This window comes from Sphaerodactylus townsendi, linkage group LG16 (genome assembly GCF_021028975.2).
Source record: "Sphaerodactylus townsendi isolate TG3544 linkage group LG16, MPM_Stown_v2.3, whole genome shotgun sequence".
NCBI classification, from domain to species: Eukaryota; Metazoa; Chordata; class Lepidosauria; order Squamata; family Sphaerodactylidae; genus Sphaerodactylus; species Sphaerodactylus townsendi.
Genome location: NC_059440.1, coordinates 27,261,990 through 27,402,460, shown reverse-complemented (window position 1 = coordinate 27,402,460; position 140,471 = coordinate 27,261,990). Strand labels below are relative to the sequence as shown.

Here is a 140,471-nt window from a genome sequence, read left to right as displayed (position 1 = left end):
GCCTGCGGAGTTTATAAGTCAATCAAACTCAGGGGGAGGAATCGTCCTGACCCCAACAGCGAGGACAGCTCTCCCTGTCATCGACTTTCCAAAAGTGCTCCCCAGTTTTGAAAACCTGTCCTCTCTGGGAAAGGATGCTCGCCCTAACTTCATGCTCGCCATCGACACACAACCTTTTCCCGAAAGCCACAGAGTTAACTTTGGATTCTGCGGCAGAGGCAGCGAAAATAGAAGCTGGCCGTGTTGATATTGTCAGCGGAATAACATTTCCTGTCTAGGCAGCCATTCGTGAGCCTTGGAGCCGTGTCTGGGATTAAGAGGATCCAAATGAAAGCTTTGGTGGCTCTCCTTTTCTGTATCTTTATCTGTTTTTCTTTAAAAGCTCCCTCTCTGTAGGAGTAGACAGGGACTCCCGCAGCCGGAGAGTCCAGAGCGAGCTGCTCTCTTGCTGAGTATGCAAAGATCCACTTCCCAAACACTGCTTAGAAGGGGGCTGGAGAAGGGAAAGCGGACGGATGCACAGTTACAGCCTGAAGATACAACATAAAATTCCCATCAATTCAGCAAGTTCTCCCTGGGCTGTTGCTGGCACCAGAGCAGACTCCACCCAGCAACGGCTGCAGAAATCCAGCACAGACACACAGTCCCTCCCAGCTAACCGAATAACAACATGTGGCATTTATATAGCATGCTCAACATTCGAAGTGATTGGCAATTCTTTTTGGCCGTCGTTACAATGGCCCTGCTAGGTGGGCCAGTGTTGTTTCCACCCTCCTTTTGCAGAGGTTAGGGAGGACAGTGGCTAGTTTGAAGATCAAAACAAGGCAGGATCCAAAACTGTGTTGTACCGACAATTTTTAAGAAGCTGTTCTGGCTGCGCAGGGCACCAATTTGGGTTAGAATCAGAAGTGGGATCCAGCAGGTTCTCACAGGTTCCCGAGAGTAGGTTACTAATTATTTGTGTGTGCCGAGAGGGGGTTACTAATTGGTGATTTTGCCACGTGATTTTTGCCTTAGTTACGCCCCTCCTCTCAGCAGTAGCGCGCAGAACTTGAAGCAGTCTAGCAGGAGGTGCACCGGCATGCATGGCAGCCTGCGCTTGCGTGCATTCGTTTCCTGCGCAAGGACCGGCACAGCGGCTGCGTCCTTGCCACAACCTCACCCAGGAATGCCCCACCCCCAGAATGCCCGGCCATGCCCCCATCGTGCCCCACCCAGCCCCATTGGCACTACACCAGTTTGAATCCCACCACCATGGGAACCTGTTACTAAAATTTTCGGATCCCACCACTGGTTAGAATCATGGCTGAGGGGGGGGGGGCGTAATCTTGCACAGTTTTTCAAAGCAAATCTGCTCTCTCCCACACAATGGTATGGCACCCACTTTTTCCCTCTTTGAACGCTGAAGGAAGGGGCTGATTAGAAAAACCACTAGCAAGGAACAGAAGGAAGGCGGAGGAGGAGGCGTTTGGATTTATACCCTGCCTTTCTGTCCTGTAAGGAGACTCAAAGGGGCTTACAAACTCCTTTCCCTTCCTCTCCCCACAACAGACACCTGGTGAGGTAGGCGAGGCTGAAAGAGTTCTGAGAGAACTGTGACTGGCTCAAGGTCACCCAGCAGGGATGTAGGAGTGGGGAAACAAATCTGGTTCACCAGATTAGAGTCTGCTGCTCGTGTGGAGGAGTGGGGAATCAAACCCAGTTCTCCAGATTAGAGCTCACCTTCTCGTCACCACTACACCATGCTGGCTCTCTCTGCCTCTCCCTGCATGGCCCCAATTCACACTGGACATGTGTTATTTTTAGGAGATCCAAGATTGTTCTTCACAGAGGTGGTTCTGGCAGTTTTTTTTGTCAGCCCGGACTCTGCCCCTGCAGTCATTTTTGTAAAATTCTGAGGATCTTGGCCCTTTCCACACATGTAGAATAATGCACTTTCAATCCACTTTCAGTGCACTTTGAAGCTGGATTTTTACTGTGTGGAATAGCAAAATCCACTTGCAAACAACTGTGAAAGTGGATTGAATGTGCATTATTCTGCATGTGTGGAAGGGGCCATTCATTGAATCATTAAGTCCATCTTGGGGCAGGGCAGGGGTGTGTGTTCATGGCAGAGGCAAGATTTGAACTAGGGGTCTCCCTGATCTCAGTTCCATCTTTCATAGTCACTGGCTGTGCCAGGTCTCTCATATCTTCATGGGCAGAGCCTAAAAAGACCCTACAGATAAAGATTTGCTTTGGAAAGTTGCTTAAAATAGGTTCCTTTGGGAATCTGGCCATTATCCGAGTTGCAGTCAATATTCGCTCCTGCGAGGAGGGACAGCACGGGACATCTCATAAAGTTTCTCGCATTTTCCCCAGTTTGCATGCCGAAGTTTAGGTTGGGAAATCTGACTGTTTTCACGCCTGTGCCCAAAAGGTATCTGATTCCCCCATCACCTCATTTCCCCTCCACAGTCCCACAAGGCATTTTATGATTAGCAGCGGTGCCAGCCCATTTAAACATTCATCACGCCATCAAATCTGATATTAACCGAGCAATAAATATTAAACGCACGATCAATATTTTAAGGTGGTAATAAACGAAGAGCTATACACCCAGCAGGCTAAAGATGATTAAACTCTGGTTTTGATTTCTCCGCATGGCGGTTGAGATGAGTTTAAACGGAACAGAATGGATTAGAAAACAGCAGCATTTTTCAGAGAAGGAGAGGTGGGCGGGTCAGTTCTCAAATGGCTTGAACTTTCCAGAATAGCAATTATGGCCCTTTCCCCACTTACCTTTGACCACCCTTTGCTGCGTGCTGCTCTCAGCGCGCGGCATCTCTGGCGCGCGCCCGGGCGTCCCCACAACCCCGCTGCGCGGGGTCATCAAAAGGCGCCGTTCGAGGAGCACCAGGGATGCCGCGCGTTGAGGGGGCACGAGAACGGCAGCGTTGGGGCGGCTGCACTGTCGCCGCCCCTGTAGTGGGGAGTGCCCTGGGACCCCGCACTATGTGAGGAGAGTAGCGTGGGGCTTAAGGTAAGTGGGGAAAGGGCCTGTGTTTCGGGGGATTCGGAGGGTCTCAGGAGTTCGTCCAATGTTACCAACCGTACCTCACTATAAAGATAATCCATTCTGTGAAACCTTTGTGAAGAGGCAGAGTTTTTTGGTTTTCTCTTTCAAAGCAATGCTCTCCTGATGAGGGACTCGATCCCATGATGTGGCGGCCATTTTCTTACAATAGGGTTACCCCTCATTCATGAGTGGGGGGGGGGACAAGTCTTCCACCTGATTTATTTTTTAATTTTATTTATTCTCCTCATATTTCTACCCCGCCCATTCCCATAGGGCTCAGGGCAGTGTACAACTACTAAAAATATAAAAAATACAGTAAGTTTGGTAAATACAATAAAATACAACATACTAAAAGAACAACCCGGTAAAATGGTGCCAAATTCTCTTACTCTCGCCCATGGGAGACCAACTATGGTGGAATCTAACCTGGTTGGCTTGGTGGAAACACCTGGCAGCCACTTTCTCACAACAAAGGATATGCCTGAAAATTATATTTGATAAAGAACCACTATTTAAAAGCAATATAGTTTTCTCTCTCTCTGGGCCAATTGGTTAGCAGTTAGATGGAGGCAAAACCAGACCACTAAGGGATGTGATACAGCATGGTACGGGGTCAAGAGGTGACAGATATTTCTTAGAAGCAAGGAGAGAAAAGGAATTAAAAAATGGATCTTGTATCTTCTAGAAATTATAGCTTTTGGTTAAAGATGCATTATTAATCAACTAGTGTATGTCTAAAAGGCTTTTAAAGGCATACCCAGTTAGATAAGATGGGCTATGTGAATAAACACAGAAATGGAAGAGGTCAGAAGCCAAAAGGAGACATGGAGTTTATAAGATCATTGTAACTGTGTTTTTCTATATTTTAGTGAACACTGAAATGATAGTGAAATATACGCAAAGTATGCATAAGATTGTAGTCTAGTATAATCACATATCATAATAATTGTTATAATCATTTTTAACCTTTTAAGTGAATAAGTTGTATGTATGTGAAATCTTTTTTTTACACTGGAGATGTCACTCTCTTGGTATACCCCTCCCTCAGGAATTCAGGTGACTGCCTATCTTGACATAAGCCAGATACCCCTTAGCTCACTTCAAAGAGAAAGGCACCATGCTGTCTTTGTTCAGAGAGACAGAAGGGTTGTTTTGATTTTAGCTTACATCATGAGGGCTGGATCTTGGAGAAATATGATCATAAGGGGTATGTATGCATGTAAGCGGATAGGTTGAAATTGTGACATATGTATTCTTTGTATCTATTAAAGAGAAAGGTCTTTGTCTGGGCGGGGTGTGATTCTCTTAGAGAGAGACCACCCTACGGGAGATACTATTCTACACAGTAAAACAATTTCTTTTTCCTAAAAACCTGATTCTTTGGTCTTTTTCTTCACCAGTCTCTCTTAACGTAAACTGAGCAGGACTATAAAGGGGTTATAGCCTGACATAACTTGCATGAGAAGGTCGAAATGCCTGTGAAGGAGCAGCCACCTCCTCAGAACGAAGATGCCCCCTCTTTCATGTCTTTGAGAGGTGGCAGCCATTTTACTCTTCCAATTAACAGGCTCCTTTGAAGAGGAGCCCACTTTTCACCACTGAAGTGACCTACCTGCAGCCGGTGCGTTGTGGCGGGTGATGTTCACCACCTTCTTTTCCGGTTCTGGCTCCACGACAGACACCTGGAAGATTCGGCGTTCATGAAGGCCACAGTAGTGGTGATGGAGGTGGCAGGAATAGGTGCCTTTGTCCGCGGCCTCCAAACCAGATATCTTCAGGGAGAAGTCTCCCTGGCTGAAGGCCCTTTCGGCAATGTTCATCTTTTGCTGGATGAAGAGAGGCCCGTAGGAGCGCCTTTCCCCCGAGGCGTACAAGTCGATGAGGCGGTCGGCCCGATCGTGAGGCACGCCCGGCGGCTGCCGGTCCCAGTGGACCACTTGCTGATCCTCCTCATCGAACCGATCCGTCCAGATGTGATTTCGGTTGATGCAGGGGAGCTCCACGGTGCTTCCCTCCAGACCCACAATCACCACCTTCTCCCCATCCCAATATTTCTTCACTTCTTTCACTGTAGAAACCAAATAGAAGAGAGTCACGCAGGCTCTGGTTTGATGGGACGATATCGGGCTTTTCCACACAGTTCGTTTAAAAAGTTTTGGGGCAGGAAATAAAACGTTTCCTCCATAGAGTTCCACATTGTCTTTACTTCCAAAAGTTTTATTTTCAGCCTCAAAATGTTTTAAATGGAAGAGGAGTCCACCACTCGTGTAGAGGAGTGGGGAATCAAGCCTGCTTCTCCAGATTAGAGTCCACCTGCTCTTAACCACTGCTCCATGCTGGCTATTTAGAGCAGTCTTAGATCAAGAAAATGCTACAGGGCTTATCTCACCCCGAATAGGCTTAACAGAAATCAGGACCTGTATGCAGCCCAAAGCTGTGATTTTTTGAAGCGGAAAAATGATGGCAGCTTCATCCATGAAATGCCCAGCGTTAATGTATATTTGAGCATCACGAGAAGAAATTTGCACGGTTCCCTTTCTGCCCAACTGTATAAAGCTCTTTAACAGCCTCTTCTTCGCCTATATTGTTTCTACAAGCCCCAAACTCTTTTACCTTTCACAGCAAAAAGAGACTCAACTCCTCGATTGTTTGGGATGCACCTTTCTGGGATATCCTTTTCCAAGAAGAAGAAGAAGAAGAAGAAGAAGAAGAAGAAGAAGAAGAAGAAGAAGAAGAAGAAGAAGAAGAAGAAGAAGAAGAAGAAGAAGAAGAAGAAGAAGAAGAAGAAGAAGAAGAAGAAGAAGAAGAAGAAGAAGAAGAAGAAGAAGAAGAAGAAGAAGAAGAAGAAGAAGAAGAAGAAGAAGAAGAAGAGGAACAGCAACAGCAACAGCAACAAGAACAGCAACAGCAACAGCAAGCAGCGGAACAAGGAAAGAACAAGAGGAACAAGGAGAGACAAGGAGACAAAGGAGAAGGGTTGGTTGTCATCTCCTGCAAGGAGACTCAAAGGGGCTGACAATCTCCTTTTCCTCCCCCCAACAACAAACACCCTGTGAAGTAGGTGGGGCTGAGAGAGCGCCAAAGAACTGTGACTAGCCCAAGGTCACCCAGCTGGCATTTGTTGGTGCACAAGCTAATCTAGTTCACCAGATAAGCCTCCACAGCTCAAGTGGCAGAGCGGGGAATCAAACCCAGTTCTTCAGATTAGAGTGCACCTACTCTGAACCACTACACTACACAACAGCCACAATAAGAGGTCTTTCTGGAATTCATCTCTTCCCAGCACCCTACCCTAGAAGATTTGCCTGCCCCTGAGTGGAAGACTCCCCAGCTTGAGCCCGAAGAAAAGGCTGCCGCTCCAATAAGCCTTTTCTACAGCCTCGTGACAGGAAATGCTCCGATGGCCACAAACAGCTTAATTACGGCTCCCTGGCCATTCATCTGCTCCTTGCTGAGCAACAGAAGACCAGATTGGAGGCAGCCTGGAACAAGCGTGTTGAGTTTACAAGAATTTACAGATTTGGAGCAGACCCAAAAGCAAAACACTCAGTGGGGGACACGCCAGCTCCTTTCTCAGCACGGATCTTTGCCAGGATAGTCAGAAAAACCCTTACCTTTCTTGGTGACGTCGAGTTGGATCTTCACTGTTTCGTAGAGATGGCAGTAATGGTGGTGGAGGTTGCAGGAATAGATGCCTTGGTCGCTCCCAGCGATGTCTTGGATGAAATGCAATCAGAGAAAGGGAAAAGAAAGAGCTCAGGATATTAGAGCAAGATTCAAATCCAGTAGGGTCTAAAGATCAACACTCCTGACAGATGGCCATCCAGCCTCTCTTTAAAAACCTCCAAAGACGGAGACTCCACCACACTCCCAGGTAGTGCATTCCACTGTCGAACAGCCCTGACGTCAGAAAGTTTTTCCTGATGTTTAGGTGGAATCTCTTTTCCTTCACCTTGAACCCATTACTCCTGGTCCTAGTCTCTGGAGCAGCAGAAAACAAGCTTGCTCCCTCACCAACACGACCGCATTACCCCATATGTCCCGGCTCATCCTCTGCGATCAGCAGAGGCGAATTTACTGGAGATCCCTGGCCCCTCGATGACGCGGCTGGCCTCCACACGGGCCAGGGCCTTTACGGCTCTGGCACCAGCCTGGTGGAACACATTACCACCAGCTATCCGGGCCCTGCGGGACCTTGGAGAGTTCCGCAGGGCCTGTAAGACCGAATTGTTCCACCGGGCCTTTGGAGAGTCCAGCCGCCGATAATGCCCCCGCCCTCCCCCCCTGCTGGTAGGGTCCCCTAACATCATTGGGACCCATCCTCATTTTCTCTGGAAGAGGGTGGTATATGGGTCCCGTGGGCCCCTATTTTAGAATATACTTGTTTTAAGAATTTTTTATGTTTTATGTATGATTTTGTGTTGTTCACCGCCCTGAGCCCTTCGGGGATAGGGCGGTATACCAAGTTTAATAAAATAAATAAATAAATAAATAAATAAATAAATAAATAAATAAATAAATAAATAAATAAATAAATACATATCTCAACATGGCTGCCATGTCACCTCTTAACCTTCTCTTCACCAAACTAAACATCCCCAGCTCCCTAAGTCTCTCCTCGTAGGGCATGGACTCCAGACCTTTGACCATTTTGGAGGATAACTTTAAGCTGGTTGCTCATTCTATGTTTGCAAACGGGGACACAGATGAAAGGCAGCGTGGTTCTTGGTACCTCGAATGACCAATGAGAAATTGCCATCTTCAAACGCAGTGTCGGGCATAAATATCCGGCCTTTGTTATAGCCACTGTAGACTCGCTGCTCCCCAGCCGAATACATGTCGCACAGTCGCTCGCTGGTGTAATCCTCGTATTGGTTTCGGTACAAATCCCAGTGGACCACACGCTGGCGGTCATTCAGCCGGTCCTGGGTCCACACCATCCGGTAACTCTTGCACTGTAGCACTGTTTGTGAGCCTGCTTTAGCTGTAACGTTCAACACGGACACAACCACGCTCTCGAGATTGGCGGCATCGGCTGGGACTGCAGCGAGGATCGAAGGAAATAGGCAAAAGGGGGAGACAGATTCCTGCTTAAAACTCTCTCGTACCCGGGGATCTCACGGTCAGGTCTCAGAGCTTGGAACAGCGGAATAAATATGTTACAGACAGTGTCTAAAAGCATCCTCCTGTCCAGAGGTGGGATCCAGCAGGTTCTCACAGGTTCCCGAGAGTAGGTTACTAATTATTTGTGTGTGCCGAGAGGGGGTGACTAATTGGTGATTTTGCCACGTGATTTTTGCCTTAGTTACGCCCCTCCTCTCAGCAGTAGCGCGCAGAACTGGAAGCAGTCTAGCAGGAGGTGCACCGGCGTGCGTGGCAGCCTGCGCCTGCGTGCATTCGTTTCCCACCCAAAAACCAGCGCAGCAGCTGCGTCCTTGCCACAGCCCCGCTCAGGAATGCCCCGCCCCTGGAATACCCGGCCACGCCCCCGTCGTGCCCCGCCCCATTGACACTATGCCACAGTTTGAATCCCACCACCATGGGAACCTGTTACTAAAATTTTTGGATCCCACCACTGCTCCCGTCCCTGTGCAAATCAAGTCTCAACCACGAACTCACTCAGTAAACATCGGTAAAACTCTGGCCCCTTTCCCTGAGGAGTTCCACAGCATTTTAACCCCAAAACGTTTTTATTTCCAGCCTGAACATCTTTTAAACGCGTTCTTGAGTTTAGCGGTTCTTTTGCTGAAAACGTTTTAAAAACATTTTGGTTTGCTAGGTAATCTCTTTAAGATGTTTCCTGTGCCTCTCTACAGTCTCCGGACATTCTCCTCAGCACCGTTTTTTGAGTTTGCTCCGTCATCCTACCTGTTTATTTTCATCTGTTCTTTTTTTTATTTTGAGGGTTAAATCTTCAAAGCTTCGAGTGCACAACCTACGAGGAATCGCAGCACGAAGCTTTGAAGTGTCAAAGCATTGAATCCATGGAGAATTTTTTTTAAATGGAAGAAACATAAAATGGCAGCCAGAAAAGGTTTCCAGGGGGTGAGTACGGACAAACAGGAGGATTGAAAACGTTTTGCAAACATTTTCGGGGACTTGTGTGGGAAAAGACTCCTTTTGCCTCATCTTGCTGTTAACAATATGGAGGTGAGAATAATATTGCTCTCCTTTAAAGGACTGTTGGAAAAGTTATACATGTAGTGCTTTAAAGAGGATGGATGTATTAGAATATATGCAAGTGTGTGTGGTTAGAGCACTGAATTAGGATCTGGGAGACGCAGGTTTGAATCTCTGCTCGGCCATGGGAACTCACTGGGTGATCTTGGACCAATCACATACCGTGAGAATAACCTACCTTGCAGGATTATTGTGAGAAGGAAACACAGGAGAGGACATAAAATCACTTTGGGAAGAAAGATAGTGTGTAAATGAAGTTGAATAAATAAAGTATTTTGATTTAATTATCAGTATTACTCACCTGAATAGGGATAAACCAGCGTCTCTGAAAAGAAAAGATGGAAAAATAAATTTGAGACCAAAGTCATATAAAAATGTCAATGTTTCCCCCCTTTCAGACTTTTACATGTTCATTCACTGTGCCGTGATATAGCAGTTCAGCATCCAAAGTACAATTTTTGCTCACTTCTCAGGACTACCCCCGGTCCTGATAGTTCAACACACACAAACAGAGATGTGGGCCAACTCCAAGTAAAAAAGTATTTAGATACATCTCAGAATGGCTTTTCTCCCCTAAAAAAAACCCCTTGCCATGAAGTATCTGCCTCGGTGGTGTAGTGCAGTGGTTAAGAGTAGGTGGATTCTAATCTGATTCTCCCTCCTCCACCTGAGAGGCAGAGGCTTATCTAGTGAACCAGATGAGTTTCCGCACTCCTACATTCCTGCTGGGTGATCCTAGACTAGTCACAGTTCTCTCAGAACTCTCTCAGCCCCACCTACTTCACAAGGTGTCTGTTGTGGGGAGAGGAAGGGAAAGGAGATTGTCAGCCCCTTTGAGTCTCCTTTCAAGAGAGAAAGGTGGGATATAAATCCAAATTCCTCCTCCTCCTCCTCCTCCTCCTCCTCCTCCTCCTCCTCCTTCTTCTTCTTCTTCTTCACCAAGCCCTTTCATAGGTTTCTGTCCCGCATGGTAGACCTTCACTCGCTTGCTTTGGAGAACTGAAACACATTTTTTTTATCTGAATTAAAACTGGAAACACTTGTTTATTCCGCCCCTAAAGTTCATATTCAAAGAGGTTTATTCTGGAGAGTTGAAGAGTAAGAATTACCTGTGCATAAACACAGACTTCTGAACTTAAAAAAGAAAGCCTAGATCAGGGACTCATGCAAAGAAGCGGCGGGCAGCCTCAGCTGAGGAATGTTAATTCTGTGTTTCTGCTCTGGCCATGATTGAATGTTCTAATCTGAAAACTAACAAAAACACATGGCCTCTTTACGCTGGAAGCCGCTGTATGATCCAGTTACATCCAATTCTGCAAAAATTACCAAGTTGGTTGAAAAGAGGCTGACGCAACAAAAATTTTCTTCTGACAACAGGTAACTCTGCTGAGTCGCTGCACTGGGGAAAACGTTTATGATTCTATTACACGTGATGCAGAAATCTGGCAGAATTGTTCACCTTCCCAATCAATACGGATTGGAAGGAGATGGCGTCTGACCTGTAACTCCTGCAGAGATACAGCAGGCAGCCTCACCATTGGGTGACTGGGGTCAGAAGGAGCTCTTGATGGCTTCACATCTTTCTCCCAGTACGGGAACCATTATGGAGCGGTCTGAGGTTCGGGAATGATTATCCCAAGGCCTGCTATGTTTCGAGGCCTGTTTTTCGGGCTACTGACATTTTGAAAGAGAACAGGCCGGCTGTAAGCATGGCTTTCCCCCTCCTCTGTCATTTGTGGTCCAAGAGCTCAGCAGATAGCGCCGACAAGTATGTTCCCGTCCCAAATTACGGCCGAGAGGAGGCCAAATTGCAAGCTTGGCTTTGCCAAGTCGGAATGAACAAGAGCGGGATGATGGAACGCAGATGGAAGCCCATGCCGTAGGATCTGTAGGTCTGGCTGACGTAGCCCCGAAAGGCACAGAGGTTATTCTGCCTTTTTTAAAAATCACGCCACATTCCAGTTCATGTGGCATTTGCTCAAAGACCATGATGGTTTTCCAGCTGTGTGCGAAGGCATCCGGGCCTGTTTCTGCTTTTATATTTAATGTATACAACATGGGGGTCTTTGTAGATTCCATCGCTCCAGTATCCGACCCAGCCGTTTCTGCAAGTTTGGATCGCTTTCCAAAAAGCAGGAAACTCACCATATGTTCTGTTCGGCGAGATGGTGTGATCTCCAAGTTAAGAACAGCTGCAGACCCTGTTTCGGGTCCCTTTTATTGCACCCGCTTACCTGCTAGCTTGATAAAGACCACCCAATCACCTGCCTTCAAGCAGAGGAGGGCAGCTGTTATACCTTTTAATGCGGACAGCTTTCATCCCCAGGGAATGGCTTCAGCCAAAGGGAAACTGCGACCCTGGGCCAATCACATACACACTGAGCTCAGCCTACCTCATAGGGTTGTTGTGAGAAATTGAGAGGGGGAGAATGATGTAAGCTACTTTGCAACCCCAGTGGAGAAGAAGAAGAAGAGTTTGGATTTATATCCCCCCTTTCTCTCCTGCAGGAGACTCAAAGGGGCTTACAATCTCCTTGCCCTTCCCCCCTCACAACAAACACCCTGTGAGGTGGGTGGGGCTGAGAGAGCTCCGAGAAGCTGTGACTAGCCCAAGGTCACCCAGCTGGCGTGTGTGGGAGTGCACAGGCTAATCTGAATTCCCCAGATAAGCCTCCACAGCTCAGGCGGCGGAGCTGGGAATCAAACCCGGTTCCTCCAGATTAGATACACGAGCTCTTAACCTCCTACGCCACTGCTGCTCTTTAAGGCACTTTACACTTTAAGGCAAAGTGTAAATGAAGGAAAGAAATAAGTAAATAAATATATATTTGGGGATTGTTGTGATTTCTGCTGTGGGCCTGGTGTAGGACAAATGTCACATGAACTGTTTGGGTCATTTTATATTAGCTTCATCGGCCATTAAACACCTTTGCCAGGGAAAAAAAGCGTTTTGACACTTCTCGGTAACTTTCCACTGGCTTCTCCGACAAGGTGAAGTCTCTTTACTTTGGACCTATTTGCAAAATCTCCTTTAAAAAAATAGTTTACAGCACAAACAGGAAAAGGGACAAACACTTTTGCAACTTGGTATAAATGGCCCTTGTCACACTGAGCCCAGAGAGGGAGTGATACAAACCAGTACAGTGAAACCTTTTATCAGATCAGTTTATGGGAAGTTATAATTGTAGGCAGGATCTCAGACTCTGCAGAATTCCTCATTAGCATGAAGAGGTCGGTGTAGCTCAAAAGCTTGCATAGGTCTGCACAAGCAAACCTTTTCTCCCTATATGTTTTGGTCATAAACAATGTTCACACGACCAGTCTCAAAGCTGATGTACAATCCCTCTCCTATGCCTGCTCTGTCCATCTGAGGCCAAGCAGAAAGAAGTACTCAATCGTTGTGAAAATAATGGACAGGGCAATAAGCAGAAAAGAGCCCCGTGGCGCAGAGTGGTAAGCCGCAGTACAGCAGTCAAAGCTCCGCTCGCAACGTGAGTTCGATCCCGGCGGAAGTTGCTTTCAGGTAGCTGGCTCAAGATTGACTCAAGGTTCCATCCTTCCAAGGTTGGCAAAATGACTACCTAGCTTGCTGGGGGTGCAGGGGAGAGGACTGGGAATGGAACGGCAAACCGTTCCATAAATATAGTCTGCCTAATGAACGTTGTGATGTGATCAGTGGTGTAGCTTGGGGGGCTGGAGCTCTGGTTGCTATTCCTGGGGGTGCATTTGCAAGGCCCGACCTCACTTGCAACTGTGGGCCTTTCCCCACTCACCTTAAGCCCTGCGCTACTTGAGGAGAGTAGCGCGGGGTCCCCCGGCACTCCCCACGACAGGGGCGGCGACAGCGCAGCTGCCCCAACGCTGCTGCTGTCACGCCCCCTCAGCGTGTGGCATCCCAGGCGTTGTGGGGACGCCCGGGCGCGTGCCTGGGATGCCACGCGCTGAGAGCAGCGTGCGGCATAGTGGGGGTGGAAGAGAGTGGGGAAAGGCCCTGTGCCTCCCTGAACTCCCCGTGGAGTATGGGCTGGGGTGCAGTGGAATGCTGGAGAGCAAGACAAGCCCCGCCCCCATGGGTGGGGCTTGCCCTGCTCGCTGACATTCAACTGCACCCCAGCCCATACTCCACGGGGAGTTCAGGGTGAGGTGAGTGCAGCTGTAAGGGGGCAACATAGTACCGCAGGTGCCATTTAAAAAAGCTACACCTCTGGTGCCACTCCATGGGCCAATAATGAACCGGCCCTTGCACACCACACCTTTATTTTTAATAGTGAAAACTGCCATTGTAAGAAGTGACTTTTAATTCCCATGTTTTGCCCAAATCAAAATCACCACACAAAGCAAGCGTGCTCCTCCTGTAAGCCCACCAACCACGTCTTATCATTTTGTCAACTAAAAACTCTCCAAGTTGACCCATCTGAATGAACCCATTTACAGTCTACAACCCTTCTTTTCAAAGCCCCCTTGGATCCCTCCCCACGTTTCCCCACTTTTGCCAATACCCCATTTCACCTTCAACGCAACCTTGCAATACCTCCTCCACACCATCCCATTTTTCAAACTTTTCCAAAGTTGAGGCCAGGCCCGACAAATCAGCATTCGAACTCAGGTCTCCCTGGCCAATCTCCCACCTACAATAATGCAGTGTCTCTGGAAGCAACTGCAGCTCTCCAAGATCCCTGAGACAGCTAATTCACATGCTTTTACACAACTGACAACCAGAAATCCAGCAGGTTAAACTTTCCCCAGCCCTTTTTGCTGGGCCAGAAAATTGCTAGATTTCCACATGCCAGTTACGGGCACAGAAAGAGGGCCGATTCTAAAAGGTGGCAACAGCGACAAGCTCCATTTTAATCCCAGTGACAATTTTGTCAGTAAGACACGGCCTCTGACATCACCAGGAATGCCTTTAATCATCGTTTCATTCAACAGGTTTAACTTTCAGATCCACAGTAATGCAATGGGGAAGCACCGCCTGTTGGATTTTCACCTGTTGCACTTCTGCAGAAAGTGCATATATGTCTTTTTGATTGTCGCTCCCCCGTCCCCCAGATTCCTACTGGCCAAGGAGGCCGTTTGAGCAAAGCCCTGTAAAATACAGCCGCAACACAAAACTTACAACATGCTTCATGTTTCTGCTCGTATTGGCTAAATAAATCTGGCTGATTGCAAAAACCCTGCGTGAACTCTGGCATTCTGGATCACACTCCCCCAAGCAAAGCTGCTCCTAAATCCCCTTTTCCTCCAGAAAAGGAAGGAGGGGGGAAAGAAGCGAATCCATTCTTTGCAAACTTACCTTGCAGAAGTAACAGCAGACACCAGAGGGATCGGCTCACGGGCTCCATCGTTCTCGTCTCCGGCTTTTTTCCTCCAGAAGTCAAATTTCTTCAGGCTGTTCCCCCCCTCCCCTCCCACCTTTGCTTGCTTGAAAACACTTATGATCTCATCAGTTTACAACCCAAAAAACATGAGCGCCCAGCTCCCCAGCCCCCACCTCCAAGTTTAACTCCTCACCATCTCTTGACTATGCTCCCCTTGGCTTTCTCTCCCTCCGCTGCTCTTTTCCTACATAACAGACATCCTTTCTGAACTTTCCCTCTACCCGTCTCTCCCAGAGCTTCGTTTGATGTCACAGTTTATCTAGTGAGTCTGTGCTGGTCCCGTACAACTCCCCGTTCCAAAAACAGCCTCCACCCCACCCACCTCCCTGCTGGGTATGGTATTAATTTTCTCGGGCATTTACAAAATCCAGCTGCTCCTCGCTTGCTTTTGGCGCTCTGCCAAGACTCTGGCCTGAATTCTGTTTCTTTTTCTCTCTTTCCCCTGTTGCCTTCTCTTGAAAGTTCTTCTGCCTCCTCTCTGCCCAGCTTTGCTGTAATCTCAGAAGATAAGCGCGGAAAAAAGAGTGGCCAGCGTTTGTGGCCTGTTGGACGGCAGTTTTGCTGAGAAAACAAATCCCTTCAGTGAAAATTCTTTCCCGCTCCCCGGCTCCCCATATGCTTGGATTTGCAAGAACTGGGGGTTATTTGTAGGGGTTTGTGACATCTGTTGTTATAGCGGTGATGTGGTGCCGTTGAGTCGGCCATCTGAAGCTGCCATTTTTTCAAAGGGAACTGATGTCTGGAAACAGTTGTAAATTTGTAACAATGCTAGGCCTCTTCTGGAGGGTGGCAAACATAGCTACAGGGGAAGGTTCTTGAAAGATAATTTTCAAGTGGCATCTGTCTCCTCAAAAGCCAACCACATACCCTTGGACATATTCTTCTTACCAAACTGAAGTTATCCATCTCCTTTGCTTGTTATCTGCTAACTCCCAAGGGTATCTCTCCAGTTAGGGACACGAAGAAGCTACCAGCCGTCAAAAGTCATAGCCTGCCCCTGCTGTTGTTACTCTAACGTACGCAGACTTGGTCCAGGAAGCTGCATCAGCTATCGAGGTTATAGCCACGGACATGCCTGAATTTTCTCTGATCTTTTCCAACTGTCCAAGGATGGTCACTAGTTCTGCCATGACGACTGTCTACCTATCACATTGACTGAGCCACAGAGAGAAACACAGTGACATGCCTCTGAAGATGCAAGCCGCATATGCAGGCAAAAAATTAGGAGCAAAAACTACCAGACCACAGCCACGTAGCCTAGAAAAACCCACATCAGCCAGTATCACGTTTTTATTTCACCCATCCTGCAGATAGCTTAGTGTATGTTTCTCCCAGCTTTCTGGAGTCACAGGAACCCTGTGAAGCAGGTTAGACATAAAGAAAGTCTGGTTCCGATCAACCAATGAGCTTCAAGGAAGGAAAAGTGGCATGGTTTCACTGGATCTTTTCAGATTCAGGAAGGTAATCAGGGCTGGTACTTGGATGGTAGACCACCAAGGAAGACACTTAAAAGGACTGCAATGGCAAACCACCTCTGCTCTCCAGTTGCCTTGAAAGATCTTTGCTGGGGTTGCCAGAAGTTGGTTGCAATTTGATGGCACATACATCTATCTTAATCCAACCTCCAAAGCATTTGTCTGCCCAGCCAAACTACAACAAAGAGACACATCCAAAGGGGGGTGGGTTGAATCTGCTTCACTGGCACTGGACCACGGTGCTAAGCGCCGCCCCGGTGTCCCAGCCCCACCACCACCAGCTGAAACCCTTTCAGCCTCATTCACGCAACTTTGCCTGCATTTGGCAGGGAAGGGGAGAACCTACTAAACTTCCTTTGCTGGGGAGCAGTGCCCTTTGCCTAGGTCAGAATCAGCAGCTGAGGTGGGCAAAGGGCTCTACTGAAGCTGCTTTTGCTGTTTACGCTGTGGACAAAGGGGTTAAAGTGCCCTTTGTCCACATTTCAGGTTGTGTCCCTGAGCACAGCTTATGGTGTAGAATACTGAAGGGTGCTCCTGACCAGAGGTCATGCCAAAGTTAAAAAGAAAAAAACCTTTGTAGATGCAAGGGTGCCTACACCCAGTAGGGAATTGTTTCCCTCTGCCAGCTGCCGAGACATGCTCAAACGAGAGAATCCCACGGGAACCACACTACAGCAAAGGTTCCAGTTCCATAAAAGGGAGACTGGCACGAGGAGGGGTGTCCCTTCTACCATCAGCGCTTGCTTTCCCCGTGAGCCTTCAACATCCTTTTTAACCCTTTGCAACCATGTCTTTTGAGCTTTCTCTGCAGCCATGCAAAGAGAAGACCCAAAGAGCTGTATTTGGGACCAGCCATTCTGGAGCAGGTCATCTTCTGGGGGAAGGCACAGACAGTTAAGTTTCTATTCTAACGACTCCCTCACTGGGCCAGGACAAAAACAGGGGAAGAAGGATCATGGGAAAACTTCAACTCCCTCTAACCTTCATCTGGTTCCCATGAACTGGACCCCGGCCAGGATAGTTTCAGGCCGACACTTTTATCTTCAAATGCTGGCTGGCTGATTCTCAAAATGTAGTCGAGGCCTTTTACAAACAAAGAGGTCTGTCGACCCAGCCGCAAGCATTCGGGTGGAGGAGGGTTTGTGTCAGTAGTGAACGTTTCCAGCTCCATGTTCACGAAAACGGGAGGCCCAGCAGACCTGAAAAGGCAGGAAAGAGAGAAGCCCGCGCTCCTGGTTTCCAGAAGGCTGGGTATTTCTCCCTCGAGGGAAATAAAAGCAGGAAGACGGAAATAATACCCAAGCCAAGCTCTGGAATTCATAAGTGTTCTATTGTGAGCAGAGGTTTGCACTATGCTTCGCTGCTGCTGCATGTTTCGGGCTCCTGGCCAAGGGGTGCCATTTTGGATGTCAGGAAGGATGGCGGCAAATCGCTTTCACTAAGAGGAGGGAGGGAATTCACAAGAAGTGATGCTCTTGGATATATTCCCTTGCAAAAAAAAAAGCAAAAAGCGATTGTTTCCGTGATCATTTCTCGCTGCGTTCTATGCTTTGCTTCAAAGCTTAGTCGTGTCGGTTTCTACGAAGAGATCAAGCTTGAGAGCTTTTACCTCATCTATTCATTCATTAGATTTCTATACCGGTCTTCCAAAGCTCAGAGCTGTTTACAATACAATAAATATCACGACGACGTAAAATTAAACCAAAAGTTATGCCAGTGTTACACTATTCAGCACTATGAGTCAGAGGTATCCAACTGGCCAGACGTTACCCCGAAAATCTTGTTGGTTTCTAAGTGCTACTGATCTAGCTGTTAAACTGCAGCCCAGCCCAACTGCCCTCTGGAAAAAGCCACAATATGATTTCGATTGTCTTCTTCTGTACCTTCTCTCCGAACCCAGCCCTTTTGAGATGGGGAGAAGCTGCTGCCGAATCCCGCCCCCAGGAATGGGGGTTAGCCTGAAGAACCATCAGCCCACATCTAAGCCGAATCAGGCAAGCCGGGCTGGAGCAAACCCACAAAAGGAGAGACCCAGAGACGCAGAGAGAACTTGAAGCGCAGCCACAATTATAGGGTCGCACAGCGCAGCCTTCTATTATTCCCATGAGCTTACCAGCCCTCGCAGCTTTGACAGACACTCTGTTACAAAGTGCTTTCTGTGTTCAACATTATCGTGGGCAGAGGAGGCCCCGATTAGCCTTCAAACGAAAGCCTCTGCCTGCATGAATGTTTTAGGGCTGTCACCTTTGGATTAGGAAATTCTTGGAGATTTGGAGCTGAGTGTCAGGAAGAAGGAATTGGTGACAACCCCATAGAGCACCGGTGTCAAACTCGCGGCCCTCCAGATGTTCATGAACTACAATTCCCATCAGTCCTTGCCAGTATAGCCAATGTTCATGTTAGGAGAGACTGATGGGAATTGTAGTTCATGAACATCTGGAGGGCCACGAGTTTGACACCCCTGCCATAGAGGGAACAATGCCGTAGGATCCATCCTCCAGAGCGGCTATTTTCTCTGGGGGGATGGATCTTCGTTTTCTGGACATTCATTTGTAATTCCAGGAGAGCGCCTGCAGGCTGGCACCTCTATTTGCCCCCACAGAACCATCCCTACTTTCCCCCCCGTCACGTTACATCGCCTCAGCTCCGGCATTCTTTTATGATGAGATGCAGAAAGTATGCATGCTTCATTTTGCAATTGTATTGGCCAGGGGGAAAAAAACGGTGTAAGGTTTTCATGCTACTTTAAACTGCAGAGGGAGAATCACACATTTAAATCCTCTTTTTTAATTAAAAAATAACTCTACATGGCAGTCAAGAGGGAGAACTTTATTTATTTACAGCATTTTTGTGCCACCTCTCCGATAATCTGTTTGAAGCAGCCCACAAAGCTAAAACAATACAAGACATAAAATCATAAGAACATAAGAACATAAGAACTAGCCTGCTGGATCAGACCAGAGTCCATCTAGTCCAGCACTCTGCTACTCGCAGTGGCCCACCAGGTGCCTTTGGGAGCTCACGTGCACGATGTTAAAGCAATGGCCTTCTGCTGCTGCTGCTGCTCCTGAGCACCTGGTTTGCTAAGGCGTTTGCAATCTCAGATCAAGAAGGATCAAGATTGGTAGCCGTAGATCGACTTCTCCTCCATAAATCTGTCCAAGCCCCTTTTAAAGCTATCCAGGTTAGTGGCCATCACCCCCTCCTGTGGCAGCATATTCCAAACACCAATCACACGTTGCGTGAAGAAGTGTTTCCTTTTATTAGTCCTAATTCTTCCCCCCAGCATTTTCAATGAATGCCCCCTGGTTCTAGTAAAAACAAACAGCATAAAAACAAACAGCATAAAAACCATCAACATTAAAGCCAAACTAAAGCAAGCCCTGAACCTGTAAATGATATAAAAACAGCAGAAAAATAATAGCCGAGGCTAAGCTCTAACTTTGAGATAAGCTAGCTTTGCACAGGACAGGAAATCAGGGGTTTTAATTGAGAGGAACTTCCTCTCATTCACAGTCCTTGATCAGGATGAGCTGAGCTCTCAGTAACTTTGCAGTTCCTGGACATACAATTCCAGAACTGTTTATGTAACTGGCTTTCCCCCATGGAATTCTGGGGATTGTAGTTCTTTGAGGAATCTGACAGTGGTTGCAAAGAGCTCCCCGGCCCCCTTCTAGTCAATTTCAGATTGAGAGAAGAAGCAGAAAGAACCCGTTAACTAGTGCCCACCTTCCCAACTGAGCTACCAGTCCAGGACAGAAGCCCTCTCTCTGCTTTGGGGCTCGCTGTAGTCGTTTTTATATCATTCTCAAAAAATTCTCAAAAAACTAGCTTGTAGCGTTTCCCTTCTGGCAAGTGTTCCGATTTGAATTCCTGGGATTCATCACAAAACCATTAATGGGAACCAGTTAGAAAAACAGAAGAGGTGCCCAGGAAAAACATCTTTTTTAAAAAAATCCAACTTCTCCAAGTGCAAAACAGTTCTCCAGACACGAGTTTAGGAAATTGTTTCCCTTTCTTGCAAAACAGAAATGGCACATAGGAAAGCGCCTGTTCAGTAAGTCTTCAAAGTATTATTAAACAGAAAACTGCAAGAGTTCTGTTATTCTACCCAGTTTTTTGACCCCAAGGAACTGCAGCTTAATACAGGGTTCTAGGCCCAGGACTATATGTTGAGAAGGATGGTGGCTCTACCCACCGGGGGCAAGGAAACGAAGTCCCCGGGGGCAAAAGAGCACACGTCCTTGAACGAAACTTCACCCACATCCCAGGCAAGAGGGAATCTCGCTCACAGAAGACCCTGCTTCTTGGCTGCCCAGTTTGGTTACAGCAGAGGGGAGATTCGAACCCAGAACTTCCTGATTCACAGCTCAGTTTAAGGCTGCCAGCTCAGAGTTGGAAAATTCCTGTTGATTTGAGGGCGGGGCCTGAGAAGGGTGGGGTTTGGAGAGGGGAGAGACCTCAGTGTGGTATAATGCCATATATTCCACCTGCCAAGGCTACCATTTTCCCCAGTGAACTGATCTCTGAGGTCTAGATATCAGAATTCCTGGAGATCTCCAACCCACACCTGGAGAACGGCAACCCCACCTACTAGACCAGATCTGTTACTGAGCAAGATTTCCTTCCATAGCATCAACTGTAGCTAACTGTATCAGCTGAACTTCCCCACTGGGAGAATTATGTGTTGTCCTGTGAGTTCTCTTAACAGTTAAATGAAAGCTGGGTCAATGTTGCAAATGAACCTTTCCAACCAGAAAAAAAACAACAGTTGCAATCTTAGATTCTCCAAAGTGAAATGCTGAAGCCCCGTCCAAGCCTCCCTTCCTCCTTGGAATGGAACGGATCACAGACAGCACAGAGAATTGGGAGGAAATAGCAGAGAGACTGAATCAACATCACACGTCTTAGAGACTCAACTTGGGCTACAAAATCCAGGCCAAAGTCCCGGAAGGGACATTCCAAGCATTGTGGCTCATTCCTTTCAGCAGGCAGACAAGACTCCCTGAAAAGGTCAGGGAGGAAAATCAGAGAGCTTTTGGGTCTCTTGACCCAGAAGTGTGTCTGAAAGGAATGTATGCCCCTGAAACACAGCAAAATAATATCATTTGTTTCATAGTAGGAAATGTATACAGCCACCTTCCAAAGAATCAGACCATTGATTTATGTACTCAGTAGTGTCTATTCAAGCTTACACATCAGGCGTTTCTCATTCACATATGGCAATATCCTTTGTTGTAAGATTTTGAACATCTCTTTTCTCACGTGAGAAATTAATAGTCCAATAGTTGCTGCATGCTTTGACATCTCCTTTTTGGGGGAATGGGAATGCAAATTGACTTTCTCCAGTCTGTGAGCCATTGTTTTGTTTTCCATGTTTGTCAGCATATTCTTGTTAAGATTTTGTCAGACTCTACTTCTGTGGCTTGGAATATCTCTATAGGAAAAGATGATAATGCTAGGAAAAGCCTCACAAGGTGACTGTTGTGGGGCAGGGAAGGAGTTGTAAGCTGCTTTGAGATTCCTGACAGTAGAGAAATGTTGAATATAAATCCAAATCTTCTTCACATCTTAAAAATCTTGGGCAAAATCTGCCCTTCCCCCACATACCTGCTGAGATCTTCACCCTTAACCAAAGGGTTTTACAGAATTAACAATGGGTTCAGTTGGGGACATTACAATGTATGTATAAGATATTGGATGGAATATTGTGGAATTCTAAGGAAGTATTTTAAGAAAGGGTTTGGAATTCACTGCAAGAGGACGTAGTTATGGCCACAGGCTTAGATAGCTTTAAAGGGGGAATGGATAGATTTATGGAGATTTATCAGTGGTTACTACCCATGGTGACTTAAGGGAACCTCCACAGGTGTGAGCCAGCATGATGCAGTGGATAAAAGCAGGTGGATTTTAATCTGGAGAACCAGGTTTGATTCCCCACTCCTCCACCTGAGTGGCTGAGGTTTATCTGTTCCTGCACTCCTACATTCCCGTTGGGTGACCTTGGGCTAGTCACAGTTCTTTGGAACTCTCTCAGCCCCACCTACCTCAGAAGGTGTCTGTTGTGGGGAGAGGAGGGAAAAGGAGCTTTTAGGCCACCTTGAGTCTCCTTACAGGAGAGAAAGCCGATGGGGTATAAATCCAAACTCTACTACTTCTTCTACATCCAGAGGCAGTAAACCTCTGGATACCGCGGGTGTCAGGATTCAGCAGATGTGGAAAGTCCCTGTATCCATGCCCTGTTATTAGACCTCCAGAAGAACTTGCTGTCCATCGAGTGAGTCAGAACATTGAGCTGGAAGGACTGCTGATCTTCAGCAGGGCTCTTCTTGCATTCTAAGACATCTGAGTAAGCCCCACCGAGTCACATGTTACAAATGCTAAGATCATGCAGAAACATGGTCTGTGGTTTCAGCTATTGGTGTTAAGCCAAAGGAACTCTGTGGGTTCTTAGGGAGGAGGCGTGACCTACAGCCCAAACGTTTCCAAGTTGTTTCATTAGTACTTCTCATAGCTCTAGGGTTTTCAAGGCAAGAGATTGCCATTGCCTGCCTCTGTATAACAATGCTGGTATACCCTGGTGGTCTCCCATCCCAAGTACCAACCAGAGCTGACCCTGCTTAGCTTCTGAGATCTGACAAGATCAGGGCCATCCACATAGATCTCTTCTGCAAAATACAGACCTTGAATGTCATAGGCCCCTTCCGCACACGCAAAATAATGCATTTTCAAATCACTTTCGCACCTGTTTGCAAGTGGATTTTGCTATTCCGCACAGCTTCAAAGAGCACTGAAAGCAGTTTGAAAGTGCATTATTCTGCATGTGCGGAATGAGCCATAAGGTTTTTATTTAGCTGTATGCCACACTGTTAGACACTGATTTTTTTTAAGTATGGGTTGCTTGCATGAATCAGGAGGATGAATATTCTGAGGTGCTCTCACCCCCCAAACCCCTGCCCCACATATGCTTGCTTCTGAACATTGCCTCTGAAGCAGCTGCAGATTGGGATTCTCCAAGTGCCGTGTGGTCGCCGTAGAAAGATGCCATTTGTAACCCACGGCCCTCCCACTTAGAACCACACCATTCCACCCTCGCCACACAAGAGCCACACTGGGGTGTCGCTGCCTTTTGAAGGGGAACATTTCTCCCCACCTGCCAAACCGGCCCATAATTACAACTCCACGACACTCGAAATATTCAGCCTGGCAGAAAATAACCAGAGCATTGAATACCTTTTCTCCCCATTATGGTGCATTCTGGGAGACCGCCTCCCAAGAACGATTTTAACACTTGCCTGGGAGTTCCAAACCACCCTGCTTCAGAAAGAACCCAAAAATATAACTTTGGACTCGTCTGTTTCAGGCGGCAAAATGACCCCCGCCCCAAATTTAGAAACAGAGAGCGGTTGGGGTTTTATTTTCCAGATCTGGGGATGAGGACGCTAAACTAAATGGAGGACTGAAAGTAGCAAAGGCAAACATTGAAAATTCAGACGTTATCATTTGAAACCATTGTGTAACATTATAGCTCCGGACCCTGACTGAAATTTGCCCATTTTGTCCAATTGGAGAGCAAAGGAATGTTGAGCTCAAAACTGACAGATTCAGGAAACGGGGATTATGTAAGGACTGAGAATGGGTATGCATACAGAGGGACATTGGGCACTACAAAGGAATAACTGAGCTGTCCACTCTCCAAAGATACCAGTAAAAAAAGACTCCTTTCTTGTTTCCTGAGATGCAATAACTTGGAGATGCTGAGGACTGGACTTTGGACTTTGGAATATGTTGTACAGTTCTGTGCATCACAATTCTGTGCATCACAATTCAAGAAGGATACTGACGAGCTGGAACGGGCCCAGAGGAAGGCAACCAAAACGGTCAAAGGTCTGGAGTCCATGCCCTACGAAGAGAGGCTTAGGGAGCTGGGGATGTTTAGTCTGGAGAAGCAAAGGTTAAGAGGAGACATGATAGCCATGTTTAGATATTTGAACGGATGTCGTGTTGGTGAAGGAGCAAGCTTGTTTTCTGCTGCTCCAGAGACTAGGACCAGGAGTAATGGGTTCAAGGGGAAAGAAAAGAGATTCCACCTCAACATCAGGAAAAACTTCCTGACAGTCAGGGCTGTTCGACAGTGGAATGCACTACCTCGGAGTGTGGTGGAGTCAGTGGTGGGATCCAAAAATTTTAATAACAGGTTCCCATGGTGGTGGGATTCAAACTGGCGTAGCGCCAATGGGCTGGGCGGGGCACAATGGGGGCGTGGCCGGGCATTCCGGGGGTGGGGCATTCCTGGGCGGGGCTGTGGCAAGGACGCAGCCGCTGCACCGGTCCTTGGGTGGGAAATGAATTCAAGCAGGCGCAGGCTGCCACACACGCCGGTGCACCTCCTGCTAGACTGCTTCAAGTTCTGCAGGCTACTGCTGAGAGGAGGGGCGTAACTAAGGCAAAAATCATGTGGCAAAATCACCAATTAGTAACCCCCTCTCGGCACACACAAATAATTAGTAGCCTGCTCTCAGGAACCTATGAGAACCTGCTGGATCCCACCTCTGGGTGGAGTCTCCTTCTTTGGAGGTGTTTTAAAGAGAGGCTGATGGCCATCTGCCAGGAGTGCTTTGACTGTGTGTTCCTGCATGGCAGGGGGTTGGACTGGATGGCTCAACTCTATGGTTCTATGACTTGCACGCAAAACAGGTGCTTGGCCACTGAGTCATATCCCCCTCCTCAGAAAGCTGTCTTCTACTGAATGAAAGGACTGGACCCCTGACTCTGGAGAGTTGCTGCCAGTCAGAGTAGACAATCCCGAGCTTGACAGACAAAGCACCTGACTCTGGAGGAAGCAGCTTCACATTTTTGCTCCTTTGCTGAGACACAGACTCGCTTTCGGGGTGCTGCCAGGAGAGCTCGGCTGGCCGATCTTGCGACCACACTGTGATGACATCACCCAGGGCAGAAAGAGAACAGTTGTGACTCAGATATCCTCAGGAAACCGATCCGCTGGAGGCATAAGGCCTGGGACCACATCTGCACCCTGGATGAGCATGATAGTTTGACCAGCCTGCTGTTCCCCCCCCAGCACCCACTTGGCGGATGACTGTTCCTCTTTACTCAGCTAGTCTGCTGGCTCAAGGCCTAGTCCATCTGCGAAAACTTAGTTGGGGTTTCCAAGTTCCCCTTTTTGTAGAAGCTCTTCACATCCTTCATCCCTTCCCAGGCAAGAAAGCTCCATGGAACATCAGTTCTACATTTTTCAAGCCGTGAGGAGCCATCTCATGAAGTCATCATGCCGGAATAGTTGTTTTTTTAAAGCGGGGAGGGTAAGCACTCAGGACCATTAAATGGAACCTCCATGGGCAGAGTCAGTGTATCTCAGAGAACCAGATACCAGCTCTTGGGACACTTACAATTTTCCAGCCAGTTCCTGTCTGAGTCAAAGCAGGATAGCCAGCTTGGTGCACTCTAATCTGGAGAACCGGGTTTGATTCCCCACTCTGCCACTGGAGCTGTGGAGGCTTACCTGGCGAGCCAGATTAGCTTGTGCACTCCAACACATGCCAGCTGGGTGACCTTGGGCTAGTCCAGGGGTAGGGAACCTGCGGCTCTCCAGATGTTCAGGAACTACAATTCCCATCAGCCCCTACCAGCATGGCCAATTGGCCATGCTGACGTGGGAATTGTGGATTCCCTATCTGGAAAGCCGATTCCTGAGTTTCAATTCGGACCCCACCGAACTCTCTCAGCCCCACCCACCTCACAGGGTGTTTGTTGTGGGCAGGGAAGGAAAAAGAGATTGTAAGTCCCTTTGAGTCTCCTTACAGGAGAGAAAGAGGGGGTATAAATCCAAACTCTTCTTCTTCTATACATTAACACCTAACAAAAGAATACAAAAGCTGAAGATGTTGGAGGTTGAGCTCCTGTAGCATATTGTAAAAACATTCCAAGCTTATTAATTAGGACTGGATTCTGACCATTCACCGTGCCTTATGCTTATTGGACTTGACCCAAAGGCCTTCACAAAATGGGATATTAAACAAAGCACAAGAAACAGTCTTAATGTGCACATGAATCAATTTAAGTGGGGGATTTTAAAGTAGCTCCCTTCGAGCAACACCTCCCTTCGAGGGTAGCACATTAAGCATAAAAGCTCTTTTGCGGCAGTATCTGAAAAATGGAATTTTGACTCTTTGAAACTTATACCCTGGAAATCTTGGTAGTCTCTGAAATTTGGCCAATGAAAAGCACTGTTCAATCCAGCAAGCGCAAGGCCTATAATCACTAACTTACATCCCGGTTTGCTGCTCTGACTTTCTGCAGTGAGGCTGGTCCTAAAACTTGGCTGAAGCTCAGGGAACCTCTGGAATCAGTGTGAATTCCTTGCTCAATGGCTCCCTCTGGTGTTTCCCAAATATTTCTTTGTAGAATGGAGGAACAGAGCAACAGTATACCGGGTGGGGGTGGGGGGTGGGTATGTATGTATTTCATTTATACTTCACCTTTCTCCTCACCATTTTCCTCCTCTATAGAAGAAGGAGGAGAGTTTGGATTTATATCCCCCCTTTCTCTCCTGTAAAGAGACTCAAAGGGGCTTACAATCTCCTTTCCCTTCCCTTCCCTGCCCCCCCTACAACAAACACCCTGTGAGGTGGGTGGGGCTGAGAGAGCTCCAAAGAGCTGTGGCTAACCCAAGGTCACCCAGCTGGCATGTGCTGGAGTGCACAAGCTAATCTGGCTCACCAGATAAGCCTCCACAACTCAGGCAGCAGAGTGGGGAATCAAACCTGGTTCCTCCAGATTAGAGTGCACCTGCTCTTAACCACTACGCCACTGCTGCTCCTGAACTGGTTGAAATCTTCTGGTGAGGAACAGGAGATTTGCATCTATAGGTATTAAATAGATCACACAGCCATGAAAACGTTTTGAAAAAGTTTCTGGCTGAAGAATCGGTATAAAAGGGGATGCAGATAAAACAGTTCCAGGATAGAAATAAAGCGTTTTCAAAACACAAGGAAAGAAAAACCATGTGGAACTCCACAGAGCAAATGTTTTATGTCTCAAAACATTTTATTTTGGTTGTGTCGAAGGGGCCCTTGTCTTCCACTTTGGGCTTTCCGAAGGGTATGGATCACAGGTGTCAAACTTGCGGCCCTCCAGATGTTATGGACTACAGTTCCCATCATCCCCTGCCAGCATGATGGTTGCAGGGGATGATGGAAACTGTAGTCCATAATATCTGGAGGGCTGTGAGTTTGACACATATGTAACCTATTTAAAAGAAAGCAGCTGTGTGTGGCCTCTATTCTTGAAAGAGCGGGGGCAGGGTTTTTTGGGGGGGAAGCCCAGGCCAGTCCAACGAAAGAGCAGTTGCCAGTAGCCAGCCCCCCCCCCCTTGTGCTTTTCAGAAATGTGGGGGAGACTCTATGGGGAAGAGGGGACCAGAAATGACGTCTTGCTCATCTGCCAGCCCCTGAGCTGGAGCTTCCCAGCGCTCCTGGGAGAGGGGGGCCGACCCCTGTGCAGAGTGGATGCCAACAGCCCGGGACAGCGCCACTCTGACCGCCGCCTTCGCACGGGACCTCATGTGCAGGTTGTGAGGGCCCCGCTAATTTTCTGAGGCTCTTCGGCCAGGGAGCTCCTGTACAAAAGGGATGCCAACAGCCCGGGACGACGTTTCTCAGGGCGCCGCCTTCGCACGAGACCACAGGTGGAGGTTATGGTCCCTCAAATGGGTAGCCCCCATCTCAGGTTAGCTCCCATTGAAAACAATGGGGATGGGGCACCCCCTTTGGGGGTCCACAACTTTGCTGCCCCTGATCCAAACATCACCAAATTTGGGTGGTATCATCAGGACAGTCTCTGGATGGTACCCTGAAATTTTGGTGCCGCTAGCCTTAAAAATGCGCCCTCTGCAGGCCGAAACATGAAAAAAACCACTTAAAATTTTAAAAACACACAAATGACCCTGAAATCTTGGTGCGCCCCCCCACGTGTCCAAATGGGGGGCGCCGGGGGACATAGGGTACCCCCTGTCCCTAGGCAGGAACGCCACTGGTTGTGGGTGACTCCGCTAAGGTTCCAAGCCTCTTGGAGCTGGCAGCCCCTTCGGACAATGGAGCCTCGAGAGCCTAGGGGGCCTTTCTCAGGCGCCGCCTTCGCACGAGGCCGCACGTGGAGGTTGCCTAGTGTCGGAGCCTCTTTGGAGCAAAAGCCCCTTTGCAGAGTCTGAGACACGCTTGTAGTTCACGCCTTTGGCCACCGGAGGGCAGCAGCAGCGTCCCCCAGCGGCTCCCTTGCCCAAAGAGGCTGATTTAGAAGAAGAAGTGGACTCTCAGGCTCACAAAGGCTGGATTAGCCATTCATTCATTCATTCATTCATTCATTCATTCATTCATTCATTCATTCATTATCCCACCAGTCTTCCAAAGGGACTCAGGTGGCTTACACAGATGCACATAACAAAACAATACAACTAAAAACAGTATAAAAATATAAGCGTTAAAACCAATTTCTAACAAGATGGCTTAAAAACCTTCACAAGACATAAAAGAGCTGTCAATGAACTATCAGACCTCAGTTTTAGTGCGGTTATTAATGCCTGGCCAGAAAAAAATACATTAAAAAGTACACAAGACGCCTGAGAATTCTGCCTAAAAATGGAACATGTTTGCGCCTGTGTCTGTGCTATTCCACGCTAGAGGGAGGCAAAGAGAGAGCGGACCTTTCTGTGATCGGAATGATTCAACCGGGCGTGCGTTTCCGGGGGAGATGATTAATTGAACGGACCGAAATATCCTACCGGAAGTGACTTAGAACAACCCAGCGGGATGGTAAGTGTAGAAAAGGCGAGTAAGACAGGAAATATAAGGGAAACCCATTTCTTCCCTTGCAGAATGACAGGCTTTGGTAGGAAATCTGCATTTCTCTCCCCTCTTTGGGAACAAACAGGAAGATACTTTGGAGGGCGGGCTTTGGCTTTCAAGGCTCCCTTTTCATATATTGTGTACTGCAGTGATCGGAATGGTAAGGGAGAAGGAAGCTGTGTACAATTGGTGGATGAGCCAGTTAGCTAGCATAGAAAAGCAGTGCATATCTGTGGAAGGCGTGAGGCACTGGCTTTAAGTGCATTATTTGTTGTAAGGTTTAATTGTTGTTTTCATTGGGAGGGCATCTTGTGCTAATGATTGAGGACTAGGAATGCATGGTTTATTGTAATACTGTGCCTGGGTAGCGCAGGCTAGCCCAACCTGGATAGTTTTAAAAGGGGCTTGGATAGATTGATGGAGGAGAAGTCGATCTCTGGCTACCAATCTTGATCCTTCTTGATCTGAGATTGCAAATGCCTTAGCAGACCAGGTGCTCAGGAGCAGCTGCAGAAGGCCCTTGCTTTCACATCCTGCATGTGAGCTCCCAAAGGCACCTGCTGGGCCACTGCGAGGAGCAGAGTGCTGGACTAGATGGCTCATTCTTATGTTCTTAATCTTGTCAGATCTCAGAAACTAAGTCGGGTTAGCTCTGGTCCATATTTGGATGGGAGACCTCCCCAAAATACTGGGGTTGTGACACAGAGGCAGGCGGTGGCAAATCATTCCGGAATGTCTCTTGCCTTGAAAACCCTACAGGATCACCACACACACTATGATTTGACAGCACTTTATACACACAGTTGCATAGTAATGCTATACTGGAGAGAGATGTTCACGTTTACAAGCCACTTTAAATGCATGATTTATGGTAAGAGTTTAGTAGGGCAGGGAAGGATGAAGGGACCTTAAAATATGGCAACTTTCTCAGTTAGAGGGCAATATAAATTATAGCAGAGATGGCCAGGCATATGTTGAGGACAGGAATGTTCTGTTTGGGAGAATCATTCAAGGTGCCAGGTCTATTGGACTTATGGCATGGTGATTTTAGAAGGGACATGGGTTTTTTTTTTAGAGAGATGTCCAGTAATCTGCTACTCATAGTTAAACTGTGTTTGAGGTGCTGATAGAGCAAATGTGACATTCTTTTCAGATTAGAATGGGTGCCACAGAAGAATTTATAGTGCAACACCTGTTTTTAGGTTGGCTCTAAAGCATAAGGACTTAATGTGGGACTGTGCCTGGATTTGATTTCACATGGGAGTCTGGCTTAGTTTAGTAAGAGTGATGGATTTTGACCAAGGAGGCATGGAGCGGAATCCGTCCTCTGCTACTTTGGCCCTTTAAGCAGATCTCTACAGTCAAAGCTATTCTTAATCTCAAGACTGTGAAATGCATTGCAGGTTGAAGGTGATGTGAACAAATGGCACAATTCATGCTCCTGAATGTTGCTAAATCAACGTATTCGTCAGGGACTTGTTGTTGAGATATTGATCTTGATCTTGAACTTTCTTGATCTTTCTTCTGCTTTCTTGCAGATTAATCCAATATGCTGTTATCACGGCTGACGTCACAGGTAGCGAGAGCATCACGGTTTACAGGTAAGCACAGCTGTGTGTCATCAAATTGTTTCTGACTTATGGTGATTCTATGAATTAATAAACTCCTAAACATCCCGTCATTAACAGCCTTGCTCATGTTATTACTTCCTTGATAGATTCAATCCATCTCGTCATCAGAAAAAGAAGAGTTTGGATTTATACCCACCCCCCCTTTCTCTTCTGTAAGGAGACTCAAAGGGGCTTACAATCTCCTTTCCCTCCCTCCCCCTTTCCAACAAACACCCTGTGAGGTGGGTTGGGCTGAGAGAGCTGCAAAGAGCTGTGACTAGCCCAAGCTGGCATGTGTTGGAGTGCACAAGCTAATCTAGTTCCCATAGCTCAAGTGGCAGAGCGGGGAATCAAACCCGGTTCCCTAGAGTGCTCCTGTTCTTAACCACTACACCAGTGCTGCTCTTAACTTAAATAAACTGTCAAAAAAATTATCTGAGGAATAATTCTTTGTGATTAGGTTCAGGTGTGATAGACAGATGTCTGGCCGCTACCTTGTGTCCCTTTGTGGATTTGCTAACTTGATTCTCACGTATCCCCAGGTCAGCTTCTGTCAAGGTCAGCAGCTTCGCTACTGAATCCTGGTGCTCCTTCCACAACTTACAGCACCCACTCTTCTAGCAAAAATGGGCCCCAGCCCCAGCAACAGTACAGACTGGACCCCGAACTGGAAGAGATGCTGGTGCCCCGGAAGATGTCCATTTCCCCGCTGGAGAGCTGGCTGACGGTCCACTATTCCCTCCCTAAAGAAGGGGTCATTGTTAACATTCATGAAAGGCCACAATATGAACCTACGCAGCAGTATGACCTGCCTCCATCTCCCCAGGACCCAGAGGAGGAAGGAAATGAACCAACTGGGAATAATATGGAGTGCAGGAATGTGCTGAAGATCCGGAGGAGGAAAATGAATCGGCACAAGTACAAGAAGCTGAGGAAACGTCGGAAGTTTGTGAGGAGGAAGGTCATGGAAGGTCGACGGAAGAGGAAACAGGTGAGCTTAGGCCTGCAACCAGTCAGAAGGCTCCAGTTTTTCCACAGTCTTGGGTCTCATTCGAACTGGAGAAAGCCAAAAGCAACAGAAGCCGGATATCTTTATTTGGACCTGTTAGTCAGAAAGATGCAACCAGTGAGGCATACGCTCTCCCGGAGAGGAACTGTACTCTGTCTCAGAGAAAGATATTAGTGTGGTCAGTTGAGGTGCAGCAGTTGAGAAAATTGTATGCTTCCACATTCGAATATAGTCCCGAACGAATATGAGAATTATCATTTGTTTTTACACGCTACCTTTGTCAAAACCATTGTTTTGTGCATTGTTGAACATGGTACTTTGATACAAAACCATTTTTAGTTCATGGAATGACTATCATCAAACCTTCAAACAGATGGGGGAGCAAGGCTAGGTAGGCACTAGGATCCAGGCGGAGCATTCTACAACAAAGAAGGTCCGGCATGTTGAGTTCTGCGGTGAAGGAATATACAATCTACTCATATCTTTTTGCGAGACAGAGTCTAGCATATTGTAACCTCTTCTTTTTTCTCTTTCAGAGAAGGTTTGAAAAGGATCTGGAGCGAATCTGGAGGAAGGCTGGCTTGAAGAAGCCTCCTGAGGGTTGGGTAACGCCCAAGATCTATCTCAGGAATGTGAAATCGGATTGATGTTGCTTCAAATAGGGTCTTGCTGTTTAATTAAAAGGTTATTTTAAACAACACGCAACAGCCTCTTTTTTCTTTAAACTGTAATGCTTTGAGTAGCTTGTACAGACCACATTAGCCCAAGCTTGTCAGAGTGTGGAAGCTCAGCAGGGCCAGCCACACAGGAAGATTGATTTTTGCCCCATGGAAGAAGGCAACAGCAAGGCGCCCCCTGCTTCAATCTTGTCTGGAATGCCCTGTGGGTGGGGCTGCAGTGGGTCAGCTGCAACTTAACCGCAACTTCTTTTATCTTCCAATACTTTGATTATTCGCAGCAGGTCTCGGCAGGTTATCAAGCCTGTATGGTTCTTGATTCTCACTTAGCTGGATCTATACCACAGGTGTCAAACTCGCAGCCCTCCAGATGTTATGGACTACAGTTCCCATCATCCCCTGCCAGCATGATGGTTGCAGGGGATGATGGGAACTGTAGTCCATAATATCTGGAGGGCCGTGAGTTTGACACCTAGAAAGCAGCTGTGTGTGGCCTCTATTCTTGAAAGACGGGGGGGGGGGGGGGGGCCCAGGCCAGTCCAACGAAGGAGCGGTTGCCAGGAGCCAGCCCCCCCTTGTGCTTTTCAGAAATGTGGGAGAGACTCTATGGGGAAGAGGGGACCAGAAATGACGTCTTGCACATCTAAATCAGCGGTTCCCTGATTCTTCTTCTAAATCTGGGTTACACATACCCTGCCAGAGCGTTTGAGGTCCATGAAAAAATTATGTAATGGGTTTGCTAATAGGGACAAGGTGCAGTTTTAGGGAAACGGGTTGCCGAGGAGTACACAAGTGGAAAAAAGTTTGGGAATATGCAACTAAATGAAATGTTCCCTGGGAAAACTGTGAATGGCATGTAGTAAGGGGTGTTAGTAATTCTATATATGGGAAGTATCTTATAGGAAAGACTTATCAATATTGAAGAGATTATTAGAGTGTAAAAGGAGAACCATGAGATATATACCAATGTATACCATTAAAGGTGTGGATGGGGATGCTAGGGTTAGTGTCAGCCCTCTTGAGCCATTATGTGTCTGTTTGAACTCCATTTCTCTCTGATGTTACTGTGTTGGATCACAGCTATTTTTAAGGGGGGTGGTATAGCCTTTATAACAGCCCCAGGGTTAGGACCGGACACCATCCACCAAATGGTGGGCGGGCTGTATCGCCGCTACTGGTTTTATTGGTTTTATGTATTTTAATAATGTTGTTCAATGTGTTTTTTTTAATTTACTGATCTGTACCCCGCTCTGGGCCCATCAGGAGAGAGCGGTTTATAGGGAGGGAGGGAGGGAGGGAGGGATGGAATAGTCTGACCACTAACACTACCGTGTTTCCCCAAAAATAAGACAGTGTCTTATATTAATTTATGCTCCCAAAGATGTGCTATGTCTTATTTTCAGGGGATGTCTTATTTTTCTGTGTTCTGTTCGTAAGGCATGCTTCCAAACAAAAACTTTACTGCGTCTTACTTTTGGGGAATGCCTTATATTTCGCACTTCAGCAAAACCTCTACTACGTCTTATTTTCAGAGGATGTCTTATATTCGGGGAAACAGGGTAGGAGAAGAGAATGAGGTGTTCTTAGTGTTGCCAGCTCTGCTTGGGAAATTCCTCACACTGAGTTGGGGGGACTAACTGGGGAGGAGACTCAGTAGGGATGCTTCAGAGTCCACCTTCAGAAGCCACCATTTCCTCTGGTGGAAACTGATCCAGCCTTTAAAAGAGTCTTGGACAGATTTATGGAGGAGAAGTCGATCTCTGGCTACCAATCTTGATCCTCCTTGATCTGAGATTGCAAATGCCTTAGCAGACCAGGTGCTCAGGAGCAGCAGCGGCAGCAGAAGGCCATTGCTTTCACATCCTGCATGTGAGCTCCCGAAGGCACCTGGTGGGCCACTGCGAGTAGCAGAGTGCTGGAAGAGATGGACTCTGGTCTGATCCAGCAGGCTCTTAACTGATTTCTGCGGGCTGGAGTAATTCTGTTACCGCCTGCTCAGTTATCCCAATCAAGAATCATGAAGCAAAAATATTTTTTAAAGAAATTTTTTTTTTATTTTGAGCATCAATAACTCATTCAGCGACAGGGGCATAACATTGGGCAGTTTGGGCCATTGCCCAGGGCATCGGAATTTTGAGTCACGTAGGGGCATGTGAGCAAACCGTTTTTATTTTTTGCTTTTTTTTTACATTTTGGCCTGCAGGTGGTGCATTTTTTGACGTATCGGCACCAAAATTTCAGGGTATTATCAGGATATTGTCCTGATGATACCCCCCAGGTTTGGTGCAGTTTGGTTCAGGGGGGGCCAAAGTTATGGACCCTCAAAGGGAGTGCCCCCATTCTTTCCAATGAGAGCTAAGGAGATGGGGCTATCCTTTTGAGGGTCCATAACTTTGGCCCCCCCTGAACCAAACTGCACCAAACGTGGGGGGTAGCATCAGGACAATCTCCAGATGATACCCTGAAAGTTTGGTGCCAATAAATCCAAAAATGCATCCCCTGCAGGAACATCCCAGAAATTTGCCCAGGAATTTTTGTTCTGAAGTGAGTTTTTGCATTGCTGTCAATGGGGGATGCAAGCTGGGGGGGGGGGCACATTTCTGAAGGCACAGTCTCAAAAGTTTCAGGGTCTCATCAGGAGACTGCCCTAATGATACCCCCCAGGTTTGGTGCAGTTTGGATCAGGGGGGGGCAAAGTTATGGACCTTCAAAGGGGGTGCCCCATCCCCCATTCTTTCTAATGGGAATTAAGGAGATGGGGGCTACCCTTTTGAGGGTCCATAACTTTGGCCCCCCTGAACCAAACTGCACCAAACTTGAGGAGTAGCATCAGGACAGTCTCCTGATGATACCCTGAAATTGTGGTGCTGATATGTTTAAAAATGCACCCCCTGCAGGCACTAATGATCTGGTGCAAAAAAAAAATTGGTCCTGGTGGGGTGGCCGCCCATGGGGGGGGGGGGGCATCCAACTCAGGATTTGCCCAGGGGTCCAGTTTGCCTCGTTACGCCCCTGTTCCTCCCCCCATCATGATCGGGTGCCGCAGCAGAGGAGAATCTGCCCCACAGTGCTCAGGAGAGCCCCCGTCCCTCCTCTGGACCACTCCACGCTGACGGCCGCCTTCGCACGAGACCACACGTGGATGTTATGGGGTGATTCCGCTGTCTTCCCAAGCCTCTTTGAGCTTGGCAACCCGTTTGGATAATGTAGCGGAGAGCCCAGGGCACCACCTTCGCACGAGGCCCGACGTTGAGGTTGTGGCGTGTCCGAGCCTCTTTGGGCAGAGGAGCCGCTGGGGACGCTGCTGCCCTCCGGTGGCCAAAGTCATGAATCACAACCCCCCGACCACGCAGCATTTCTCTGGTTATAGTTGATATAATCATGTGGCGCATCGGGGCCCCTTTGGGCAGGGGAGCCGCTGCGGAGGGCTCTCCGAGAGCGAAGTAACGCTTTCTGAGAGCGCCACCACGATTTCCTAGAGCGTGCTAAGGCTTTCTGAGAGCGTTACAACGCTCAGAGAGCGCTGCCGCGCTTTTATATAGCGTTGTAATGCTCTCAGGAAGCGTTACCACGCTCTCGGAATGCCCCTCCGCAGCGGCTCCCCTGCCTATAACCTGAGAAATCCCCCTCCTCTCAACTATAACCTGAGAAATGCCGCGTGGTGGTGGTGGTGGGGGGGGTTGCGCTTGTAATTCACACCTTTGGCCACTGGAGGGCAGCAGCAGTACCCCCAGCGGCTCCCCTGCCCAAAGAGGCTCGGACACGCCACAACCTTGACGTGGGGCCTGTGCGAAGGTGGCGTGCTCTCGGCTCCATTGTCCAAACGGGCTGCCAAGCTCAAAGAGGCTTGGGAAGATAGCGGAATCACCCCATAACATGCACGTGCGGTCTCATGCGAAGGCGGAGGTCAGCGTGGTGGTCCAGGGGAGGGAGGAGGGGGTCTCCCGAGCACTGTCGGGCAGATTCTCCTCAGCTGTGGCACCCGATCAGGACGGGCGGGGGGGGGGGGGGGGGGGGGGGGGGGGGGGGGGGGAGGGGGGCGTGGGGGGGGGGGGGGGGGGCTCAGCCCACAGGCTTTCATGTGCAGGAGCAGGGAAACAAAATAAGCCTTTTGGGGGCCCATAAAATTTAACCCCACAGAAGCAAAGGTCTCCAAACCTGGATGCTATTACCAGGAGGCCCTACTGGAGCCACCCTGAAAGTCTGGTGCCTCTACCTTCAAAAATGTGCCTACACACTCAGAAATTCCCCATTGGCTACAATGGAGCAAAGTCACTGCAAAACAAAGAATCTTGGGCAAATTTCTTGGGGTGCCTGGAAGGGGTGTATTTTTAAAGCTAGTGACACCAAAATTTCAGGGTATCATCTGGTAACTATTATTATGATGCCACCCAAGTTTGGTGAGGTTATGTTCAGGGGGACCAAAGTTATGGTCCCTCAAATGGGTAGCCCCCATCTCAGGTTAGCTCCCATTGAAAACAGTGGGGATGGGGGCACCCCTTTTGGGGGTCCATAACTTTGTTGCCCCTGAACCAAACATCACCAAATTTGGGTGGTATCATCAGGACCGTCTCTGGATGGTACCCTGAAATTTTGGTGTCGCTAGCCTTAAAAATGCGCCCCCTGCAGGCCGGAATGTGAAAAAACACTTTAAAATTTAAAAACACACAAACGACCCTGAAATGTTGGCGCCCCCCCACGTGACCAAATGGGGGGCGCCCGGGGACATAGGGTACCCCCTGTCCCTAGGCAGGAACGCCACTGGTGCAGATATGTCTAAAAATGCACCCCCTGCAGGCACCAATCACCTGGGGCAAAACAATTTTTTTGTTGTGGTGGGGTGGCCACCCATGGGGGGCGGGCATCCAACTCAGGTTTTGCCCAGGGCTCCAGTTTGCCTAGGTACGCCCTTGTTCAGCGGGGTGAGAGGGAAAGGCACACCCCACCAGCAGAAGCCTAACATCTTTATACGGTTTGAAAAACAAAACAATCCTACTTTGAGGCAGTCTGATGACATCACAAACATATCAAGAAGCAAAAGAAACGTTTTCATAAAGGTCCTCTTTTAGACATGCTGTTATTGCCTCCCCCTCCCTTCTGCTGACTTAGTACATTATTATTTACCTTCAAATGTTTCTGTATAAACAGTGGGGAACAGAGGAAAGAAAACAGGTGCACATCTCATTACCTATTAGCCATATTTAAATTTAACAGAAGAAAAATCGTATTGTCATGAAATAAATTTTAGTTTGCTACTTAGCAAACTGTTAAAATTCAGAAAATCCTCTGTCTCTTGTTATAATTACTACATTGCAGTTCTTGTGAACAAGGATAACTGAATAGGATGGAAACAAAGTTATCTGGGGCTACTGTGTACCTTCATATCTATTTCTGGGTGTGAAACAGACACAGAGTGAAACAGACTTTTCTCTGTGATACACCTCTGAAGATGCCAGCCACAGACGCAGACGAAACGTTAGGAACAAGATCCACCAGACCACGGCCACACAGCCCAGAAAACCCACCAGAACCAGTATTTCTGGGTGTTTGGCCAAATCTCAGCATTTTTCAGTGTTCTGTCTAAAAGGCCTTTGTCTCTGAAAAATAGGGGCAGATATCAGGTCTGCAGAAAGATTTCTTTTAGCTAAATACCAGTGAAAAGAGAATAATTCTTACTCTATAGTTATATATAACTAATAATGAATATTAATCACATAATATAGTTTTCCTGGGTTACTATTCCAGAACCCCAGGCAACATATAGAGATTGGCTCCTCTAGTCCTCTTGTGGATTAGGGAGTGAAATATGGGAAGATATGGACAGGTCTCTCAATTGATAGTCCCAGTATGAGAAAACATGTGACCAATCAGGGCAAACAAGGAGACAATTCACCAAGTTCGGACTTAAAAAAAAAAAAGCTTTATTGAACAAGTTTCAAGGTGACAACTTCCGATAGAGAAGAAATGAAAAGTTTGATTTGTGCAGTACCACAGGAAATGCATCTGAGGAACATAGTTCTGGAGTTTTGAAATGTATCAAGGTTTCCATCTTCGACAAGGGAGAAGGGGGTGTTTCAAGTTACTGGTTCACATTGCAGTGACCACATACACATATCCAAATGCTTGTAAGAAACAGCCAATGTGTGTTCACTTTACAAATGAAACCAGGGACCACTCCCTAGATCAGGGGTCTGCAACCTGCGGGTCTCCAGATGTTCATGGACTACAAATCCCATCAGCCCCAGCCAATTGGCCATGCTGGCAGGGGCTGATGGGATTTTTAGTCCATGAACATCTGGAGAGCCGCAGGTTGCAGATGTCTGCCCTAGATAAATGCAGGGTTGAAATCTCATGCTTCAGCCGTGAATGCAATAAATGGACCACAAGAATTACTCCATGCTCGTTATAAAGAAAAATCTAAGTTGCACACTGATTGTACGTGCATTCGCTGTAACTTGGGAAGAAGGATCTGGCCCCTAAAGTCAAAACCTTCCTCCACATGGTACAAACACGCTCCAGGGGAGTGATTTTACACAGAAATTACAACTGGTAAATCTGGCCACATGCAGTTTCATCGCTGTGATCTCAGGAATTGCTAATACTGATGTATGTCAAGTTGCCTTATGCTAAGTTCACCCATTGGTCTATTCTGGGCAGTATTGTCTACTCTGGCTGACAGTAGCTTTTCAGTCTCCAAGAAGTAGGATTGCCAATTCCCAGGTGGGGCCAGGAGTTCTGCCCAAATTACAGTTCCCCTGGAGGAGGGGGAGGAGGAGGAGGAGTTTGGATTTATATTCCCTCTTTCTCTTCTATAAGGAGACTCAAAGGGGCTTTACAATCTCCTTCCCCTTCCCCCCCCCCCCACAACAAATACCATGTGAGGTGGGTGGGGCTGAGAGAGCTCTGAAGAACTGTGACTAGCCCAAGGTCACCCAGCTGGCTTGTGTTGGAGTGCACAAGTTAATCTGGTTCACCAGATAAGCCTCCACAGCTTAAGTGGCAGAGCAGAGAATCAAACCCAGTTCTCCAGATTAGAGTGCACCTGCTCTTAACCACTACACCGCGCTGGTTTGGAGAGATGAACGTATGACTTTATATCCCTGCTGAGTTCCCTCAGTCAGGTTCACCATGATCCAAGGACAAGTTCTCTGTATTTAAAGGCAGTTTGAGCACAGTTAAAAGAAAAGAAGTTTTTAAAAGTTTATTGTTGAAGGCTTTCTTGACCGGAATCAACAAGCTGTTGTGGGTTTTCTGGGCTGCGTGGCTGTGGTCCGGCCGTTTTTACTCCTAACGCTTCACCCATATCAATGTACCATGACGTGCCTCTGAAGATGTCAGTCACGGCCAGCAAATCATGGTTCCTCATTGGCTTTTCCTGAGGCCCAAAGAAGCAATCAGATTTTGCTAGTGTCAAGAGGGCTAAAACGTATCACACAATACAGGAACTGGCTGATTTTCAAGTTTCGTTGCTAACAGCTTTCAAAAAGAGAGGAATACTAGCTAGCGATCCCCACACATTTGTGCCAGAACTGAGATGGAATGAGGGGCGTGAGGCCTCCAACGTTCACGCCTCGCTGCTACCAGGGGAGATACCCCCCTTGGCCATTCAGGAAGCTCCCGTTGTCTTTTTCACTGAGATGAGCCAGACACGAGATGATCCCGGGGATGGCATCCTGGACCTTTAAGGGAGCCTGTAAGGATCAACAAAAAAGAGAAGAGAAGTTGCGTTGGGAGGCTTGCCAGCTCTGAGCTGGAAAATTCCAGGAGATCTGGGAGAAGAGCTGCCTTTGGGGAGGGGGGAGGACTTTGGCAGGGTATAATGCCAGAGATCCCACCCTCCAAAGCATTTTCTCTGGAGAAACTGATCCCTGTCACCTGGAGATCAGTTATAATTCCAGTAGTTCCCAGCCCCCGTCTGGAGCTTCCAATTACAAAGAAATTGTGCCAGCCGCAAGAGAAACCACACACACGTCTCAAAAATGAAAGAGCTGGAACACTGACCAGACTTCCTCCCATATCCGTGTCAATCCAGCCTGGATGCAGAGACACGCAAAGGATCCCATCCCGCTCCAAATCGACAGCGAGGCATCTGGTGATCATGTTCAGTGCTGTCTGAGGGCGGGAAGAAAAGCAAACAGGATCTTACAGCCATGCATGGGATAGGCTTGTGAGGTTTCTCAGCTTCTGCTGTGTAAGCAGTAGGATCCCTCCTCCCAGTAAGGAGAAGGAGAAGGAGAAGGAGAAGGAGAAGGAGAAGGAGAAGAAGAGGAGGAGGAGGAGGAGGAGGAGGAGGAGGAGGAGTTTGGATTTATACCCCACCTTTCTCTCCTGTTAGGGGACTCAAGGTGGCTTACAAGCTCCTTTCCCTTCCTCTCCCCACAACAGACACCTTGTGGGGTAGGTGGGGCTGAGAGAGTTCTGAAGAACTGTGACTAGCCCAAGGTCACCCAGCAGGAATGTAGGAGTGCAGAAACACATCTGGTTCACCAGATAAGCCTCCGCCACTCAGGTGGAGGAGTGGAATCAAATCCATGTTAGAATCCACCTGCTCTTAACCACTACACCACGCTGGTTCATCTCTCTGCATATCTCATTGTGTATGTCTGCAGTGAAAGGGGCAAGAACCATATATATAGAGTATCACATTATTTCAATTGCTTTAAAAAATAAAATAAACCTCAGAGGTGGCCAGGGCAAAGAAAATGGGAAATTGCGGTGCGACTGCTTCCAATAGCATTCACTCTAAGACAAACCACCCACGTGTAAGGGACCTTAACTGGTCAGTATTAAATGTCCCTTTAAACAATTGTTGCCCTTGAAATGAAAAAGAAGTTCTATTTTTTTCTGCATTTGCAGCAATCACAGCAAAAGCTACACAGCTTGTGGTCAGGGCCAGCCCATCCCCTTGGCATGCTTAAGAAGTTACACCTGGGGCACAGAGGTGGGATCCAGCAGGTTCTCACAGGTTCCCGAGAGTAGGTTACTAATTATTTGTGTGTGCCGAGAGGGAGTTACTAATTGGTGATTTTGCCACATGATTTTTGCCTTAGTTACACCCCTCCTCTCAGCAGTAGCACGCAGAACTTGAAGCAGTCTAGCAGGAGGTGCACCGGCGTGCGTGGCAGCCTGCGCCTGCGTGCATTCGTTTCCCGCCCAAGGACCAGTGCAGCAGCTGCGTCCTTGCCACAGCCCCGCCCAGGAATGCCCCGCTTCAGGAATGCCCGGCCACGCCCCCATCGTGCCCTGCCCAGCCCCATTGGCGCTACGCCACAGTTTGAATCCCACCACCGTGGGAACCTGTTACTAAAATTTTTGGATCCCACCACTGCTGGGGCACCAGAGAGCCAGAAGTCCACCAATCAGCCAGAAAGTCCACCAATCAGCAGAAGCAGCCACGGTCTCCCTGGTCAAAATCCAACATTATGCCCTGCTATCCTTTGGAGGGTCTCAAAAGCTTCAGGTCTATGGTTCAGAGTCTGGCTAATTAGTGGACTCTCCCCTGAACCCTAGGAAAACGGTTCTCCATCTCAGCAGCTACCCACCTTCGCTATCCTGTAAGGGTACACCATGCGGAAGTGGTTGTCCTCTACAAGTTCCATGGATGCCGATATTGAGGACATGTTGACGATAGTCGCACGGTGGCACCCCATCCCGGTGCTCTGCTGGGCAGCTCTCCTCAGCAGAGGAAGAAAAGCCTGCAAGGAAAATGAGAAAGGAGAGAAAGAGAAGTGTTTTTAAACAAGCAAAGCAACAATTGGAGGGTCACGGGGCAACACGACAGAATACTGAATTTGCAAGCAAGATGGCCATGTTCTGAGAAAACCAGGAAGTGACACCAGTCACACAATAGACCTTTATTGGCATAAGGTATACAAGCGTGAATATAGACCGTGACACCAGTCATCTCCAGGAATTGCCAGAAACTCTATGGTTTTACCATCAAGTTTTCATTAATATCTTGAAGGGTGTGCCATCACTTACGGGTTTTCCAAGGAGTAATGTCATACTGGGTCCCCCCAAAATCTCCCACTGTGGGGAAGAAAAGTTAAAGCCTCCCTTTCCCAAATCCACAGCACTGACCCTTTTCAAAATTGCCCCCATGGCTGTTTTGTTAGGTGCAAACGACAATAGTGGAATGTTAACTTGGATCTCCAGCAGCATGTATACCTTTAGCCCCCATGTTCATCAAAGTTACAAGTCCACACACACAAAAAAAGAATATACTATTGTCAAAGGCTTTCACAGCCAGAATCACTACGGTGTTGTGGGTTTTCCAGGTTGTATGGCCGTGTTCCAGTGACATTTTCTCCTGATATTTCACCTGATGCAGGAGAAACGTCAGGAGAAAATGCTACTGGAACATGGCCTTACAACCTGGAAAACCCACAACACCCTAAACAATATACTATCAAATTCTCCACCACTTTCCTGTGCTCCCCCATAACTTAAAAAGACCCCAGATAAAGTGAGCTGTAGCGCGGTAAGAGAAGGAACGAAGATTGAGAGGCTCTGGGTTCAAATCTCAAACTTTTCTGCCTGGAAAAGAGGAAAGTAATTCATCCCAGGTGAAAGCAACCGCTTTCTTACTTTGGTGACCATCAGCTGGGCAACCGTGTTCGTCTCGTAGATATGGAGCATGGTCTCCGCCGTGACTTGTTCCAGAGTGGCCACCACATTGATGCCAGCATTGTTGACCAAGCAGTTCAACCCTTCATCCCCGACGATCTCTTCCACTTCTTTGACCACTCTCTCGATGCTGCTTTCGGAAACCACGTCTGGAAGCAAAGAGAAGAAGCAGCTACAGCCACGAAAGAAGGCTTCTGGGGTGGCACTCTGGGACATGGCCTTCTTGGTCCTGGCACCGAAATTCTGCACTCTCTATCCACTCCAGGAAACCCTTAAGTCAGAGGTGGGATCCAACCAGTTCTCACCACTTCTCTAGAAGTGGTTACTAATTTTTTCTGAGTGCCGAGAAGGGGTTACTAAAGCAACCTCCCTGCCCAATAGGGACTGGAGGTGCGTGAGTGCGGCGGCGCCACTGTTTGAATCCCACCACCATCAGAACCTGTTATTAAAAATTTTAGATCCCACCACTGCCTTAAGTCCCTTTCTGTTGCCATCTTTTGTTTCCTTTGGCGTTCCCTCAGTGATCCTACCATCCCGCCCAATATTTTAACTATCACTCTGTATGATTTTGTATGCATTTTAGCTCTGGTTTTGATTTCATTATATTTTTGTTGGTTTTAATGGTGATTTTTATTATGTAATGTTTGCAATTTGTTAGCCCTGATGACAGAGCAGCTCCACTACACCACCTGGTTTTTAAAAAAACTTTCCCGTGCCTTCCCCCCACCCAAATTTTCCTTCCATCGTTCTTTGTCCTTCCCCATCAAATCTGTACCTGAAGAGGCCACGTTTCTTACCGAGCTGAAGGAGTTTCAGATTAGGGTACTTCTTGCAAAGTTGTTGAAGTTCCTATCAAGAGAAAAAGATGTACATCAGTCTTGTATCCCTTCAGGGTCCAAAACTGGGGTTCCCATTTGGTGAGAGAACTTCACTCAATTGCAGCCTTTGCTGGAGGTCTAACCATAGAATTCCTGATGATTCCTAGAACTACCTGATTACGACACGGGTTGTTCTAGCAATTGCCAGAAACTCTATGGTCAGAGCTTCTGGTAAGTAGCCAAGGCCTTTAAAAATTTTTTTCCTGTGACATTGACTCCCAAACCTTCCTGCTCGTTGTCAGGCACTCCACTTTACCTATAACATTTATTGAACACTTTTGGCTATATAAAGCCCCTCTTCGACAATACAGAGCCAAGATTGTCATATAGCACATGACAGATTGTAAGCTTCTTGGGGCAGGGACCTTGCCATCTATAATGTGTGGTGGTGAAGACAAAGGTGATAAGGGATCTGCAATCGTTCCTTTTGTGGAGCATCGCTGCCAGGGTGACCTCATATGAGGCAGCTCTGTCAACCTTGAAATTGACTCACATTAAAAAAAAAACCATTTGCTGAACAGTGCTTCCCCAGAAGTTTTCTAGAGCCAGCTCCAGAGCCCACTGATGTAATGACACAACCGGGGAAGACTCCCTGACCAAACCTGCTCGGCTCTTCAATTCCATTTAAACCAAGAAGAGCCCTTACAGGAGGTGAAGTCAAAAGGACTGTGTACACTTGGTGACTCAGAGCAAACAAGAGAGGTTTTATAAGGGCGTCCTCTCTAACCAGAGACTCTCGCTCGTCATACCAAGTCACAGGCTTTTACGACACCGATATGCAAGAGATCCGCAGCGAACTCTCCCTTTTCAGCCCATAGACCTTGAGAACAGCGGATAATAGTTTTATACTGGAGCAAACATGGCCTAACCTTCCCTGCAAACCAAGCGCTGTGGAAACTTTTCCCTTGATTTCACAGGACAGATGACGATCTTCTCAGATGCTATTTTACCTCAGATTACACAGCCCTTTGCGGCTCCAGAGGGGGATCACTTGCAACCCCTGAAGCTCTCCTGCCCCCATTCACATTCCCACAACTTGCAATCATCTGGGAAATACAGAACTATTTAATAACTAGGAGAACGTTTGCAGGTATGTTCTCAGTTATGTTTATTTTTCAGCATATCTTCTATTCTCTCACCTAGAGCAGATGGTAAGATACAGGGGCCAAGATACTCTGCCCGAAAATATCGGGTCAAATCACTGCATGTTGTCTTGCTTCAGTCCCACAACTAATTGCCTCTATTGTTTTCACACTGGATGCTAATAAAAGACTGTTAGATAGCTGAGCTGTAATATCTTGGACACACTTGAAAACACGAGCAGGGGAAATCCGCGGGCAGATAAAAAGGTCTAAAGTTTGCACTGCGTACCAGAGGTTTCAGATTTTAAATAAGCAGCGATCGAAACGGTGGCAATATTGTGACCTGTCCTCATGCAGCTGGAAATACTGGAGAATGTTTTTTATCACCATCGTAAAACACACACACACACAAATGCAATTCTTTGTTTTAAAAGGATACTAGATGTTCTATTACTTATTCGGTCTGAAAGAGTATTGAACAAGCTCCTTGGCAACTAGAAATCAAAGTCCATATCCTCTGTTATCTGATACAAGAGATTTCAGCCCAGAGTGACCCCTTATAAATAGCACCCACATTTGGTGGGATCACCAGTTGCACATTTCCCAGAGAATTCTGTTGAAACAGGGAACGTCTCAATAAACACATCAAACACCTGTCGCACAACAGGGAACGTGCCAGGTGTACCATGAAGCAGAAACCTGGGAAAGGCGGCGAGGAGCATGAAATCCGGTCAACCCCAGAGCAGTTCCAAATCAAGGGAACATGTCTGAAACAGCCTTTTACTGAATCAGGTCCTCAAGAAGAGCTTTGGATTTATACCCCACCTTTCTCTCTTGTAAAGAAACTCACGGTGGCTGACAAGCTCCTTTCCCTTCCGCTCCCCACAACAGACACCTGTTGGGGCTGAGAGAGTTCTCAGAGAACTGTGACTAGCCCAAGGTCACCCAGCAGGAATGTACGAGTGCGGAAACACATCTGGTTCACCAGATAAGCCACTCAGGTGGAGGAGTGGGGAATCAAACCCGATTAGGAGCAGCAGTGGCGTAGGAGGTTAAGAGCTCGTGTATCTAATCTGGAGGAGCCGGGTTTTGATTCCCAGCTCTGCCGCCTGAGCTGTGGAGGCTTATCTGGGGAATTCAGACTAGCCTGTACACTTCCACACACGCCAGCTGGGTGACCTTGGGCTAGTCACAGCTTCTCTGATGCTCTCTCAGCCCCACCTACCTCACAGGGTGTTTGTTGTGAGGGGGGAAGGGCAAGGAGATTGTAGGCCCCTTTGAGTCTCCTGCAGGAGAGAAAGGGGGGATATAAATCCAAACTCTTCTTCTTCTTCTTCTTCTTCTTATCCAGATCAGAATCCTCCTGCTCTTAACCACTACAGGACATGGCTCTCATGGTTAGTATTTTCTGCTCTGACCAGCAGCCGCTTTCCAACGTCCCAAGCAGAGGGGTCCATTTCACCTCCTCCCAAATCCTTTAACTGGAGATACCTGGGCTCAAACCTGGGACCTTCTGCAGAGCCAACGGAGCCTCTACCTCTGAACCGCAGTGTGTCGCCTCCAGCGATGCTGAACTCTGAGCACAGCAAGCAAAGGCATCAACAGCTTTTGACAGCTAAGGTGATGAAGCACGAAGCGAGAAGGAAAGAAGGATTCTCCCCCTTTCTTGCCCATCAGATTATCGACTCATCTGACTATGGCAACAAACAGGCTAGAGTCAGGGAGAACTTTCCAGGAAATAAATTAATCACAGGGCGCTACTGTTGTTGCCCTTGTGCCAAAGGTGCACATGGTATGTGTTCCTGGCTGTCTTTCTTTACTTTTTGTTTTTTGACAGTCTTTTGTTGCATTGATAGCAAATGCGCAAATTATTTTTTGGATTCTAAATAGCTTAAATTTTGACATCAACTTAATTTTTCCCAAGTCACATTTATGGCAATCTCTTTGTGGAGCGCTTTGAGATGCTTCGCAGAGCACTGTTTGGAAACCGCTGTTCAAGACATTATGCAGAAATGGAACAAAGTGTGTGTGTGTGTGTTTTAAGTGAAAGCAGAGACTGCAGTTCTGCATATGGGGTAAGTACGTGATGCATCTTCCCTTCGCTGACTATTTTGCTGCTCAAAATGCCCCTCCAAGATGGTCCTCCCCCTCTGAAGCCCATGATGGGAAAAGCAGCAGGGGGGATTTGGAGCCCCAAAAAGAACCAGCCGGCAAGGGGTGAACCCTGCTCCCCCATTCCTGTTCATTCCAGAATGCAACCTCCAAAAGAAACAAATCCCAGGTGTAGTTTCATGACAGCGTGCAGGTGAACTAATCTCTCCCTCCTGGAGATCAGCTGCAACCCCTGGATATCCCAAGCCCCCACCTAGAGGTTGGCACCCCCATGTGGGTGGACTGGCCACGCCCCCACCTGAGATCAGTGGCAGCCCCTGGAACTCTCCAGCCCCTACCTGAAGGTTGGCATCCCCATGATGCAGGTGAACTAATCTCTCCCACCCGGAGATCAGCTGCAATCCCTGGAGCTCTCCAGTCCCCACCTGGAGTTTGGCATCACCATGCAGCAGGTGAGCTGGCCTCCCCCCCACCCCCCAGATCAGCCCCCATCCCTGGAGCTCACCAGCTGCCACCTGGAGATCGGCTGCAAACCCTGGATATCACGTCCCCACCTGGAGGTTGGCATCCCCAGGCAGGTGAACTGACCACGCCCCCACCTGAGATCAGGGGCAACCCCTGGAACTCTGCAGGTGAACATGATTAGATCCGCGGTCGCCCCTGGAGCCCTCCAGTCCCCACCCGGAGGTTGGCACCCTTCCTGAGCTTACCTGCGCCTTCTCCGGGTAGCGGCACGTGGCGAGGACGAGGTCGGGGCAGGGGGAGGCGGCCAGGAGTCCCCTGACCAGCCCCAAGCCGATGCCCCTGCTGGAGCCGGTGATGAGCACGGAGCGGCAGCGCAGCTGGGGGTGAAGGTGAGCCATGGCCAGCCGGGACTGGAGCGCTGGTGGAGCCCGCACCGCATTTTATGGGGGAGGCCACGCCCTCTCCCCCACCCACCCCACCCCTCGGAAGCGCACCCATCCCACTGGGGCCGTGGCTTCCACGGGACCCTTCTCCGGCGGGGAGAGGGCTGGGAGGGGGGACCCTGGCTGAGCCTTCCAGCATCCCGTTGCAAAACTCGCCTTTGGAACTCCTTGCAACGACCTCCATTGTCATCTTAAGAGAGCCTCTGCAGAATCGCAGAGCCCCCAGAGCGGTTGCAGTTAGATGGATACCCCCTTCCCCAAATGACAATCGAATAAAAATGCCATGCTAAATGGTGGTGTTGGGTTATTTTTTTACACATTTATATGAAATCCATACCAAACAAACTTTGGCAAGCAAATCAAAACACCATCCCGAACGGTTGTGGGTTTTCCTATCTTCCCCTTTCCCTCTTTTCCCTTTCCTGGGGTTGGACTGGATGGCCCTTGGGGTCTCTTCCAACTCTATGATTCTTTGATTCTATGATTCCTTTCCCTGTCCTTCCTCCTTCCCTTCTTTCCTCCCTTTTTAAACTCTTTTTTACACATCTGTATCAAATCAACACCAAACCATCTTCTGCAATGGCTGGGAGGACGTTGTTTTCTCACACATGGACCGAAACATTATCCCAAAAACACCTTTCGACATGAGCGGTTACAACTTTACATTTTTTAAAAAAAACAAAAAACCCCACTTGTTTTGTGACATATTTGAATTCCCCGCAAGGACCTCAAGATGGGGTGCAAATTTCAGGACAACTACGAGATGTAATACATTTGGAAATGTCAGCTTGCCAGCAGAAGAAACACACACACACACACACACACACACACACACACACACACACACACACACACACACACACTCTCAATGATTTTCAAGATAAGAGAGTGATGCTTTCTTCTAATATATAATTTTTGTTCCATTTATCAAATTGGGGTAAAGGTGCATGCCCTGGCCCGTCTAGGTTAGTGTATGTCATAAAAAGAGCACAGACTGTGCCAGCTTCTCCCTCCCCAAGACTTAGGTGTGGAAACACCCCAGTTACCTATAGCGTGGGACGATGGTGATTGAACTAGTATTACTAGGAAACGGAAATGTTCTTCAAGGCCACGAACTCTGCCACTGGGGCCTAGATATGCTGTTCCAGAAAAGGCGTTAAACCCTGGGACGATGGTGCATTGGAATTATAACAGTTAGGCGCATGCTCCAGATTTGTCACCCCTGAGAGGTGCCCTCTTCAAACTGGGTGCATTGCCATGCTGGGCAAAGTGATGATCAGTGCATGAGCCATCTGCTGGGGCTGGCGCAGGGCTGGCAAACCCACACAACACTGGCTGAAATTGTCTGGCAAGGAACAGGAGATTTGCATCCGTAGATTTGTGGTCGATTCCGCACTTGCGTTATCGACCTAAGTTCGAGCTGCGTTCGACCTAAGTGCTCCGCACAACCACTGGGATTGACGTGGTTTTGTACCAACTTTGCCCCGTGTAATGGTCAAATTTCCGACTCTAGTTGGGAACTACTACTTTTTCAGGGAACCACGCTCGAACTCAGCTCGATTCCAGTAAAGTGCGGAATCTCTAGTGCCAGGAGTCCCCCATTCAGCCTATCACAGCTGAGTGTTTCGGGCATGTGTACAGCTGACCAATCAAAAAATGCCACCTTCATCCCTCCACTCCTGTGGCAGTTTTTTTATAACGTGTGTGGGGATAGACGGAACATCGCCGTAGAACAGTAGCCAATCAGAATGGAGCGGCGAATAGGCACAGGATGATTCCGCCCTCTGAGGTGGGATCAAGCTGGTTGCAGAGGGGAACAACAATGGCTTCGACCTAGGTTAGTACCCTTCTCAGGGAACTGGGTCGAACCTATTTTACTCGTGTGCGGAATCGCCCTGTGATTGGACTCATTCGTGCAGACAACTTTGCAAAAAGGATCTGATTGCAATTCACTTTGAACGCCACCTGCCCACCCCAAAATCCCAGGATGGCTGATGTGGGTTTTCTGGGCTGCGTGGCCGTGGTCTGGTCGTTTCATGACAGCCGTAGATGTGGGTGAAAAGTTTGGAGCAAAAAACTAGCAGACCACGGCCATGCAGCCCAGAAAACCCACAGCAACCAGTTGATTCCGGCTGTTAAAGCCTTCAAAACAAAACTGGAATCCTCTCGCCCACAACACTTGGTGATAGTTTCAAAACAGGCAATTAAAACTCAAGACAAAAACAACCCGGACTAAAGAAACAACAGGCAAGATCCCCTGCCGAATTTTCAACTCTGTTGACCAGCAGAAATGGATCTTGGTGCAAGCACATGTTTTTTTAAAGTTGCTAGAAATGGTTCTCCGACCTGGACGGCTCTGACTAGCCCGATCTCACCCGATCTCAGAGACTAGGCAGGATGGGAGACCACCAAAAAAAGTCCAGGTTTCCTATGCAGAGGAAGGCAATGCTAGTTCAGATGAACGGTATAGCAAGTTGAGGGGCATGCCAGCGTGGTGTAGTGGTTAAAAGCAGGTGGATTCTCATCTGGAGAACCAGGTTTGATTCCCCACTCCTCCACCTGAGTGGCACAGGCTTGTCTGGTGAATCAGATGTATTTCTGCACTCCTGTATTCCTGCTGAGTCACCTTGGGCTAGTCACAGTTCTTTCCACACTCCTACATCCCTGCTGGGTGATTTTGGTCTAGTCACAATTCTTGAGAACTCTCTCAGCCCCACGTATCTCACAAGGTGTGTCTTGTGGGCAGAAAGGAGCTTGTAAGTCCCCTTGAGTCTCCTTACAGGAGAGAAAGGTGAGGTATAAATCCAAACTCTTCTTCTTCTTCGGCCTCCCCAAAAGCCAGACACGAGGGTTAGCGTAATCTGTTTCATTGAATGGGAATTACGATGTTGCATTGCCAGATCTGAAACTTCCCGAGCAAAGCGGTAAGTGTATCCCTTGCGAATTCCTCCCCCAAAAGCATCACAAAATCAAAACTGTTTGCTGGGCACAGAATTTGCCAAGGTCAGGGAATAAGATAACCACATAACAAAGTGAAAAAAGCTGCAACAAGAAACCGTTCTACTTTGCGTGCCAAACAGGGGGCTTGAAATGCCACCATCTCCCACCTGACCTTGGAGCCAGTCAGGGAGACACCATGATAAAGCTTTTTTGTTTCCCAGTATCTAGGTATGCTGAAAAGGGCAATACATGGGTACTATTATGGTTCACAACCACAAGCCTGGTGCAACAGCTCCATATTCAAGGCCCTGCAGCCATCGATGAACTATGACTGAGTATAATCCCCCTTTAAAGCCGCTGAAACTAGGGGACATATCACATCTTGTGGCAGGGAGTTCCACAAGATGATTATTTTATGTGCACAAGACTTTGCTCCATTTGTCCAGAATCAAACAACTTCATTTGCTGGTATGAGAGGGGGAAGCAGCTCTCTCTAGGCATCCCGGGGTTCTAAAAACCAGGAATCCCTCCCAGAAAGATCAGGACTAGTTAACAAATGAATCTAGAACCATTGATGCAGGCAAGGTGGAGTCTCCTTCTTTGGAGGTTTTCAAAGAGAAGCTGAATGGCCATCTGTCAGGAGTGCTTTGATTGTGCGTTCCTGCATTTCAGGGGGTTGGACTGGATGGCCCTTGGGGGTCTCTTCCAACTCTATGATTCTATGATTCTATGTCTCCATCCAACAGAAGGACGAGCCCGGGTCTGGCTTCCAGGTGCACGTTCCTTGCACTTAATTGAGATGATCCCACACACCCAAAGCAACCAAGAAAACTCTTCCTACATTTGATTTATTCGAGGGGCTCCTTTGAGGCGGGTTCATGAAAATCCCTTTACGGCACAAGTTGTCCTCACGTTTGGGCTTTGCTTAATCCCGGTTGTCAGCACATCAGAGAGCTTGCTGGTGCCAGACAGCATTGCTGGGATTCTACAGAGGTACGCTGATGCGGCAGGAACGGATGGGAGACGCCAGCCATGGGATCGAAAGCTGACGTGTGTGTGGCCATGCGTTATGTTCAGTGCACGATCTAAACTTTTTTAAATGACGGAGACTCCTTTTCTCCCAGGTTCCCTTGAAACATGCAATGCAAGGCCAGAGGAAACTATATTGCAGGGACACCTCTGCATTATTTTGAGATGATTCTTTGAAATTTAAACTATTCTTGTAAATGTGCTGTCAAGTCGTAGTCAACGTCAAGAGGATGTAATTGTACCTCTCTATTCTGCATTGGTTAGACCTCACCTGGAATATTGGGTGCAGTTCTGGGCACCGCACTGTCAAGCTGGAATGGGTCCAGAGGAGGGCAACCAAAATGGTCAAAGGTCTGGAGTCCATGCCCTATGAGGAGAGACTTAGGGAGCTGGGTATTTTTAGTTTGGTGAAGAGAAGGTTAAGAGGTGACATGATAGCTATGTTAAGATATCTGAAGGGATGCCATGTTGGTGAGAGAGCAAGCTTGTTTTCTGCTACTCCAGAGACTAGGACCAGGAGTAATGGGCTCAAGGTGAAGGAAAAGAGATTCCACCTAAACATCAGGAAAAACTTCCTGACCGTCAGGGCTGTTCGACAGCGAAATGTGCTACCTCGGAGGGTGGTGGAGTCTCCTTCTTGGGAGGCTTTTAAAGAGAGGCTGGATGGCCATCTGTCAGGAGTTCTTTGATTGTGAGTTCCTGCATGGCACGGGGTTAGACTGGATGGCCCTTGGGGTCTCTTCCAACTCTGTGATTCTGTGAATTCTTTTGAGACCATTCTTTTAAATTTAAACTATTCTTTTAAATTTGCTGTCAAGATGTGGATGATGTAAGAGGACCCTCATAGGCAGGAGACGTTCAGAGGTGGTTTGCCATCGGCTGCCTCTGCATAGCCACCCTGGTCTTCCTTGGTGGTCTCCCATGCAAATAGTGACCAGGGCTGACTGTACTTAGCCTTCAAGATCTGACGAGATCAGGTTAGCCAGGGCTATCTAGGTCAGGGGACACCTGAGCACGAGGCTCTTAGACCGTCAGTCGATGCAGGACTGAAGCAACATGCCAGGGACATGCCATCTTGGGCGGAGAAAGAATGGCAACCTGGAATTTAAAACGATGTCCTCCAGCTCAGGGTATTGTGAAAACAACTCTGACTTCAATCCATCAATCTTTGTTACGTTCACAGACCAGCACAGACCGGCAGAAGGTACATGCGATACAATTAAAAGGATAAAAATATTATGAAAAGTGAAAATAGATATCCAATAGAAGCTACCGGCGAAAGAAAATTGGGAACACAGAACGGTACGGGAACACAGAGGGGAGGGGCTAAGCGTAAATATTGAAAGGGAACCAAACATAAGGGAACAGTGAAATTGGCAGATGAAAGACTACAACTATGAGATCATAGTACACTCAGGTGAGGCTTTGGATCTAAACACCATCAGAACAATAGGCCCTTCAAGTGATTTTTCATTGCTTACGTCAGGAGGGGCTTATCCAATTAGTGCCGATCAGCAAATATTTACCAGCTCTCTCTGCAGTTGTCTGGCAAGGTGCCTTTGAAATAAACAACTGATTTCACACGTGAAGGATCCAGTAGTGATACCAGCCTGTATGGGAAAGTTGGCATTGGCAGTCACATGCTAAGAAGCTTGCTAATTACCAAGTTCAATGCAGGCCATATCTGTTCCATAGTAGAGCCCAGCTGCCAAACTACATGCAAAAGGGATCTGGGAGTCTTAGTAGACCACCAACTGAACATGAGTCAGCAGTGTGATGCGGCTGCCAAGAAAGCCAATGTGATTCTGGGCTGTATCAATAGGAGTATAGCGTCTAGATTGGGTTCGACAGTGGAATGCACTACCTCAGAGTATAGCAGAGTCTCCTTCTTTGGAGGTTTTTGAATAGAGGCTCAATGGCCCTCTGTCAGAAGTGCTTTGATTATGTGTTCCTGCATTGCAGGGGGTTGGACTTGATAGCCCTTGGGGTCTCTTCCAACTCTATGATTCTATGTCAGGTAAGGGCACACAAGAGAGGCCCGCCTGGCCACATTCTCAGGAAAACAAGAAGCCTAATAGAACCTAAGATACAGCAGGTATTTCAGCAAGAGTTTTTATGAGTGAGTGCTCGCTTCCTCAGATGCAATGGAAGAAAGAAAATCATTCCCCTCTTTTTTTTTCCCCAGAAAATTAAGTAAGGGGAGAAGGGAAAGGTCTGAGCCGCAGCCGAACCATAATGACCCTCAAACACCTATAATGATGCCTTGCAAAATTATATCGATGCAAGCATGACTATTTCTCTTCTTTCCCTTTTGCACGCCAAGAAACAGTACGTGCCAAGCCTGTTCCTTTTCGCTTCTCTGGACTTGGGCCCACCAGGCTTACCTGCAGCATCCTCAAAGGGGCCGTGGTAAAAACACAAAAGGCCGCAGGCTGATCTGTCTGATCTGGTCCCTTGTCATCTGAGAGCTGAGATCTCAGGGCACTTTCAAACAGAAGGAGGGAACGTGGAATCATCTCCGCCAGATGAAGAAGGAACTAACAGGAGCAAGTCGACACAGGAAAGGGTATTGAGGTGACCCAGAGAAAAGGTCTGGTCTTTTCCCCTTAACTGCCTGCTCTCCCTCAGACAGAAACCGGAACGTGTTTACCAAACCCTGATTTTCACATTGAGGCCTGCAGCTCCCATCCAACAAACATGTAGCTGAAGGCTACCTGCTGGATTTGTTTACCCTCTGATAGGACGTCAAGGCCTTAACACGGCAATAGAACTGCAGAGAATTGAAACGGTTGCATAGTAAAGTGATCACATCTTGCATATGCCTGGCCCTGGAGGCAGCATGGTTTATCTTTCACTGGACAACTCCTTGAAAACAGATAACGCTCACAACAGGAAAGTTGCTTGCCTCAAATCTTCCCACTGAGAAGCTATTTTTCTGCTTGCAGGGCATTCGTCTTTCACGCCATCTTTGTTTCCGGGGGGAATGCCAGCAAACTTAGATATTTATGATGCTTTAAATGTTGTCTATACTTATCATGTTTATTGTATTTATTATGTATGTTTTATTGTGAGCCTGCAGTCTTTGGAGATATGGCGGGATATAAATGTAATAAATAAATAAATATGGGGGTGGAGGTAAGACAGGTTGATCTCCCATCCAGCAACCAGTTGCAAGCCCAATTTCCTTCAGCAAGGTGGCTGTATCACATCTCTTCCAACAGCGGGCATAAACATCACCACGCAATCACTCCACACCGTGCCACGGAAACACATCTCACCATGACGTGACTCTGAAGACGGCAGCCGTAGATGTGGGTGAAACATTAGCAGCAAAAACTACCAGATCATGGCCACACGGCCCAGAAAATCCAGAACAGCCAGCAAATGAGCCATACTAGTATCCGGAAGACCCGGCTTCGAATTCCTAACTCCACCACAGAGGGTAACCTTGGGACACAAACCTTGCACAACTTCAGCATCACCTGCCTCAATGAAAGAGAAGGAAATGCTTCTTCCAAGATGGCATGGTGTCAGGGATGAAGAGTTTGGATTTCTCTCCTGTAAGGAGGCTCAAGGTGGCCTACAAGCTCCTTTCCCTTCCTCTCCCCACAACAGGACAGGAAAAGGAAATGCTAAAAAACCTTGCAAGGGTAGCTCACTTTTCACAACACCTTCTTTCCATTGTGATAGTGATTTGTATACCACAACCAGCAGCCATAGCGAGATTTAGAAGAGATTAAACAAATGGTGGTCAAATACAGAAATTAAGCCTGGAAGGAAAGTGAGAAACAGAATCATTATCAAGAGGAAGCAGTTTGGATTTATAACCCTCCCTACTTTCTATCCTGTATTCAAAGGGGCTTACATACTCCTTTCTCTTCCCCTCCCTACACCCTGTGAAGCAGGTGGGGCTGAGTTCCCAAGAACTGTGACTAGCCCAAGGTCAACAGTAGGCTTCATGTGTAGGAGTGGGGGAAACAAACCTGGTTTACCAGTTATGAGTCTGCCGTTCACGTGAAGGATTGGGGAATCAAACCTGATCCTCCAGATTAGAGTCTACCTGCTCTTAACCACTACACCACACTGGCTCTCACTACTCTATGGAATGAGCTGTCCTTGGCTGTTTCTATCCAGATGGATCAGCCTTTATAGAGTCATACACTTTGCCCATGCCTCATAGGAGGGTAGGAAACTTCTTGATGCTTATGCGCTTTGAAATGTTTTCACACCAAGATCCAGCATCAGGCTTCCTTTCTGATGGGTGCCGGGTTGTAAATCTCTACCGGAGACTGTTTAGACAAGGGGGCAGGGAGGGGAGAACAGAGAAAAATTATGGCACAGCATTTCATCTCTGCCAGGATGAAAGCACCTGAACAAATCTGAGAATTAACTGTGAGGTTTCCTTCTGGCACACCATCAGAAGGAATTAACACACTTCTTCCTAATATCTCTGCTGTTGCCCAAGGAAAGCCCGCATTTCCTGACAGCCAACAAACCCATTTGTTCAAAACCTGATAGCACAATAAAGCGTTTCTGCTATTAAACGATAAACTTGGGATTGTAGCACAAAGTCCTTGCTCGGAATAGAAGTCGAAATCCATCTTCCTGTTGCAAAGATAATCTCAGATGATATTGCTGAGCTTCAGCTGTGTAATCCCCCAGATTTTAACTACTGGAGTTCTCTCCGTTATCCCATCAAACAGAAGGCCAGAACAAAGCAGGACTGATCATGTAACGAATTTTAACTGACTAATGAAATACATTTTGTTTTATTGTTGCACCGTTGGCCTTGGCCTCATTTTTCTTTAAAATCTTAGTGGCACAGTGGTTAAGAGCAGGTGTACTCTAATCTGGAGGAACCGGGTTTGATTCCCCGCTCTGCCACTTGAGCTGTGGAGGCTTATCTGGTGAACCAGATTAGTTTGTGCACTCCCAACACACACCAGCTGGGTGACCTTGGGCTAGTCACAGTTCTTCTGAGCTCTCAGTCCCCCCTACCTCACAGGGTGTTCGTTGTGAGGGGAGAAAGAAGTTTATAAGCCCCTTTGAGTCTCTTTACAGGGGCGAAAGGGGGAATATAAATCCAACTCTTCTTAGTGACTAGTAGGGCCCTTTTATTTCTTGTTACAATACTATACAAGCCATATCCTGGCTAGGTCAACCTTTGGGTCAAATCTGACTTCCCAACTTCAACTTGACTTCCGGGACACTGAAAACATTGCTGTTACTGGGGCAGGTGCCCAGAGCTGCTAGTGCCCTTTTAGGTAAGGTCGGTGGATTTGAATTCTGCCCTCACCCCATCCTACGTTGCAGCCATCCCAATTTTTCCTTTCCCCTCTGGGTAGCGTCTCCTTCTCCCGTTCCCCTTGTTGACATAATCAACCAGCTGTGTTGATACAGCGATTCTTTTTCTCCCCTTGGTCTTCTAAGGACAGGATGTTCTTTAAACCTGGGATGTACGAACTGGCGAGTGAACAATTCTTACACATGACTGATGCTATTCTTCCCGCGCATGCTGACAGGTTGGCTTTCGTCTCGAGGGGCCAAGATTCCAGGATCCTTCTCACTGGAACAGGCACGGAGTGGGACAAGGGCCCTTACGGCAGAGCCGCGCACGATTTCAGCACGCAACTGCTGACTACGATGCGAAGCGAAAGGGAGCACATCAAAGCACCCTGCAATTAGGAGGATTTGCGGGCCCGTGTTTTGAAACCTTCCATTTTGGAACCTACCATCATAGCTGGCGCCAACACTGGTGGGAAGCGGCAGCCACAGAGGCTGATCCCTTAAATCCAAGGCTCTCCAACCACTGTGAAAAGAATTTTTTTTGGGGGGGGGGGGGCGGGGGGGGGGGAGAAGCAGACTATAAAAGTATAAGAACTGCAGACTTTTAATGGGGCAGGGTTTTTTTTCCTAGGGTGCCTCAGCCATACTTGAAACCAGCCCAGCTATTACCAACAGCCAAGTTTCCACTCATACATCCGTTCCATCTATTGACTTGTTTTAAATTGTGGAATTTAAGGCAGAAAACAGACAACAGGTATCCCATCCGACTCATACCGGCCTGAATCTCCTAAGCTCAGGTAGAAATATGGTGTTCACTTGCCTACAAAAAGATCATGGATTCAGAATCCTGGCTATGCAAGAAGAAGAGTTGGAGTTATATCCCCCTTTCTCTCCTATAGGAAACTCAAAGGGGGTTTACAAACTCCTTACCCTTGCCCACTCACAACAACCACCCTGTGAGGTAGGTGGGGCTGAAAGAGCTCAGAGGAACTGTGACTAGCCCAAGGTCACCCAGCTGGCGTGTGTTGGGAGTGCACAGGCTAATATGAATTCCCCAGATAAGCCTCCACAGCTCAGGCGGCAGAGTGGGGAATCAAACCCGGTTCCTCCAGATTAGAGTACACCTGCTCTTAACAACTACACCACTGCGGCTGAAGTTTGTACATGTTGGCATTATTTCTTCAAGTGTGCCGGTCTTAGGAAAGAACAAAGAGGGCATTGACCTACCCGGGAAATTTGATAACAGCATTTTTATCAGAATTCACCAGGCATTTGTATCACCTGCCTTCTAGTCCTCATGGCTGGGAGCAATGCTACTTTCTCTCTAAGGGAGATTTTTTTCCAGGCAGGCAAACTCAACAGCACATTTGGCACTGCGGCATGACACCCAGGGTCAAAAGAAACCAGAAGAACCGAAGGTTGCCTTTCCGTAACTCACAAGTTCCTTATTCCGCTACTGAACACAGTCCGGGACACACAGGCAGCGTGTTTAAATACAAAATCAAATACTTTAATGAAATTGGGGAAAAGGAGAACAGGCTCCGGTAATACCACTAAAACGGATATTCCTGCGCCATGTACATTTGTTTTTAATATAAACACCTTTCTCTTAAGCAAGCAAAGCATGGACAAGCGATCGGTTTTTTCAGCATTTTTTTTAAAGATCCTGAGTAGAGAGTTTTATCTAAACCACATAAATGCTGTATTATATGAAAATGGCCCAAAGTCCTGAGCCGGTGGGCAGCACCAGGCATTCCACCAGTTTAAAAAAACAGACCACTTTCGACACACAAAATCTAAATACTTTTCACATTTCCACAGAGTTCTTTAATGCAAAAGGAAAACAAAAAAAGCAGGTCTTCAGTTGAGGAATCTGAAGTTCTGAATATTCAATATGTAGGTCGCAAGCTCCCCTCCCCCCCAATGCATTTGCAATCTGTGGGTAAAGTTTAGAGGATTATATTAAGGCCTTTCTCTGTCCTTACTGTTCAACATCGGGTATGTACAAAAAAATCTGCCTAATATAGGCATCGAATCTAAAAATCAAATCATCACCTTGTGTTATACAATGCAATCCTGTCCGTTGTGGGCAAAAAGCCCCAAAACAGAGAGAGAGAGAGAGAGAGAGACAGACAGACTACTGTTAGCACCAATCAATGTCACAAGGGCTGTGCTTCCAAGATGCTTTGGGGAAAGGGACGTCACCAAAGTCAACAGCCTGTGCGAAGACGGCTCTCTCCGAAGAGTCAAACGATCTCAGAACACGATTCCCGTTCCTACAGTGCAAAGCAGCATCTCCAGTCCGATATTAAGAACAGATGAAAGATCCAGGAAGTAGCACAACCTCTCCACAGTACCAGAGAGAAGAGCTAAAATGGACCTGATTTCAACACAAGCCCATTTCAATACTGTCAAGACGGATGAATTCACAGATCCTCCGACTGCAATGATGAGACACGCCCAGCAAATCCGGAATGAAGAGGGGCTTCCTTCGGCTGTTCGCTGGCGCCACTCATCTCCGATGCCGGCTGTGGCCTGGGTGGTCTCTGTCGTAGCGGTGACTCGGCCTCTCGTACGAGTGGGGCCGCTCGGGCCGCTGGTCCCTGTAGTAGTGGCTCTTCTTCTTGTATTTCCCAGAGTGGTCGGAACGCTCCCGTGAGCGGCTCCGGGACCGTGAGGAGCTCCTGCTGCGTGATTTCCGCGGCTTGGGGGAGGCGTACTTGTAGCTCTGGGCCTTTTTGTAGCTCCTCACCTTGGAGCCTTTGTAACTGGAACTGCTGTGGTTGAACTGCCGTGGGGGAGAGTCGCTGCGGCTTCTCGAGCGGCTGTGAGATTTGGAGCCACTTGAGGGGGAATAGCTCTCGCTCTTCCTGTTGGGAGGGAGGAAAAACAGGCGTTACATTTTCTGCCAAGCAGCTTCTGGCCGCCCTGCCCCCAGAAGCTTTCTTACACATAGCACTGACATGGCAGAAGAGTGCAAAGGAAAGAAGCCAAACTTCCTACAAAGAAAGTCACCAACAATGCTCCACCGCAGCCCAGCATATACTCCAGGGGCAGCCCCATCCCAAATCACTAATGCTCTGGCTGCCGCCACCCAGCTGTTTTGAATAGAATTCTGGGTAATTACACTGGCTAGTACAAGAAGCAAAGAGCTTCGATCTTTTACAGTCCAATCCTATGTAGAGTTGCTCCAGTCTAAGTTCATTGACATGGATGTGCTTAAACTGGAGCAACTCCAGAGCCCAGCATGCAGGGAACTCTTCCTGCTTGGCATGAAGACAGAGACTTCATTCCTCAGAGCGGGGTCTGGGCTGCTCTCTTTTCAGCTCAGCTTTCTGCGGGTCCATAGCCCCCTGCACAGCACTCGAGGACCCACCTTTGTTTTGGTGTTGGCGACCTCGAAGGAGACCTGGAATAACTTGGGTCTCTGCTTCCACTCCGGCTCCTGCTTTCTCTGCCTTTCTGGACACTGCGAGGGAAAATAAAGCAAGAGGATCAGCACCTCAGTCACATGCCTGAAAGTCCAGACAACGCTGGGAATAATCTCTTTGTCTGAAGGAGGGACTGAGTCCCAATTCAGTCTCTTCCCAATGCCATTTTATGACTGGCACATGCTGTGTAGGTCTAGGTTGTGCGGAACCTTTGAGAGGAGAATGGGCATCGTGTTTCCTGCGGATTCTCATTCCGCCCCCCCACCGCCCCCCCCCCCCGAGTCAGTTTCTACTTTCTCAGCTGTGAAAGCATGTCTGAAAACATAGGGGGCTAATGAAATCTCAGAACGAGATCTGACTCAGAAAGACATTAAAAATTGCAAGCAGGCTTCAGCAGGGTTGTATTTGTCCAAGAGAACAGTTAAATATGAGAGGTGGATCTCAGACTTATCTGGACACTGAACAAGTTACTTAAGCGGTGGCAGCTTCGGAAAAATATATTTGGGAGACCTGTACACAGGACTTTACTGAGTCAGACAGCAGATGATGCAGCATGGGAAAGCTACCCTGGGTACAAAGCCAACAAAAAATGGGTTGTTGTGGGCTTTCCAGGCTGTGGTGCCATCCATGGCCGCACAGCTGGAAAGCCCACGATGACCAGTTGAGTCCGGCTGTGAAAGCCTTCGACAATCCATCCAACAAAAAATGTTTTAGAGAAATGCCTAGAGGTGCCATCCTGCCGTTCCATAGGCCGCACTCTTCTGCCACAAACTGGCATTTCTTTGGAAGACCTCAAAAGTCCAAGGACAGATTACTAGGCAAGATCCCTTACCCATTCACCGGACTGTTGGACTTCACCCTCTTCATTGCTTCCATTTTCCTTTTGGTATTTTTGATCACCTGTACAGCAAGTGGGGAAGGCTTGGCGCCTTTATTTTCTTTTGGAGATTCTGGAGAAACAGGACAGAAAGCGAACCCCATTAGCCATTTACTAAGGAAGCTGCCTTAAAGCATCACTGCTTAAACCGTTTCTGGAATCAAGGCCCTAGGGATGCCCGGTTCCCCATACAGAAAAAAGCTCTATTAAGCAGAAGGCCAAGAGCATTAATAAGCAAAGAGCGACTCAAATACAACGGACGGAGCATAAGCGTTGGCCAACAGGGAATGCAATGCCAGCGAAAGCCAAGCCAAAAAGACATGCTAACCAAATAACATTTAACGTCAACACCTAGCACCACATTTCAGGTCGATGTCAACGTACACCACGTCCACCTTCATAAAAAAAGGCATCCTAAGGACAAGCAAGTGGACTTCACCCAGTGCAGTTAACACAATAAGAAGGATTTCGGTTCACGATATCTACTGTTAATGCGGCCCAGCCCTCATGTACACAAAGGAAAACTGAACTCTGATCTTTTGTTCTGTTCTACGGATGGAAGAGCCGTCAGGAATCAATGAACTTGTGTTTAATTTGGGGCTCACATGAGGCAAGGAGCAGCCCCGACTCTCAGACTGAATCACAGCTTTTCAAGTGCTGCGTGTGTCAATCACGCTTCTGTTAACTGTATACCTAAGACTCGTATGCAGGTTTCCAAGTAAGTAATACTAACCAGTTTTGGGGGCAGGAGAGAATCCTGATATGGTATCCAAACTGGGCGTTCCATCGGTTAAAAGGCCTTTTGCTTGGGCTTTGGCCTCTTCAATGGCCAGCTTCTTCTTCTCTACCCTGCTTTCCAAAACAGCCAAATCCACCTGGGAACACATAAGGGGATTATTTATATAACACCTGACAAGCACAACCACTCTCACCTGCAGGCTCACAATAAAGGAACAAGAAGGGGAAGGGAAGGAGATCCCTAACAAGGCTGCATGTTCCAAAAAGGAGTCACCTGGCAGAGCCTGCAAGTGATGGAACGTAGGCTCAAAGTTGTCTGTGTGCACTGAGTAGCTACTGTGCCCTATGGTGATTTTCTGCCAATTAGGGTGACAGAAGATCGGGGGGAAAAGTTATGTTGGTAGGCAAGCAGAAATTGGGTAGATCTCAGAAGACAGGAAAATGAATTCCTAGAGCAGGAAGCTGGGCAATGCTGGACCCAATGCTCTTCCCCCACCTTTCCCCCTATTTTTCAGTATATGATAGTGGGAACTTAATAGTATTTAATGCATGAGTTTTTAGTCACCATCTAGATCTATTTTATGGATAACCAGATTGTTTGTTTAAACAGATTTAATTTTATTATAGGCTAGAAGCTGCCCTAAGTCTCCAAAGGGAAGGGTGGCCTACAAAGGAAACAAACAGATTAAAATGCAATGCACGATGCCAACTTTTGGGATGTAGTACAGGACAGATGCACACAAGTCCAAGCTGCAATTAGGAATTAATGTATAAAACCAAAAAGCAGCTCAGATGTCCCGGTACATAAGGCACACAAAAGGAATTCACCCCCCCCCCCCCCCCCCCATCCAAGCAACTGGGAATCCTGGGGCCCAAGAGCCAAATCACCTTTTTTCGAGTATACAATTGCAAGATTGTTATGCAGATCTCCTGAATCTCCTCTTCTGTTGCTCCAAAGAGTAGAAACCAGTGAGGGCGACTCGGAAGGGGTATCTGTAAGCAAAACAGGATACGCATCAATCAATATCTACCTCCAACCAATGCAAGGACAACTTCTAATAGTTAAGGCACCCCTTGCTGAACTGAATTAAGTCTTTTACTGCTTGTAGTCAAGGTGGTGGTGAGGGAATGAAGGAGCTTTTCATGAGACCCTTGGTTTCAGTTTAAATGAACATGTATTGAACAGTGAAACCAATATAACAGCATAAATATGTGATCCAATGCAACTTAATAAGGTGAACATCCATATTAAACTCCCAGATAATCATATAAATAAATATATAGAAACCTATTTTAAAACTTATATAGTTAGCAATCCAACAGGTGAGTATAATGTATAGTCTCGATCTCCAACTCCACTCATAATCTGCTTTTTCTTGAAACCATTAAACAATCAGACAAAAGCTCAACTACCCTACCCATAAGCTCTTTATTTACGACTGAATTAATAACAATCAATATAAAATAAATAAGACATTCAGAACGGTGTAGCGGTTAAGGACTGCAATCTGGGAAACCCGGGTTCGAATCCTCACTCCGTCATGGAAATTTGTTGGGTGACTTTGGGCCAGTCACCACTCTCAGTCATGCCCTGGCAAGTATGTGGATGGGAGGCCTCCAGCAATGTGATGCTGAGGCAGGCAACGACAAATCACCTATGGAGGTCTCTTGCCATAAAAACCCTACAGGGCTGCCCTAAGTCGGCTTCAATCAAAAACAATCAAAAACAAACTAGTCCCATCAAGACCAACCTCCAGGGTCCTAGCAGCAAGGTAGATACAGGCGCAGGCAATGCTCTCAGGGTGGAACCTCACAAAGACATCTGTCCGTAGGCTGTCATTCATATAGTTCCTGGGAAGACAAAAGAAGAGACAGCAGAAGTTGCAGCAATCAGACAGATCCGTCCTTTGGCTATGCTGATCTTTCACTCTCTTGCAGCCAGCTAGGTGTTCTACAACTACATCTGAGGTCTAGATAACCCTGTGAAATCTGACAAGTTAGAAGAGAAAGCTTCCTTCCAGGGAAGGGTGCCTCTTGGGAATAGGTCAGCTGGTTGATGGAATTTGTGAAAGAGAACCAATTTTAACTTTACTTTTCTCCTGTTATGATCTACTGGCCTGTTCTCATGCAAACCATAGCATTAAAAAAAAAAACTCCAGGCACAACATGTAGCATATTTTAAGAAATCTGATCAAACTCTGGGCTTCATCCCATTGAGGACAGCAGAACGTGGGCTCAAGATGGACAGTCTGAAGTTGCGGATTCGAATTCAGGCTCATTTTGATTGCTTTTGCTGCTTTTCGACAGACCGGGTTGTACACAACTGCAAAAGTCTCTTCAGAGGGCAAGACAGTCCCAGAGGTTCAATCTAGATATTTGGCAGCATCGCCGCTGAAGATGCCAAGTTCTCGCCGCCTTCTTCCGCTGGCTTGGCACTGGATCGCTCCCAGATTGCCCCACTGTAACAACGTTTCTTAAAACTGAATGTTCATAGAATGAGGCAGCTGCAAAAATATTGCACATGGCTAACAGTCAGTACGGGTTACATATGTCTCTCCTAAAAGGAAGTCTGAAAATACAGATTTTTCTTTGCAGCTAATGTATGCAAAATCCCAGAAAGCACAAATTATTTTCTAAAAAGTCTACTGTCCAGGCAGCACATCAGACAATAATTAAAGTATGACCCAGAACAAAGTCATCCAATAGCCAGAGATGACCGCTGGAGATACATTATGAGCACCAGGGGTGCAACGACTGAATTAAGTTGGGGCGACCCCAGATTATGAGTCTCAGTTGCCTTAAATCAAACATGCGGACAACTGGAAGAGGTGCTACATGGTGCATTACAGTGGAGGCAGCCAAACAGAAGATTTGAGGTATCCCCTCAATTGTCGGTCCTCGATAAACCAAAGGTGAAGGGTCTGAAATATTATCCCCAACCTTGCCAGAGAAACTGAAGATTCTTAACAGATTGAAATGCCTGCCCTCCAACTTCCCAAATGGGAAGTTAACAGAACAAAGCCTAGTTTGGGGAAACCCTCTGATTGGCCCAACTGTACTGGGGCATTCTTTAGAATGTTCTCAAGCAATTCTTTCAAATGTTTTCAGGTTGCTCAAATATTTGCTTGTCTGGAATGTCAATGGATGACCACTTTCCTATCAGGGCTCTGCAATGAATCCTTGTGCAACCAAGGCTTTCTTGCTAGAGCTTTATTCTTTTCACCAGCAGACTGCTGTCCACAGCAATCATAAAAGCTACTTTAGTGCAAAGGACACCGCCCCGACCCCGCTAACAGCTGATCTCCACAGTGCATCAAGCTAATTTTGGAAATCTCCCTTTGCAAAAGCAGTTTGCTGAAAGGCATGGGGACCCCAGGCATATAAAATCACTTCATCGGATATTGCCACTGCAGAGTCAAAAGTACAAGAAAAATTTAATGCTAAGCGATCTGGGGGATGATACCACTTAACATATAAAGCTCTTTATTGCAATGCACATTTTTTTTAAAGCATTAATTCAAGTACCCAAACTTTACGCTAAATGCAACAAGCAGCATTCTTAAAACTGAAATCATCCCTCCCCTTTCCCTCCCACTGTTTTAAAAGTCGAGTTTAATAAAGATTTTTTTGGCATTCTAAAAACATCACACACAGCATCAGGCATCTCAACAACAATGCATTCGAGAGTCAAGACTTATCTGAAAAGTGCACAGATAAAAACTTTTTTAAAAATCAAGTTGGAAAAAAAATAAATCACAACCAGAAGTCGGCCAGTGTTAACTCTACTAGTGTACGCATACCACCTGTCTAGAGCCAGCCTTCTCTCGGCGGAGCCTGCTTTGGTTTGACTGAAGACGGCAGTTATCCTGCACCAGAGCGATTGGGCAGCTGAGGAGAAGTCTTAGTCACTTACCCTCAGAGGCTACCCTTTGATCAAAAGAGTACAGAAAAGAAGAGTCAAAAGAGGTTCTCCTTCAAGGCAGCACCATACAGTTCAGTCAGTAGAAATATGAATGGCTTTTTAGAACAACTTTCACATCATGTCAGTTTCACAGGTTATCCTTTGTTATTGTCTCTTATAAAAAGCAACCCACTCCAAGATGCAAGGCATTAAACTTGGTATCACTGCAGGATGTACAGGTACGTATTAGACAGACAGTGCGATCTAACTTTTTTTTCAAATAAAACTATTGTGCTGGACAAGACCTTCCCACCCCACTTCCTATCAACAGCACAATGTTAAGTAGCTGGGGGAGGGGGGGGGGCACGTTCAAAAGCCTTTATGCCTTTGTGTGCTGCAGACAAGCAGGAGAAGGCAGCTGCCTTCAGGTCCTGTTTGTGAGCACACCCGGGCTGTCTATCTCAGAAGCACAATGCTGGACCATTGCTCTGATTCAGCAAGGCTGTTCGTACATTCACACACAGAAATAATCCTGTGGCAATTGCTGCTGAAAAGGGATCGAACGGGCAAGGGTTGAGGAAGAAAAAGCCAAAGGTACGTGCGTGAAGGCTGAAAGCTCTCTTACCATTTAACACAGTGCCCGCATCTTTAACAAAGAGGCCTGTCAACTTGAGGCGAAAGAAGCGGCATGCCAGGTTAACACTGGAGCCACACTCATGCCATGAACATGGCAGTGGAGCATACATGTAACGGCCCCCACACATGACACCTCTTAGTCAGTGCCCTGCTCTTCTCAACAGGAAGAAGAAACAGCAACTTACCATGACGTCTGGACCAGGTGTTGGTTACGTTCACATTCTAATACCTGAAGGTACATAACGATTATCTGGAAGATAAGGGTGACTCAGTTATACAACTGACTGGGTTATAGATAGAGGTTACAATGTAGATGGATGGGGGCAACCAAGTTTATTCTAGTCTGGATAAGCATCCTTGAGAGACTCCGTGGCATCCACAAAATGCCAAGTAGAGACAGAGAAGCAATAAACAAACATCCGAACGCAGAGCATAACCTTTCCTCCTCTGTATTCCATTCGGCCTGGTCTCCTAAACGTACGGTCCTAAACTACAGGCAGACGTCTCCTAACGCTCCCCAAAATTCTTGTTAAAGAGTTCAGATGCCTTCCATCTATACGCCCACCTCAAAACATACAGGAGCAACTGGTAAGGAAAGAAGAAATGTCAGCATCCTTTCCCAGATATAATTCCCATGAAATAGGATTATCTCAGTGCATCTTAGAAGATTGGCTTTCCTGTATGATTCATTCAAGACATTGGGCACTCTCCCAGGTGCATGAATGGACTTGCAAAACTGTTGGCAATTCATAGAATGAAAGGGAGGGGAGACACAGACCTTATGAGGATGCTTGACGTGCACACAAAACCCCAACTCCTTCAGAACTCTCCTCTCGGCCTTTATGATTTGGTTCTTCAAGTTTACATATTCTTGATCCAGTATTAGAGGCACGGGCTTCCTGTTTGGAAAAGAAGGGAGGTTGAAGGGGCAGCCTGGACAGCAAGAAAAGAGCCCGCTCTGTGAAAGGAGTAACCTGGTTGGGTTGTCACAGCATTTCAACTCAAACTGTGCGGGTGTTGAATGGAACCAACAGAAGAGAGGGCAAATCTTGGTGCAAGACCTTCAAAGACCACCACAGTGCTCAAGGAACACAGATCAGGCGCATTCTTAGGATTCATTTTGATCTCCCAGAAGTCACAGTTAAACAGAAAAGGTTCTATTTTGTTCACTTGTATTCCGACACACCCCACAAGCTCTGACTGAATCAGAACAACGTCCACCATTTTCCATTTAAATCTTCCTCCCTGGTCTATTTTTTTGGGAGAGAGGCTGGTATTCTAATCAGAAGACTTCCTAGTAGCATTCTCCTTCCTCCAGCTTGGTGAATGGGGCCAGAATATCCTCTCCCTTGCAAAGAGCCCAGCCCTCTCTTGTGGATGGGCTGAGAAGCGAGGACACTGTGGAGGGCAGAGGGAACAGGAGTGGCAGAGCCAAATGGTCCTTTGAGTTCTTACCGCCACAGCCTGAAGAGTTACTGTCCAGGCTTCCCAGTCCTCGGATAGTTTGGGCAGGAAGATCACTGCTAAGATAACCCCCTTGCATGTTTTATACTTACTTTTTCTCTCTCAGATACCGAAGTCTGTGAAATACATTAATCACATCCCTTATACGTCGTGGTGCTTCTTCAATTTTTGAAGCCAAATGAACACAGGCCATTGACACGTGCTGAAAGAGAAGCACAGGCAATGCATTAAACTTTATTCCAGGCCCAGGTTGCCAGGTGAGAGACAAATCTTTTAGTACTCACTACAAAACGGAATGTTAGATTGTAATTTGGCTGGTGTGTTGTGTGTGTGTCTTTTGGATTATTTCAAACTGATACTTGCGTGGAAGTAGACTCATGTTCAACTGCTATCAACATAAATTATTAATAATCTTACAACTGAGGTGCAAAGCATTCAAAAGCAGGAGAACAGGCTTGATTTCATAAAGCGAAAATTTCATACCTCCATGGAATGTTTCACAAACGACTTTGTGTAAAAGAAACGCTGGAACAACACCTGCCCTGTAGCCATGGCCACCTAAGGAAAAAAAGGCACACATTAGTGCTAATAGAAGACATTCAGGGGACTCAAAAGCATACACCTATTGAGGCAAATCTGAAGCACCAAAAAATGCTTCATTTCTGACATACCACAAGACTTGGGCTTCTAACCTAAACTGTGAATGAGTTACTCTTGAAAAAGATTGACTTTCCTGATACTGCTTCTTCAGTGCAGAGTTTGATGTGTCCCAAAACTATTTTGGAATCATTGGACTCCAGGAAGAGTGACTGTATCAAAGATTGCTGTTGCGCTACTAAAGTGGTATTTTGGATGGTTGTTTCAAAAACAGTGGTGCTGCCAAGGAAGCACATCTGAGTTGTAATGACTTTGATTTTCATTTTCTGTCTGTTCTCAGCCTTGAACCTTGAACCAATCCAGCAACAACAGTCCAACTGGCTTAATCACTGCTGCATTATCAGACTTTCCCAACTAAATGCCAACCACATCAACACAAAAAATGTGGATTACAAATTGTATTGCATTTCTTCAGACAGCCTAAATGTCAAATTTCACACACAATCAGAATTCACTGAGGCCGGGGGGGGGGGGGGGGGGTTAGAACAGCTGGTTGTCTGACATCATTTAAAGATGCCTCAAACAATCCTGTCTCACCCCTCTGGCATATGCTTACAGGCACCGAACTTCAACCCTTTTGGGCTTGGAACCTGTTTTTAACTCCCAAGCAGCAGAACAGGACCCACTGAAATGCAAGCCTGTGACAAGAGCATGAGTTATAACCTCACGTGTCCGTGTACGGGGAAACACCCTCCATGATTGAAATGCGTAAAGAACACTTGAGGATTGACTGGCATGCTACTTATCCATACACGTGCAACCTATGAGTCAGTTCTTCCAAAGAGCAACCAAAAAAAACAAAAAACAGGCAAACTCTACAGTTCAAGGATCCTGACCCATGGATTGAAGATTGTAGGGTCCCAACTAGGAATACTACTGATGAACCCACAGGCAGAACTCCAACATATAAGAGATGGGATAGTGGCAAAGCAACTACAATTGTACAAGTGTACTGCATACAATGTGTATCTTTAAGGGTTTCCTCCACTTATTTTACCGTCTGGTACAACGAAATATTTACAGAGCATTAGTATGAAACCAAACACTTTACAGATTTACAGATATCATACCAGTAGACAGTTACTCCAACTGTTCTGTTTACCACCACAGCTGTTGCTCATACTCTCATACATACCCTGTTTCCCCTAATATAAGACATCCCCGAAAAATAAGACATAGTAGAGGTTTTGCTGAAATGCGAAATATAAGGCATCCCCCGAAAGTAAGACATAGCAAAGTTTTTGTTTGGAAGCATGCCCAACGAACAGAACACAGGGAAAATAAGACATCCCCTGAAAATAAGACATAGCGCATCTTTGGGAGCAAAAATTAATATAAGACACTGTCTTATATTCGGGGAAACACGGTACTCTCATACTTTATAGAGCAACTACCTAGTCAGACAGGCACATTCACAGCCCTTTAAAAACGTTACATAGGAAGCAGCCCTGAAGGGAAACCAAAAGTTTATTTGCCTAAAAACAAGAATTTAGGATTGGGAAAGGCAGGACACAAAATGGACATCACATCCTCAACGTCAGAGAAATGTTCACCCCCTTCAAAAAGGACGTAATCCACAGGCTCAGGAAGCATGTATAACTAGCGAGGGAGGAGGCAGATGTCATTTCTCGGCAAGGCTGTTACATCATCCACTTCCTGGAAGGGAGCAAGGTTACTGCCGGGGGAACCATTATACTCAGCGGGGAATTCTCCGCTATCCACCTTGCCCTAGCAGGAAGATCTCAAACTTGTAGAGTATTCTTGTGAAACGTAAGATCCTACTAAGGTTGGGAGTCTGGGGTTCTTTGTTTGAAGGCTTGATTGCACAGCATCTGCCCAGAGGGAAGAACAAAAGACCTGCTGCCTTCAGTGCTAGCGGGACTCTGAACAAAGCAGCAGATGCAGAAGCTTTCAAGGGACTTCGCCTCCAAAAGTTTTTGCCCAACAGTTACATCCCGGGGTCAAAGGGGCTTGCAGACAATCTAGTTTTAACTGCTCACACCAACTGCTCCTCCAAACTACTTTCTCACACTTTCCAAGAGAACAATCTTTTCCTTCCCCTTTTTAGGTTTCCTCTCCATAAAAGGGCTACCCTGCCTTCATCATAATGAGGCCATTTCTACACTCTTTATACACACACACACACACACACACACACACACACACACACACACACACACACACACACACACACACACACACACACACACACACAAACAAGTATAAGAGACCACAATCTCATAGATTAGGCAGTACAACCTCACTCGCTTTGCCAACTTCTTCCTATAGACTTATTGTCTTTTATGAGCTGGAAACATTCCAGTCCGGCCCCCCCCCCACCCCCATTTTTGCCTGAGGATTTCCACCCATTTCTTCCAACAGTAAAATTCAGGAGTAGGGAGGCACAATGGCAAAAAATTCAAATTAAACATTTTCTCTTTAAGAATGAGATATACTGAAGACATGGTTTTACATACTCAAAATGTGCAGTAATTTTTATATAAACACAACCTCCAACATTACACAGTAAAGCCTACGATACATATACGATGGTTCACTACATTGTCTAAAAGCAAATAACTCTAGTAAAATGAATATCAGCCACTTCTATGGAGTCCAGGATTATAAAACGTAAAGTGATATCTAAATATGCTCATAGTTCAACTGTGACAGCATGAGAGCATCCAAATAATATACTTCCTTCTATTCACTACAAAATTGGTGTTCGCCACATTCAACTTTTATTTTTTCCACATAACAGATGGCAGACACTTCGATCAATAAATTAAAGTAGTGAGAATCGAATATATTTCATATGTGATACAGACATAATTTTGTCAAAGAAAACGAAGGCACTTGTATTCTCGCTTGATGAGCATTCCAAACAGTTGGATGCTGCGTGGTAAGTTATAAGTAATGTGTTTCATATTCTTAACGTGGAAAAAAGTTTGTATTTGATGAGAACTGCATCATATTAAGATCCATCTTGACACTACCATCTGGACTTTTAACTGCAGCCAGATGCTGAAAGTGGTGACCAACAGCCTTCCAATTTAGCACTCAGCTACTGATGTTCAATGGTATACTGCCTCCTCAGGAGGAAATTCCATTTGCAAAAACTAGGGCTAAAACAAAAACAAAGGGTCGCATTATAATGGGTCTTTTTTTAGCAGTTTCACAAAACAGAAACTGCCCACACCCATGTTATATACTGTGCTTCTGAAAATGAAGATTCCACTCAAGTTATCACAGCAAATGGCCACTGATATTTCTACCTCAGCAAATCTGTCAAATCCTTTCTAAGAATTCCCTTGCGGGGAAGTTCCATCATGTCAACAATCTTGCTTTTAGCAAACCAGATGCCTCTAGAAAGTCTACAAGTAGGCCATGAACCACCACCTCTCCCGTCAGTCATCATAGGCATGTTATGGAGGTTCCATTCTGAACACTTGTGGCTAATAAGAATGACCTTGTTGCATTAGACCAAAAGTCTAAAACTTTGGTTCCGATTTACTGTTATTGCTGAAATTATGTGGTAGCTACTATTCATTTTTAAAAACTTTGTTATGGAAGCCAATATTAGCTTAAGGAAAGGTGGTGAAATATTCTTAAAAACAAAATAACGGGGGATACATTGTCAAACCAGCAACAAGATGGGGAGGTATACCCCCAAACACTCCATTCTGCCACAAGGTGCCCAAAGATAACAGCAAGAACATACCAAGAACTCAGCAGCTGTTAATTTCACATCCCTCCCCATCACTCCAAGGCTGATAGACCAGCCAAGAGCCACATTCCACCTGGGGCTATTTTTCTTCTATTGTTGTTAAGCTGCCCTAGAGATAATCTGATTTAAGGACAGGACACAAATCTAACATGAAAAAAGAGAACCTCTCTGAGTTGGAATTCACACACAAATTTAATCACTTTTGGATACAATAGTTTTTTGGGTGTGACTAGCTCAGGGGTCGGCAACCTTTACCACCCAAAGAGCCATTTGGACCCATTTTCCATGGCCCCGAAGATCTACGGAGCCGCCTCCAATTCGGCCCCTGCACTCACCTTTCCTTCCAGCGCTGGGAGGCACAGGCACTGGGCAGGAAAACCCTTCGGCCCGATGGAGCAGGAAGCTGCCTGCTACGTGGGGCAGAGGGGTGATGGCGACTGCAGCCTGCCTGGTGCCACCGCCTCACGCGCTGCAGGGGGCAGCAGCGCTGGTCAGGGAAACCCCATCCGCCTGCTCCATGGGGTAGAGAGGGATGGCAGCTGTGGGGATGGCAGAGGGGGATGGCGGCTGCTCTGGAAAGAGAAGGCCATGCTACCCTCCGACCTCCAGGGGTCGGAGGGCAGCATGGGCGTGTCCCTCCAGCTCTCCAGAGCAGCGCTGGAAGGAGAGGTGAGTGGAGGGGACGCAAAAAGCTGCACCCTCAAGCATGGAACTGCCTCTGGTTCGGCCCCTCCACTCACCTTTCCTTCCAGCGCTGCTCTGGAGGGCTGGAGGGACACGCCCACACTACCCTCCGACCTCCAGACAACGCGGAGCCGCAGTATAAGGCTGAAAGAGCCGCATGCGGCTCTAGAGCCGCAGGTTGCAGACCCCTGGACTAGCTGAAGACTAACTTTTGCTAATTTAATCAGACAAGGAGTTGTCCTCAATGATTAGACCCCTTTTAAAACTGGATCTCTTGCTTACCATGAGAGTTTGACATGTAACTTAACCCTTGTCTTGGAATGTCTCTCTAACATCCTCCCCCTCACACCTCTGCTCACAAGTGCATGGCTTCATTCATCTGACGAAGTCAACTCTATCTCACAAAAGCACATGCCATAATGCACTTACTATTCAGTGTCCATGCTGCCATTTAAATACTTGTTATCTGAAAAATATTGTGATTTTTCAGAACAGCTATTTTACTGGTTTGTGAGGTTTTTATTAGTAACCCCCATGGATTTTTTTCAATGGAAAGCCAGAGCAGAAGACAATACATATTGCATTGACTTATTTATTATTGGGGATTGTTGTGAAACTTGCGCAGGTCAGTGTAGAAAACAATACGCATTATATAATAAAATATAATATTCTAGGCTGATCCTACATTGGGCAGGGGGTTGGACAAGATGGCCTGTACAGACCCTTCCTGGTGGACGCCAATCTGGAGAACCAAGTTTGATTCTCCTCAACATGAAGCCGCTGGTTGACCCAGGGCCAATCACAGAACTCTCTCAGCCCCACCTACGTCACAAGGTTACTAACTGTTGTGAGGAGAGGAAGGGAAGGAGTTTGTAAGCCATTTTACAGAAAGGTGGGATATAAATTCAAACCGTTATTATTATTGATCACTGTGAAACTTGTCACTAAAAGGCACATAAAATACAAATCCTTCATGTTGTTTCTACCCCTTACAGGACAAAAGGTTAGGGCATAAATCCAAACTCTTATTATTATTAGTGATTGCTATGAAACATGTGACTAAAAGGTACATAAAATATACATCCTTCATGTTGTTTCTACCCCTTACAGGATAGAAAAGTGGGGTATAAATCCAAACTCTTATTATTATTAGTGAGTGCTAAAAGGTACATAAAATATAAATCCTTCATGTTGTTTCTATCCCTTATAGAACAGAAAAGTGGGGTTTAAATCCAATCCCTTATTATTATTATTAGTGATTGCTGTGAAACATGTGATTAAAAGGCACATAAAATACAAATCCTTCATGTTGTTTCTACCCCACCAACCAAACAAAAGCTTTCCATATATAAAAACACTACTAAAAAAAAGGAAGGATATTACAATATAACCACACACCGGGATCTATAACAAACGTTGACTGGCTAGCAGGGCGCTAACAAAATATACATTTTTCACCTCTTCATTCCACCCAAATCAAACCCCCAAATGGTTTCTAAACACGGAGATCTTGTCCACTGACGCTTACGAGGAGGATAAAAACGCCCGTGGCTCATTTGTTGCCCGTTCCCAGGACTACAAAATTGACGATTTTATTCGTCTATCCCTGATCAGTCTTCGTTTCGCTTCCCTCAATCCGACGATTCCATGGAAGCGGCCACCGGCTGAAGGAGCCCGTCTCCATCCACAGAGGGGGATTATCCGCTTCCCCTCCAGGTCTCTCGGCCATTTCCCTCTCCCTCCCCCCGCCCGGGCCTACTTGGCTCCCGAGGCCTTCCCCTCCTCCACCGCGGCCTACCGACCTGAGGCAGCCGGAGCAGAATGCCGGCGGCCTGGATGAGTTCGCAGCCGGTCACACGGAGCTGCGCTTCGGTCTCGGCTTCCAGGCCGCTGCCCATGGAAGGCGTGAAGCGCAGCGCGTCGTCCGGCAAGAGGCAGTTCTCCAGCGTGATGAGGACCCCCGAGTAGAGCCGGTCGCCGATACGGACGGCGCCCGGAGGAGGCGGCTGAGGAGGAGCCGGGCAGACGCCGGCGGGGAAGGCCGACGACGACGACCCCGGGCCGGGCGCCATCCCCGTCAGGACGGCCGCTCCTCCGCTGCCGCCGCCCGCCATTATCGCCGCCGCCATCTTGTCTCGTCGACGACGTCGCGGATTCACCTCACACTGACTAGATCGCCTCTTCCTTTATGCCCGCCCCCGCTTCCGCCCTGTCGCGGCCGCTCCGCTTCTCTATTGGCTGCCGGCGACTGGGCTGCGGGCTCCCATTGGACGCAGAGGTCCCTTATTGTGACGCAAGGCTAGGAATTCAATTTTATCCGCTCCCCCGCCCCTTCCTCGAAACTGTGGGCGAGGCGGGTGAGAGGGTTAGTCAAGGGGAACGATAAGAGCTTCCCAGCATGCAACGCGCGCACTCACTAACGGCCGCCTACGATGGGCCTATTTTGTCCCCTCACGACGTTGGGCTGTACCATGTCGTATTATAGGGGTACAGAGTGGTACTAAAAAGTCTCCACATAGCCCAAAAAATCCGTCCACGTGTAAAGTTACCTGGAACTCACAACCCTATCACACCGGCTTTTTGTGGGCAAGGAAATACTTCTTGTATTGGGGTGTTTAATGATTTCAGGGTTCCCTCGCTATTTTCAGTGGTACAACCCAATTCGACCAGGATTTCCCCATAAGGGTTTTTCCAGGCTAATCCCAAACGTGTTTCAATCTGGAAAGACTCCCAGTTCTGTTCAAAAGGAACATCACAACATTTAAAATGGTGTCGCCCACAATTTAATGTGCTATATGCTACATATTCACTCCTTTGGGAAGATTGTTTTTAAAATGTAAATGAAGTTGGAATATATTCCATTTTTAAGACACATTAAGCTTCCTTTCAAAAGTGACACTCTGCACATGGCCCAGAAACACGATACTGAGCAGAATCTAGAAGTAAAAAAAGAGTCAGTCCTTCCTCTCAGCACAGAAAGGCTTTGTGTAGATGTGAACTCATTTCAAGTAGTTGGTTTTCTTCACAGGAGATGCATACCCACCATCAGACCATACCCATAATCAGAAATACAGAAATTTATGATGCTGGATTTGTATTATTTTTACCCTCAAGGGACAAATGCTTTAAAATAAGACCCCAATGCGCAAGACTGTCCCCGTTGTCTCCCAACATACAAAGATATATTTCAAATATACAGTTATCTCTTTCCCCATTATGGTTTTGATATATTGTGGTTCGGCATAAGAAACTAAATGGGAATTTGGAGGGTGTTTTGCAGAAGCCACAGACAACACGTGAAGGTCAGCATGGTAAAAGTTTAGAAACTCAGAAATGCATAAAATATATGTATAGTGTTACCATAAAGATTCACAATTTATTTTTAAAAGTTAAAAGAAAACATTCAGACCTCTTCTCTGGTACAAAGGGAGGGCCAAAACCTTTTGCACTGATTTCTGGATCAGGGTTTACGTGGTGCCCCAAACCGGACCACTAACAGAGTAATAAAACCCATCATAGGCATTTCCTTGATTTTGCCCGCTTATACTGCTCTCTACCACTAGATTGTGGAAGTTTCTCACCCCACACTATATCCCTGGAGATGGAACATCTCCATTCCATACCCAGATTCATCCCACACATCCAGAGCCTCACTGGCTTTATACGAGTGCTGAAAGACAGACGAGTGGCCATATACAATTGGAACTGTCCTTTTAATTAAAAGAATGTATAGTGAAGAGAGACTCGAAAGACAAGATGTCTCATTTAACTGAGGTTCAGTACCCAGACATGGTAATCTGCTGTCCACCAGTCTTCTAGTATAGCCGTGGATGAACAGTCGCTGTTTTCTTTCCAGCTAAGATGTTGGCCAAGGTCTCCATAACCTCCTCTTCTGCAGCTGAATAAGGAACACCTTGGCTTTTAAATTTTAAACAAGATGGAAACTTTAGTGAGTAAAATGAGGTGGCCAAAGGGTCCAAGTCGATGTTCATACAACGAGGGGAGAGTCCTCTGCCTTTATTGCCAGTCAAAGTTGCTGACTCTCCATCCCTTACTCTTGAAAATACGGTTCCAATTAAAATGTAACTGTCATATAGGTACCTATACAAAACTTTCTGTGAAATGGGCTGTAATCTTCAAAGTAGGAAAGGATAATCCCACCCCAGTCAGAGATCTTACTTGCTTTGCTTTACCAACTGAGGCCATGCTTTTCAAAAAAATGACTCCTTTTAATGTTTGCACATCTCAGCAAGCTAACCAAAAACCACAGCTTCAGGACTGCTGCACAAAGCGTGAAAATATTCCCTCTGGTTCTTTGGCTTCCTGAGCAGCAACCAGGCCTTCCTGTCCCCTCCTTTTGGCTAACGCTGCCAGGGACTTGAACGTCTTCGGCTCATAGATCGCCAGGTCAGCCAAGACTTTTCTGTTCAATTCCACTTGAGACTGAAACGTAAGAAAACAGCCGTCACAAAGTTGGCAGAACTCATACGTCTTCTGGTGCCAAACAGTTTCAAACAAATAAGAACATTTTGAAGGAATGTTAGATTCTGATTCACCCCCGTTTTCATGCCAGTTTTCCAGTCTCTCCACATGTATGAATGCATATTACTTAAAATTCTTCTCCCTCTGCTTGCTGTGTTCACTACTTAGATAGATAGATAAACCTTTATTAGGCATAGAATCCATATAACAAGCAACATTGTCCAAACAAGTATCCCATACATGAGAACCATCGCAGGAAATCATTTCAAAGTTTCTATAAGGAACCTAGCTACAAAAGTTAAAATCTCGGAGGCAGAATTGTTTAGTAGAAACGTAATCTTCCCCACAGCAGAGTATTCATTAAAGATTACAGGACAAAGAGCAAAAAGTCTGGTCCTAGATCCCTCGTATTTGGGGCAGTCAAGCAATACATGTTCCATAGTTTGTATTGCTGTGATACAATGAGGACATTTCCGCTCTTGCAGGTCGATTCTTTGGAACCTTCCTTGTAGCATAGAGCAAGGGAAGGAGTTACAACGAGCCCTAGTGATTATCCATCTATGCTTGGGTTCCTGAAGTAAACTCAAATAATCTGCCATGTGATTGATTTTAAATTTGATGTTAAAAAAGAGGGGGGAGCAATTGCTTCTTGCCTTGTCCTGGTGTTCACTACTTCATAGATTTAAAAACAAGGATATTTATTTGCACTGCGTTGAGCCTTATACCAATTCTAGCAAAAAGGCTGGTAACCTCAGAGCCCCTGCTACGCCCCTGCACTGGTGCGCGCCCGGTATGTCACCCCCCCATGGTGCTACACCTCTGGATAACCTCCATTTTCAGAACCACCAGGTAATCAACCCAAATAGGAGCAATGTGAAAAGATGCCAGGTGCTGGGGCAGATCACAGAAATGCAGGCTGGCTGCTGGAAATGCAACGCAAGAGCGGAAAGGGACACAGCAGCTTACCTTATAAAGACCGCTGATGAAATGGTGATATTTCATACCGTGTTCGAGAGTGGCCGCTGTTACCCGTGTTATCCACAACTGAAAGTAAAAATGAAAGACTTAGGGCCCCATCCAGAAGGTGGTGGTGGTGGTGAAAGGGCTTTAGAGAACGGCATGCCCCTGCACCAGTGTGTTTCCCCTCCCTGAGGCACTTACCCAGGCAGAGGGAACAGATGCGCCAGGGACTGCTCATCTCATATCCCTCTGGGTGCAGAACCTGGAAGTCCGGATTGTGGCGGGGAAGCGCTGGTGTCCTACTCGGACACCAGCTTGGAAGGGTGTGTGTGTGTGTTCCTGAAGCACAGTTGACATTACTTGGCTCCCTCTCGGGTTTAGGGCCAGATGCACAACACACTGGCCCTTGGACTTACGCCACCCTCTTGGTGGTGTACATCCTGTAAACTATGGGGGTTTCTGGCAGTGGGAGAGTCTCGGGGCTTTTCTGAGCTCCCCATGCTGCTGGAAAGCCCTATTGGAGGCGGTGGGGCGCTGCCAAATTGGTGCCTTGTCCTGCTGCCTCCAGGTTTGGATGGGGCTGTGATTTTTCTGCATACCAGAATCAGTGACTTTTGGGTCCCTTTCCTTACCTCTCTCATATCCTTCTTTTTCAACGCTCTGGCTTTTGTGGCATAGACAAAAGCCCTGCGGACCGCTCGGTAGGCCAAGCTGAAGCAGCGGTTTTTCCGTCCACGGAAGTGCTGAAAGAGAGAGAGAAACGCAGCCTGTGAATCAATCGATGTTTGATACTGATAAATCTGGAGTGCCCCCGCCTTCTGCCGTACAAAAAAGATTTCCATCCTTCTGCCTACAACCCTGAAAACCCTTACAACAGGCCAACACTTCGACAGAACTGCACATTTTCACAGATTCTGCAGAAAGAGGAATCAGCTAACAGCGCAATCTCAGCAAGTTTATTGAGACTCAAATCCCACCCTACTCCCATCACAATGAAATTGACAATCACTAGACATATGAACAGTGGTGGGATTTAAATAATTTAACAACCGGTTCCAGTGTTGGGATTCAAATAATTTAACAACTGGCTGTTTACAAGCACCATTTTAACAACCATTCTGCCGAAGTGGAGCGAACTTGCTGAATCCCACCACTGCATTTGAACAAAATCCACCCACATTCAGAAAGTGGAAATACTGGGACTTTTAGGAGGGAAACATCAGGAACCTTTTAAAGGAAATACTTCCTCTTCCTGAATGTCCAGGGAAGATACATTTATACCGGTTCTTTTTTTAAATTTTTTTTTTTAAAAAATAACATTTAAATTGCTGGGCTTTGCGATCTAAGAGCAGGCCGTTGTTTCACCCTGTTAAGTATTATTCTTCCTGCCCAATAGAAAACACAGATGAATGGCACCTTGAAGTGTAAATAGGGAAGGCAAGAAAGACTGGGATCCTCCCCCGCAATTGCTTGCGAGGAAATTCCGCTGAATCATTGGAAATGACAATAACGCTAGGAAAAGTTGAAGGCACAACATGAGATGGACTGACTCCATCAAGGAAGCCACAGACTTCCATTTGCAAGACCTGAGCTAGGATAGGACTTTGGGAAGTCCCCAATCCAGAGGGCTGCCATCCATTTCACCAGCGCTGCTTTAGAGGGCACTTTTAAAAAACAAAGAATGCTTTTTTTAAAAAAAGGACTGCTGACATATTATGCAATGTGCAATTTTTTAAAAATGTCATTGAATCATAGAGTTGGAAGAGACCCCAAGGACCATCAAGTCCAACCCCCTGCCGTGCAGGAACACACTATCAAAGCCCTCCTGACAGTAGCCATCCAGCCACTCTCTAAAAACCTACAAGGAAGAAGGCTCCGCCACACTCTGGCCCCTTCCGCACACGCAAAATAAGGCGTTTTCAAACCACTTTCACAACTGTTTGCAAGTGGATTTTACTATTCTGCACAGCTTCAAAGAGCACTGAAAGCAGTTTGAAAGTGCATTATTCTGCATGTGCGGAATGAGCCTCTGAGGTAGGGCATTCCACTGTCAAACAGCCCTGACAGTCAGGAAGTTTTCCCTGATGTTGAGGTGGAATCTCTTTTCCTTCACCTTGAACCCATGACTCCTGGTCCTAGTCTCTGGAGCAGCAGAAAACAAGTGTGCTCTCTCAACCCCTTGCAAAATGGCACAGTAGAATCGTGGCACGGTTTATTATTGTTGTTGTTGTTTATATTTCATAGACGGCCCAATCCCCGAAGGGCTCTGGGCAGCATACAACAACAGAACAGAACAGTACAACAGTATACAACAAATACAAATTATAAACATCAAAATCCCTTAATTTAGAAAAGGGGTCGGTGCAGGAAGCACCCTCCCTGACCCGGGGATGCTTGGTCCCAATTGAGATCTTGCAAAAAAACCAAAAACAAACCCATGCATTTTTCCCAGCGCTGCTTTGGGGCACCCTTTTTTTTTAAAAAAAGGGCAGGATAAAAAGGGACTCTACCATATGATGCAAAATGCAATTTTTGTGTATAAACAAGGCGAGCCCCAATTGCAAAACCGCAGCGGGGCATGGGGACGTGGGTTAGGCGAGGGGTCGGTGCATGGGGCCGGGGTCCCAGTCCTGCTCCCTTCCTTACCCGGGCATGCTGCAGCACCTCCTGCTTCCTCCAGAAGCGATCGGTCAGGCGGGCCCGGATCCAAAGGGACGACGTGAGGAAGACCATCTTTACCCGCCGCCGTGGAGGAGACAGGAAGGGCGCAGAGAACCAAACCCACGCGGGCCAAGCGCCTCTTCCGGGCATGCGCAGCCAGAAGGGAGTGACGCCGGCGGTTCTCGGATGGAGGAGTGAACTGGCGCCCCCCTCTGAGATTTTTTAGAGACTCCTGAAACGAGGGGATGGTATTTTTGAAGGGGCGAATGGGATTAACAAACGGTGCCTCCTTCTGTGATTCTTTACAGAATCCCTCCCGTTCATTTTGCTTTGGGGATTTCAGGACAGAGGGATGCTGCTGCCAACCTCCTGGTGAAAACGGGAGATCTCCCAGAATTACATTTTTGATCTCCAGGTGACAGAGAACAGAGAAAGGGGCTGGTTTGGACTTGATGGCAGTCACGACACGCGTGTCAAAGGCCACGACGTTTGGGGTGACATGCCAGCATTCACCAACATCTGAGCACTATTCTTTCTGTTTGAGTCATTTTTGTAATTATTTGACTTTTAACAATATGACACATAGCACCGTAGAGGATTGGACTGTGGTTTTTTTAAAAAATTTTTTTAATGAATAGGCAAAGAATGGTTTCTCTTGTGTGTTGTGGGTTTTCCGGGTTGTATTGCCGTGTTCCAGTAGCATTTTCTCCTGACGTTTCACCTGCATCTGTGGCTGGCAAGGCAAAACAATGCTACTGGAACACGGCCATACAACCCAGAAAACCCACAACGCGCTAGTGATTCCGGCCATGAAAGCCTTCAACAATGGTTTCTCTTGTTTGGAAGCGGTGGTGGCAGCCAGCAGAGTCAAGTTAGGGATTTTTCACATTTTTGACACACCACGGCCAATGCTGTCACTGCTCTCTGCCATCATACCTGGCAGAGGTCCTGCCCCAGACTCCGCCCCTCAATCTCCAGGTATTTCCCAAGCTGGAATCGGCAAGCCTATAATACATTAGGAATGGTTGGCATTTCCGTGCAAATTTTGCCAGTTCTGGGCTAGCACATTCCTGCAGATTTGGGGGTAGAATCTAGAGAGGGCAGGTTTGGGCAGGTGAGGTACCTTAGCAGGGTACAGGGCTGTAGAGTCCCACCCTCCAAATCACAGTTCTTTCCAAGGGGACTGATGTCTGTATTTGTAATTCTAGGGAATCCCAATTTGGGAGTGGTTGCAATTCCCACGCAACTGTGATACTATCCGTCTTGGCTTCAACAGAAGCAGGGAGTAGCTAGCTCACTTCATAAATAGCCTTTTTTCGAAGATTTAGGTCCAATATTCGGTTTATCAATTTGCACGGAGCATTCATCGTTTTCCCTTTCGACGGGGGCCTGTTTCTGTTCATACCTACATCTGAACGAATGCTTCTGCTAAGGGAAGGGGACATTTCAGGCACAGATGAAGACGGCTGCAGTCCACAAAGGGTTATGCCATGATAAATGCATTAGGGGCTTTAAGAGGCCTGAAAACTCCTCGCGGTTTTCTCTGCACTCTTTGCTTCCAAGACAAGCTGGTGATAATAAGACAAAGGGATTAGATGGCATCTTCGTTTGCTGTAAATGCATATCCAATTATGGAACTATCTTGCCATCTGTTTGGGTCTCCACAAACACATTTTCCCCCTGTTGAAGTAGGATCAAATAGGTCGTCTTCTTATTTTGAATAACTAAGTCTGGCAATATTTATCAGTTATTTCAGACTCCAGCAAAGCACCAGAATGGCTTTTTCATGCCAAGCAGGAATTTGTTTCCTCATAATTGGCTGGCCTCTCCGAACACCTATATAGCAAAACATCCTTTTTAAAAACACACCCACCACGTCTTATCTGAACTTCTCTGTGGCTGCCCTTCCCTTCCTTCTGTACTTCCGTCTTACTTTTTTGGTTTTTCAATTTATCATAAATATTTTGTTTTTCTGATTTCAGCAACCAGGGCATCCATAGCGCTTTCTATCCCCATCCTCACAACTACCCAGTGAAGTAGGACAGGCTGAGAGAAAATGACTGGCCCACGATCACCCATGGAGCTTCATGGCTCCGTGGGGATTCGAATTCGGCTCTTCGAAGTCTGATGCTCTAACCACTGCCCTACAGTACATCTCACAGCTGTTTCTGTCTCAGTTTCCTCTGGTAGCCTATTTTGTGTGTGTGTGTGATTTTATCTTTGGCAGTGGGCTACCAACTGTTTAGGGATGGAAGATTTCTAAGACAAAAACATGATTTAGGGGGGGATTAACCACCCTTCTCCAAACCTGACAGCCTCTATCCAGCTCCTCTCAGCTGCAATTCAAAGGCACATGCCGGAAGAGGAGGAGGAGGAGGAGAAGAAGAGTTTGGATTTATATCCCACCTTTCTCTCCTGTAAGGAGACTCAAGGTGGCTACAAGCTCCTTTCCCTTCCTCTCCCCACAACAGGCACCTTGTGAGGTAGGTGGGACTGAGAGAGTTCTGAGAGAACTGTGACTGGCCCAAGGTCACCCAGCAGGAATGTAGGAGTGCGGAAACACATCTGGTTCACCAGATAAGCCTCTGTCACTCAGGTGGAGGAGTGGGGAATCAAACCTGGTTCTCCAGATTAGAAGAGCCTGCCATGGATCCCCGATGTGATGTTTCGTTTGACCTCTGACTTCAGTAACACAGTGCAGATCCTTGGGCTGTGGTGGCAGCAATATTTAAAAGAATCTGCCCAGCCAATCGAACCTCCAATAGCCAATCAGAAGCCTTGGCGGGCAAAAGCCCTACCTGGCCCCACCCACTGTCTAAAAACACTTGGCAGGTGTCAGGAAAAGGTATTGGCGGGCTCCTTTGATGATCCCTGAGATAAAGAAATTATCACATGTAAATTATACTGTGTTTGGATGGCAACTTATGTGACAACACTGGATGGGTGTTATTATAACACTACACTTAGAAACTGCAAAACGATAAATATGTTTAAAATACATGGGATCAGATGAGCGAGGGAAGAGAGTCAGGAGGCAGTGGGGGGGCATAGATATGTGAAGACTAGGGGGTCCCAACAATCCTTTGACCAGTAAGGCCTCCAGAACTGGGCCGCTCAGACAGTAGCTCTTTGGCGGTTTCTTTCCACCACGATCTGAGTGTGTGGTCCGCTCCCTTGGTTAGCAAAAGATCCATGACAGGATAGTGTCCTTTTTCCGCGGCCAGGTGTAGCGGGGTCTTGCCGAGCCACCCGGCTGCGTTGACGTCAGCTCCGTGGTCCAGGAGGCAGCGGGTGATGTCGACATGACCGCAGCCGGCCGCTCGGTGCAACGGGGTCAGATTCTGACCGTCCCTTTCATTCACTCCAGCAGTGCTATCGCCTACCAACAGGCAGATGACGGGCAGGTGTCCGGCCGTTGCAGCTTTGTGGAGAGCCGAGCAGCCGTAGTGGTCGGTGATGTTCACGTCTGCCTTGGCTTGGAGGAGCAATTTCACAACCTAAAGAGAGAGCGACAGGTGTTCAGGAAGGCAGGCTGCCCATTTCGTATGTGCGTGTTCAAACCTACCCTGGGATCAGGCTCCATTTGTATGGCTCACACCTGTCCTGTGTCCAGAGTGGCTAACTCAGGGTTGGGAAATTCTTAGAGGGCTAGGGAGGGCTGTTTGGGGAGACCCTGAGAATTCAATGCCCAGGGTCCTGCAAAATCTAGCAGTCACATAACAATTTCGACAGACACATAGAGAAGTGCCAGCATCTATATTTACCTGCATAAGGCCCCTTCCGCATATGCAGAACAATGCATATTCAATCCACATTCACAACTGTTTGAAAGTGGATATTGCTAGTCTGAACAGTAAAATCCAGCTTCAAAGTGCATTGAAAGTGGATTGAAAGTGCATTATTCTGAATGTGCGGAAGGGGCCTAATCAGGACACAAACATAGTGGGTGCATAAAGTGCTGTCGGGTTATAGACAACTGACTCCCCAAGGGTTTTCAAGGCACTTTGCCATTGTCCGCCTCTGCGTAGTAACCCATAGCGGTCTCCCATCCAAGAACTAACCAAGGCCGATCCTGCTTAGCTTCTGAGATCTGTCAAGATCGGGCTACCTTGGACCATCCAGGTCAGGGCACAAATGTAATATGTAGATAACATTTGTGCAGGGGGGATTTGCAGCCTTACCTCCTGGTTGCCATTGTTAGAAGCAATGGAAAGGGGAGTCCTTCCCAAGCCATCCTGAGCGTCCACGTTGGCTCCCTTATCGAGCAAGAGACGCAGAGCTTCGATTCGTCCCGCCTCGGCTGCTGTGTGTAACGGTGTAACTCCGCCCTCGCTACCGAGATCTGGACCAGCACCCTGGGATATCAGCAAGTCCACGATGTGCAGCTGGTTGTTGGCAGCTGCCCAGTGCAAGCAAGTCCATCGGCTGGCATCTACAGCGGCAATATCTGCCCCTTGCCGTAAGAGCAGCTCGACCATCAGGATGTGCCCGTTGGCGGCTGCACAGTGTAGCGGGGTCAAGCCTCCTTTGGTTGCCACAGTTGCCGGCGTGCCCCGAGTGAGGAGGAAGTCTGCCACTTGGGTGTGGCCACTCCAAGCCGCATGATGCAACGGTGTATAGGAAGCTCTGTTCTGGGCATGGACCACTGCGCCACGCTGGATGAGGAATTTGACCAGAGTGGCGTAGCCATTCAAGGAAGCCAAGTGCAAAGGGGTCCAGCCATTCTCATCCCTGGAAAGAGTTGGAGAAGAAGAAGAGTTAGGATTTATACCCCACCTTTCTCTCCTGTAAGGAGATTCAAGGTGACTTACAAACTCCTTCCCCTTTCTCTCCCCACAACAGACGCCTTCTGGGGTAGATTGGGGTGAGAGAGTTCCCAAGAACTGTGACTAGCCCAAGGTCACCCAGCAGGAATGTAGGAGTGCGGAAACACATCTGGTTCACCAGATAAGCCTCTGCCACTCAGTTGGAGGAGTGGGGAATCAAACCCGGTTCTCCAGATTAGAATCCACCTGCTCTTAACCACCACACCACGCTGGCTCTCAAGAAATAAAAGTGTTTCTACACGCGGCTTAAAGTGACTCGATTCCGTGGTATTCTCTCTACAAACTTGCAGAGAGACACATGTGCAGTTATGTCTATGTGTCACGTCTCAACCGACTAATGGGGTTTTGAAGGCAAGAGATGAGCAGAGGTGTTTCCTCTGTGTCCACAATTGTGTCTGTGTGCAGTGTCGTCAACATCAAACCAAAATGGTCCCATTAACTTCTATCTTTGGCATGAGGCCGAGGTTCACAGCTTGACCCTTCCTCTAGTAGCAGCTGTTTCAAGGTAGGAACCGCTGCTAACCTCAAGCCCTACTGGACAACGGCCTTTCCCACTTCCCAGAAGAATGGGGCAAGAGCCACGCTGAGGGAACGGTGTTCACAAGAGCCATCATCTAATGGAGCCTTTTAGTGTCCCTGATATCAATCATTGGACAAAACACAATATTACCAGTTGGGCTAAATCAAATTCCCGACTGGTCGACAACCTACCACCAAGCCCAGACTCGCCCCATCTTCTTGCTAGCAGAGATGGTAGTAATACACCTGCCTTTTCCACACCTGCACTCGGTCCCTGCTCCCTGCTGTAAGAGTTGCTTCACCAGGTAAACGTTGCTGTTCTGGGTAGCTCGATGGAGCTCCTCCCATCTCTCCTGGGCAGGACCGAGGATCAAAGTCTTCTCCTTGGAGTCCACCTTGCAAACGTTCCCAGCCTGATGTCCTTCTGGCGTCCTCTCCTCGGCCAGCACCATCCACCTCCGCTGGAGCTCAGCTTCTTCGACTCTCATGCCTCCGCAGAAGAAAAAATAAGAGTGCCATCAACCCCAATTCTTAAGAACTAGGAGCAAAGCAAAACAAATGGTCAGCTATGAGCAGCAGAAGGCCAGTCCGGGCCTGATTCATTGACAAGTTTGCCTTCCCCTCTGTCATCCTGGAAGGACAATTCTGGAAGACTCCTTATTAGGAGTCATATTCAGAGCCAGTGTGGTGTGGTGGTTAAGAGCAGGTGGATTCTAATCTGGAGAACTGGGTTTGATTTCCCACTCCTCCACCTGAGTGGTTGACACTTATCTGGTGAACCAGATGTGTTTCCGCACTCCTACATTCATGCTGGGTGACCCAGGGCTAGTCACAGTTCTCTCTGACCTCTCTCAGCCCCACCCACCTCACAGGGTGTTTGTTGTGGGGCGGGGGAGGGAAAGGAGCTTGTAAACTACCGTGAGTCTCCTTGCAGGAGAGAAAGGTAGGGTATAAATCCAAACTCTTCTTCTAGGAGAGAAAATGTCCCTTTGGATCTGGGCACATAGAAAGAGTCGGATATGTCAGGTTTACAAAGCTATACGCATTAGTTTTATTTTGCTCCTGTTGTATAGATCCCCACGTCATACAGAACTATTTTATATCTTGCTTACAGACATCAATCCTAATACAGCTTACAGTGCGGCCAGATTCTGTGTAACAGCACTCGAAATGCATTGCAGGATGGTCTGTGCAACACAGTAGGCTTAGTGACTTGGTAACTATAAACCACAATTTGACAATTTTAATGTCTTTTTATTCCTATCCTCTTTTTAATTTTTTAATCTCTTTTAGTACTAATGCTTACTGTTTTAATATATTTTTATCCTGTATGTTCTATCCTTTATTTCATTTATCGAGTTGTGGTCTATGACTATAATAAATATTTGATTGATTGATTGATTGATTGATAAGTTCAGACTAGATTGATAAGTTCAGACTAGAGTTGCTACACTGTCCAGGAGGTGGGTGGAGATCCCCCAGGATTACAACTTATCTCCAAGTGGCAGACATCAATCCACCTGGTGAGAAGGCCATCTTGGAAGATGGATTTTAGGGCATCATACCCAGCTGAAGCCCCTCCCCTCTCCAAACCCCGCCCCTCCTCAGGCCTCACCCCCAAATATCCAGGAATTTCCCAAATTGGTGCTGGCAACCCTACTACATTTCCCACTATCTTTTCCCCCATCCTGGAACTCCGGAAACCATCCAAGCACTCACCTGATCCAGCCCTGTTTCACTTTTTAAAAATTTATTTTTTATTTATCAATGTTATCCCGCCCCTCCCTTTTCAGGCTCAGAGTGGCATGCAGCAATTAAAACAATTAACATTTGTGGGGCTTTTGCAGTTGTCCTTTGGGATTTGCAGATCCAATAATTTGGCCCCTTGATTGCCACTCTTAAGATGCTATGAAACAAGATAGTTTTCTCAGGTTTGAAAACTCTTCCCACGACACCCACATTTCCCCACATCTTCACATCCCTCCTCAAAATCCCTTCTGCATAAAGCCATTAAAAAAACCCTTTTAATACCTCCCCATTACTGAATTGACACTTCAGCACCCATAAGGGGAACAAATGCAGACCCTTCCCCAATTTATCCCTGCCTCTCTTTCTCTCCTGTCCCTTGGTTGGTTCCCTGGCCTTCACTTTTTCACTGGAATTTCAATTTTTTAATTGGAAGCTCCTTGCAGGCGTGGACCTCTCTTCTGGTCCTCTGCAGATCCATGGCCACACTGATGGCTCCAGACAAAACAGTAAGCAATTCTTACCGGTCATTTCTGTCCCGCCGCCGGTGTGCACTCTTCTGAATTTAACAGTGCCTCGGTGGTGCAACTGGTTCCACGAATGGGCTTTGTGAAGGTGAGCTGAATCCCAAACAGGACTTTGCTGAGTTCAAGGACCAGCTATGGCTCCTGCCCCCTCTGGATCTTTTGGCCCGTCTCTCAGAACACCCCTTGTGATCACAAAATCCACTGAGGAGGCAAACTTGTTTGCAAACGGAAAGCTTCAGTGACTACACAGATTTCTGTACCTCCAGGTGGCGAAAGGCGACCACCTCTTCTGAAAAGGATTTCAGCTAGCAGGCTGCATTCAGTCCTCCTCACTAAAAGTCCATTAACATTAATCACAAGGAAAGCCAGCGCCTTGTCTACTGTGCCTTCTACTCGGTTGTGCAAAGAGCTGTTTACTTAATGACTAAAAAGCTTCTAAAAGGAGGGAGGAGTTCTTGGCTGCTAATGGTTAATAGGATCTGGGCCCGTCTGCGCTCCCTCCTCCCTTTCTGACTCACACGGAAATCCTTGCAAGTCTACATTCCATCAATGACCTCTAGATACCAGGCTCTAGGCGCTGTTTCTGCACATTGGAAGGAAAGCCCTTTTTGGTATTAGGAGCAGAAGCCTTTCTGTAGTGATTCAACGAAGAAGAGAGGTCTCAAGAGAGGTTTCCTGATGCTTGTCCCTCAAAATTGCTATTCTGAGATAGACTGCGCCTGAACATGGAGGTTCTATTTCACCGCAGTGCCCATTTTTCTCCAGAGACCAGTCCCTAATGGAAAAATGACACCCTGTCTTAATTTATCTTTCAAAGACACTTTCTAGAAAGCCTTAGGTGATGTGCCTCAGGCGTCTAGAAGTAAAATATTTAATTGATCAGCCATTTTGAAGTTATGCCGCGATCGGAAAGCGTTCACCTCACTTCTCCACATTAACCCTTCTTTGGTTTAGATATACGCATCATTGCTTTCCGGGCTAAGATCTAGGATTATGCATACGGAACTGGCAGTGGAAGTGAACAGTCTGAGAAGGAAATGGAATGATGATATGAGAAGCTATTTTGTGAACTGGTTTGTTTCAGATATAGGTAAAATGCTGTATCATAAAGTACTATTAGATATGTGTGAAGGGAGACCTGAAGCCATTTTTTAGAGACCTTAGCGAACGAACTGTGCAAATACTTAAACCCCTCCTGTCCAAAAGCAATGTGACTAGTCAACAAAAAGGGACCGCTGACAAACAATGGTTTGATCATGACTGTAGAATGGCCAAAAGAAACCTGCTAAGACTATTCCATCAGTTTAAAGAGGTCGTGACTAACAAAGAATTGGTACTGGAAGGGAAAAAACTTATAAGGCCATGCTAAAATATAAGAAAAAAATGTCCATGCACAAAAAATGGAGCAATTCCTAATCAAGGCAGTAACATCGAATGATTTTGCCACTTTTTTGAGAATAACAAGCCAGAATAATAATCTAAGTAAATTGGGCCTAGCTAATCCAATAACAATAACAGTCTGGGTGGAGCATTTTTTCCAAACTTCTTTACAAACCATCAGCCTTCTTTTTTTGGGACACATTATATCTCGCTGATAAACACACCTACATGGGCCTCCCCTGTAACCAAAGCAGAAGTCGCACTTATGATTTCCAAATTAAAATCTGGGAAAGCCCCAGGGAATGACCTTTCATATATCCCCAGAGCTATTGAAAGTCAACATTGACTGGTGGGCTACAATCCTAGCTGAATCCTTTTCACGATATTAATAATACAGGCTATATTCCAACAGATTGGAAAGAAGCCATAATAGTCCCTAAGTATTTAAAAAGGTAATCACGGACTCCAGCCAACTACAGGCCGATCAGCTTACTTAATGTTATAAGGTAAGATATATAACCAACTACCTGTGCACAAGGTACTTCTGGTATGGCTCGAGGGAGAAAAGCTGTTAGGAGATCTAACAGGCTGGCTTCCGAAAGGGACTCGCATCAGCAATGGACCACTGCTTGATTCTAAACCATCTGATTTGATTAAATATGTTAAACTCCAAAGAGGCTCTCACTATATGCAACCTTTTATCGCATCTCAAGAGCAGCCTTCGATAATGTGCCACGTGGACCGCCTTCATGGGGCCAAAACTAGCAAACAACACCAATATTGGACAAACGCTTTATTGCAACATAATAATCCAACTGCATGAGAACACCTTCTTCATGCAGTGCAAGGGTGACACAAGAGGGACATCTTAACAATCTCATCTATACCCAGTAACATGAAGGGTATAAGGCAAGGGTGCCTTCTAGCACCACATCTATTCAACTTTTATGTCAACTCCTTCATAATAGATTTGCAGAGTGGATAAGGATCGCTTCATGCTCCTACACTTTCTCAGGGAAAACTACTCCATTCTAATGTATATGGACGTGCTATTGTCGCTTCCTCTCACTCAACCAAAGTAGGGATTAAGAGAGCCCTAAATGCAATAACCTGCAAAATGTGCTGAGGAACATCTAATAATGAATTATTATTCTAAAACCAAAATAGTACATTTTAATGCCAGGTTCAAGAAGGAAAGATGGACAATCGAAGGGCATCCAATCGATCAGGTCAAATGCTTCAGATAAATTTGGGGTAATTTTCCAGTATAATGGCAAACTCTACAGCTCATATCCAATCCCTTGTCCACCTGCTCAAAAAGAGCGCCCAAGCAATACTCGAGATTCTACCGCACTCCATGGGAGGATACACATTTTCCAGCTGCTGTTAAATTGTTTACAGCAAAAATCCATTCCACAATTAACATATGGGAGCCTCCAACTAGGCAAACATATCCAACTTTTACACCCTCTGGAAAAAGTTACAAACAACATTCCTTAGATCTCTATTCAATACACCAAAAATGCACGCCCAACACTGTATTGAGACATGAAGCAGGAATAGCTAAAGTGGAAACTATAGTCTGAAGAGAGCCATCAAATATTGGATTAAAGTCCACCTACACCCCCAGGGCCTATTACTCAGCATTTCTGTCAACATCACTCATACCCAATCTGGTCGAGAAGATTATCCTGAAGCTTAAACAGATTGGGCTAGACCCTATGCTGATGCTTTCTGAATGGGACTCTTGTCTCTTAGCTCTTAAGATGGTATATCAACGATTGGATCGACATTGGACTACCAAAATGATAATGCCCTCATTTCCTGCCTCTATATAGACCATTGAAATCTGGTAGTGGTGGCCAGTAATTTGGCCCCTCCTTACATTCAACATATTACCATAGCCAAACACCGATGGGCCTTTTCTAGAGTTAACGGGTTTGACGATTTCCATCATCTATGCTTATAGGCAGATTTGGGAAAACCCCTTGGCATTTGAGGAAATGTGTTTGTAACTCTGGGGACGTTGATTCTATGATACATATCTTGTTACACTGCATGCTGCATAAGGCAGAAAGAGAGCTCTTTATTTTACCTCTGCTTGTGCAACACAGCTTGATAATTGCAAAGGATCCTGACCAAGAGATTAGGAAAATGCTGTTGGAAGACAAGGATGCAACCATCTCCCAGCAGGTAGCAAAGTTCTGTGCATTGGCGTATAAAAAACGCAAGGGCCTACTTAATCAGGGATGAGCTGAAAGCCAAACATTCATGTAAATGGTTAGCTGTAATAATTGTTGTAATTTGCTGTTGTGAATGTGTGCTGTTGTTTTGTTTTGTCTTTGCTGGCCTTTGGCCGTATTAAACTATCTATTAATAATAAATATTTAATTGGCTGATTATTTTTTAGTGTATGCATATGATTATGCTGGTATGGACATAAAGTGCCCTTCTACTCCTCTTCTGCAAACAGCCTATCAGAAGAAGATATATTACCAGGTGACTTTGAATTGCAGCTGTACTTTGATAAATACAGGCAAGGATTAATAATTCGAAAGTAAAATTCGAGACCCAAGTGGTGTAGTGGCTAAGAGCAGGTGCACTGTAATCTGGAGAACTGGGTTTGATTCCCCACTCTGCCACTTGAGTAGTGGAGGCTTATCTGGTGAACCAGATGATTAGCTTGTGCACTCCAACAGATGCCAGCTGGGTGACCTTGGGCTAGTCACAGTTCTTCAGAGCTCTCTCAGCCCTACCCACCTCACATGGTCTTTGTTGTGGAAGGTGGGAAGGGAAAGGAGATTATAAGCACCTTTGAGTCTCCTTACAGGAGGGAAAGAGAGTGGGGTATAAATCCAAATTATTATTATTATTATTCTAAAAAGAAAGATATGGTCAAGAGTTCCCAGTAAGGCTTTCCTCGTCTTTTTTTTTTAATGGTGGCGAGGCAGAAGCAATTGAAAAAAATCAAGAAAAATCCTTTAAATGAACATTATTTTTTTGAGGCAAACCCCAGAAAAAAAATAAGGGTTTTTTTCGGTTCAGCTTTGTCAATTGCACACCATCAAATGGTTCACTTTGGTGTATTGACGAAGGCTTCCACGGCTGGATTCAACTGGTTGTTGTGGGTTTTCCGGGCTGTGTGGCTGTGGTCTGGTAGATCTTGTTCCTAACGTTTCGCCTGTTTTTGTGGCTGGCATCTTAAGAGGTTCAGTTCGGCTTTGCTGAATACACACACTGGAGAAAATGGCTGCTTTGGAGAGTGGAATCCATGACGTACCCTGCCGAGGATCTCCACCCATCTCAGGCTCCACCTCAAATCTCCAAAAAAATTCAGATCTAAAGCCGCCAAGGCTAGCCCTGAAAGTTGTGATTGGCAATGTGAGATATTAAAGACGTGTGAAATATTGGAGGATATATTTCAGTGCTCAGCGGTGCCTTTTCTTTGGGTCTTGGCACCAGATCGACCGTCTTTTTAGTGCCTGGCGAAGGGTTCTTTACCCTTCCAAGTTTTCAGCTGAAATCCTTCTTCCCTCCCTCTCTGGAGCTTGAAAATTATGGCATCATCTGCTCCAATAGTGCTGCTTTGAATTGGCATTTCAATTATATTGTTTGTACATTCTACCGATGGCTCAGGGGTTTCAGTCCCTGACTGGCTTTTTAATTTTCCTCTTGCTGTGATGAGCCTTTCATTCCATTTGTTGTTTTCTCTGTTTTGTAAGTTTAATTTAAAAAAATCTCTCTGTGTGACTTTAATTGCATTGATCTGCGTCAGTTGCCTAGAGAGGAAGGTTGTTTACTTGTGGCTCTAAATATCTAAAATAAACCAACCAAAGAAGAAGAAGAGTTGGATTTATATCCCCCCTTTCTCTCCTGTAAGGGGACTAAAAGGGGTTGACAAACTCCTTTCCCTTCCCCCCTCACAACAAACACCATGTGAGGTAAGTGGGGCTGAGAGAGCTCCGAAGAACTGTGACTAGCCCAAGGTCACCCAGCTGGCATCTGTTGGAGTGCACAGGCTAATCTGGTTCACCAGATAACCCTCCACAGCTCAAGTGGCAGAGTGGGGAATCAAACCCAGTTCTCCAGATTAGAGTGCACCTGCTCTTAACCACTACGTCACTGCTGCTCTACATGTGGAGAATCTACGAGGCACGTGGCGAATCTATGGGTTCCAAAGCCCTGGGGCAATCACAGAGAAGGCGTTTAGCTGGCAACCTGAACTCTGATCTGGTCTGGCAGCCAGCTCTGCAGCAAAAAGGTGTGGCTGAGTATCATAGGACTGGAGACACTAACTTTAGAAGAACAGAAAGACGGAACAGAAGACACTGAGCTATCTTGTTATGAACAGGCCGGCATGTATCGACTTGCCCCTTCTCTGAGGTTCCACCTGTTACGTGATCGCTTGCTGTTAGCAGAGTTAGTCCAGGGTTTGAGCAGCCAGCAGGCGCAAGTGGCAGAGCTTAACTTCGGGATGCAATAACAAGGTTTCCAAGAATGAACTCCACTAAGCCTCATCTGAGTGCAGCACACATGTCTGTTGCTTTATGTCAGGGGTCTGCAACCTGCAGCTCTCCAGATGTTCATGAACTACAATTCCCATCAGCCCCTGCCACCATGGTGGCATGGGCTGATGGGAATTGTAGTCCATGAACATCTGGAGAACCGCAGATTGCAGACCTCTGCTTTATGTCTTAGGAAGGTTTTATGCCATCTTGTTAGAAACTGGTTTTAATGTTTATATTTTTGTACTGTTTTTAGTTTATTGTTTTGTTTTATTATGTGTGTATATGTAAGCCACCTTGAGTCCCTTTGGGAGATTGATGGGATAGAAATGTAACATAATATATAAATATAAATAAATAAAAATATATAAGATGACTGACTGTTGACATTTCTGGCATCAGGATCCTATCATTAATATGAAAGGGGTATAATGACATCCTCCAAAGCAGTCATTTTGGACCAGATCTCGGCAGCCGTGCCACACAGAATATCTTTGCTACATCAAGATTATCTTTCAGGGGGTTGGATGCTGTACACTGAGAGCCAGCGTGGTGCGGTGGTTAAGAGCAGGTGAACTCTAATCTGGAGAACCAGGTTTGAATCCCCTCTGCTCCACATGAGTGGCAGACTCTTATCTGGTGAACCAGATTGGTTCCTCACTCCTACATCCCTGCTGGATGACCTTGGGCTAGTCACAGTTCTTCCAAACTCTCTCAGCCTCACCTACCTCACAAAGTGTCTGTTGTGAGGAGAGGAAGGGAAAGGAGATTATAAATTGCCTTGAGTCTCCTTACAGTCTCCAACCTCATTCAAGTTTAGATACCTGCTGAATTAGAGAGAAAGGTTGGAGTTATCCTGCATTGGAAAATCTGTGCTTTCATTCATCAGAAGTGCAGCGGCGTTGTGACAGCCGCGTCAGTGAAAATCAAACTCAGATAATGTTGTGAATCTGTTGCATAATTGGAAATGTTCCCCAAAGCGAAGGTGGGCCTCTATTTATTCACCATCCCTCCAGCAACCATACCTTCTGACTTGACTCCAGGCTGAGCCCAAAACCTGTCCAGCCAAATGTGACAACTTGGGACCAGGTCCTGCTGAGCCAGGCCACACTGGGTCCCAGCAGTTGGCGACAAACTGGTTACAGGCAACATGATGCACCAACATGAGAGCCAATGGGATGTAGTGGTTCTAATCTGGAGAACTGGGTTTGATTCCCCACTCCTCCACCTGAGTGGCAGAGGCTTATCTGGTGAACCAGATGTGTTTCCGCACTCCTACATTCCTGCTGGGTGACCTTGGGCTTGTTCTCTCTGAACTCTCTCAGCCCCACCTGCCTCACAAGGTGTCTGTTGTGGGGAGAGGAAGGGAAAGGAGCTTGTAAACCACATTGAATCTCCTTACAGGAGAAAAAGGTAGGGTATACATCCAAACAACTCCTCCTCCTCCTCCTCCTCCTCCTCCTCCTCCTTCTTGTTGTCACTGTCAGGCAAAGCACTGAGAGTGTGCTATAGAAGGTTTTTGATAGTAGCTTTCTTGACTTATGACGGCTCCCCGAAGTGCTCTTTCCCAATCACTGTCAACGCATCTCTGCAAATGTATCTGCCCGGCACTTACTTTTAATATTTTTAGGCCCTGGAGGATAACCATTTTAATTTACTCCAGCTTTCCCAGGGATTATTATTTAATAACTGCTGTTTCTGTGGGTTTTTTTAATTTCAGCGGCTTTTTGATAAGATTGAAGCACTTTAGATTGCAGCAAGACCTCTTGGATATCATTCAGTGGCAAAGCAGGATATATATGTGTTTTAAACAACCTACGGGTCTCACGGATGGGTTCATATATTTGCATTTATTTGGGTAAGTCACGGAGATCTTAGCATCCTTCTCATAGGCCGGAAGGAGTTCTAGCATGAGAAATAAATTACAGGGCATTTGAGAATGGCTTATAAATGACGTGGACCAGAATCCTTCTATGTGAATGAGTAGGAAACAACCAATATGCATATTTACATTTAGAAACAACAGCAAAAAAAAAAAAGTCTTGGTGTGACTGTCCAGATAGTTTCAAGATATTGTGGGCTGCCAACCTCCAGATGGGGTCTGGAGATATTCGGGAATGACAAATGATCTCCAGGCAAGAGATCGATTACCCTGGGAAAAAATGACTGCTTTATAGGATGGCCTCTATCATATTAGACCAGTGGTGGCGAACCTATGGCACGGGTGCCAGAGGTGGCACTCAGAGCCCTTTCTGTGGGCACATGTGCACAGAGTTCATCATGTGGGGGGCGGAAAATCACACACATCTAGGCTAGCCTGGGCATGATCCTTTACCTGGGAGTAAGCTCAGTTGCTGGCAATGGGCCTTGCTTCTGAGTAAACCCTCCTAGGGTCGTGATTCACCCATTGAAAGCGTTGCACGGTTGCTTCACCAAGCTTACTCCCAAGTAACGTGCACCTCGGAGCCAACCATTTTTTCTAAACTAAAATCTCAATATTCAGGTTAAATTGCCGTGTTGGCACTTTGTGATAAATAAGTGGGTTTTGGGTTGCAATTTGGGCATTCGGTCTCAAAAAGGTTCACCATCACTGTATTAGACCCTGTTAAGGTCCCGTTCGACTTTCCCCTGGTGTCATCTCTCAAATCTTTAAGATTGGTTACCTTAACTGGGATTGGTTACCTCTATGTGTTGAAGTACACAAAAAGAATGGCATGATCTTATCTAGAATATAGAGAACGCTGCTTTGTGATTTTTTTTATTAGTATATATGTGGAAAAAAGTCATGAGGAGGATTTTCAAAATAAAAAAGATGCAAACAAACAGGAGACTGTGGCAAAGAAAAAGAAGAGTTTGGATTTATGCCCCCCCCTTTCTCTCCTGTAAGGAGACTCAAGGCGGCTTAGAATCTCCTTTCCCTTCCTCTCCCCACAACAGACACCTTGTGAGGCAGGTGGGGCTGAGAGAGTTCTGAGAGAACTGTGACTAGCCCAAGGTCACCCAGCAGGAATGTAGGAGTGCGGAAACATACCTGGTTTACCAGATAAGCCTCTGCCACTCAGGTGGAGGAGTGAGGAATCAAACCTGGTTCTCCAGACTAGAGTCCACCTGCTCTTAACCACAAACCACGCTGGCTCGTTAAATGCATGGCATCGTGTGCAAAGTGTGGGGATCAAAACATTAAAAAGTGGAAGATTCCCACACTGGAAACAAAACCAGATAATTGAACAGTCCAGATTCATGAGAGATATAGGGATAAGGCACGTGTTGAATGCACACAAGGAGTTCCATCATGAACGATGGTCGGAGGCCCATGAGTTGCAAATACTTTTGCAGGTGAACAAAAAAATTGCTCTTGCTGCTCACCAGATGGCGCTAGAGGCCCAAAGAGCAAAGCAGAACCCTGAAGACAGTGTGACTTCTTGGATTAAAATCCTGGATCAGATTTGGCAATTGGGTAATTCTTAGGTTGCGAGGTAGATTAAGAATCCGCCGGCGGAGCAGCTCAGGAATTGTGGGGGTCACTGCCAAAGGCTGCAGCCAGCTTTTTTGCTGGGAAAGCCAAGACCGGCATCTAGGGGAAGCAAATGGCAGGTGCTGATTCCCTCCTAACTGATGGAAATCACCTTGTCGGAGGTTGGAAATTTCCCAGAATGACAACTGGTCTCCAGATGAAAGAGATCAGCCCCCCCTCCCTGCAGAAACAGCTGCTTTGGAGGGTGGACTTGACAGAATTATCCCCCCCTCCAAATGCTGCTCCCCAGCGGGCCCCCCAGCGCCCCCCCCCCCAAATCTCCAGAAATTTGCCAATCTGGTGCTGGCAACCCTACTTGAAAACCCTATTTAAAGCTGGCTGAAACCAAGGTGCTCAGGGTCTGGGTAGGAATTCTCCAGGAAACCTGTATACAGTACACCTCTTGAACTTCACGAAGTAAGAAAAACGAGGGATGCTTATGCAACAGATGTGAAATTATAGATCAAAACCATCACGGCTGGCAAGTGGTTTATTCTTCAAAATCCTGGCACTTCCGAGTTGGGCTCTCCAGGTCAGTCCTTTCGGTAGGACGGCAGCGTTTTGTCAGGGGACTGCATCTACTTCTCCATGCAAAGTTGGTGATGCTAATGAGGAATGGGGCCCCTCAGCCTCTCAACAGGGCTTTCGGTAATGTATTCCTGGACAGTTTATCCACCCGAACGATTGTTCTTCTCAGCCAACAATCCGTCGCAGCTTCAGGGGAATGCAAAGTCCACGGGCTGCTCGGCTGCTTTCTGGGTCTCATTTGCAATGCTAAGAGATGGTTAGCCGGGAATGTAATTAAATGATCTATCTCCTTTAGAGCGATCAATATTACTCAGCGGGGATCAGAGGCCTGAGAGGAGAAAGATGTTTCCTTCATACTTCCTTGTTCACTGGAGTGCCTGTCTGCTGGTAGCCAAAGGCCTCCGCTGGAGATTCCCAAAGGTTTGCATCTAACACCTCTCACCTGCGCTGCTCGGTTGGTTCACCTCTCTGCAGATTTTTCAGCCGCAAAGAATATGTGCTCTTCTCCTATTTCCTCTGGCTTCCAGCACTCTCCCCTTCCTTTATTGCCTCCACTGTGCTGAGTTTGGAACTGTAGGCCCCTTGGGGCAGAGACCTTTTGGAATCCGCAAGCTCCATGTGCATGGATGGAGCTTTATAATTTAGCAGTAGGAGCATTCTCAGGTGAACTGCTGGTTCAGTCCTCGGCATCTCCGGTTAAGAAAACCAGGCAGTGAGTGATGTCAAAAACATTGACCTGAGATCCTAGAGAGCTGCTTCCAGTCAGAGCGGGCAATGATGACCTTGATGAACCCAGGATCTCATTTAGTATAAGGCAGCTTCATGTATGCTCAGTCCTTGGCATCTCCAGTTAAAGAGTAGAGCCAGCGTGGTGTGGTGGTTAAGAGCAGGTGGATTCTAATCTGGAGAACCGGGTTTGATTCCCCACTCTTCCACCTGAGTGGCAGAGGCTTATCTGGTGAACCAGACGTGTTTCCGCACTCCTACATTCCTGCTGGGTGACCTGGGGCTAGTCATAGTTCTCTCTGAACTCTCGCAGCCCTACCTACCTCACAAGGTGTCAGTTGTAGGGAGAGGAAGGGAAAGGAGCTTGTAAGCCACCTTGAGTCTCTTTACAGGAAAGAAAGGTGGGGTATAAATCCAAACTCTTCTTCTTCTCTTAAAAAGAACCAGGGAGTAATGCTCGCTGGTGACCTTGAGTTGGTCATGCTTTCACAGCCTAGCCCACCTCGCAGGGCTGTTGGGGGAATAAAAGGGGGAGGGAAGAACACTGGATGCCACCCAGGGCTCTCCTGCAACAGAGCAAGAATTCCACTCACGCAGAGAGATCAGACCAGATGCTGGGCCGTTGCAAAACAGGGCTACAGCCACTGCATACAAATCGGGGGTGCCGGCACTTTAAAAGAGCAATATATCCAGGACAGAAAGGATCTGAAAGAAGATGGAATGCACATGTCAGTGGTGCAATTCACTCTCAAGGCTGGCTGTAAAGAGCAAAGTGGGGAACTAGAGGACTGCAGTTGAGAATTTATGATGGTAAAGGCTGAAGCCAAGATGGGAGAAGCTGTAGGTTCCTCTGACTGTGAACTGAACCGACTTAATTCACATAGAACCAAAGACTGAAATTAATAGACCACACAATATGTCTGAGGAAAGAGCTGCCAACCTCAAGGCCAGGCCTTGAGATCTCCTGGAACTGCAAGTGATCTGGAGACCACAGATACAATATCTGCTTTGGAGGCTGGATCTGCTGAGCTCCCCCCCTCCCCAAACTCCCCCTCCCCAAATCACCGGGCATTTCCCATCCGGAGTTGGCAACCGTAATTCGACCCCTCTTTCCTAGATTCTTCCAACATCTCTACATCCGCTTCAGTTCTCGCTTAAGTCATCTGTTTCGATACCTACTGCTGGGTGTAAAAAGAATAAAATTAGATGCAGCCACTGACACCTTTAAAATAATTTATTCGGTATCACAAGCAGCGGGAAATTAGAGGTAACAGAAACTCTTTATAGCTGGTGATCCGTTGGAATTCATTTGCTCCCGACGAGAATTTCCTATGATGAGCAGAACTGGGCACGATTGGCACATTGTAATATACTCTTTGACGTGGCTTTGTGTGGAAGACCTGGGTGCCAATTTAAATGACTCTCCAATAATTGGTCTCCGTCATAAAAAAAACCTGTATAATTGCAATTTGCAGTCTGGTATCTAAACACTGTATTATTGTATTATTGTTGAACACTGAGGAAAACCAGTTGGCCAAAATGCATCCATTTTGAAGGGTCAAAAAAGGGTCCTCACTGAACCCTTCTGTGTATTGTAATCTTGATATTGTATGTATAAGGGCCTTTTATAGGTGTAGATGATTTTAATTTGTAATATGTGTTTTTGATATTTAGTATTTTTATATTTAGTGGCCCACCTGGGTCCTAGTGCCTACCAGTTTGCAAATAAATACCCTTGTAGCCAAATACCATGTTCAGTGATGCAGAAAATAATGTTTTGACAAATGCAGCGTGTAAAAAGGAATGATAATTCTCATATTCGTTCAGGACTATATTCTAATAGAGCAGCAGTGGCATAGTGGTTAAGAGCAGCTATACTCTAATCTGGAGGAACCAGGTTTGATTCCCTGCTCTGCCGCCTGAGCTGTGGAGGCTTATCTGGGGCATTCAGATTAGCCTGTAGTACATTCCAACACATGCCAGCTGGGTGATCTTGGGCTAGTCACAGTTCTTCTGAGCTCTCTCAGCTCTGTGAATAGGGCTACGGTCAGTTTCAGTTTTCGGGTTTTTATAACAATTTTGGGAACAATTTATGACTGAATAAATTAAAAAAACAATAAATTTGGGTTAGGGTTAAGACAAGGGCAGGGGCTCTGGTTTACTTTAGTGTTATATTGAGTTCTAGGGCGCAGTCGGAGAATAGGGTTATGGTCAGTTTCAGGTTTCAGGGTTTTGCCTTAACCCTTGCCCTTGCTTGAACCCCAACCCTAACTTTTTATTTTTATTTAATTTATTCAGTCATAAATTGTTCCCAAATTTGTAACAAAAACCTAAAACTGACCCTAGCCCTATTCTCGGACTGCGCCCTAGAACTCATCTGTAATATTCATAGTAGTTTGAGCCGCTTGCTCTTGCTCTTAACTCTCTAATTCCCTAACTTATTTTTATTTCATTTATTCAGTCATAAATTGTTCCCAAAATTGTAACAAAAAATAAATTAACTAAAAATAATAAGTTAGGGTTAGGGTTAAGGCAAGGGCAGGGACTCTGGCTTTCCTTAGTGTTATGTTGAGTTTTAGGGTGCAGTCTGAGAATAGGGCTATGGTCAGTTTCAGGTTTTGGGGTTTTGCCTTAACCCTTACCTGACCCCTAAAGCTAACTTTTGTTTTGTTTTTTAATTTATTTAGTCAAAAATTGTTCCCAAAATTGTAACAAAACCCGAAACCTCAAACCGACCATAGCCCTAGTCGTGGGGGGGGGGGGGGGGGGGGGCCGCCCATATGGGGTGGGGGCAGTGGTGGGATCCAAAAATTTTAATAACAGGTTCTGATAGTGGTGGGATTCAAACAGTGGCACTGCCACACACACACACCTCCAGTCCCTATTGGGCAGGGAGGTTGCTTTAGTAACCCCTTCTCGGCACTCAGAAAAAATTAGTAACCACTTCTAGAGAAGTGGTGAGAACTGGTTGGATCCCACCTCTGGGTGGGGGGCCCAAAACTTAGATCTTGTCCCGAGCTCCATTTTCCCTAGCTACGCCTCTGCTGAGGGCAGGATGTTTCTCAGGGTCTTGCCTAGTTATCTACACTTGTTATCAAGCAATAAACATCAAAGGGAAAAGAGAAGAGAGCAGAACCAGATCTTTTCTACATATCAGTCAGGAGGTACATCAATCAAGTTGTACGCAGTGCAGGCTACATGGTCGCACCAGCCCCCACCAAGAGTTGGTTCTGACAGTGCCCTAGGACCGCTTTGGATGTGTGTGTATTTAATAAGCCCAGTCTGACTTCCTCACAGACTGGATTTATTGCAAGCTTGACTTAGCCTAGGGAGGGAAGGAGGAACGAAACTCAATAAAGTCGAGTTATAACCATCAGTTCTCAGCGAGCGGCATTTTCATTTCCATAAAGCAGGAAGGTAACGGAGCAGGTTGCCCTTAGAAAGGCAGAAGCCGGGTGATGGAAGAAGGGAGGCAGAGAGAGTGGAGGGAGGGTTTGGTGGCAAGAACACGGCTTGTTTATAATTCATGGCGCCTGCCCGGTAATGGAGACAGATTGGAGTTCAAGGCTTTGGCCCAGAACTCTTTCTGTGACAGAGAGGTCGGCTGCAAGTATCCATTTGCACAAGAGGAAAAGGGCTATGTCAGAGTAGTTCACTAGGGTCGCCAGCTCCGGGTTGGGCAGTTCCTCCACATTTGAAGGCGGTATGAATGAGACTTTACTGGTTGACACTGGTTTACTGGAGACTTTAGAACATAAGAACATAAGAACAAGCCAGCTGGATCAGACCAAAGTCCATCTAGCCCAGCTCTCTGCTACTCGCAGTGGCCCACCAGGTGCCTTTGGGAGCTCACGTGCAGGATGTGAAAGCATTGGCCTTCTGCGGCTGCTGCTCCCGAGCACCTGGACTGTTAAGGCATTTGCAATCTCAGATCAAGGAGGATCAAGATTGGTAGCCAGAGATCGACTTCTCCTCCATAAATCTGTCCAAGCCCCTTTTAAAGCTATCCAGGTTAGTGGCCATCACCACCTCCTGTGGCAGCATATTCCAAACACCAATCACACCAATCACAACTTTACTGGTTGACACACGGGTAAAGGAAGTGGGGAGGGGGAGGTGGGAGACCCTTAATAAAATCCAAGAGCCCCCCCTCCAATTCCCCAGTTCCCAACCTTGAACAGAGCTAGAGAAGCCTTTGAAAGGCAAAAGCTATCACTAAAAGATTGAGATGTTCCCTAGATCGTAATTTTAACACTGACATAGGCCTCTTCCGCACGTGCAGAATAATGCACTTTCAATCCACTTTCACAATTGTTTGAAAGTGGATTTTGCTACTCTGAACAGTAAAATCCAGCTTCAAAGTGCATTGAAAGTGGATTGAAAGTGCATTATTCTGCATGTGCAGAAGGGGCCATAGAGAAAATCACAGTGGCCACTGTGCACCCAGCTTCATAACTGGATTGATGAAACGTGTATCTTGTTGAACTGAAAGGTGTGAACCGTAATTTTTTTCGATCACCCTTCTTGCTTCTATTAACTTACACTATCATTCTTTCCCTTATTCGAGATAGAAATATTTAAAACAATAGTTGCAACTCTACTATGGGGAGAGGTTGAAAATTATGATTCATTGACATCACTGGTATTAGCCAATCAGAGGCTGAAAATTATGTGTTCTTGACAGCATTGGCATTAGCCAATCAGTGCTGCCTGAATCTGGCTACAAACTACCAGCTTACAGATTGGTTTTTTCCCCCTTTATTTTCTCACATTGCTCGACCCTGGAAAAAAGAGACACATTTTATACAGAACACAGAGCGCTTCCAGATCAGCCGCACTGTTCTGTAAAATCTGTTGTTTGTCTTCCTTCATGATTTCTTCACCCTAGGCTTCCACCCTCTCCCACTCTGTAGAATATTTTGGTATGAATACACAGCGCAGCCGTACTTGGAGAAAAGGGACTTGGGCGACTGGAACAAATATTACTTCCTCCGATCTGGAGGGATGAGAAACAAGCATTATCTATCTCTCGAGAACATTTTGTGCAATCTATCATGTTTATTGCACCCAAACACGCCATCTGGATTTTATGATGTTATTTGGGGCTATATTAAGAGTGACAGTGGATAAAAGCGGAGAATAATTTCCCTTTTCAAAAGCCTGGCTAGATGCAGAGAGTTCCTCAAAGTTCTCTTGCCCAAGAAAGGCTGTTTCTCTGCTGCCTTGAGATGTGGCAGCAGACAGGACTCCACAGCTGATCAGATAAAAACAAAAGCTTAGATGTCCCACAAAAGAATTTTGGAACCATCTACTTCACAAATGGCATTCTCATGGCTGACTTATGGCAACCCCAAGTGGCTGTCAAGGCGAGTGAGAAGCGGAGGGGGTTTGCCGTTGCAATTGTCAGAAGCACCGTAATGGAATCTCTTCTTCGCCGCTCCAAATCCCGATATTGTTCGTATTTCACATCTCCAACAAGAACGTTTTGTGCTGCCGGCCGACACGTCTGTTTGCGAAGGGCCTCTTGACAAGCTTTCGCACCTTCTTTTATTTTCATGCCAACGTTTCCGCCACTCTCTCTTTCTCTCCCTGCCTCCCCACCCACAATTGTCATCATCTCAAGATAACTCGGCACCAAGGATAAACAACATCAGGATTCAAGTCGAACAAGACTGTACTATGAGTTTCTGCCGGGGATGAGGGGCTCAGCTGAGCTTTCTGGCTGTATCGTTATCTCCCTCTCTGAATCCCATTTCACAGACTTCTGGGTGTCCAGCACTAGGCCCCGTCTCCAGCCTGTTTCCAGTCCAGCAGTGACCAGCGAACGAATCCAAGTTACCAGCTGGTAGCTGAACCTGGCAGAGGTCCCGGGATGCCAGGCAAGTGAGAAGCCGATTGGCTGTGGAGCTCTTCAGGCAGATTATGAGGACAAGAGCCAGGGAATGTTCTACCAGCAAAGGTCAGGTTTCAGCTGAGGGATGTAACAGAACCTGCTTGCTGCAATCGTGCCTGTTGACGAATATGGCCTTGATCCTGGCAAGGCTGAGAGCCAACGTGGTGGAGTGGTTAAGAGCAGGTGGATTCTAATCTGGAGAACCAGATTTGCTTCCCCACTCCTCCACATGAGTGGCAGACTCTTATCTGGTGAATCAAATGTGTTCCCGCACTCCTAGATTCCTGCTAGGTGACCTTGGGTTGGTCACAGTTCTCTCAGAACTCTCTAAGACCCACCTATCTCACCAGGTTTCTGTTGTGGGGAAAGGAGCTTGTAAGCCATCTTGAGTCTCCTTACAGGTGTGAAAGGTAGGGTACAAATCCAAACTCCTCCTCCTCCTCCTCCTCCTCCTCCTCCTCCTCCTCCTCCTCCTCTTCTTCTTCTGACTACTTTCACGCTCAGTTCCTAGACACAAACTGAACCAAGTCTCTACCTGCCCTTTTCATCTTCTCCATTCTTAGAATCTGAGAGATGTTTTACTTACAGACAGGTACATTTGAGAGGATTTGCTCTCTTGATATGCTCTGGCTCCCTGGACTCAGCCTTCTCCAGGTGGTAACCTGGGAACTTCTTTCCGGAGTTCCCAAATCCTTTTGGTGCTCAGTTGTACAGCAACTGTGTGGGTTTTTTTTTTGTCATTTGAGAGTATTCCCCCCCATTCTAGTATCAGGCCAGGGCAGGTCCTGAGTTTCCGCCCCTGAAAATATTCATGCTCGACCCACATATCTTCCCCCAAAACTGTGTCATACATGTTGAATGTTGAAGTGTTTGTGATAGTTCTGTGATGTCACAGTAGCTCAGCCAATGGTGGATTGGGTAGGAAGAGGATATTCAGCCACCTTCCAGTCTAGCTCACGTCCTGTTTGCCAGATGTGAACGGGGAGCCAGATGTGACTGTTCATTGACCCATTAATGGCTGTCTGGCCGGCCGCCTCGCTGTATCCCTTCCTAATGGTGCAGTTCAGTACAATCAACTTTCTGCATACGTACTTCTCAAATAGCCCAGTTGGAAGACCCATGATTAACACCCTGATTCTGCCGTCCAGTAGCTACCATCTAGATGTGCCACGGGGAAGTCTGGCACCTCAGCACTGTCAACGTTAACTTGAGCCACTGAGCAAACAACCCATAAATCTGCTCCCGCTCTCATTGCTTTTCTAGATGCTGAGATGTCGACTGTGTCATTGTGATTGTGTAAATGTGCTTGTGTGGGGGGGAAACACATATTTTTCTTTTCTCCGAAGCCGTTCTGAGCTCCCATGGGAGCCCAGCCATGCAATTGCCTTTAATGAGCTAGAAGGCACGGCAGAAGTGTTGAACGAGAGATGGGGGCAGGGTGAATAGCTTGTTAATGGTCAGCCAGCCTCATAAACCGCCAGAGAAGTTAGCAAGCACGGCCACTCTCTGGCAACACTGAGGCAGATGACAACGCTGCCAAGTTAATTATGCAGCCAAGTCAAGGAAGATGGGGGAGAGAGGATCTCGGCCCTCAGCAAAGACGGAGCCCTGCCCTTTCATTCTTCCCCTAGATCTGTTGCAGTATTGGGGAAATTGCATTTTTAAAGCTTCATTATAAATAAATAAATAAATTTCCTGCAGGATAGGCATGAAATCTCCATGTACGGGGCAGAGAGGGGAAGGTGAAGCAAAGCAACCAATCGTCACTCAAAGAGTGATTGGCTTGTGGAATTCCCTGCCACAAGCCACCAGTTACGCACATTATTGGAGGAGAGGTCCATAGTGGTTAGTAGTCCTGATAACTAAATGGAACCCCCATGTTCAGCAGCAGTATACCTCTAAGTATCAGCTACTGAGCAGCAATGACAAGGGGTAGATCTTAACCTCTGTGCCTAGCTTTAAGGGAGGACCGTCTTAACAGCATTATAGCCCCCTGGGCAAAGTAGTGCACCTACACAACCATGTAGTGTATGAGATATGTACACATACATACATGTGTGATTGCAGAGGTGACCAACTCTGGTTTACCATAATAAAATATTCTGTGCATTTCTCCAACATATGAATTGGAATTGAAGACCGTGTATTTGTGATGACAGAGGCATCTATTTTGACCAGGAAATCTGACACATAGTTAAGAGGGGTGGACTTGAAGCCTTCAAGCCCCCACAGAACATTTTGCCTCTAACCTTCTCTGCTGGAATTCTTAGAGAGCTGGGGATGTTTATTTTGCTGAAGAGAAGGTTGAGAGGTGACATGATAGACATCTTTAGATATCAGAAGGGATGTCATCAAGGGAGGGAGCAAATTCTGCTGCTCCAGAGACTAGGACCAGGAGTCATGGGTTCAAGGTGAAGAAAAAGAGATTCCACCTAAACATCAGGGAAAACTTCCTGACAGTCAGGGCTGTTCGACAGTGGAATGCACTACCTCGAAGTGTGGTGGAGTCTCCTTTGAAGGATTTTAAAGAGAGACTGGATGGCCATCTGTCAGGAGTGCTTTGGTTGTGTGTTCCTGCATTGCAGGGGGTTGGACTGGATGGCCCTTGGGGGTCTCTTCTAACTCTGTGATTCGATGATCCTATAATCTGGTTGATGAAACCCAGCAAAAGGCTGACCCAACCTTGAACTGGCTGCCTGAAACCGACTTCTCTCGGGATCAAACTCAGATCGTAAGCAGAGCTTGGACTGCAGGACTGCAGCTTTCCACTCTGCGCCACGGGGCTCTTCCCATTGCTCCCTTTAGACCAGTGGTTAATGTAATGAATGTAACTGATGCATACCATGCAGACGTATCAATGCATAAATTGGTTTGAAAAATGTATGCCCCAGATAGAGGATGCAGAACAGACCGTGGGGCATCTATCTGCACGGGGAGAAGCAGAACTTGAATCAGGGCAAGGGATTTGGTGGCATTCTTGTCCACAACTAGAGGAATATTATCTCCTATCTGAAGTGTTTGTGATAGTTCTGTGATAGTATCACAGAACTATCTGAAGGGACTTCGTGTGGGAGTGGGGGACTGATGCTCCTCCAGGCGTTGCCCTTGGAAAACAAGGGCTCAACATGAGGTTGGGTCTATAAAGCAGCAACATCTGCCTTTCCTAGGAGCTCTCCCAGGTCCTGAAGAGACCATCTCTGGCTGCAGCCAGCTTATAGCAGCCCTTTCAGTTTTTCAAGGCAACAGCCAAACAAGAGGTGTTTTGCCATTTGCTGCATCTGTTTAGGTACCCAGGTATTCCTTGGTGGTCTCCCATCCAAGCACTAACCAAGACCAACCCTGCTTAGCTTCCAACATCTGATGAGAGCAAGCAAGTCTGGTCTATCAAACAAGGCCTCCATCTCTTCTAGAAGAGTTTGAAGAATTTGGATTTATACCCCCCTTTCTCTCCTGTAAGGAGACTCAAAGGGGCTTACAATCTCCTTTCCTCCCCCCCCCCCCCAACAAACACCCTGTGAGGTGAGTGGGGTTGAGAGAGCTCCAAAAAGCTGTGACTAGCCCAAGTTCACCCAGCTGGTGTGTGTCGGAGTGCACATGCTAATCCAGTTCACCAGATAAGCCTCCACAGCTCAAGTGGCAGAGCGGGGAATCAAACCCAGTTCTCCAGATTAGAGTGCACCTGCTCTTAACCACTACGCCACTGCTTCTACCTGCTACCTTGGATGATGTTTTGCTAAAGGCCAATCCATACCAGGCTTTGGTGTTCATCCTCCACAGCCAGACTGATGAAGCATTCTGTGGAATCTGAAATCTTGCTTGCTGCTTGTCAGGTATATGACCTCATTCAACGCTGGACTTTGGATTTTATGATTCAGAAGTCTTTATTGAAATGAGCACGTGCACCTGGCCTTTACAAAGCCAGTTCTGACCCCTTGCATACGTAACCTGGGCTTTATCCCCTCCAGTGCCCACACCCCCTCCCCTCTCCATTCCCATGAAGCGGGAAAGTGAAAGAAAGCAGAAGTCCTTCTCCAAGGACGGTGAAGAGATAGGAAGCCATCTGCCTGCCTTCCCTTCCTTCTCAGGAAGGCGCCAGAGATGCTTCTAATTAACTACAATTGCCAGCACGAGAAAAGGAAAGAGAGACCCATAAACTAAAAGAGGGTCTGCAGAGAGAGAGAGAGAGAGAGAGAGAGAGAGAGAGAGAGAGAGAGAGAGAGAGAGAGAGAGAGAGAGAGAGAGAGAGAGAGAGAGAGAGCAGTCCTTAAACCAACACCGATATCCTGATGCTGCTCTTGGGTGCTCCTAAGAAAAAGCTATTGTGGTTTTATTTTTTAAAATTGTCTTATTTCCCACTCCTCTCCCCTTGTCCTGTTGCTGGTCTCCAGCATCTGGTGTTCAGAGGTATACTATCTCTAAACATGGCGGTTCTATTTAAGCTGTTATGCTCACAGCTGTTGCTGGGCCCATCCTCCCTGAAATGCAGCTAACAACTGCAATAGCTGGTTAGATCTGTAACAATATACAGCAGAGGAACTGGAGCAGGGATAAGGTATGGAGTGTGGCTATGGAGAGCTTCTTTACTTCAGCTTCTGTGTGCTGTAGCAGTTTGCAGGTTGGAATAGAATCTGGAACAATCCAGGCTGAAATGCCTCAAATCTTACAGGATGATGCTGGGCTGGTTGCTCTCAGACTTAGCCTACCTCACAGGGTAGTTGGGACAATATAGTGACAGAAGGAAGGGCTTTCTATGCAAAGGGGAAAAGAAAAAGAAGAAGAGTTTGGATTTACACCCCACCTTTCTCTCCTGTAAGGAGACTCAAGGTGGCCTATAAGCTCCTTTCCCTTCCTCTCCCCACAACAGACACCTTGTGAGGCAGGTGGGGCTGAGAGAGGTCAGAGAAAACTGTGACTAGCCCAAGGTCACCCAGCAGGAATGTAGGAGTGTGGAAACACATCTGGTTCACCAGATAAGCCTCTGCCACTCAGGTGGAGGAGTGGGGGATCAAAAGTGATAGGAATCGATTTTACGGCATATGGCGCTTTGGGTGTCATGTTTAATCTGTGGAAAGGCGGCACATAAATCCCACCCCCCAAAAGAACAGCAAAGGACTGAAAATTCCACTAGAATGTCTCTTTGTCTCCTCCTCCCCCCCCCAACCCTAACCTTTCTGATCCTCATTCTTCCAAATTATCACCTTTTCCATATCTGCGGGTTTTGGGATAGAAAGACTGACTTTTCTGGCACATGTTATCTCTGGGTGAGTGCACTGTAGGGCCTGAATTTACAGCACTGTGTAGTTAGCATCTCAGAAAGGGGGTGGATTGGGGGGGGGAGTGGTCGCCAAGGATTGGCTGGAGGAGGGAGAGAGGCTGAATGAAACTGCCTGCAAGCCTGCAACACCGTCTAGCTCTGGGAACCGGCTAGGAAGGGAACGCATCCAGTCGGGCTGGCTGCGATTCTCGGTAGCTGGAGCCACGTTATCTGGTTCCAGCATGCTTCTTCGGTTCCCTTGCATTGGTTTTCTTGTAATGCAGGATCCTTAACGGCAGATAAAGGCCCCGGTTGGCTCCAAGAGACCTCAGCAGGGAGAATCTCCACTTTTAGAATTCACAGAAGGCTACCGGGAGGTTCGGAAGGCCAAGGATTTCTCCCTGCAGAAAGCTGAAGGAGTCCCTTGCAAACGTTTGCCCCAGAGCACACGGAGGCCGGGCTGTCTTAAAAGCCTCGCAGAGCATTGCGCGTGGCGTGGGAATGGCTCAGGAACTCCGGCACATCTCGCCAGAAGGAGGCCACGCGAAAGAAAAGGTCTGCATTCGAGCACCGAGCGAGAGGACCCTCCGTTTCACTCCCTTCCAAACTTCCAGGTGGGCTGGGAGGCAAGCGTGAGAAATTCCTCCAGCAAATAACTCTGCAGGGCAAAAGTCTAGCAAGAGTCTATCGCAGGGCTCCTCACCACCTTGCTCTGTTGATGCCTCATGGTCAAGGGCATCAGGGAGAACTCGGCTGGATCCATCCTGAAGTCCCACTAGCTCGAGGTCCTGCTTCCAACAGCCAGACGTCCGTGTGATGACCACCGGCACTGTCTCCTCTGCTATGGAAGACTGATCAGCAGCTCCTGCAGTGGTGCATGTGGAAGAAAAGGAAACCCAAAAGGCAGTAAGGGACTCTTACCAGACTTCCCTGAAGATGTCTGACCAGGAGTTCGATGACTTTGAGGCAGACAGCCTGTCTGACTCGTCCCGGATGATTTCCGGCCTCCCCACCTACAACATGGAGGACCAACTCCTGCCCATGGAGCGCCGCAGCACCTGTGAGTGCTGGGCCTGGACTTTCCTCGTGGTGGTCATGAACTCTTTGGTCTTCTTCTTGAATGTCCTCCTCCTAGCCTCCATCTTCGCCGTGGTCCTCCTGCCCACCATCGTGGTGGTCTACTTCGGCTTCCAGTGCCACTCACGGGTAAGCGGCATGCAGAACCCTCCCTCCTCCTTCTGGTGAAGGAGCCTCCATCCCTGCTATGAAATATGTGGCACGCAGGCTGTGATTGCTCAGTAGAGAGGGACTGGCACTCTGCACATGTCCAGAGGCGCCATCCCCTTTGCACGCTCTCTTTAAGTATTCGAAAGGCTGTCACTGAGAGGTGGACAGGGAGCTGTTCCCGTTGGCAGCAGAGGGTAGGTCTCGCAATAATGGGGTTAAATTATGGGTGAAAAGATACTGGCTGGAAAGGTTTTTTTTTTCACAGTAAGAGTTGTTCAACAGTGGAATCGGTTGCCGATGAAAATAATTACACTTTTTGCATCAATATTTCATTTGACAAAACCGATGTGCTCTGTTTTCCTCCCAGTGTCTACAACAACCCTTTGATGTAGGCCAGTGTTGGGTAGTGAGCTTCCTGTCCCTGGCAGTCTTTAAGAAGTGGCTGGACAAACATTTATCAGGGATGCGCTTGGCTGATCCTGTATTGAGCAGGGAGTTGGACTAGATGGCCCCTTCCATCTCTATAATGTTATCACAGTGAGCCTCAGCAGGGAAAACATGCTCAAGAGGACAGAAAATGTCCCTCTCCCGTTTTCAAGTGGCAGGTAGTTCCAGAGGTTACTGCCACAGAATCAGGCCCCTTGTGAGGAGAGAAGGCCGGAGATTTCTGGTACTTTTGTTACATCTGATGATTGAGAAGCATGTATGTTGAGTTGGAGTTGGATATGCACGTATACGAGCCATCCAGGCAAAGTCAGTTCCCCCACTAAACAACAACAACAACAACAACACCACCACAAAAACAGTGCTTTCCGCGACCTAGATAGCGAGGGTGTGTCTTGTAGCCGCCAGCCACAAAGGATACTGAGAAAACAGACCTAAAACCCTAGGGACCATCAGCTGTTCATTGAGCACAACATAACCCCGTTACTCTGTGCATGCTCAGAGGCAGTGGTGCTCTTCTTAGCCTTCTTGAGGGAAGAGCACACCTTCCTAGGCAGCATCCTAAGTGGGTTTGGCTCAAACCCTGAACACAGAACAAGAACCTGATTTTGAAACTTGGGTCACGAAAATAACATGTCATATGTGAGTGCTGTTTTTCTGTTGCAGGGGGATGAGGGTGGGCAAACACAGATTAAAAGTCTATCGTTTGCTACGTTTGTGCACTGAATTTTTACTTTTAAAAACGAGCTCGTTTTCCAATACTGCTTGTGGATCAATACACTGACCCCACACATTTTGTTGTGCAAAGAAACGATGAACGTGTTGTGCACAGTGCACATGAATCCACAAGCAAGGACAGAAAAGCAGACGGCAAAAGCATCCGTCCAAATGTGAATGTGTATAAAAATAAACAGAATGGAGACCATTTGTCCACCCCTAATTCAAGTCTCATCTGGGCCGGATCCTCAGCAGGCAACATTAGGCAAACTGCTAACCTTTAAGCCTCAGACTATACTTCTTCGATATGGATATATTAACATTGGCCTACATCAAAGGATTGTTGTAGACATTGGGAGGAAAACAGAGCACATCAGTTTTGTTAAATGAAGCATTGATGCAAAAAGTGTAATTATTTTCTTAGGGGAAGGGAGCTATAAGAGGGCACTGATTTTTCCAGAGCCGACGATGCAGCAATTGGGGATGGAATTCCTACTCTTTGGGTATCTGTCGGCACAACTGCATATTCCGAGCACCCAAGGTCAGAGAATTTAGCAATTGCAGTTTATAATTTTAAAAGCCATGTTACTGGTCCTTAAGTCTAGGAGACTGGTTTCTGAGATTACGCTGTCATCGCCCATATGCTTTAAAGGCTAAGGTGCGTTGCTGCGTATGTTTGTGTGTGTTGTTGCTGTTGTCGGGGTTAGCGGAGGTCATTTCCAGGGGGTGGAGGGCTTAGCCTCCGCATGATTGGATTTTAAGCATATGTATGCCAGGTGGCTTGATTTACATAATTTATTCAGGTCGTAAATCCCCTCCATTTGGAAGAACCCAAACCAAAAAAGAAAAAGTAAAACGCCATTGAGCATAGCCAGAGCACTCTTTTCTGTTTTCAGAAAAGAATAAACGTTGTAGAAAATAGGGGAATAATAATTATAAAAAGAAACGCCCCATTTCCTTCCCCCAGATTCATGTCCTCCTTCTATAATATCTGGCTAGGAGGGTGAAAATATTGCCAGATCAGTAAAATGCTGACTGCAGGGGGTGGGGGATTTTTAAACTATGATAGGAAGCCATCTAAAGTTACTCCAAGCAGAGTCATGCATTTAAATCTGTTTCGATTCACAGAAATTCCTGTTGCGCAAAGGCTCCGAAACAGAGCTATAAAATCCCGAAGCCCTTGGATCAAAGCTAACTTTCACCAGACGCTCACTAGGTGGCATTAGGCGAGCACCCGTTCTCTCAGCGCCCCATCTGAAAAGTTGGCCTACTTTTTAGGGGTTTTGTAGGATTACCACAAAAATGACATACGAAGAGTAAAATTGCGTGCTAAGAAGTGCTAACAGCGAAGGCTAAAATTATATGTGATGCTGGAATTCTATGACCAGTATTCTACGTGTGTAGAAGCAGCCATGGGCCAGGGGAGTTAATCCAGAGAACCAGCGTGGTGTCGTGGTTAAGAGCAGGTGCACTCTAATCTGGAGAACCAGGTTTGATTCCCTGCTCTGCCACTTGAGCTGTGAAGGCTTACCTGGTGAACTAGATTAGCTTGTGCACTCCAACACATGCCAGCTGGGTGACCTTGGGCTAGTCACAGTTCTTTGGAGCTCTCTCAGCCCCACCCACCTTACAGGGCGTTTGTTGTGAGGGGGAAAGGAGTTTGGAAACTCCTTTGAGTCTCCTTACAGGAAAGGGAGGGGATATAAATCCAAACTCGTCCTCCTCCTTCTTAGATCAAGACTATGGTGCTGGAGAAGGTGAGGTTGACTTTTTCCCCTTCCCTATCTCCTCCACCCTAGAGCTACTTTAAACCTCAATATGTTTGTGAGGAGAAATCTAGTGTCCTCCCTCTTTACCTCCAAGATTTTAAGGCCGTTATGAGGAGGGTCTTTTCAAAATGGGGAAAGGTCTTGGGAGGAAAGAGTTCACTCCCTTTCACCAGTGCCATAGATCCAGCCCCCCCCCCCCCCGCAATGTTTTTCAGGGCCAAATACCACAGTCTTCTCAGCCCCCAAGTATTGTTCATTTATCATTGGAACCAATGGGCCAAAAAACCTTCTTGATGAGGAATTAACCAGCGGAACTCCCTGCCACGGGATGTAGTGGCAGAAGCTAGTTGAGATGGCTTTAAAAGGGGGATTAGATAAGTTCATCTAGAGTTGCTAGCCAGAAATACAAAATGAAACTTCCATGTTCAGGGGCACTCTACCTCTGAAGGCCAAGAACAAAGGGGAAGGCTTGGCTTCTGTGCCTTCTGTACTCTAAGGCCTTTCAGGGGTGCCTGGTTAACTACTGTGCTAAAATGGAGACTGGCATAAACAGATGATTGGTTTGATTCAACTGGACTACTCTTCTGTTCACCTGCATAATCTGCCCAAGGCTTGATTCATTTGCCCCAAATAAAACCTCTGCCCTAGTTAATGCTTGCTTGTAATATATGGTCCTAATAACATAGTACATTTTCCCCATGTCCTGGCCTTCAGACATGCACCTGCAGTTTCTGGTGGGAACTCATTTCCTAGGTGTGCAGGGTTCCAATTCAGACTGGGACCATGGCACGCGAGGAAAAGGGATTCCTTTCAACCTTTCTATCTTGCTGTTTCCCTGTTCTGAAATGGTCCTTGTGGAGGTCTACTCTTTTGCCCTTGAGGAAATCTATGTGTACTCCAAAGAGCCTCCAAAAGGACAGTGGTGCCCCCTGGATGGGAAATGATTGCAGTAGCAATGGAGAAGGCTGAAGTCCCTTCTCTTTATGGGTCATGTTCCCATCCCGAACTGGGCCAACCCTTCCTTTGGAACTCGGTTCTCAGCACGAAATCACAACACACGTCTCATAACTGGGAGGCCAGGAGAAGACCTGGAGAAAAATGGCAGGCGTGGATGGACTCTTGATCCCTTTTCTTCCCGTGAGCTCTGAACTCCTTAGCAAAGCAGGTCTTGTGCCGTGATTCTTCCTTGGAGGGCCAAACTCTTGCTTGTATAGCACAGAAACCAGCAACCCTGGGTTCGTCGACGCCTGAAAAACCGCGGGGTCTGTGGCGAGGGAGATTCGATGCCATATGCACCATTAGAAAAAATATCTGCAGTAATTACCAAACCCCCACGACAGTCTTAGTAAATATAGCATCCGGGTTGACGGGCGATTATTTGTAGCCTCGGTTACTCACCGCAGTTTTTATTTTATTGCCACAATATTTCTCTCGAACTCTTCAGCATCCTCTTCCTTCCTCCTCCCGCACCCCATTCTTGTCTTTCGTTGCCTACGCAGGCTGAAAACTGTTAATTTCGTTTTAATTAAGGCTGCTTCCTGTTCGGCCCAGGCTATGCAATTTGCCTTTTTGATTAAAGAGTGAAAGGGAGAAGAGGCCCACCGAAGCATCTCCGCCCCGAACTAAAACTGCATCCGTCCTATCTCCTGTCTTTTGGCCTGTAGATCATCCTGATGGGCCCGCTCCCCGGCCACCGCTGGGCATCCCTGTATTTATTCACATTGACAAACTAATTTGGTTCTCATTAAGTATTCTGCAGATCGGCTGCGCCTGGCTTCTCCGCATCACTTTTGTTTCATTAGGGAAGGCGGGTGACGTTTACATTCTCTCGTTCTCTGCGGTTTCCGGGAAACTTTCTTGGCTTTATCCCTCGGACGTTCTGCTTTCAAAGCAAGTGAGAAGCAGAGTTGGATTCCCATGGCCTTCCTCTGCGGAGCCTTCCTTGGTGGTCTCCCATCTGACTTCTGAGAGAGAGGGGTAGGGGATGTGGGTCAACCCAGAGGTAAGGCCCCCGCGCGGTTCAGGAACAATAACAGCTAAGACTGAAGAAGAGTTGGTTTTTATAAGCAGCTTGCTTAAACCCTGGAGAGCCAGCGTGGTGTAGTGGCTAAGAGCAGGTACACTCTAATCTGGAGAACCGGGTTTGATTCCCCGCTCTGCCACTTGAGCTGTGGAGGCTTATCTGGTGAATGAGATTAGCTTGTGCACTCCAACACATGCTAGCTGGGTGACCTTGGGCTAGTCACAGTTCTTTGGAGCTCTCTCAGCCCCACCCACCTCACAGGGTGTTTGTTGTGGGGGCGGGGGAAGGGAAAGGAGAGTGTAAGCCCCTTTGAGTCTCCTTGCAGGAGTGAAAGGGGGGATATAAATCCAAACTCTTCTTCTTCTTCTTCCTTCAGGTCCAGCACTTCAGCTTCTCAGAGGCATCTGTTTGGCAACTCCTAGGAACAGTTCACCAGATTGCATGGGATTTTGCCCTGATTCTTTCTGGGTCTTGTTGTTTATTTCTGTGCATTTCTATTCGCTCTATTCCCAAAGGTCCCAGCTCAGGTTAAAACGTGTTCTTCACTTGCAAGAGCAGTGGTGAAAAGTGCCAACAAATCACAAACACACACGGTTCACAAGGCAAGAGATGCACAGAGGAGGCACACCATTGCCTTCCTCTCTGTTGTGATCCTGGACTACATCCAAATACTAACTGGCGTTGAACCTGCTTAGCTTCTGAGATCTGATGAGATCGGTCTGGCCTGGGCCATCCAACTCTTAAGTACTTGCAAGTAGATGCTCACAAACTGAGCATTTCTTTAGGGAGAAAAAATATATGATGTTGTTGGGATGCGGTGAACTCTTTGGCCATCTTCGTACCCCCAACAAATGTCGCAATCTCTTTGCCCACTGGAACCAGCTATGGTTCTACAGCTAGCTATGGTTCCACAGCCATTTCACAGGGCAAAACAATTTCTTTTGGGATTTCAAGGACTTCCGAACATCTGCGCTGGAAGAAACGTGAAACAACGTAATTAAAACAGTTTATTATCCTATTCCGATCAAGACAGGTTCATGGCTCTGTTCTGTAGATCAGCCCTTGGGGAATCAACTGGATCAACATGGGACACATCACTGCCATAGCCTGACCTTTCCGGCCAAGCTGAGTCACTCAAAAGGAGACGCTGCAGTACGAAAAGCGCCCTCCATCCCCAGAGTCTAATTGTGAATGGGCTGCAGATCTATTCTTTCCACGGCTTCAGTGTGCTGTGGAGGATATAAATTGCTAAATTGGGTAGTCAAGGGCATCGCCAGCTAATAACATGAATAAATCAGAGCGGCTTTGGTACAATCGCTCCCTGCAGAGGAGAAATCAAGTACTCGTGCGTTTTATGTGTTGTTTACTTGGGTGTAGGTGGAATTTTCCTTGTAAATCTCCCAGCCAGCTGTGGCAGATCATACATGGGGAGACAGACACATCAAGAGGGAAAAGATTAGATATTTCCTTTAGTGTCACCTGGTGACTTACTCGTTCACTTTTTACTTGAAGATAAGGATCCCTCCATTTCATAGGCACTGTCAAAGTATGGCCACGTTGCTGGCAGAACACAGAAATCGTCGGGGTCGTATGAAATTGCTTGTTAGCTTTTTCTTAACGTTATTGCTGTGCTTGTTTTTAAAAAATCTTTTTTTGCTGATTAATGAAATGAATGAATGAAATGAGCAAATGTCATTTATTAAATTTTGGTTTCTTTCGGGATCAGTGAAAATGGGATCGAGTTCTTACCAATACTGTGCATTTCCCTCTGTGTTGACGCTGTTTTCTCCAGGAGAGCTGATCAATATTGTCTGGATCAACCACTGTCATTCCAAGGTGAGTCCAGGCCATATCTGCTGGTGGACTAAGAAGAAGAAGGAGGAGGAGGAGGAGGAGGAAAAGGAGGAAAAGGAGGAAAAGGAGAAGAAGGAGAAGGAGAAGGAGAAGGAGAAGGAGAAGGAGAAGGAGAAGAAGAAGAAGAAGAAGAAGAAGAAGAAGAAGAAGAAGAAGAAGAAGAAGAAGAAGAAGAAGAAGAAGAAGAAGAAGAAGAAGAAGAAGAAGAAGAAGAAGAAGAAGAAGAAGAAGAAGAAGAAGAAGAAGAAGAAGAAGAAGAAGAAGAAGAAGACCCTTTGCCACTCAGGTGGAGGAGTGGGGAATCAAACCCGGTTTCCAGATTAGAATCCACCTGCTCTTAACCACTACATCACGCTGGATCTTGGGCAAGATTGAGTGGGCAAGATCTAACCCAACGTTCTCCCCCTTGATAAGCTACCTTTGCAAAGGAACAACAAAGCATTTAAAACGAATGCAGAAGCAACTGCTAGGTCCTGGCTCCATAGGAGCTTCCAAATTAGCAAAGATTTCTGGAACGAAGGCTAGAAAGGCAGTCTCTGGGACCACGAGGCCTTGAAGCTATTATTCCATTCAGTGGGCTGCGGCAGCATCTCAGCAATTCCGCCCTCAAGCAGAGGAGCGAAAGCCCATTAAATCTCCCTTTCTGTCCGGCCCAACCCACCCTGTTGACCTTTCGAGAGAAGGATGCCTCTCGGCTGGGCTCAGCGTTCACCAACTTGATGCTGCAACAGCCCTTCATTTCTGCCATGCCCTGCTTTTCCCGTGGCTGCTCCCCCTCCCGGCCCCACGGCTCCTTAATGGAATCTGACTCTCCCCCCAAAAGCATTTACAACCCAGCTTTCATCTCCAAGCCCGTGGTCTCTTCCCACTTAGCAGGCTAGATTTGAAAGCATCGCCTCCTCTCCGGTTCGAAATGAGATGGGCTGCTCAACCCACAGCGATTTGTCTGCTGCTGCGAGCTCTCCACTTTGGCTTGAGTGTTTTCATCTGCAGCAGGAAGTGGCCGAGAGCGAAGGGAAGCGTTTTCCGTGCATTAGTCTGTGCCCAAGTGCTAATGGTCAAAGTTAGCAGGCTGGAGAGGAGAGTCCAGGCAAACCACTCGTGACTTTGCGCTCTCTTCCGTCAAATCCTCCTAACTCGATTGTGAAGCTTTTCAATGTGACAAGAGTTCAGCTGGCTCAGACCGAACTTCCATTGAGCCCAGCATCTTGTTTCTCACAAACCCAGGCGACCTTCAGGCAGGCAAGTCAAAAACTCTCTTTCTTGTTGGCCCCCAACTGCCAGTATCCAGAGGTATACTGCCTCTGAGCATGGAAGTTCTGTTTAGCCATCATGAGCTCCCAAAGGCACCTGGTGGGCCACTGCGAGTAGCAGGGTGCCGAACTAGATGGACTCTGGTCTGACCCAGCAGGCTCTTTCTTATGTTCTTATGTTCTAATGGCTGTTGACAGGCCTTTCAAATCCCCTTAAAAAGTCATCCGAGTTATCCACCACTGCTAGATCCTGTAGCGCTGAGTTCCACAGGCAAATCGTGCACTGCTTGAAGGGAAAGAGATGGGAAAGATGAACTGTTTGTTGTCTTTGCCCTTTCTTATATGTCCAGGGTAATGCTTATCGCCACTTTCAGATGGGCCCGGGGGTCCTGGAATTCTTTTGGCCTTCCTCTGGCCATAAAGCAGGGGTCATTGGGAGAATAGCAGTGAATCTCCTAAATTGTGCAGGGGGTTGGACTTGATGATCTTGAGGGTCCCCTCCCGCTCTATCTTTCTTTCGAAGAAGATGAACGGAAGATATTAGGAAAGCTGTGCCGTTTGAGCCTTGACTCTATTGACCATTAAGCCCGAACGATCAATTCTCTGTGTCAGCAAATCAGACAGCGTTTTCAATGGCAGCCGTCACCTGCAGCGATAGCGTTCCAGTGCAGATAATCCATCAAGCATTCCGTGGACTCAAATGGATTGCAATAAGACAGCTTCTTGAAATGTCAAGCATGTTTGATTCCTTGACCTTTATTATTCAGCGAGGAAGTGTGGAGTGTGTGCTTGCGGGTAAGCTGTGTATAAATGGAAGCAACAACCAGAGCACAATATCGAGCTTCACAGATGCCAGGACATTGTTTGTGTAAATAGCACTTTTGCTTCAAAAAGAGAAGCCTGGAACTGTTAAAAGATGGGCAGCCACAGGGAGATGGTCCAAGGTCATCTAGCAGGCTTCATGTGGAGGAGCAGGGAAACAAATCCAGTTCACCAGATAAGAGTCCACCGCTCACATGGAGGAGTGGGGAATCAAACCCGGTTCTCCAGATTAGAGTCCCCAGCTCATAACCACGCTGGCTGTCGACATGAGGAAAAGACAGAAGCCACTGAAATGAACTACATCCTACATGTGAGCTCCCCAAGGCACCTGGTGGGCCACTGCGAGTAGCAGAGAGCTGGACTAGATGGACTTTGGTCTGATCCAGCTGGCTTGTTCTTATGTTCTTATGAACTGGTCCAGTTCTGCTAAAACCTGGCAGCAAATGGACAAATTATGCTCCCCTTTTCTGATTGTGTATGACAGATGGGCATCTCAGTTTCACATTGGCCTCTTGGGTGACAAAAATCTCATTTGAATGCCGGCGGGATTAATCTACCACTGAATCATAAAGCCTCCGTCCCGGAGCAATAAGTGCCAGCATCTGTTTCTTTGGTTTGATGTTACACCAGGGGAGGCCCTGGGGAGCCTGCGAACAGCAAAGCGGACGAGTAAAAAAAAAGTCCACGTCTACACCTGGTGGTACGGCAAACTTTTCGGTTCTCCAGTCATGAACAAAGAGATGCCAAGATGTCAGACTACGAGCTGGTTCTTGGATGCTGTGGGAACAATGGAAAAGAGTTGCTGATTTGTCAAGCTGCGGCGTGGGCAGGCTAAAGGCACACAGCGGAGCAGATGGAACCGAGTGGGCAGTGAAAATATGGGGGAGGCCGCCTCAGAAGCAAGGGGTGACATTTGGGTTGCTCTCGATCATGGTCGATGGCCAATGGGGGTCAGTTCCCAATGGTGAGGCTCATGTGAAGAAGAAGAAGAAGAAGAAGGAGGAGGAGGAGGAGGAGGAGGAGGAGGAGGAGGAGGAGGAGGAGGAGGAGGAGGAGGAGGAGGAGGAGGAGGAGGAGGAGGAGGAGGAGGAGGAGGAAGAAGAAGAAGAAGAAGAAGAAGAAGAAGAAGAAGAAGAAGAAGAAGAAGAAGAAGAAGAAGAAGAAGAATTGGATTTATATCCCCCCTTTCTCTCCTGTAAGGAGACTCAAAGGGGCTTAGAAGCTCCTTTCCCTCCCCTCCCCACAACAAACACCCTGTGAGGTGAGTGTGGCTGAGAGAGCTCTGAAGAACTGTGACTAGCCCAAGGTCACTGCACTGATCTGCACAAGCCAATCTGATTCACCAGATAAGCCTCCACAGCTCAAGTGGCAGAGCAGGGAGTCAAACCCGGTTCTCCAGATTAGAGTGCACCTGCTCTTAACCACTACACCATGCTGTGGTGGGCGACCGGATGTGCATCTCATTTGCTGAGATCAACCGGCAGTCAGCAAATACACCGTCCGTCAGATTCGTCAGAGGCAAATGAATGCCAAGACTGTTTGAAAACATTCACAGCAATTTGCTGAAAAGCGAGTAAAAAAGCGGAGGCCTGTTTTTTCGTGTGATCCACCGTGGCTGAAAAATAGACTGAAAACAGTAAACAGGAGAGCTGAAATTAAGTGAAATCACCGCGGCATAAGGGAACCCGTCTCTCTCCCTTTCTTGCGGGTGTCATAACCATATCGATTCGACAGCAGCTGGCAGAAGAGGGTGAGGGTTTGTTTGTTTCTTCGAAGACAGACGATCATTTTTAGGAGAGCCGAAAGAGGTGTGAAAGAGCCGTCATCGCTGGCAGCAAAAACGTAAATTTCTTTTGCTCTCCTGTTATTTCTGGTCAGACCAATTTTTTTCTGCAGATTCCTCAGAATCAAAACACAAGAGGCAACAAAAGGCTGAAATCTCCAGCAAATTTAGTTCCTGGTAAACAGAAGCCAGGAGGAACCTCAGTTGAGATCAAAACCATGCCACAAGGAAGGTCATCTTCACTCTCTCTGATTCCTTCCGCACAGGAAGAATAATGCACATCTATTTTCACAAATGTTTAAAAGTGGATTTTGCCATTCCACACTGTAAAATCCAGCTTCAAAGTACATTGAAAGTGGATTGAAAGTGCATTATTCTGTATGTGCAGAAGGGGCCTCTGTGGTACCATTTTAATTAATTAATTTGTTTGTTTATAAGATCCCAGCTGGCGTGTGCTGAAGTGCACATGCTAATCTGGTTCACCAGATAAGCCTCCACCGCTCAGAGCGGAGAGTCAAACCCGGTTCTCCAGATTAGAGTGCACCTGCTCTTAACCACAACACCACGCTGGCTCTGGTTCAAGGGACATAATGTTAGGCTCATTCCGCACATGCATAATAATGCACTTTCAAACTGCTTTCAGTGCTCTTTGAAGCTGTGCGGAATAGCAAAATCCACTTGCAAACAGTTGTGAAAGTGGTTTGGAAACGCATTATTTTGCGTGTGTGGAAGGGGCCTTATGTTTCTGCAGGTTTGCCCATGGCAGGGAAAGGCTGAAAAATTATTGTTCTGCACCTTCTCATGGAGGAAATTTTTCTGAAGAACCGCAGCACTCCCTGGCCCATCGTTCAAAAGTCAGAGCTGCTGGCAGAGGTTTCTGCTGGCCCATTAAGCAAGGAGAAGAACCAGGACAGGAAGACATTAGGGATAATTAAGCTTTTAATCCGACAAGTGCAATCTCCTCTTCTCTCAGCAGTATGTCAAGATGGACTGGCAGCCAAGAGATTGAATATGTATGGGAGGAGGGAGGCAGGGAGGGAGGGAGGGAGGCAGCTTCCTGGGGAGGCCGTGTTGTCGGACAGATTCATTTTGTCATCTCATTTCATTTCCGAGACTGAAACTGACACAGAATGATTCCAAAAAGCCCCTGTTGCTTCGCTCGGTTATTGGCTTTGGAAGATAACCCTTGTGCAGCTGGTGTGGTGTAGACGTTAAGAGAAGAGGGACTCTAATCTGGAGAACTGGGTTTGATTCCTCGCTGCTCCACATGTAGCCTGCCTGGGGGACCTTGGGCTGGTCACAGTTCTCTCGGAACTCTCTCAGCCCCACCTACCTCACCAGGTGTCTGTTGTGGGGAGAGGAGGGAAAGGAGTTTGTCAGCCTCCTCGAGTCTCCGTAGGGTTGAGAAAAGTGGGGTATACATCCAAACTGTTCTTCCATCATCCGGTCCTCTTTTCTTTAAACAGCAATCTGATCTCTCTTAGGGCCCTTCGACAGGAGAAGAATAATGCACTTTCAATCCACTTTCACAACTGTTTGCGAGTGGATTTTGCTATTCCACACAGTAAAATCCAGCTGCAAAGTGCACTGAAAGTGTGGAAGGGGCCTCTGTGCCGGCTTTTAGCCAGCCGCTGCTGCAGAAACGATGGATTAGACCGGGCTTTCATCTGAACCAGAAAGACCAGTCTTATCTCAACCCCCTCTGCCTGCTGCTGCACATGCTCAGAATCACCTTCTTGTTCGTTTATGACTCTGTATTGATTCCTGGCAGCTGGAAGCCAGGGACAGAGGTTTAACTCGTCATTGCAAAAAACCCCCGCTCCAATTAAGCCTCTCTGCCGGTTGACTCTCACAAATCTAACCTGCAAGAATTTCAAAGCTCAGGAGTTTGCGGCGAAATTGTCCGGAATGAGCAGGCTGGTTCCATTTTTCATTTCCGGCTCTGGTGGCTTTGAGACGCCGACTTTGGCCCTTTCCGCACAGATCCCATAAAGCATTTCTAGAACTGGTTGTGGTGGGTTTTCCGGGCTGTGTTCGTGTGATCTGGTGGATCTTGTTCCTAACGTTTTGCCTGTAGCTGGCATCTTCAGAGGTGTATCACAGAGGGAAGATGCCAGCCGCAGATGCAGGTGAAACGTTAGGAGCAAGGTCCACCAGACCACGGCCAAGCAGCCTGGAAAACCCACCACAACCAGTTGAATCCGGCCATGAAAGCCTTCAACAATATAATTCTAAAACGTTTTCAATCTTCCATATGGAAACGGCTGTCCTTCCTGGTTTCTGACCCCTTTTCTCCATCCGTTGCAGGTGCTCCATTCCATGGCTTACTACTGCAAGACCATCCTGGATGATAACAGCTCTTCTGCCCTCATCATCCTCGGCTTCATCATCATGTCTCCCCTCATTGTCGTGGCCACGGCCCTGTACTGCAGCCTGGCGCGGCGCCTCCGCCTCTTCATGTGTTTCCAGCCTTGCGCTCGGGCGGTCTACAAGGGGGTGAAATGGCAGTGGTACGAGGACGGGGGGATCTACGGGTGCGTCAAGGCGTGGAACACGCAAGTCAAGGCCTGGGTGTGAGCCCGTCTCCTCAGCCTGCTCACCAGCGTCGCCTGTGCCTGGTTTTTTTTGCAAGAAACGGCAAACAAAATAACTGTGCAACACCTCTGCTGTTTTGTCTCTCCAAGCTGTGGCATGCTCGGCAACCTCATGTCAGCTCTGGAACGTTCTGTGAGACTGGAAAATCCCCTTTGTAACATTTGCCTCAGCTATGGATTTAACCAGGCTTCTGTTTTTTCTCAGCTGTTGTCTGCAAAATTGAAGGATAATAATTCCATCTGGCCTGACAGGGCTGTTGCAAGGATTACAAGAAGTTTCTTTATGGATAATGCTTAAAAGCAGGAATTTAGGACTGCCATTTCCATGTTGGAAAATACCTAGGCCTCTTCCGCACATGCAGAATTAATGCGCTTTCAATCCACTTTCACAATTATTTGCAAGTGGATTTTGCTCTTCCGCACAGTGAAATCCAGCTGTAAAGTGCATTGAAAGTGGATTGAAAGCGCATTATTCTGCATGTGCGGAAGGGGCCCTAGAGATTTTGGTGGTGAGGTTTGGGGAGGAATGCCGAAGTAGCCATTTTCTCGAGATAGACAGAACTCTGTTGTAACCCTAAGAGAACTTCAGTCACCACCTGGAAGCGAACCATCATGAAGGGTGGGGTAGGTATGATAAAAGGTACAACAAAGAAAATCACCTGAGGGCTAACGGTAATGAAATCACCCATCTCTTCAAAAACTTCAATAAAGCTTTCAGTCAAAAGAGCTTCTGCTTTGATCTCTTGTTTTTATACAAGGTAACACAAAAAATACAATTCACAAGAGCTCTGTGCTGAAGTCTCTTGTTTTGTACATGCAATGCAAATCAAATTACACAATCTACCTTGTCCCCTAAAGGGCTTACCACTAAGTCTGCAAGTTTTTTTCCAACCGTATAAGGTCCGTGAGATATTTCTGCTCAGTATATAATAATAAACGGGCTGTCATTCCCTGGTGCAGACATCATTATTTATACAAAACAAGAGTCTTAATCGCAAGCTCTTGTGAATGGCATATTTTGAGTTGTCTTACTTGTATAGAAACAAGAGATTGAAGCAGCGGCTCTTTTGAATGAAAGCTTTATTGAAATTTTTTAAGAGACTGGTAATTCCATTATCATTAGCCATGAGGTGTTTTTCTTTGTTGAACCATCTGCAAGTTGGCAAGCTTAAACGTATGATTATTTCGAGCACTCCTCTGGATATTGCTAAGAGGAAATTATTTTCTGAGGATTGAAGATGACATCTTCTTGTGCTCAATACAGGACATAGTTTGCGGCTCAAGTTTGGACCAAGGGGGGAGTGATTCCCAAATCCTCACTTCCCACTTGATGATCCTGAGGGGTCTCTGCCACATACTTTCCCCTTAACTGTAGTCAAGGTTAGGATAACGAGGATGATTGACGGATTGGAGCACCTTCCTTATGAGGAAAGGCTGCAGCATTTGGGACTCTTTAGTTTGGAGAGGAGACGGCTGAGGGGGGATATGATTGAAGTCTATAAAATTATGCATGGGGTAGAAAATGTTGACAGAGATAAATTTTTCTGTCTTTCTCACAATACTAGAACCAGGGGGCATTCATTGAAAATGCTGGGGGGAAGAATTAGGACTAATAAAAGGAAACACTTCTTCACACAACATGTGATTGGTGTTTGGAATATGCTGCCACAGGAGGTGGTGATGGCCACTAACCTGGATAGCTTTAAAAGGGGCTTGGACAGATTTATGGAGGAGAAGTCCGATCTATGGCTACCAATCTTGATCCTCCTTGATCTCAGATTGCAATTGCCTTAGCAGACCAGGTGCTCGGGAGCAGCAGCAGCAGAAGGCCATTGCTTTCACATCCTGCACGTGAGCTCCCAAAGGCACCTGGTGGGCCACTGCGAGTAGCAGAGTGCTGGACTAGATGGACTCTGGTCTGATCCAGCAGGCTAGTTCTTATGTTCTTATGTTCTTATAACCCAAGAGGAATCTCCATATTCTTGCGGAGAAGGAAGGCTTCAATGCTTAAATGAGGCACTAAGAGCAGGTCCAGTTTGCTTAAAACGTTGGGCTGCCATGAAGACCTTTGAAACGACGGTTGGCTCCAATTTGGAGAGCAGAGAAGGAGATGAGGCAAAATGAGGCAATAAACTCATGGATTTATTTTCTCCCCTGCTCTTTTCTTTTCAGCCATGTTGAGAGATTGGAGGTGAGCTTGCCTGAAGTCCGGTCTACTCATAAAGCCCAATTTCAATTTCAGACAGCAGGTGATTGCCTGTTTCTAAATGGCCCTGGTTTAATCATTCTTTGTAAGTAAACAACCAGCAAAACGTTCGAAAGGTTAAAACAGAACCTTTTTCTGTTAATATGCAATTGGCAGGCAGGTTTTACTTGAGAAAACATTAACCAGACCTTTCTCCTTCTTTGCTCCCTGAAATGGTACAGCCCTTTCTACTACTTGGGGTTCTCACTCAAGAGCCGGCAACCCCCATGGAGTCTTGTGGGGCGGGGGGATGTAAGTGCCCCGCGATGCCTTTCCAGTTGTAAACAAGAAGGGAAAAGGTCGTGTCAGAGGGTATTCTAGGAGTCACCCAAAACCTCTATGGTAGAAGCCATAGTTTCTGGGGAATGCTTGAAGGTCCCGCAACACCGTGACATCACTCCCAGTTATGGTGCTGGAATACTATTGTGAGATGCTGTTTTGGTTTGCCCATTTCTGCTCTACTGAGCTGCAGCGGGGGCAAGGACCACTTCATTTTGCTGCATGTGGAGACCAGACCTGAGAGAGATAGTATCATAGAATCATAGGCTCATTCCGCACATGCAGAATAATGCACTTTCAAACTGCTTTCAGTGCTCTTTGAAGCTGTGCGGAATAGCAAAATCCACTTGCAAACAGTTGTGAAAGTGGTTTGAAAACGCATTATTCTGCATGTGCGGAAGGAGCCCCTTTGCTTTCTAAAAATATATATACCTCCATGGTTTGTTTTTATGTGATTGGGGAAATTCAGGATTTAAACAAATGAATTTGCTATCCTCATGAGTAGTTTGTGCCACAGGAATTGAATTAACTTGGGTAGACTATTGAGAAAACTCAGCAATCAAGGAATAAGAGGGGAAGTCCTCCTATGGATTAAAAACTGGTTGAGAAACAGGAAGCAAAGAGTGGGTGTAAATGTGAAGTTCTCACAATGGAGAGATGTAGGGAGTGGTGTCCCCCAAGGATCTGTTTTGGGACCAGTGCTCTTTAACCTATTCATAAATGACCTGGAAGTAGGGGTGGGTAGCGTGGTGGCCAAGTTTGCAGATGATACCAAATTATGTAGGGTGGTGAGAACCACAAAGGATTGCGAAGAGCTCTAAGCCGACCTTTGATAAATTAGGTGAGTGGGCTAAGAAATGGCAAATGCAGTTCAATGTAGCAAAAATGCAAAGTGATGCACATATAGGCAAAAAATCCAAACTTCACATACAAGCTACAAGGGTCAGTGCTATCAGTCGCTGTGACCAGGAAAGTGGGATTAGCGCGTCTTTAGTTGATAGTTCCATGGGAATGTCAACTCACTGCATGGCAGCTGTGAAAAAGGCAAACTCTATGCTGGGGATAATTAGGAAAGGAATCTGGAGAATAAAACTGCAAAGATTGTCATGCCCTTATATAGAGCAGTGGTGCGACCGCGACTTGGAGCACTGTAGTCCAGTTCTTGGTCACTGCGATCTCAAAAGCGATATTGAGGAGCATAGGAAAGCGCAGAGAAGGGCAATGCTATGATTGAGGGACTGGAGCACCTTCCCTACGAGGAGAGGCTGCAGCGTTTGGGACTCTTTAGTTTGGAGGAGGAGACGCCTGAGGGGGGATAAGGATTGAAGTCTTTTACGCACCATGCATGGGGTAGAAAATGTTGACAGAGAGCATTTTTTCTGTCTTTCCTCACAATACTAGGAACCAGGGGGGGCATCCATTGAAAACGCTGTGCTTAAGAATTCAGGACTAATAAAAGGAAACACTTCTTCACTAAACGTGCATTGGTGTTTGGAATATGCTGCCACAGGAGGTGGTGTGATGGCCACTAACCCGATAGCTTTAAGAGGGGCTTGGACAGATTTATGGAGGAGAAGTCGATCTATGGCTACCAATCTTGATCCTCTTTGATCTGAGATTGCAAATGCCTTAACAGACCAGGTGATCGGGAGCAACAGCTGCATAGGCTGCCATGCTTTCACCTCCTGCATGTGAGCTCCCAAAGGCACCTGGTGGGCCACTGCGAGTAGCAGAATGCTGGACTAGATGGACTCTGGTCTGATCCAGCTGGCTTGTTCTTATGTTCTTATGTTCTTAGACTACCAGCCACCATTCTGAAGATGCCACCTAGGTCTCTGTGGTCCCTGTTTTCATTGACATTCTCAGTCTCCACACATATGGCGACAGCTGCGGAAAGCATAACTAACAAATGGTGTGAGCCCTCTCAAATTTGCACAAACAGTGGCAGTTCAAATTTTCTACCCTGAGGGAGCCATTTCCAAAACTTCTCAGCAAGGCTGTTAACAATAGAATGTTTCAAGAGGACAGTGATTTATAGGATCGCCGGTGATTCGGAAGTGACTTGGTGGCACTTAATACACACACACAACATTGCCCTGTGTGAACGGAGAGTGTTACGCTGCCAAATCCAACACTACTGCTGTCTGCACCTCGTTGAGGAAGATTGATAGGCAGCCTTTTGAGGGAAGGCTGTCCGTGTCGGCCATTTTTAGCTTCCTCCTCGTGGAACCCCATCAGGAGCTCATCACAGCGATTCCGGGAACACATTTTGGAAGCTAGTGTGATAAATGAATAATCTATACTGATAATGAAAACTGCCAACTGCAATCAATAAAACGCTCACAGAAGAAGGAGGGACATAAAAATACAGCTTTTTGCTGTATTCTCCCAGCTGAGAGAGGGTGGAATTGTCACTTCTATCCACGATACTGTCCAGGGCCCCTTCCGCACATGCACACACACCAGGCTACATTTTCTCTAAATACGCCTCTGGCTGAGAGTGTGTGACTATCCCAAGGTCATCCAGCAAGTTTCCAGTGAGGATTCAAACCAGGTTTCCCAGATCCTAATCCGACACCTTAACCACTTAAATTATTATATTTCCCAAATGATGAGAGGGCATCATTCGGATTTTCTGTCTCATCCACTAAAATGTCTTTGCCCACCCTGGTTCATAAAGACTGCTGGGAGCAAGGCCAGTAAAACAAGAGAAGCAACAGCTAAATGCACATCCAGACTGGAAGGCTTTCTACACACGCTCCGTAGACTCCAGAAACAAATTTGCATGCTGCACTCTCCTCCACAAACTCATAGCCCGGGCACAAACTCTTGACTTGATGAATATGCATTTGCCCAGCCATGCATGGCTAAATCTGTCTGGAGGGGGTGGAAGAGGGGAAACAGGGCAGTAAATATCATCGCCCATTAAGGTGCAACCATCTCCATGGTAACCTTTTTTGGGGGGAAATAAAACTGCGCCACATGCTTCCTCTGGATCCACGAACTTGTATTTGGCAAGCTGCCTGGCTTTTTTGAAAAAAGCGTGGGTTAGAGTTCACTGAACACCGTGAAGGTGCACTGAAGGGCGTTGTGCACTCCCAAGCTGCTGTGATGATTGCTTTATATCACTCTGTTCTGAGAAAGGGCAGATTGTAAGTCCCCTCCTCTTTTGGGGACATAAAATGGGAGCTGAAACGAAGAAGGGTAGTGTCTGGACTGCTTTTGTGCTTACTCCAGCATTCTCTGTTTTGTTTAATTGCTGCACTCCAAGGAATGATTTCCCGCAACACATTTGATGCCCCCTCCTCAAAAGTGTGTGTTCTCCTGTTGCTGGTCTTTTCTGTGTAATTCTTGCAGCTGCTGTCGCTGTGTATCTGTCAGGGATCTTGAACGCCAGCCATACAATTCCCATGTGCAATGCCTGATGTTCCCGCAGTCTCTGGGTGTACATTAAAGAGGATCTTTTAAATATATTTTCCTTGTTTGTCCTCCTCTTTTGTTGCTTACAGCGTTCCTTGACGCAAATGAGGACACGAATATCGCATTGCCTCTTTAAATTTGCAGAGCTAGCAGGCCGTATCTTCACCAAAAGTGTCCTGGGTGCTTCTCCGCTATCGGTTTATTTGCAAACGTAGGTGTTAAGAACAGAAGACAGGCAAGCACCGACACAGAGAATCGTAGCCTAAAGGAACCCTCGTGTCCCCAAAAGCAAACAGTGTCACCCCTGGTTCCAGTTGAACCCTGTTTACCAAGGACAGTCCTTATTTTCTGTTCCATGTCTCAGGCAAATCATTGTTTTGATTTTGTAAGAGTGCTTTGCTAGCATTGCCCGGCCTCACTCTTCCCACTTCTCTCCTGAGCTGGACGCGGTCCCACCCTCCTCTCCCTCAATTTTGGAATTTGCTAAAGCATGTTAACATGTCATAGCCTTTTGGCGGGTTGCGCATGGGGGACTGATCTATAGGTGTGGGACAGCGGGTGAGATACCCGCTTTGATGGAACCTCATTAAGAGGTTTGGGGTGGAGCAAGCCAATGGGTTGCGTGCCTGGACATGGGCTTCTATGGCTTGCGCCCCTGGCAGCAAAACAAGCAGCAATGCTTCGCTAGCATTGATATTATTTGGGGTTCAGCTACCTCCCCTGGATCTCTACGTTGGTCCATCTGTGAGTGCCTGGCAGCTTTTTAAGAAAGTGGGTAGATCCAGGTGGTCAGGATTACCAATGATCTCCAGGCAACAGGGATCAGTTTATCTGGAGAAAAATGGTCACTCTGGAAGGTGGATTCCCTGACATTATATCCCATTGAAATCCCTCCCCTTCCCGCCTCAGACCCCGCTGCCAAAATCTCTACCTGTTTCCCACCAGGGAGCCAGCAATTCTATCCACAGACTTTAGTCCAGAAGAAGGGAATCTGCAACTCTTGTTGGTTGTTGCCACTTTGCAACAGTGATCGGGTTTACGTGGCGCTAGTCCTCATTGGTCAACAGGGTCCTTATTAAGAACACCAAGGAGGAAGGAAACAAGAACTAACTTGGGATTGCAGTCAGCTCTCTCATTTTTATCCAGCCTTTGCTGCAAGAAGCTGGGATGGTGTCCATTGTTCTCCCAACCTCCACTGCATACTCACAACGTCCTTGTGAAGTAGGCTAGGCTGAGAAAGAAAGAGTGACTTGCTTAAGATCATCCAGTGAACTTCATGGAGTGCAGATTTGAATGTGGGTCTCTTACCACTGCATAAACCACTCTAGCCCCTACACCACTCTGGTTCTCGGCGTGGTCAATTTAAAAAAGCACAAGGTTTTCTATCTTTTTTTTCCATTTCTGTATTGATGTTTGACCCAGAAAGGCCTTCCTGGTAGCCTATAACCCTCTATAACAGGACAAATTAAAATCATTTTAAAAAGACAATATGTACAGGTAAATTTGGTACACTGCACCTCTCATTTTAGACATTTAAGTCGTGGCGAGGTTGCTGTTCTTCAAGAAATGCTGCAGCCATCCCGAGCCGAAAGCTGGTTTTATCGTTTAATTGATCTCCTTCACAAAGAGTAATGGAACAAGTTTGCAGGCAATGCGGTAGAGAGCCATCGAACTCTCCTCCGGAGAAGTGCGAGGCTCAATTTGTCTGCAATGGGTTGGCTGCAAAGTAAACGGAAAGATGAAATAACGATACACACAAAACAAAAAGGAGGTGGACTAACAACACGCAGCCCCTCTGCCCCCCTCAAATCTCGTGGCACCTTAAAGGCAAACAGATTTGTAGCTCTTGCGAGACAAACATTGGAGAGAGTGAGACTGATCAATATTTCAGAAGTATCTGGTGCAATATCCCGTTCACTGCCCTTGACGAAGGCAGAAGGCCTTTCCAACCCTTGGCTATATATTTTCCCTAACTGGTGCTTTGCAGGGTGGCACGAACACATGTGAGGTGCTGGCTGAGAGCCCGGATATTTTTACGAGGATGGAAGACTGTAGATCAGGGGATTCAAGAAGCGCAGACTGAAAAATGCTTACCAAGCAAAGATGTGGGCAATAACTTCTCCCAAAGAGAGAGAGAGAGAGAGAGAGAGAGAGAGAGAGAGAGAGAGAGAGAGAGAGAGAGAGAGAGAGAAACAAAATGTCTTTAGGATGTTTTAAAAACCACTTTGGGAAAGAACTTCGCTCAGCTCTCTTCTCCAAAATGTCCTCAGAACGTTTTATTTCTCTTTACCCGGGTTTTTCAAAAATTAACTAGTGAGTTTTTCCCCCCAACCTGGGTTGAAGACGTTTCCTGTCTGCTGAGCGAACAAAAGCAGGCAGGAAATGCTTTATAGCTCCTGGCCAGACCTTTTACATTCATTTTCAGCATTCACGTCTGCCATTTTGTGTGATGCGGCAGAAATTAACTGAAAGTTCCCCATGGAGGTTTCCTCTGCTGGTAGTTCATTCGTGCAGGATTTCTGTGTAAAGACTAGATGAATAAAGTTTGTTTTACCTATTGATCCCACACACTTTTCCTTTCCTTTTTGTTATGAGGGGTATATCTGTGAAGCTATGATGTCACGACGACAACCTGCAATATGCACATATTTGTGTCCTCAAAGAAAGAAACCGTGTTCAAGAACAGTAACAAAAGGGCTCCAGTGATTCGAAAACAAGTTGGTGACTACTCGGATGCTAACCAATAGGGCACCCTCCACAGTTTTTAAATAGGGGAAATTGTCCCAAATGGTTCTTCAGACCTCATCGCAGGATGAGAAAAGGGTATACTTTGTATACCCTTTGAGACAAAAAGTGCCCAAAATCAAGGATAAATGAGCAGAGATGTGCACCAAGCAAGTCAACATGAAGACAGAAGCGAGTCCCACACCCTGGTCCTGCTATCTATGAAGCACGAAAGCAGAAATAATTCCTTGCCACTTTATTTACCAATAAAATGAGGGTGTATGAAGAAAGCCATGCAAGACCCGGCTAATTTCACGCCCGACGAAGCAGGCAGTTAAGATTCTCAGCTCCCGTAGCTCAGCCTGCAGTTTTAAGAAGCGCTTCATCTACTGAAGGTCTTATACAAGAACCATTTGGATTTTCACAACCTGGGTTTTGGGTTTCTCTCTTTGCTTTTTTCCTTTCTTTTTTCTTATGGCCTTATTCCAATCCCAATTGGTTGGAATCGTCTCCGAAAGAAGCATTCTAAACAAAACAGCTCCAAAGCGGCAGATCAGAAGAAACAGGTGCTGGGGACAGGTGTGAAAGGGGGGCCTCACGCCCTCTTTCATCCCAAAAGTTCTCAGGCGAGGGGGGAAAATATTCAACAGAACAAAAAGGGAATCGTTCAAGAAATGCTGAGCCATGAATCACTCCGTTTCCCTTGCGACGTTTTCACAATGCTGAGCTAAGCAGCTGCAGATTATTTGTAATGTGCCATTTTTAATAATAAGAAGGGTCCTATAATTTCTCTGGCACCAGCTCTGCAGTAAAATGACTTTTTCACGGGTTACTTCAATACGAATGCATATTCATTGAATTTTAGGGAAGGTGATGGATAGCGCTATCGGGCCCTGAATCCTAAGTAGGAGGGAGTGTGGCTTATAAGGTTCCTTTGGACCATAATAAAGAAACCTGGAACTATTTGGCAGGGAGAAGAGCTATCAAGGTTGGGCGTCAGCTCTGCGGCAGGATTGGCCCAGTCAAAAGTAAGCCCAGGTGGCCTGAAAGGGATGGGTTGCCACTGGGGGCAGGTTGGTCATCCCTTATCCACACTGGATGACCTTAACCCTGGACAGCTGAGAAAGGGGATCTCAGGAGGAACTGTGAAGGCACTGGAGAAGGCAGCCGGAGCTTTTCCACAGGGAAGGCTGAGGTAGAAGGTCTCAGCTGGAAAGCCTCATAGGCCCCTTCTACACATGCAGAATAATGCACTTTCAATCCACTTTCAATGCACTTTGCAGCTGGATTTTAGAAGAAGAAGAGGAATTTGTATTTATATCCCCCTTTCTCTCCTGTAAGGAAATCCCAAAGGGGCTTACAATCTCCTTCCCCCCTCTCCACACAACAAACACCCTGTGAGGTGGGTGGGGCTGAGAGAGCTCCAAAGAACTGTGACTAGCCCAAGATCACCCCGCTGGTGTGTGTTGGAGTGCACAAGCTAATCTGGTTCCCCAGATAAGCCTCCGCAGCTCAAGTGGCAGAGCAGGGAATCAAACCACTACACCATGCTGAAAATCTACTGTGCGAAATAGCAAAATCCACTTGCAAACAATTGTGAAAGCAGATTGAAAGTGCATTATTCTGCATGTGCAGAAGGGGCCAGAGAGACAGTCAACCAGATCGTGGTAAAGAGGGGACTGAAAAGATTTTACAAACGTTTTCAGTGATATGTGCGGAAAGGCAAACCGCTTTGGAATGTCTCTTGCTCTGAAAACTCTTATGCTGCAAGACAGCTGCAACTTTCCACCACCATACCTTAGCCTTTAGACCAGGGGTAGGGAACCTGTGGCTCTCCAGATGTTCAGGAACTACAATTCCCATCAGCCCATTAAAAATGACAGAGGCTGATGGGAATTGTAGTTCCTGAACATCTGGAGAGCCGCAGGTTCCCTAACCCTGCTTTAGACGATCATTCTATACACTTCAGCACTGCATCGATAAAAACAAAGCCACGGCTCAGATTGAAGCGCCAGCCCCGTTCCCGCCCCAAGGATCTCTACTTGAGCTGCCTTTACACCCAGCTGATGACTCTTCCCTGCCCAATGAAGGCTGCATTGATTTATTTTGCGGTAGCTTGCTCTGCTGCCTTGATTCAAAAGCAAAGGGGTTTTGGTTAAAGACTCCTTTGGGGGAAAAAAATAATGGTTCTCTAGCATGTTATCAACAATTCAAGACAAAAATTCACGCTGTGTGAAATGGCTGGCTGTTTGCCTTGCACGGTGTCTTGAATATTAATGGGCATGCATTTATTTATACGCGCACAAACAGAAAATATGTGCTCATTCACCCATCTTCATTGCTAGAGACCCAGAAGAGAAGAGCGATTATTGCTATTTCATTGGATTTATAGATCGCTCTCCCCATGAAATGAGTGATGCATAATAAATTACATAGTAAATAAATGTAATACATTACATAATATGGTAAATAAATATAATAAAATCAACAACAAAAAATACCTGTATGATGGCACCCATCCATATAAAGTCTAAAATCTAGAATAATAGAATAGAGTTGGAAGAGACCCCAAGGGCCGTCAAGTCCAACCCTCTGCAATGCAGGAACACACAATCAAAGCACTCCCAATAGATGGCCATCCAGCCTCTGTTTAAAAACCACCACAGAAGGAGACTCCACCACACTCCCAGGTAGTGCGTTCCACTGTTGAGCAGTCCTGACTGTCAGGAAGTTTTTCCTAATGTTTAGGGGAATCTTTGCAGCGTTTGGGACACTTTAGTTTGGAGAGGAGACGTCTGAGGGGGGATATGATTGAAGTCTATAAAATTATGCATGGGGTAGAAAATGTTGACAGAGAGAAATTTTTCTGTCTTTCTCACAATACTAGAACCGGGGGCATTCATTGAAAATGCTGGGGGGGGGGGGGCGGGGAGAGAATTAGGACTAATAAAAGGAAACACTTCTTCACGCAACGTGTGATTGGTGTTTGGAATATGCTGCCACAGGAGGTGGTGATGGCCACTAACCTGGATAGCTTTAAAAAGGGCTTGGACAGATTTATGGAGGAGAACTCGATCTATGGCTAACAATCTTGATCCTCCTTGATCTCAGATTGCAAATGCCTTAACATTCCAGGTGCTCAGGAGCAGCAGCAGTAGAAGGCCATTGCTTTCACATCCTGCATGTGAGCTCCCAATGGCACCTGGTGGGCCACTGCGAGTAGCAGAGAGCTGGACTAGATGGACTCTGGTCTGATCCAGCTGGCTCGTTCTTATGTTCTTATGTTCTCTTTTCCTTCACCTTGAACCCATGACTCCTGGTCCTAGCCTCTGGAGCAGCAGAAAACAAGCTTGCTCCCTCACCAACATGGCATCCCTTCAGATATCTAAACATGGCTATCATGTCACCTCTTAACCTTCTCTTCACCAAACTAAACATCCCCAGCTCCCTAAGTCTCTCCTCGTAGGGCAGGGATTCCAGCTCTCTCTTACATTCCAAAGGTAACCAAAGAACAGAATTTTTAAAAGGCACCCCTGTTATGCTTACCAACCTCCAGGTGGGTTCTAGAGTTCTCCCAGAACTCATCTTCAGATGAGAGAGGTCAGCTCCCCAGGTGGCAGGCAATGGCCCTTTCCGCAAAAACCCTTCTAAAACACTGCAGGTGGAAATAAAACATTTCCTCCATGGAGTTCCACATAGTTTTTTTCCCCCCTTAACTCCCGAAAACGTTTTATTTCCGGCCTCAAAACGTTTTTAATGAATCCCCTTTCAAAACAATTCTGTGCTTGAAACATTACCACAGTGTCTTCAGTTGCTGTGCGATCTCTTGACGATATTTTCCACATTGCTGTGCTGTCCCCGAATTTCCTCTTCGGTGTCATTTTCTTTGCTCACTTTTTAATAATTTCTGTGTGCTTTTTTTGGGGGGGGGAGGGTCCAGTCTTCAAAGGATTAGTTGTATGAGCTATGAGAATTGCAGCAAGAAGCACTGAAGCATACATCCAAAAGGGGGGGGCACCCAATGGCAGCCATGAATGATTTCAAGGGGGTGAGCCAGAGGCGTAGCTCCAAGGGACCAAGGGGTCGATGCACCAGGCATGCGCCCCTATGGTGGTGTGGCGAGGGCGTTCCAGGGGCGTTCCAGGGCAGGACGGGGCGGAGGATGTACCAGTTCACCGGGCGCTTTCCCCCCTTGCTACGACTCTGGGGTGAGCATGGACTAACATTGTGGTAAAGGCGGGATTAGGTGGTTTGTGTGGAAGGGGCCAATGACAAACCACTTCTGAACTCTCTTGCCTTGAAAACCACACCAAGGGGCGCCATAAGTCAGATGTGACTTGACTTCAAAAAGGAGCCATTGGCTACATCCTCCGGCACTGGATTATACCTCACACTAACATTTTCAGGAGGCAAAAAAGGTCAAAACGGGGTCAGTGGTTTTCCAGGATCATGGACCAGAGAATCAGGATTCCCCCCCACTCCCAAAGTTTGAGACAGTCGCAGCTCTTCCTGGTAGGGAGCTGCGGAAACGGAACCGAGCTCTGTTTCTAAAGCTACATTTAAAGAGATGGAACTTCAGGCCGTGGAAGGTTCCATTATGCAGCTCTGGGTTTTAAAAACATCCCCAGCCCTGTTAAATATTTCATGATTGCCGTGGGCTGCATACTCATCTTCAAGACATCAGCCTTCTCTTGCTTTATGAAACATTTATCGGCTACAGCCAGGAAGTCAACATCGCCGGCTGACGGCCCCGAAATCGTCGGTGCCCCGAGACGGAGGGAGCAGAAAATAGCACGGGCCCCGAAGGGGGATACAAAGTTGAACGGCAAAGGGTAGGGGAAAGGTGGGTGCTTCCGAAACAGCCATACTTTATGGTCCATCAAGGGTGCCAGAGGCTGGAATGGTTTCCAAGAGAGCTTTGACGGCTGGTCCTAGAGGTTGGGAGCTGGCTGGGAAACTCAGCTCGCTTTCCCAAGTAAAGCTAGGGTTGCCAGCTCCGGGTTAGGAATATCCTGAAGATTTCAGGATGGACACTGGGGAGGGCAGAGTTAGAGAAGGGGAGAACCTCAGCTGGGTATAATGCCGCAGAACCTAACTCCAGAGGCATATCAGGGAAAATGGTGCCCAGGGACAACACCTGTTCCAGGTGCCCCCCTGCACCCCCCATGCAGCAGGCCAGCAGAGCCCCCGAGGGCCTGGGAAGGGAAGCAGGTGGCTCAGACGGGCCCCGTAACAACAGGCTGGCTCTTGGCAGAAGGCAAGCTCTGTCTTTAGGTGCCTCCCCCACGCCGACCCAGCAGCAGTGGCGTAGGAGGTTAAGAGCTCATGTATCTAATCTGGAGGAACCGGGTTTGATTCCCAGCTCTGCCGCCTGAGCTGTGGAGGCTTATCTGGGGAATTCAGATTAGCCTGTACACTTCCATGCATGCCAGCTGGGTGGCCTTGGGCTAGTCACAGCTTCTCGGAGCTCTCTCAGCCCCACCTACCTCACAGGGTGTTTGTTGTGAGGGGGGAAGGGCAAAGAGATTGTAAGCCCCTTTGAGTCTCCTGCAGGAGAGAAAGGGGGGATATAAATCCAAACTTTTCTTCTTCTCTTCCAAGCTGGGTCAGCGAAAAGGAGGAGGTGGGGTGATTTTGCCCCCCCCCCCCGCTGTTGTGCCTGGGGTAATTTGACCCCACCTGTCCCCATGGGCGGTACGCCACTGCCTAACTCTGTATAGCAGTCGTTTTCAGTTCTCTGTGGTCTGGAGGCTGATTGTAATTCTGGACTATCTTCAGGTCCCACCTGAAGGCTGGCAGCCCGACCTCCCAACATTTTGAGGCAGGAAACAAAACGTTTCCATGGGATTCTGCACTGTTGTTACCCCCGAACGTTTTATTTCCAGCCTCAAAACATTTCAAGTGAATTCCCTTCTAAAACGATCTTCTGGCTGAAATGTTTCCCCTTGCCTGTTGGTTTGCAGCATTTCTCTGTTTGCTCCTTCCTTTTTGAAGGGCCAACCTTTGAAGCATCAAGTATACAAGGAGGAGAGAATGCAGCACAAAGTTGCGAAGCATTGAAGCATCAGTTCAACACAGCACACACACAGCACAGCACACTGGAATTGTTTCAAGGGCCCCATCCGCACATGCAGAATAATGCACTTTCAATCCACTTTCAGTGCATTTTGCAGCTGGATTTTAATGTGCAGAATAGCAAAATCCACTTGAAAACAGTTGTGAAAGTGGATTGAAAGTGCATTATTCTGCATGTGCGGAAGAGGCCAAGGGGGTGAGTGCAAACAAAAGAGGGGAGGATTGAAAAATGTTTTGCAAGCGGTTTACAAATGTTTTAGGAGCTTTGTGTGGAAAGGGCCAGTGGCAAACCGACTCCATTCATCTCTTGTCTTGATAACCCTACGAGGATCACCATAAGTCAACTGTGGAGCAGCAGTGGCGGAGCAGCAGTGACGTAGGAGGTTAAGAGCTCGTGTATCTAATCTGGAGGAACCGGATTTGATTCCCAGCTCTGCCGCCTGAGCTGTGGAGTCTTATCTGGGGAATTCAGATTAGCCTGTACACTCCCACACACGC

At 46.9% G+C, this 140,471-nt stretch overlaps 7 protein-coding genes across 15 annotated transcripts in view; 2 read left to right on the top strand and 5 right to left on the bottom strand.

The window, feature by feature from the left end:
- MXRA8 (matrix remodeling associated 8) overlaps positions 1–14,922 on the bottom strand; it is a 21,110-nt gene extending 6,188 nt beyond the window's left edge. The window contains exons 1-5 of the mRNA XM_048519480.1: positions 14,532–14,922; positions 9,540–9,563; positions 7,791–8,099; positions 6,673–6,774; positions 4,671–5,126 (exon numbers count right to left, since the gene is read on the bottom strand). Of these exons, the coding sequence (XP_048375437.1) occupies positions 4,671–5,126; positions 6,673–6,774; positions 7,791–8,099; positions 9,540–9,563; positions 14,532–14,580 (940 nt within the window). The 5' untranslated portion in view covers positions 14,581–14,922. The remainder of the gene's footprint in view (positions 1–4,670; positions 5,127–6,672; positions 6,775–7,790; positions 8,100–9,539; positions 9,564–14,531) is intronic.
- Positions 14,923–28,844: 13,922 nt separating this feature from the next.
- Positions 28,845–32,270, top strand: AURKAIP1 (aurora kinase A interacting protein 1). Of its 5 annotated transcripts, none has more exons than XM_048518461.1 (4): positions 28,845–28,918; positions 30,490–30,552; positions 31,104–31,552; positions 32,107–32,270. In XM_048518461.1, the coding sequence occupies exons 2-4, from the start codon at positions 30,501–30,503 to the stop codon at positions 32,215–32,217; spliced, it is 612 nt and encodes a 203-aa protein (XP_048374418.1). In that variant the 5' UTR covers positions 28,845–28,918; positions 30,490–30,500; the 3' UTR covers positions 32,218–32,270. The 5 variants fall into 5 exon arrangements, with proteins under 5 accessions (XP_048374418.1, XP_048374420.1, XP_048374421.1 ...); XM_048518463.1 differs by having other exon boundaries at positions 28,913–28,933; XM_048518464.1 differs by having other exon boundaries at positions 28,914–28,994; positions 32,112–32,270.
- Positions 32,271–39,442: 7,172 nt separating this feature from the next.
- On the bottom strand, positions 39,443–47,808 carry LOC125445797 (C-factor-like). The gene is made up of 6 exons (XM_048519176.1): positions 47,656–47,808; positions 43,671–43,722; positions 42,835–43,022; positions 41,790–41,942; positions 40,249–40,359; positions 39,443–39,938 (listed from the first exon to the last, which is right to left on the bottom strand). The coding sequence occupies exons 1-6, from the start codon at positions 47,806–47,808 to the stop codon at positions 39,825–39,827; spliced, it is 771 nt and encodes a 256-aa protein (XP_048375133.1). The 3' UTR covers positions 39,443–39,824.
- A 10,788-nt stretch (positions 47,809–58,596) lies between these two features.
- CCNL2 (cyclin L2) lies at positions 58,597–75,406 on the bottom strand. Of its 3 annotated transcripts, XM_048519078.1 has the most exons (11): positions 75,026–75,406; positions 68,639–68,713; positions 68,248–68,357; positions 67,470–67,590; positions 66,877–66,941; positions 63,906–64,005; positions 63,043–63,147; positions 62,150–62,291; positions 61,372–61,489; positions 60,485–60,577; positions 58,597–59,978 (listed from the first exon to the last, which is right to left on the bottom strand). In XM_048519078.1, exons 1-11 carry the CDS (start codon positions 75,350–75,352, stop codon positions 59,621–59,623), a joined length of 1,614 nt encoding a protein of 537 aa, XP_048375035.1. In that variant the 5' UTR covers positions 75,353–75,406; the 3' UTR covers positions 58,597–59,620. The 3 variants fall into 3 exon arrangements, with proteins under 3 accessions (XP_048375035.1, XP_048375036.1, XP_048375037.1); XM_048519079.1 differs by lacking the exons at positions 66,877–66,941; positions 67,470–67,590; positions 68,248–68,357; positions 68,639–68,713; positions 75,026–75,406 and adding an exon at positions 65,958–66,049; XM_048519080.1 differs by lacking the exons at positions 66,877–66,941; positions 67,470–67,590; positions 68,248–68,357; positions 68,639–68,713; positions 75,026–75,406 and adding an exon at positions 65,955–65,973.
- Positions 75,407–76,917: 1,511 nt separating this feature from the next.
- Positions 76,918–81,482, bottom strand: MRPL20 (mitochondrial ribosomal protein L20). The gene is made up of 4 exons (XM_048519602.1): positions 81,312–81,482; positions 79,298–79,408; positions 78,672–78,749; positions 76,918–77,666 (listed from the first exon to the last, which is right to left on the bottom strand). Exons 1-4 carry the CDS (start codon positions 81,474–81,476, stop codon positions 77,496–77,498), a joined length of 525 nt encoding a protein of 174 aa, XP_048375559.1. The 5' UTR covers positions 81,477–81,482; the 3' UTR covers positions 76,918–77,495.
- Positions 81,483–83,917: 2,435 nt separating this feature from the next.
- ANKRD65 (ankyrin repeat domain 65) lies at positions 83,918–89,422 on the bottom strand. Of its 3 annotated transcripts, none has more exons than XM_048519338.1 (4): positions 88,942–89,422; positions 86,933–87,209; positions 85,508–86,057; positions 83,918–84,823 (listed from the first exon to the last, which is right to left on the bottom strand). In XM_048519338.1, the coding sequence occupies exons 2-4, from the start codon at positions 87,157–87,159 to the stop codon at positions 84,389–84,391; spliced, it is 1,212 nt and encodes a 403-aa protein (XP_048375295.1). In that variant the 5' UTR covers positions 87,160–87,209; positions 88,942–89,422; the 3' UTR covers positions 83,918–84,388. The 3 variants fall into 3 exon arrangements, with proteins under 3 accessions (XP_048375295.1, XP_048375294.1, XP_048375296.1); XM_048519337.1 differs by having other exon boundaries at positions 86,933–87,161; XM_048519339.1 differs by lacking the exon at positions 88,942–89,422 and having other exon boundaries at positions 86,922–87,149.
- A 21,493-nt stretch (positions 89,423–110,915) lies between these two features.
- TMEM88B (transmembrane protein 88B) lies at positions 110,916–125,673 on the top strand. The gene is made up of 2 exons (XM_048519410.1): positions 110,916–111,950; positions 124,944–125,673. The coding sequence occupies exons 1-2, from the start codon at positions 111,681–111,683 to the stop codon at positions 125,211–125,213; spliced, it is 540 nt and encodes a 179-aa protein (XP_048375367.1). The 5' UTR covers positions 110,916–111,680; the 3' UTR covers positions 125,214–125,673.
- Positions 125,674–140,471: the final 14,798 nt, after the last annotated feature.

What these genes read in the sequence shown, in the direction of transcription:
- AURKAIP1 (XM_048518461.1), top strand. Translation starts at nt 30,501, where the DNA reads ATGCTGTTATCACGGCTGACGTCACAGGTAGCGAGAGCATCACGGTTT. An exon ending in GAGAGCATCACGGTTTACAG is followed by an intron (nt 30,553 to 31,103) that starts GTAAGCACAGCT and finishes ACGTATCCCCAG; the next exon opens with GTCAGCTTCTGTCAAGGTCA. An exon ending in GTCGACGGAAGAGGAAACAG is followed by an intron (nt 31,553 to 32,106) that starts GTGAGCTTAGGC and finishes TTTCTCTTTCAG; the next exon opens with AGAAGGTTTGAAAAGGATCT.
- LOC125445797 (XM_048519176.1), bottom strand. Translation starts at nt 47,808, where the DNA reads ATGGCTCACCTTCACCCCCAGCTGCGCTGCCGCTCCGTGCTCATCACC. An exon ending in GCTACCCGGAGAAGGCGCAG is followed by an intron (nt 43,723 to 47,655) that starts GTAAGCTCAGGA and finishes TTCTCTTGATAG; the next exon opens with GAACTTCAACAACTTTGCAA. An exon ending in ACCCTTACAGGATAGCGAAG is followed by an intron (nt 40,360 to 41,789) that starts GTGGGTAGCTGC and finishes TCCCGCCCTCAG; the next exon opens with ACAGCACTGAACATGATCAC.
- CCNL2 (XM_048519078.1), bottom strand. Translation starts at nt 75,352, where the DNA reads ATGGCGGCGGCGATAATGGCGGGCGGCGGCAGCGGAGGAGCGGCCGTC. An exon ending in TCCAACAGTCCGGTGAATGG is followed by an intron (nt 60,578 to 61,371) that starts GTAAGGGATCTT and finishes TTTCCCTCGCAG; the next exon opens with TGTCCAGAAAGGCAGAGAAA. An exon ending in TCGCCAACACCAAAACAAAG is followed by an intron (nt 59,979 to 60,484) that starts GTGGGTCCTCGA and finishes CCCTCCCAACAG; the next exon opens with GAAGAGCGAGAGCTATTCCC.
- MRPL20 (XM_048519602.1), bottom strand. Translation starts at nt 81,476, where the DNA reads ATGCCCGGAAGAGGCGCTTGGCCCGCGTGGGTTTGGTTCTCTGCGCCC. An exon ending in AGGTGCTGCAGCATGCCCGG is followed by an intron (nt 79,409 to 81,311) that starts GTAAGGAAGGGA and finishes TCTCTCTTTCAG; the next exon opens with CACTTCCGTGGACGGAAAAA. An exon ending in AAAAGAAGGATATGAGAGAG is followed by an intron (nt 78,750 to 79,297) that starts GTAAGGAAAGGG and finishes TTTTACTTTCAG; the next exon opens with TTGTGGATAACACGGGTAAC.
- ANKRD65 (XM_048519337.1), bottom strand. An exon ending in GGAGCAGGGACCGAGTGCAG is followed by an intron (nt 86,058 to 86,932) that starts GTGTGGAAAAGG and finishes AACTCTTTCCAG; the next exon opens with GGATGAGAATGGCTGGACCC. An exon ending in CTAACAATGGCAACCAGGAG is followed by an intron (nt 84,824 to 85,507) that starts GTAAGGCTGCAA and finishes CTCTCTCTTTAG; the next exon opens with GTTGTGAAATTGCTCCTCCA.
- TMEM88B (XM_048519410.1), top strand. Translation starts at nt 111,681, where the DNA reads ATGTCTGACCAGGAGTTCGATGACTTTGAGGCAGACAGCCTGTCTGAC. An exon ending in GCTTCCAGTGCCACTCACGG is followed by an intron (nt 111,951 to 124,943) that starts GTAAGCGGCATG and finishes CATCCGTTGCAG; the next exon opens with GTGCTCCATTCCATGGCTTA.